Genomic DNA, 129,649 nt, shown 5'->3' with positions numbered 1-129,649 from the left:
AAAGTCAAATAAAATAAAACTATGGGGAAATGTAAACTAACGTACAGCTACATATATGTTACCTCGTGTTACAATGCCCCTGGCATGTTTTAATCTACATTGTTTATATGGGTGAACAGAAAATGCGATGGAGCTGTTCAGAGGATGCACTGCCAAGGACTGAGAAAGCGCTTTTTTCTGTTCTGAGAATGCGATATTTAAATTCAGAACGATATTTTATCTTGATAGACAAAGTGGCAGCATAATATCCACATCTTACAAGAGTTTTAATAGTATGAAAATAATTTCAAAAGTAATACTCAGAACTCGCCACTAGATGGCGATAGAGGGCATATACTGCAGAGAAGGATATCCTCATGTATCACACACCAGGCAGAGGCACGTGCTGTTAACATGAACCATCCTTAGATAAAAGGCATTTCACAATGGCATTAGCTGTTATACCGCAACCATGTGATAAAACACTTTTTTTCATGTAGTGACAAGGATGTAAATTCTTTATGAAGCATGAGCATATCGTAGTTCAGGATCTTCGGCATCATCTACATGACCAAAATTATGATGAATCCTTCTGTCAGTAATCTGGAAAATGTAATGAATGATAAGATGTACAGAATGTTAAAGAGGCAGTATGTAATTTTCCAGTAGAGTGTATGTCACCTGCTTGTCTCTATGGAGATGCTATTGCTTTGCTTGGATTTTCAAAGTATGGCTTTAATCATATAGCTTGAATTTATTCAAAACTGAACAAACAAACAAAAAAAGAACAAAGACAAACTATTTTGGCTTTATTTCACAAGAGAAGTTAAAATAAGTAACAGGCCAAATGAAACTCAACAGTAACTTAGAGCTTAATTAATTTCTCAATCACAATGGTTGCTAGCTTGAACACATTTAGATATTTAGATGGTATGTTGCAGGTAAACAGGAAGTGGTGATGGAGAAATGCAGTTGTCATAGAAGATCTGCAAGTTTTGGTCAACCTCCAGGTTATCTTTGAGGAATGTCTCCAGCTCCATTACTGTCATCTCATGGACACTGTTGCCCTCTTTGGCATTTTTGGCCAGAGCTGCGTGGGATGGGAATCGAATTCGGACATCATGGGGTGCATTTCTGTCATATTCTGTGCAGCAGTAAGCAGACCACTTGTCTTCTGGGATAGCCACCCGGTCCTGGTTGTTACGGCGAATCATGTTACCCCTGGTGGTCACCCCAGTTACAATGAAGGCAGTGCCACGACAGAAGTTGTTTAGACGGACTCGGATGCGCTCTTCATACTCACGCCATGGGCCAATGTTGAACTCACGGATCTCAGGGACTACATTGGTCAAAGTGTAAGTAGCGGCACGGTCATGTGGAGTGGACTGGTGCTGGTCAGGATTCAGGTGACCTCTCTCATAGAGAACCACGTCCGAATAGTCATCAAGGACCGCCTGGCTGTCTTCAAACTTCATATGCAGGTATCCAGTGGGGAAGGGCAGCATGTTTCCATTTCCATCTGTTTCAGCCAACTAAAAACAATTACAAACACACAAAGCGATTTATCATGATTTGTAGAGTTATTCGCTGTAATCTTTTTACAATACATTTTTGAAAGATTTTTTTAACATTGTATTAGGATCAGTATCAGTTTAGTAAGAGTTCACATAAGAGTTCAATTGCAAAACTGAAAATGTCTACTGAAGTTTTTTTTTTTTTTTTTTTTTTTTTTTTTTTTTTACTTGTTTTGAACACACTACAAAGAGGATACAGTAAACCTGTGCGTGACACTTATCCATTTCTGCAAGTCAACTCTTCACATGTCACTAAGAGTAGTAGTATATTCATGAGTAATTACATTTTGTAGCCTATTCAAACTTTTGTCCAGTTGACAGAATTGAATTTCTACTTTGCTTTACTCTTATGTGTTCATTTACTGTACAACTTGGTATACATACTTGGAACGAATTAAAATCTTATTAGCCATCCATTCTCTTCTTTCTATTATTACCTGTCCATGGGTTTTTAGAGTCATGACAATTTTACACCACTGCCAGAGCAACTGACAATTATATATTGTGAATGGCCAACAATTTTCAACATGTCACTCTGAATTGACTCTAGTGAAGGTAAAAAAAAAAAATGTTATTATTAGGTATTCATTGGCGTGGTTTCAGACACACACACATTCCCCTACCTGTGGTTCATACATCCAGGGATAGTCCACTCGTCTATCCCCCTCGGTTTTCTTGAATGAGTAGGCAGAATACACCGGAATCCTCTTTTTGGGGTCATATAAGGTCACATAGCGAGGCTTGTCTGCATAGCGCTGGCAGATTTTTTTCAGCCCCATGTCAGTAAAGCCCCGCGGTGGTGTTCCCATATACAGGGAGTCCTTGCATCTCTCCACGTGATTAAAGTCAGGAACTACTGTTGCCAAAGTTAAAGGCAAAAAGCACACAAAAAGGTTTAAAGATAGAAATAAGGACTGCATCGTGGTTCTTTTGCTGGCGCTGTGTGCTCTGTAACTGAGCTACAAAAGTGTGCAGTGATGAAAATGTAGTAGATGTTATATGTAAAGGTATGACTGTTAGAATGACCAAAGAAGGAGTGGTTGATTATACATTTGACTTTATAAGAGATAGACAAATAGGATGTAGTGCAAGTGTACTAAAATGCAAAATATGCCACTTGCTATCTATTGAGAAACTATAAGCTTAAATGGACTGTAAAATGTGTCCTCAACAAAAACATACCTGCAGTTTTGTTTCGTTTCATTCACACATGTTTAACACACAAACTCTATATATTTAGGCTGAATTCTTTTCTCAAATGGAAAACACTGTTCCATCTTGTGGTGTCATGTGGTAATACAGGACGTGCTCCAATGTGTTCCATACACCTTCACGAGAATCATTTGGATAATTTCAGCCTTGAGCTTTCCAATTTCTGCTGGACAAAAGGTAAAAGGTAGCTGTTAACTTGAAAATTGCTGCTTCATGACATAACAATTTGGAACAGAACAACCTAATAATCCAGGTCCATGTGTGAATGAAACAAAATACAACTCAGGTATGTTTTTTACAACAACATTTTAACAATATGCAATAACATTGCTAAAAGCTCAATCAATATTGGATAATATAATACCTTTAATTCACAGGTGATACACAGGTGATTTCAAGTTTTTTGATACAGCTCAAATAAAAGAATAAGATAATTGCTAAAAAATGGCAATGACATATCAGTTATTTATAAACTAAAACCATTTGTTTAATTTATTAGTCACTTATTATATTATTATATTAATTATGGCATTTGTGGATAAATGGATTAAGTGGTAGAGCGTGAATATAAATGTATGCTGTTTCATCTAAGGTAAATGCAAATGTTGTGTCATATAAACTTGAGCAACAGTGTCTCTCATTGACATGATAAGTCAGTTATGGTGACTGGTTGTAGTTTTTGCCCTGCCAGGCCATGCACTCTAATCTTGAGTTATGGCATCCATAACTTATGGAACTAGTGCTGATGATGCAGTTATATGGACAAACATAATTTAGCGGGCAGCAATTTGCCATTTATTGAATTAATCTATGTACTACATACCTCTTACATTTTTATATTTTGCTCATTTAACATTTATAAAAATTTTATTTAGTATTATTCAGCAACAGTTTAATAAATGGTTCACATTTACAATTCAATGCAGAGAGCCTACATGGTTTTCTGCACGTTCCATCTACATGTAGTAAAACATATTAACCACTTGGGGACACTGCAAGCTTGTTTGTTGATTTAACGTTTTATCTATTTACTCTTAAAGAGCTGTTATAATTCTTTGATAGAAAGTACAGCATGTTGTCATATACAAGATAACCTATCTAAGAACTTTTAATTATTATTAAGCATTCTAATCTAATTTCTTCTTTGTTTTCTGCAGATGGCAGCATCCTGCGGAAAATGAATTTTAAAAGGTGACAGTAAGTAATGTATTACTTGAATCTTCTGTTATAAACACTTAAATGATAAAACATTAATTGTTTCAAACATAGATATTTTATTTAATGTATGACTGTCTGTGCCACCAGGGGGCATGATTTAGCGAACTCCTAGTTGCCTGTGGACTGTCTTTGCTCAGTTCTGCTGCAAAGCTTGCTGATTGGTCCAAATAGCCACATGGGCTAGAGCAGTGTCCAATGGAGTTTCAGCTTAACATGGCTGTTGCTAAGGCACTTAAAGGCAGAAATCTGTCAGCGGTCTGCCTCCACCATTTCACTCGCCTGCCTCTACCGCTGCTGTTTCAGACCTCATCTCTCTGTGTGTGTGGTCTCTCATCAGACGAGCCCTCTCCTCTGAAGCCACAGGCTGTGAAAAGATTAGAGAAGTGCACAGGGATTTTGCATTTAGGGCACAAAGCAGAGCCCGGAGCTGTAGCCCCTCCTCCTGTGGTTGTCTTGGCACTTGACATTTGAGCTCAGATGAACTTTTGTAGTCTGTCACCTCAACACCCTTCCTTTTTTTTGGTTTTAATTCAACAAGATGCTGAAAATGCCACTTAATACAAAATACTGGCCATAGTGTGCATACCAGCTGACTATAATAATACATTTAGCTAAGGATGTGTGTTTAAGAATAGTAGTTCCTTCCTCCTGATAGTAATCATTAGAGTTACTGTCTATTTACTAGTACATTTTCGTTAAAGTAAAACATGTTCCAGAAAAAGTAATTAGTTATCAGTGCATTGTGTTGGTGAACCTGATGAAAAATGTCAGCTTCACATCTGTGGAGAGATTTAACATATTTGCTCTACTGTACTGGCACAGTTCCAATGCTCACTTGTTCCACACACACATAGTGCCTACTGTATGCACTCACACAGGAAGAGAGCAAAGAAAGAGCTCCTCCATGTCTCTGTCTGCTATTATTCCCCTCCTCTTACCCGTCTGTTCACAGCCAAATGTGATAGATAAGAGATTCTCCTCTCTGATTGGCTCAGGGCTCGTACTGGCAGCTACTTGTCCCGCCCCCTTGGTCTCAGCACATGGATCGGTCTGATGTGAGAGCCGAGCATCAGAGAGCGGAGTGGAAACAGGAAGAGGAGGAAAGGGGAAGAAAGGAGACAGGAGAGGACCGGGAGAGACAAGGTGGTGAGGAGTGAAAGGGAGGACCAGGGGACAAGGGTCGCAGAGGGTGTGAGGACCAAAGAGCACTCACTGAAAGAGGTAAAGAGAGCGGTCGCTCACTTCACAGGATGTTCAGGCGCTTGTCTCTTTAATTTAAATGTCCTGCCTACAGTGACACTCCATAGGAGTGAATGCGATTGCTTTTTTCTCTTGATTTGTCCTTTTGAGCCATGCCTTAATCTGCTGTGGTGTGTCTTGACTGAAGACACTGCAGTAGCTGTCTGCAGACTGTGCTGCACATTCATGCATGAAACACAGACACACACACGCAGAGCTCACATGCACGCACACACACACACACATACACACACACACACACACACACAGGGCTTACGTGCACACACTTGAGTGTAGGAGCAGGAATTTAGAAATGATGAATGTGGAGGCGAAGGGAACTGTTGCAGTAGCACAGTGTTGTGGTTACAGCTGTACTCGCCTATAACTGTTGAATAGCAGACACACAGTGGGTGTTTGGAGGCTGATAGTGCTTAGTAGGTAAACTAAGATTAATCTCATTTGAATTCAAGTCTAGACTTGGAGGCATTCTGGGCTTGCCTTTAATAAAACTTAGCTTTGCCCAGAGTGACACCAATGTATATATGTTAAGTTGTTTAAAATCGTATTTATAAATGAGATGCCTTTAATATATGACCTAAAACAGGGACTTTTATCAGGTAAATCAGCCGGTATTACCCCAGGCTTAGACAACCACCTGGATATTTCATCCGAGATGGCAACCTCACCAGGAAGCTGTCTAGCACACAGACACACACACAAACACAGCCATCTTTGAACCGGTTAACCCGATCCACTGCTTTTGTTCATAAATTTGTGACTATGGGGCATTGTCTGTTGAGAGACACCCCTCTTTCTTGTTCTTGACCTTGCCTTGGTACATTCCAGTACCCCTCGGAGGGCCGTGCTTTATGGAGCACACGCTGGCTCAGGCGGCTTTTATGGAAGGGGAGAAGGGGACGGAGCTGTGCAGGCTGTGGGGATGTTATTTTTAGAAAATCAGATACTGTATGTTGCTTCTCTGTGATTGTGACACTATTTTAGTCCCACTTCTATTGACATGACACACTGTCCACTTGTGCGTTGGTGGAGCTGGTCTGCCGGTGTCTGTGCCATGTTGCTCCATCTGTTCCCACCATGTCTGCACTCCTTGTGTTAGTGAGCGGCTGTAGGAGCCACCAGAGACAGGCCTGGTCTGGTGCAGCCCATCCTTCCTTTTATGGCATAGGATCTGTATCCTTCCTGCAGCACACATATACACACACAGGAACACTATATTACATGACAATTACACCATAATTACACTAAGATCTGGGTGAGACATGAACAGCACTCCTGCAACTGTCTGCTGCAGCACCCAAGAACACAGTTACCATCATTATAGTGGGCTGTATGTTTTCACATTAAATAGTTGGACTTTTGCCTTTAGATAAACACCACAATTCACATTTTACTCACTGATTCATGTAAGATATTTCAATCTTTTATGCAGCCCATTCCCACTCACATGTGCATGCTAACATTCCACACCTTGCTGGAAGCTCCCGGCTCTGGACGAAATGATATCATCGGTTGCCACGGATACAAGGACACAGCATGTAGAAAGGGAGGGGGGTGAGGCAAAGCCAGGCAATACTCTGTGCAAGCAAGAGAAAAGAAGGCTGTGATATTAGATATCAGAAAGGTCTCATTTAAGACAAGTTGTAAAGATTGTAAAGCAATATTCACACAGTAGAAGGACAAACTAAATAAACTGAGCATGTTTATATCTTAATTTCTCATATCAAATGTCTTTGTTTTGAGAGGGTAGAACTGCAGTAATTACTGTCCAGAAACACATGTCCTCAGTCAGAGAAAACAAGTGAGGTACATAACAGTGATATCTGAGGAGAGGCTGGGAGACCGTGAACAACACAGCACATTCTTTCTGACCTGTACATGTGTGCACCAACTGACTGGGGTATTTCCTCACTCCCTTCACTCTATGTTTCTGTGTTTTCCAAAAGCCAGTGGGAGCGAGCATGTCTATTTAAAGAGATCGGAGCCTGCAGAAGTCTGCTGTCTTGCAATCTTTACCTGACAGTGTCGAAGTTGGACCAGGAAATCTGCCTCCTTTTTCTTCAGCAGTCATTGTGAAGGTAACTCAAATGCATTTTGACATAAATATAGTTAAGACAATAAATCTGTGATGCAGATACCATAGAAACCCCTCACTGGACAAAAAGTGTTCTGCAGACACATGAATGAATGCAGAATTTTTCCTCTGTAGAAAAATCCCTCACCGGGGTTTCCTTGGTGACGGAAATGGTGTTGTAGTTTTATCACTTTGTGGCAGCTGACTTTTAACACTGCTCAGATTAATTGTTGGATGTGTGCTTGCACTGCACATTCTTTGTCTTGGGTTATCCTGTTGTAAAACAAAGCTTTTGCCTAACAGCAAAGTTAACCTTTCTGTTCATGACATCATTTGGCCTCTGAGTTTGATTCCAGATGTCTCCAATGAACTCTACACATATGGATTCAATACACAGCACAGCAGCATTGTTAGGCAGTCACATTTAAAAGTTAAATGGAAGCAAGGCATTACAACTGTGCTAAAAAAGTAAATTCCACAATGCAAATGGGAAGGTCTAAACCAGATGGGCTCTCTGTAGCTGTTATAATCTTCCCTTGTAGCGAGCTTAGGGTTAAGGCGAGAATAGCAGTCTTTTCTTGTCAAACAAACAGAGCAATTGAAACATGGTGTCTAACAATGTATTGCTTGCAGCATACCAAGCAGTGAGGAGGCAAGATTTCTCACAAGAATACTGCTATGTATGAATATTTCATCATGGATACATTATTTTAATACTACTGGGCATCAGCTGGTAGCTACAGTCCTGAACACATGAATACACTTTATAAACAGGATGTTAAGATATTATCACACAGTTTGTGCAGCATTTTGTATTGAGGCTAATGTTGTCAGTGCATAGGAACTCTTTGTCCATTTCTTCCAGTAAGAGTAATATCTGATAGCTGACTCTAAAAAGCCAGAGGCCCTTGCAGTAAAGTGTATCTGTTTGGTGTCCTTTCTAACCAGAGGGAACTGCTCTAAAGTCATTCACTTAGCTCTTTCACCACTCACAGTGGGGTCATTGTAGCAGAGCAACACCCATGTCATCACAAACAAACCTTTGTGGAACAAACCCAACAAGTGGGGATGCTCAATAAAACAGAATCTTTTTAACAACACTGTAAAATGTATACTAATAGTATAAAATATATAGTATAAAGTATAGTATAAAATATAGACACCTTCTAATTTGCAGCTTAAGTTAAGAAGCTGTTAGAAATCCATTAATAAAAGTGAAGTTCCTATTGCAGCGCTACTTTTAATAACCCTTGTTAGACATGGGACATGATTTTAAAAGACTTTAAAGCAGATATTTGTAAATAAGCTGAGACTTATTGAGTCTTTCAGTCTCTGCTCATGTTTCCTCTCTTTGTTCTTACAGTGAGGTTGCCATGGTCTTTCCTCTTAGTGCATGTTGTGTCTGTCTCTGCATGGCCACTGGCTGTGGTGGCTGCTGGGAAGCAGTGATTAGAGAGGCAGAATGCCCAATGCAGCTGTGGCTGACTGATGATATGTCCACTGAACAGGTCCAGCGCAGCTAACAAAAACACAAAAGGAGCTTTCACACGCTGTAGTCACACATCTGTAGTAGGGCTGCACTATGTATTGCAATGTATTTATTAAATCACAAAGGCTGCAAATATTTAGTTAATAGAATGTCCCCTGCAGAGAACAAAATATCATTTTTTATAAGGAAGTCTTGTTGTACCTGTAGTTTAGATCTCTTCAAACATGTTCTTATATGAATGTGATTCTTGAATATGTTTATTAGTTCATATTTCTGTCTTATATCAACTGGAATTGTTTACAATGTGCACACCAAACAGAATCCAACATTATAAACGTTTACTGCAAATCTAATAAATTATAATACTGATCACAATACTACACTGCAGTACACTTCTGACTTCTACATTGTTAAATGTGACTGAATATAATACCTTAGCAGTTTACCCGTAGTTACATATGGTGTACAGCAAAGTTTTCAGATCCAAGTATAATGTGTAGGGGATTCCTTATACAGCACTTATGAGGAAATCCCTGTATGTATGTATGTGTGTGTGTGTGTGTGTGTGTGTGTGTGTATGCATGTGTTCGTGCTGTTCAGTGTTGTCCAGTGACACTCTCTTTGTGGCAGGCTGCATGTATCACCCCGCGGAGCTGTACTCAGGCCGTAACACATGGGACTCCTACCCAGCTGGAGGACCTAACAGAGGACAGTGGCCCTCTGTACAGAGTCGGCCCTGGAGCCACGCTCAAAGGTCAGTAGCACTATTGCAAAACTCAAACCTTTATCTAAGCTTTTACTATTTGTTTATCTAGTGCCACAGATATCAAACTGAGCTATTTCTGTTCAAAATAAAAGGGTTTACACCTAAATTAATTCAACTTATACAGTATGTCACTTGCGTGCTGAATAAAACTGCATGGCAATGAGAGTGAAGCTTGAAAACTATTCAACTCAGTTTAGTTTGTGAAATGGCTTTCAGTATTAATAATATAAATAATTCAGATTTTTAATCAGTGCCATTCACACAAAAATAGTCAAATTTCTTCCTCCAAAGTCCAAACTCTGCTCCAAACCACATACTTTTACAGATAAAGGATTGACTGTGGACTACCGGTTAATTATGAAAGCTGATTATTGACTTAGACTAAGATAAACTTTATTGATTGTAAGGGAAAACAAAAATAAATTCTAATAATAATTATTATAACGATTGTAATAATTCAAAATAAGTAGCAAACATAGCAAGAGACTGGTGTCAAATAAGGTATAATTATACAAATGTGTATCTATAAATAAAAATAAAATACAGAAATATAGTAATACAAAATTGACGCTTCAAAATAACAAAATCTTTATCTGGAAAAGTTGCATTGGACATGCATACTTGTGACGCTATCTCTGTGTGCAAAGGGTCATCGTTGTGGGCCAAGAGTAGAGGTTTGCACTGATTCAAGTTCAGAAACACATTAGAAGCTGACTGATGAACTGGCTGTAATGAGCCTATTCATCTTGTGTCTCTTGAGCTGCAGCTGGGAGCATGTCTCCATCTGCAGTGTGAGAACCAGGACTCTGAATGAGGAAGCTGATTGTGACTGCAATGAATATGATGATGGCTAGAGCTATTAGTGTCTGATTAGAGATTTGTGCTACAAATGAACAGTCATGTCATAGCTGCTCTTTTAATAGAAAACTCCAACTTGACCTGAAGAACAACTTAAGTGTGGTTAGATTACATAAATAGCAAGGCAAGGTAAGACAAGTTTATTTGTATAGTACAATTCATACACAAAGTAATTCTTTACAGAATAAGAAAGACATTAAAATTACAATACAAAGAAATCAAAACAAACAACAACAATCATCAAATAATAATTAACATTAAAAGAGAGAGAGGGAAAAAAACCCAAATTCATTTTCATTTTGTACAAAAGTGGATTCAAGTATTCTTGAGAGTTACAAAGATAAATTAATTTCTTTTAGGGTAGTATTGCACATTCAAGTCTGGGCATGCTTCCTTTGTATTATAACATTTGATGACATAAGGCTATCAACAAGCTGGAGATGTCCACAGTACAGTAGTACAATCTTCCTATCCCTACATATTCTATTACTAAGACTAAACGTGTATAAAGTATTAATCATTTACATATAACTGGTTAGATTGTGAAATGAAATGAATGATTATTATTTGGGAACACTTTTGGGAAGCTTCTACTTGAATACTCAATGTTGAGAGTAGATGGATTTTAATGTGTTGCTGTGTATTTGGCTGTTAAGCAATAATTAGGGAGTTTAGTGGTACAATAATCCCAACCTGGGTTTTATTGCATTGGATTGTTGTGTGATGCTGTGGGGGATAACTGCTGGAAAAGGTAAATCCTGCTTGTTGAGAATTGGTACGTACAACACAGCGTCTTGAACTATGCAGGTATTTTATATATAAATATTTTCCCTGCCTCATTTGAGACACAAAATAAAACAAGCGGTTGGGGTTATGGCTTGACATTTTAGTCCTTAATTGTTGCAGTCTGGACTTCCAAGTAAATGGCAATGATAGAAGAAAACTTAGACATGTAATTATGGTGGGAAAGAAAAGCTTCCATGGAGATAAGACACAACAAAACAGCAATTTCCTATCACGAACATACATTTATATACATATACACTACACAAATGAGTGTCATTACTATTGTTATGTCCCTGTAGCAACACCAGCATCTGTTCTAACTATGCAGCTCTCCTGAGATACCATAACATCTTATATTTATATTAACAATAATTACTGTTTTTTTTTCTTCTAGATGCCAAGAGGGGCGCAACCAACCACACCATCCACCATCATATCGCCTCTACAATAGGTTAGTGCTGCATTTCACACCCATGTTTTTTTTTTTTTCCCTAACACAACACCACAACACTTGGTTAGCTTTTATGCTTGTGGTTTTTACTCAGAGAGGACAGATCAGTTGGCCATGTCCCAGGCAAGAATCTATCAAAGGGGCACCCCATGCGTGTTTGGGATGGCAAAGAGCAGCCATACAAGACCCAGAGCTGGCACCATGATTCTATGCGCTCTTTCCATAGTAGAGGGGGCAGCGGGTATCTACCAGGGCCGGGAGAGCACTACACCAACTGGAACAACAATGGTAACTCTTTGGTAAGAACTGCTGTGCAAAACACACATACAGAACTGTTTTGTATGTTCAGATATCAGATTAAAGGTTCACTATGTAACTTTTTTGGTGGAGAGTCCGCCACCTGTTTCCATGGAGATATTGCTTTAATTGGAATGCGTAAGACGTTAAACATATGTATCTTGAATTTGTTCAGTTACTGGTGTTTTTTGTATAGAAAATACACAGGCATTCTTACTGTGTGTGGGGTTGTGCTCTATGCTGTCCACAGATCTAATCTGTAACTTGACCTGGTGACATCATCTGCTTGTCTCCATGGAGAGAATTTTGTTTAATGCCATTCCATGGATCATTATGTTATAATTTGCACATTTTAAAAAGCAATATTAATCTAAAATTACTTAAAAGAAACATGTTTGCTGACTTCTGCATTAGGGAACTGTGGTCCTCAATGGGAGTTTACGTCGGCGTAAATATCATCACATCGGTCATGTAGCTGTCGGCTCCTCCTATTTTTTTTTTTTTCATTTGTACCAAAATGACTACACAACACTGCCGAATCCTGCACATCACAGATTAAGAAAATTTAATTGGATAACAAGTACAAAGCAGTGGGCGTATGCCGGTGGCAGTGAAAATGGGACTCATAGGCAATATGGTGTCTTGAAAATAAGTGATTAAAGATTGCTCAAACATGCACGAATCACTCCAAATACACTTTGAGGGTAAATGAGAAGGAAAACAACTATAATATGGTTAAAAGCTCTGAAAAGTAAATTTTATATAATAGGTTTGCTTTAATGTTGGCTGTGTGTTGTAGCCTCCTCATCGCAGCAGAGATCTCCCGTCACTGCCGGATAGATTTGCCCCGTCAGATTGTAGAAGGAGTTTTCCAGGTAGACTGGTAAACAACAGACCGTTACCATGGAAACGACCCGCCCTCCACCAGCGTAGAGAGCAGTTTCACCAGCACAGCCCACCTCAACCTTTGTCCCCTCGAGAAGAGTGTCCAGTCAAGAGGAGAAGGGACTCTGAGCAGGTGAGAGCACGTGGCCAAGACCCTGACAAAGGAGAGATTCTTTCACTGTAGAAAAGTGTGGACATTGAGTCAACTCTGGGGTGGCTATGTGTTAAGATGAAAAAAGAAAGAAGACAAAGCACACATTTTGTTTCTATGACAACATACATGTATAACGATTGTGAGCCTTTCTACGATCATTGTTTCATATTCTTAAAGAAAATATTATGTCTCTTACCACTTTGCAATGTAACATTTTTGTATCTATATTGCAGCTTTAACATTAATTCTAACTTTAATGCCAGTTATAATGTGGCCACTTTTCATATTTTCTTTTTTAGTCATTTCATCCTGGCTCAAGGCATTCAACATTACCTACCCATCCTCCGTCACCATCACGGTACCACCGCAGCAACCAAGAAGACTGGAAAAATCTGGGAGACAGGCCAGGACAGTACTCTGACTCTAGGCCCTCAACCTCTCAGCATCAGGTATAGTCAATTTTTAACTTATATAACTTATGAAATGACATAATATTCATGCTGACACTAAATACTGTTGAAGGAATCCTTAAAACCACATTCTGGAGGGAAAAGCAATGTAACATCTTTGAGTCGACCCCCACATCATGAAGGCAGGGGAAAAGACGAACGTAAGACCCCCTGTTCACCAGCAGATCACACTCGTGTGCCTTATAGTCACCAAAACCCCCACCACCATCAACGGCACACTGGCCTCAGCAGAACACAACAGCACAACTCCCCACCGCACCCTGTGGAGGACAAGGACTCACGCAACTACAAGCAAAGACTAGTAAGAAGCTGTCTATAATATTGTTTTTCAAGTAGTTGGACAATGCTAATCAACTGGACACAGTAATAAAACTTTGCAGAAAATTTTGCCTAAGATTAAAAATGATTTATGAGTGTTAGCAGGAAATGGGAGATATATTGAAAAACTTACAGTAAAATATTGCAGTTGTTTTGCAGTTAGTCCAAATTATTAAGTATATTGTCTATTATTAAAACTATTAAAAAAATATCAGAAAAAGAGACAGAGGTTAATGTTTTGATCCATTTATGTTCATTTCAATAACTGAACCTCAATCAAGACAGTTACTGCAACATTTTAGCACATTCTTGATGTATTGGTAAAATGTCATCTGAAGCTGCATTAAAGCTGCACTATGTAACTCTTTAGTTGGGGGTCTGACACCCTTATGGATATGTCATTTCTTTATCTGGAATGTTCCATAGCATAACCTTAAACTGCTATACCTTATATTAATTTTTAACATTTTAATTATGAAATTACAGATGGTTTATAGCGCAAAAATACCTAGAAAAACAGGCATTCTGACTGAGTGGGGTTGCCTCTCCACAGATCTGACCTTTACCTTGGTTTGGTTGGGTATCCATGAAAATAGAAAGGTTTAATACCATACTGTGAAAGACAAAGCCAGACAAAGCAATAACAAATCAGGCTGTTATATTTCTCTATTTTGCACAAAACAAATATTTTATGTTTTTGTCCAGGGGGCTCAGCACTGGGGAAGTTCAAGGGATCCAGGTCCCTCCAAGTCCTCTGCTGCAGACGCTTCAACTGTTTCATCCACACATTCCACTGCCAACAGCCCAAATGCCCCATGCAGTCCCGCTTCACATCGACGAGAAGGCTCCCCCATCAACCACCGTGGTAGTCCTGGCAAAAGTTCTCATCAGAAAGCCCACAGGAGTCCTAGTCATAGTCCAAGATCCAGTCCCTCTGTAACATTATCCACTAGCACAGGCTCCTCAGAAAAGAGCAGGAAGATCCCACAGCACCTGACATCCAAACAGTCCTCTCACAAGTCCAGAGAAAACAAGCTTAAGTCTAAAGAGAGAAAACTAAAAGATAAAAAGAATCGAACAGGTGAAGATAAAGATGACAGAAAGACTGAAGAAAGAAAACAGCGAAGGAAAAAAGAAGGGAAGTCCTCAGATGAGAGGAAGAAAAAGAAAATTAAAGCATTAAGAAAAGGAATTGATTCAAATGAGGGTGCTACTTCCATCTCCAGATGCAGTTCTACAGTAGAGGTCAAAGTAAAAATATCAGAAAATCGCAAACGCAGAGAAAGAAGTGAACTGGCTGACAAGGCATCCCACAGACTGGCTGCAAATATCCAGAATACTTCTAAAATCCACTCATTGCCCGGTAGAGACAGGCACACCTCAGCAAAGCAGTCCTGCAAATCTGATAATCATAAACCCCTGAAAAAGAACAGCACCAGCTCAAAGGCTCACCTCAAGAAGAAACTAAAGCGATCCCTCCATTCAAAACACAGGCAGGATAGGACAGTAGAAAAGACCACGTCTGTACTGGAAGGCACACACGCCAGCTCTCAAGATGCACTCCCTTCCTTACTGTTCAAAGCCTTAGAGCCACTCAGCACAGCATGTTCTGTAAGCTTGGAGCAACCCATCCGTGGGAACCAGATTGGGAAAAGACCCATTCTCAAGGCCCCAGATCTGCAGCCTGTAGGCATCATGGGAAGTTTGAGGGATTCTATGGACAATACTGCAAACAGTCCACCTGTGCTAAGTTGGCAAGGCTCTCCAGTGTCTGTAGAAGATGATGACGAACTGGAAAAGGGAGTAATAAGTAGACCTGTCCTGCAGCCTAGCCCGACGCAGTCCCCTTGTCCTGAACATAACATGGATTCTGATGGTAACACTGATGTAATCACAAAAGATAGTACATTTGAGCTTCCCATTATAGTAGACAAGGTAGAAAGCAATAGTCTGGTGTACAATCATAAAAAAGGTATGGATGATGTTTTTAAAAGCTTGGCCACTTTTCTTGGAGGGCAGAGGATTCCGTGTCGGGGTGGTCCCTTTGGCGGGCCTCCTAGTGTGGACTCAAAAGGAGTGAAATATTCTTCATCTCTCTCAATACAACCAGACATTCACAGTCTTGAGAATCAAGATGCCTCCTCTTCATCAACACCCACTAAGGAGTTACCTGCTCACTCTACCTCAGGTGCAGTTTTGAGTCCATCTTTTAATGATAGCCCCATGCAGAAAAGGCAAAAAGAAGATGGTATTGTGAAAGAAGAGAAAGAAAACAATATGGAGGGCGATAATGAAAAGCTGCAGGCCCCTCTTCTGGACAGCTCACTAAGCGCTGAGCTCACACTAACCACAACACACACAACTGCGCTCCCAGGCTTTATCCACATGCCTGCCAAAACAGAGGAAAGAACTGCAAATCTAGAGTGCCCTGACTCGGACAGAAAGAGAAAACATCCAGCTCACGATGGAAACCAGGAAGAAGAAACAAAAATGAAGAAAAACAAAACAGAAAGCAGTGCTGTTTGTCATAAAAACAAAACAAATGAAATTAAAGTTGAATGTAAAAAGCCTGTTTCATTCTCAGTGCCGGTCATCTGCAGAGAACTCCTACAACAAAGCATGAAAGGGCAGACTCAGGAAAACCAAACTTCACACAGCAAAGACATCCAAGCAGACAAGAAGCCACACATTGGTAGCATGGAGGCCACACACACTACTGTAAACACAAAACAGAATGAGAAAAACATCACAAAGGCAGCTGGAAACAAGACCTCAAGGTCAACTATAACAATCAATCTGACAAAATTATGTGTCACTGCACCAGCATCAAAACCCCCAGTACCTCCAAAAGACCCTCTCAAATTGAAAGCTCTGTCTCTGGGCATGTCCAAGGAGGTTAAGATCCTTTTGGTCCGAGTCAAGAGTGATGGGCGCCAAACATACAACATATCTGAAGTAGAGGAGCAGCGGATTCCTCTGTCTACAATCAGCATTCACAACACGGCCTCTGAGCTGATCAAAGCCTGCAAGTGAGTCTAGCATCTAATATTAATGTGCAAAAGACGTTTCTTTTTCTTTTTTTCTTTTTTTTTGATGAATCATGGCTTTATGCATGCCTTTTTATCTCTGTGTTCTAGGGGAGTCAGGGTGAAGGGGAAATTTAAGGAGTCATACCTGCTCCCGGCCTTTTCTGTTAAGCCCAACATTGAAGTTCAAATCCCAATTCCTCGGGACAAACTCAACCCTCCCACTCCCAGTATTTATGTAAGTTCTCTACATACATTACCTCACCAAACTGCATAAAAAATCATTCATAATCACAAAATGCTCATTGCATTGAATGTATTTGTATATATGCATGTCTACATCATTTCTAGAAAAAATAATTATGAGTTGTGTTTACAGTTAGAGAGCAAGCGAGATGCCTTCTCTCCAGTCCTCCTTCAGTTCTGTACAGATCCTAAAAATGCTGTTACTGTCATCAGAGGACTGGCTGGCTCCCTCCGTCTCAGTAAGTTTATTTTTATTGACTTTACATTTCACTGCTTTGTTTGTTGTTGTTTTATTTTTGTATACACATTGTACTTACTGTATTTATTTATTTTAGCTTTTACATATTTGTGAGTGACATAAGATTGCCTGTATCACACTCAAAGAATATATAGTAGCTGAAATTGTCATGCTCAGGTAATCCTGACCAAGCCTAGCTCAAGATCTGATCAAGATTGAACCCACTGCTATTGACATACTAGTAGTTGGCCCAGTGAAGCATGGGTCAAATACAGAGGATATATTTCCCCATGGGGGCAAACAGTGAAGTGTACCATAACCTGCATATTTGTTTTTACTGCTATTGCTATTGGTTTATAAAATACTAAAAGACATTTAAGAGTGAGAGCCTAACTGAAAATATATTAGTATATAATATATAATATTGGAATTATAATATTGCATTTTATTGCAGTGCTTATAGTGATGATTATCAATGTTTTTTTTTTTTCTGTTTACTAGATCTTGGATTGTTCTCCACCAAGTCCTTGGTGGAGGCAAACTCCGACCATGCAGTGGAGGTGCGGACTCAGGTCCAACAGCCCGCCGACGAGAACTGGGATCTGAAAGGCTCCTCTCAGACATGGCCCTGTGAAAGCAGCCGCTCACACACCACAATTGCCAAATATGCCCAATATCAGGCCTCCAGCTTCCAGGAGAGTCTAGAGGTGTGCATTGTTCTGCTTTGAGCTAACACAGTGACAAGAAATAAATTATTATATAATAATTATAATTATATAATAATATATATAATAATTATTATTATTATATATATAATTTATTTTTAACCAATATAAATGTCTTACAGGATGAGAAAGAGAGTGAGACTGAAGAAGAGGAAGATGAAGACAAGTCAACTGAATCTGCTCGAACTAAATCTGTATCATTAGCAAATAGTAAAAGCACCTCAGCCAAAGTCAGTTCTGCAGCTAGTAAAGGTCTTGGTACCAATAACACCAGGTTAGCTCAAGTACTGATGCTGCTTGAGAAAATTAGCACCACTTCTTAAAATAATACTGACTTGAGTCTTGTTTTTTTTCCAGCTCAGAGCAGAAACCAGTAGGAAAGGTTATAAAATTTGGGACCAATATTGATCTCTCTGATCCTAAAAGGTGAGATCCAATAGGGATAAATATGTTTTTCAACAAAATACAGGGAAGATAATCAAGCTAACACCAGACTGATCACTCTGTATCACTCTGAATTGATTTGAGAAAAGGATGGATGTCATGATGAATATCTGAAGCTGATGGGACGAAGCATTACTGCAGCAGAACAAGCAAAGAAATTTTACTTTTGTTTATATCATTTTAGAGAAAACACATATTTCTCATCCATAAATGCATAAATCAAGTAGCCTCTGTAGAAAGAAAATAATGCATATTTCCACTAAAATAGGTGGTACATCCATTGGCACTGCCATCTTTGTTTTGGTTTGTTTGAGTAGTTCATTTTTGGCTTCTGCCCAAACCACAATACTGCTCTGTGATTGTTCTGACCAACTGGTTAAGCGGGCCCAATTGCGACAGTGGAAGCTCAGTCAGATGGATTCTTATAAGTTTTGAGCTCACAACTATCATGAGAATTCATCTTGCTGGCCAGGTTAGAGGAAAAATAGAAAGCTGAGGATTGTTTACTCATCTCTTGTCATTATGAATATTGTTTGTATGTATTTTTTATTGCTTGTATGTTTTGACTTGATTAATTGCCTTTGCTATCTGACCTGTTGTGTGTAAACAGGTGGAAGCCACAGTTGCAGGAGCTGCTGAAGCTGCCAGCATTCATGAGAGTGGAGTCCAGTAACAACATGCTGAGCCACGTGGGTCACACCATCCTGGGCATGAACACTGTGCAGCTCTACATGAAGGTGCCAGGCAGTCGCACTCCAGGTATCTGTCCATACAAGGCACTCGGATAATATTTCCTCTGCATTCAAATTTTGATTAATCTAAAATTATGTGTAACTTTTTTCCATAAGGTCACCAAGAAAACAATAATTTCTGCTCAGTCAACATCAATATTGGACCTGGTGACTGTGAATGGTTTGCTGTTCATGAAAATTACTGGGAGTCTATCAACAAGTTTTGTGAGAAGTGAGTATAATGGGTCTGCTTTTTTGTTCACATCAGAGGGCCTGCATGATTTGAATTTCTACTGGTTGAGATGCAGTATATTCTAAACATCAACAACAGCATCAGCATACAATCCCAGTTGTTTCTGTGTTGTGGTATCAACAACAGCAATGCAATATCAGAGCAGCAGAAGGGACTATGTGGGCAGTTTCCATATAACTGCCAATTTAACTGATTTAATTGTATTTGTCTTCAGACATGGTGTAGACTACCTAACTGGGTCATGGTGGCCAGTCCTTGAAGACCTCTACAGCTCCAATATCCCTGTTTACCGCTTCATCCAGAGACCGGGCGACCTGGTCTGGATCAATGCGGGGACTGTGCACTGGGTTCAGGCTGTGGGCTGGTGCAACAACATCGCCTGGAATGTGGGTCCACTAAACTGTGAGTTACCAAGCAAGATGTTATCTCATATTACTAATTAAATCTAGTGGCCCACATGCCGCCATCCTCACCCACTGCTGTCTGGTTTATTTTCTCTTTCAGCATACCAGTATCAGCTGGCTCTGGAGCGCTTTGAGTGGAATGAGGTGAAGAAGGTTAAGTCAATCGTCCCAATGATCCATGTTTCATGGAATGTGGCTCGAACCATCAAGATCACAGACCCAGACACGCATAAGTTGATCAAGTAAGTTCTGGCTTTACTGAGGGCAATATAGAATCTGTTTTTAAAAACAGTACTGCAAACTGACTAAATACATTTTGAATGTATCTGCTGTATGTTAAAGTTTTGTGGAAAGTTTTGAGAACTTCTAAGAGAGTTCTGAGAGACACATGTTTTTGTAAAATGGCAGCCTTCCCAGTGACCAGGTCTAACCATTACCTAAAATTATTATTAGGCTTGACATACAGTAGAAAACAAGATCTCCCTCTTCTGAGTATATTTGTCTGCAGGTTGAGTTTTATTTCACTTTTTAAAAATGTCTCCTTTTCTTGCCATCTTATTCAGACACTGCCTGATGCAATCCATCAAGCACATCCAGATTCTCAGAGACCAGCTGGTAGCATCTGGAAAGAAAATCTCCTATCAGAGCCGCGTGAAGGACGAGCCCGCTTATTACTGCAATGAGTGTGACGTAAGAGTTTTTAAATACTTTTAAATTCATCCTAAAACCTAGACTTAAGGAGACTCTTGTTTGTGTGCAGCTGGAGGTATTTAACCTGCTGTTTGTAACAAGTGAAAGCAGCAGTAAAAAGTCCTATGTGGTGCACTGCGAGGACTGTGCGCGGAGGAAGAGTCCAGCCCTCACAGGAGTAGTGGTGCTGGAACAGTATCGTATTGAGGAGCTGATGAGGACCTATGACACCTTCACTTTGGTCAGTGTCAAGTGTTTACAAAAGCATCTACTTTTCTATGAACAATGTAATCAATACTAAGACACTTCACCCGCCTCACCAATTTATTCATGTGATGTGTGAGTCAGATTAGTGGTGATTAAATGGTGCAGATTGACTGCTTTACCTCTGTCAGTCTACCCCAGGGCAGTTGTGGTTCGAAGTATCTTACTGAGATGTATTGTGGGGAGGGAATCGATAATGTAGTGCAAAGTACTTTTAAGTATTTCAGAGTACTTTGAAAGTCACCATCCTAATCCAACATTGTATTGTTATTATGAATAAAGGTTAAGTGAATTTGGATTACAAACATACAAAAAGTAAACTATCATACTAATATAGCATGGAGATAACTTGTACATAGATGCTCACTTAATTTCAAGTGAGTATAACAAGTAGAATGTGTGTTATTCTGGTGCTATTCACAGCTGACTCTTTTATTCTCTCCTCCGCAGGCACCAATGCAGATTCCAAAGTGACAGCTCCTCCCTGGTGTCTATCAGCCATAACCAAAACTCTAATGGCAGCACAAACATTGTCCTGAAGGCAATCTGTTCCTGTTTTTCAGCCAATCACGTTTACTCGGTATTGTTTACATCACACAAACACAACATGGATACTCAGCCAATCCAACAATAGCTCACTGTCTTCCCCAGCTGCTGATTGGACGTGTGTTGTAGAAATAGAATGACTAGAATGGTTAATTTTTCATATAAGAAGCATTTTTACAAATAAATGTGAGCTTTGCTAGCACTGAAAATCAGGTTCTTTGTTCAACGGACACTGCTGTGATTTCAAAAGCGTCAAGTAGCCGGTTTTATGTGTAATTCAGGTACTTTTATGCAAATTTACTACTAGGAACTTTTCTACACCAATCTAGTTATTCTGTGTCCATGACATTGCTGTGATTCTGTCGTACCAGCAGGGGGACCTCTTCTCACAAGTAGCTGATTGTCACATTTGGCATCTACTGGTTTTTGTTTTGGTATTCAGGTAACATTGTCACTTGTAATTTCTGTATGTATACTCTTCGAGGTGCTATCCAATTCATATTTATTCCGCTTAGATACTTAAAAAATAACATACCAGCCTAGAAGTACACCACATTGGCCTTGTGAACTGTATTTAGAGGAGTGGTAATTGGAGGTTCAAACTTAAGACACATTTTTATGTAATAACTATACAAACAAATGGAAACATTTTCTCTAAAATACGGGTTTACTAAAGGACTAATATGGTTTTATTCTTAGTTGGAAGTCTGTGTGGGAAACTACAATTCTATTTCCAGATAACGGTGTTTGGTGTTGTTTCTATTGTACACAAATGAAAACACAGTTTTATTTTTGGAATGGGAATACAGTCCCAGTTTTATACCTCTTGTGTTCTCTTGTTATTAGATAAGAAATTGTAAATTGTGCATTAATTTATAGAGTTCTCGTTGGTGTGCATAGATGCAGTACAAAGTAAGGGGTATGTGCTGAGCTCCTTGAAGTCTGATTAAGTAATAATGTCCCTAGAGACACACAATCAAAGCATGCAAGCCAGTGAGGGCGAGCGGGTGAGCTGCAGCATTTTACTTCTCCAAAATGTTCTCTCAGTGTGCACTTCTCTGTCCACTTAGGTTACATGTTCATTGTTAGCACTTAAATCAAGTAAAGTCTGTTTTTAAACATACAGACAGTTGTTTTACAGTTCAAATGTCATGTAAATAGACATAAAGACTCAATCTGTTATATAGACAGTACTGCGCAAAAGCATTTAACTATATAGCCAATGGGTCTGTATTGCAAAATTATACAGAACCACTTTAAGACAAAGCTGGATCCAAGCATTTTCCAAGCATTTACAACTAAAAAGCTAAATTCTCTATTTATTGAGCTCTTAACTGCATTTTAGGTTTTCTCAAGCTCTGCACAGTACTGTTATATAAATTCAGTTTACCTCACAGTTAGACAGGTGTAACAGTGAACATCTTAACAATACATTTTCCAATTCACTGGTGTATAGAATGTTTCAAACTTGGCTCTGCCCACGCCCATCACTCTGTGCACACCATGCAATGTACATAATGTATTGTTTAAAAGTCTAATGCAAGAACCAATGTAGTTTTGTTCTCAGTCAAATGTATTGTTTATATTGTTTGAATACTTCAGTCATTTGCTTCGGCTTTGTTGTTGCTATATTCTAATATCTTCATAAATACTCTCTTTAATTGAATTGTGGGGCTCTGAACCCACTTTTATACCTCTTTTTTGTTGTCATTTTCGTTGGATATTAGAGAAAATTGTAAATGCTAACATTATTTATAGTGTACATTGTTTTTCTGACATATTTATTGCATATCAAAGGTACTTCATGTAAGAAGGGGCTACAAGGTATTTTCAAAAGTACAAGGGTAAAAGAGAGTAGAGAGGGCAAGTGCAATTGGGGGCAGGTTTATTTACATGGTGCTAGACCCCTCCTTGCCTCAGTGCCCCTCATCAACAGCATTAAATCATGTATGGACTCAACACTCACATTTCTGGTGCTTTTACAACCCATAACAAGACTGGTTACATAAATGAAATGATGTCTTTGTACTGTATCAAAATTAGCTCTTTTCCAGCTCTCTTTCATTGTATAAAACTCATGAATGGTGAGGCATTAGTGGTTTATGAACATAAGCGATTGTTCATGTTATTGTTGAGACTTTTGGGGATCTGACTTGTAAAGGCGTGGTTTGTTTTCTTTCCCATGTCTTGTCTAATTTGAATTATTTGACTGTATTTATGTCCTTTTGTTCTCTTGACTTGTTTGATTCATGCTGCACTTGTTTCTTTGAGAAGTCACATAGAAAAAACCTGAGCCAGACCTGTCTTAAATCCCTCTGTGATTTTCTGTGACATATTGTATTGTTGTTGAAGAAATAAAAAAGATTTTGATAAATTGTTCACCATTAGTGTATGCATTGTAGCAGTACAGTATAGACATAAGTGAAACTGTAATACATTTTAAACTGATAAAGGGTGTGTCTTCTGTTAATCCATAAAGATGCTGCTGATTTGCTTGGAATGTTCCATAGTAAGGCATAAACTTGCCTAACTCCATAGAGACAAGCAGTAAAGTAAAAAGTGAAGAGTACAAATATCTGGTAGACCCTCCACCTGAAAACACCCAGTGCACCTTTAGATATTTTCTTGAGAATGAAAAAAAGAGAAACAATGATTGCAGTAAAGTAAACTTTTATGTTCACGTTAATGTTTGACCACGTGACACATTTCATTGTTTACAATCAACTTTCATCCAATCAGAATATAGCAAATATGGCTAAAACTAAACTACTGAAAACAAAAGCTGAATCAGCACACATTTGCAAGGCTGATGAAGTCTGATGAAGCATAGTATAAATTGCAGGTAACAGAAAAATCTAAATGGTGTTACAAACTACTATATGCCCAGATTTAGCAAAAAATAAATAAATAAATAAAATAATAATAATAATAATAATAATAATAATAATAAATAAAATTGTCTATTAACTGAATCTAACCAAATAACCTTCTAATGCCCATAATTAGCGTATTGTTTAGTCACATTTTTGTAGGCTAGCTAATTGTGCTGTAGCCTGGGTATAGTAGTAATATCGTTATCTAGTTTTGGACCCCTATAGCCCATGTCTTTTCTCAACAAATAAAGGTAATTCGCTTCCATAGCTTTGGATATTAGTGACGTTTTGGTGTTATAATGACCACATTTACGTCCTCTTTCCTCAGCTGCAGTTCAAAGTAAAACCACTGGATGGCACTGATGGACCATGCGCGTTGCCTCTTCTGGGCTGTGGACTGACTGAGGGAGTGAACAGTGGCATTTCTCATTTTCCTCCCCCTCCTACATTTTTCTGATACCATCTTGTCAAAGCTGCAGCTGCTCCATTTAAAAAGCCAAGCAAATCAAACCGCTCCAGAAACTATGACATTTTTACTGATTATGCAGTACCCATAAGGGCTAAAGAAAACATAATCACTAGACCTATATGATACAGAATTTACTATCTAAAGTTATGGCGAAAGAAGCACTCAGTTTTGTACTTAAGTAAAAGTATAGATGCACACCAAATATTCAAGTTAAAATATCAAACAAAAAATGCTTTAACCAAAAGTACTGAAGTACCAGTTAAAGTGTCAAATATGGTGATGTTTATAAAGAATTATGTGGATTTTTCATTAGCAAAAGTTGAAGTTCTACCATATAGTGGAGTAGAACACACAAATATCTGCTGCATGTACTTTTGTATTTGATCACTTTCCGGCACTACTAAAAATCCACTCTAAACTGTTCTTCTTCCTATTTGGTATTGTTGTTGACTTCTTGGCCTTGTCTTTGTCAGGTCAAGGGTGAGGGGACAGGAGGTTGCCAAATGTGCAGATGCTCTCCGTAAACCAGGACCACAGCAACGGATATCCCGCTTCCAAGGACAGGAAGGTTGCTCTTCCTCTACCAACCCCCTAAGATTAACGTATAAAATACATCGTAATACCACCGTCATTGTTAGCTGCACTACTTACGTGGTCTTTTTCATGTTTTTTTATCAGCTGCATTCAAGTTCCATATTGCCTTTGATCACTCATTATTTTAACCAGCTCTACACAGGGGACAGCATATATCTGCACTCTTTAGAAAACAAATAAACAAAAGATACCCTTAGTGGGGAGGAAAAAAGGGACTTCAAAATCAAAGTAAGTGATTTCACTCTTTGAACTGGGTCCGTTTGGTTCTTATCAGTCCCATGATAGGCTCTTTTCGCCGGCAAATTGGTTAGCATTCCCCCATCCTCATTTCCTTCAGAGGGCTAGTGCTGTTTTTCATCACGAGGTCGGGGGTCAGTGCTGTGCTGTGGTCGCTACACCAACCAGTGGTCAACTCTGACATGGCCTTTGACATCTCACTTCAATTGTGGTGCCCCAAACTGCAAGGAAGCATGGACACAGCAGATAATTTTTAAAAGTTTAATACTTTTTATATAATTTATACTTCACATTTTATCAGCTGTTGCTATAAACACAATTTAAACAGTTACATGATTTGATTGTTTGTGAGATAAAAAAAATTAAAAATGAAGCATAAAATGCAATAGAAAAAGTAAAACTATAAGTAGATTGTCTTGTCCCAACCCTTGACAAATACTTTTTATATCATAGAGGCACTACAAAAAATATAACCATCAGAAGTATATAAAACACAAACACTCTAATGTTCAAATTGTAGCATGAAATCATATGTTTAATAAAGTAACTTTAAAATTAGTTGTGTTAAACCCTTTTAGATACACAAACTTCATTTCCAGTTCTTCAGTCATCCCATACGTTACACATAATAAACTTAGAGCAGTGACAAATGTTGTACTCTTTTTAGTATCATTACACAATTTAATTACACTTTCATAAGAGTAGATTTAATCATCACAACCATGGCAGTTGTTTGAGTTTTGTAACCAGGCGGTTATCAGTATTTGAAGTAGAGAAAGTGGTGTGTGCTTGGTGTAAAGTGTTGGGGATTGAGCAGCACAGCCTGACTCCTCTAATCTCTCCAAATAAACAGAGTTCCTCCCTCCCCCTGGCTCCACAGCAGGGCTCTGGGGTTATCAGACAAAACCCTCCGCTGCCCCCCTGCTCCCTCTCTTTCCCTCTCACACATACATCAGTCCTGGGCCGGCATTAGCATTAGCAGCACAGGATATACACACACACACACTCCATATCTGAGAGTGGAGTCGCTGTGAGGAAACAGAATGTCAGGGAAGGAAGCACTGAAGCCTGTAGGAAAGCACTAAGTCTGACTCAGAGCAGCAGGTCTGAGGTGGAGGGCCAGTGTGTTACAGGCAGAGGGAGCATCTGATGGTTTTTACCTTCCGCAGGACAGAGCAGAGGACCGCTGTGGTCAAGAAGAACCATCTCAGGACGGGCACCTCAAAGACGACTACAGTGTAGGAACTCTTCACTGTCCAGGTCTGAGGATCCCATCAGCAGACACAAGCTGGATACAAGCCGCAGCACAGTGAGTTTAATAAGGACTGTAGATGATAACTACCAAATAACCAACTACCTTAAAAATATCTGAAAAGGTATTAACCTACCTGTTACTATTACCCCTATGGATCTGAAATGAAAATAGCTTTTGAATTCTCTGGTAATGCCTAGAGATGGGTAGTACTGTTCAGTTATATTTACTTGAGTAACCTTTTCTTACAATTGTACTTATCTGAGTATTTTTCAGACACCATCATTTTACTCCTACTACTCTCACTTAAGAAAGTTTTTTTTTTTGGTTATTCTTGATTTTAACATTTGTGTTTATTCCAGCTCTCCATAAGATATTAATAATAATATATATTTATGAATTATTCATTGTCCTTCAGATTACATTGATTCAAATTATAAATTAGATGTTACATTCAGACACGCTTACTTGAGTACCAAGTAGTTTTCTAAAATACTTTTTACTCTGAATCTGAGTAAATTCCTGGAATATTACTTTGTACTTCTTCTTGAGTATTATTATTTTGAAGTTAATTTGGGTCATATTTTTGACTATCCACCTCTGGTAATACCAGTGCAGTTCTTGACAGTGTATTTAACTAAACTAAACTAACTAAAAATATTTTACTGTCAGCTTCCATAAACAACAAAAACTAAAATGGCTCCTGAATGAGTGATGCTCAAACTTATTTCATCAATAATAATAATACTTTTTGGAAAGTTATTTTTTATGAATTTTCTATACTCAGCCTAACACATACACACACACACACGCGCGCACACACATCTCACAGTATTCCACAAAAACATGAAGCACCATGATTGTACAGGAGTTATGTAAGCTTGTTATTGGTCAAATATGACGCAGGGACTGGTTCTCACACATCAACTGTATATATTTAGATTGGACTTTTTTCAACATTGTCCAGCTGTTTGTGGCTCATTGTTCAGTGGTACAAGTTTATCCCACATTTTGGAGGTGGGGTCACTGTGACCCATTTCCTCCCACTTACAGCAGGCCAGTTATCTGTAGAGACTTTCCACACCTTTCAGCACAGTATTTAAGGAAAACCATTATCTAATGCTTGCAGCTTCCTACCATTTTGTTGTGTAGTTAAGGGACTGGATATTAAACATATCCACTCATGTAAGTGTACATGAAATGTAGAAAATAGGAATCTAGAAATATGTACTTAAAGGTGCCCTATGTAACTTTTTTGGTGGAGGCCCCGCCACCAGCTTGACTCCACTGAAATGTTATTGCATTGCCTAAAGTGTTCCACAGTATCTATCTGTGGAGACAAGCAGGAGGTAGCAGCAACGTACAGGGCTCTGAAAACGTGACCCTTCTCAAAATAAGAATGTATGTGTTGGTGTTGGTTTTAGCATTAACCATCCATGATTGAACAAATGCTTTTTAGGTAAGGTTAAAACCATACTGTGGAACATGCCAGGTAAAGCAGTAACATCTCCACGGTGACAGATCCCCCACTAGAATATGTGCATAGTGCACCTTTAAGAAATATGTATTTAAGAGATATTTGGCTTTGACAGGATTACACCATGAGTTTGTCGCGGAACGGGACATTGGAGAAGCCAATGTCAGAGCAGAGCCATTCAGAGCTGAGGAGCCCCTCCAGAGCGGGATCAGGGGTCGTTGTGCCTCCTCCATACTCAATGGGGGGCAGTGAAGCGGATAGCCCCCTGGAGTTGCGCGGCTCTCTGGACTGCTGGGCCTGCTCTGTTCTGGTCACTGCTCAGAACCTCATCATCGCTCTCATCAATGGACTTTTGGCCAGCGCCATCTTTGGAACCATCCTGACCCCAGCCCTGGCCATGATCATATTCGGCTTCCTCTGCCACTCCACAGTGAGTCAGTCTGTAAAGGCTATTTCTATACAGCAGGAAGGATGTGAGATGGAGGGTCAGGTAGGCCATAGCTTTGGAATGCCACTGGCACACAAAACGAAAATGTTTTCACAACAATTTGACACCGTTTTCTAAGGTCTTATTGGATTTTCGCAAAGACTAGTTTAATTTTTTGCAGCTGTGGCTACACTGACCTCTATCCTATAGCTATGGGAGTGTGGTGCCAAGGAAATGAGCTTGATTGTGCTTGAGTTTCAGTATAAAACTAAAAAGAGTTAATGTTTAAATACAGCCCAGCACAATCAGCAGTTTTGGTTGATTTGTATGTTGACATTTTTGCTTGTGTTTTCCTCAACTCATGATGGAAAAAGCAAAGATGTTCTAAAAATAGCACATGAAATGGTTCTGTCTGTGTAAAGTACAGAGACAGGATATAGTCGTGACTAGATGTTTACTGGCAGTCAGAGGTCAGAGTGTACTGATGTGTGTGTGTATTTCCAGGTCCAGCCTCATGGGACTTCAGTTTACTGCTCAGACCTGTTGGACGATGGCGGCTGTGTGGCTCTCTTGGTGGTGGGCTTTCTGCTGCTGACCCCTCTGTTGGTTTTGGCTCTGGCTGCGTACTGTCGACTGGCCCGTCACCTGCAGTTGGGCTTGTGCTTTATTCCCTACAGTCGCGCTGTATACAAGAACCTGCCTGCCTCTCGCCACAGAGGTGCAGGGGGCTGCTGCAGCCAGCAGGGGGCGCCAGAACGAGAGGCCAAAGGCAGTGTGTGGGTGTGAGGGGCTTTTTCTATGGACATTTGAGGCAGTATTCACCAAAACTACCTTATAGTCTAGATATTTTTTAAACATTTGTACAAACAAATTTTTGTTACTATCTACATACATTTTTTTCAGTGAATATTTTTTTGTTTGTTTTATAACTTTTATACAATAAAACATTGTTTATGAACTGGACTACATACAAATCTCTTATGTTTTACAACTATTAAATCGTTTTATTATTTATATCAATGAATTTAACACGATTCTCTTGAACCTCTTTCAGTGGAGGTCTCACGTCCAGCTTTTGCTTGCAAAGTCTTTTTTCTTTTTTTCTCTGCAGCTGTAGTTACCACATGACATCACTAGATGGCGATAAAGACAATGAACACATTTAAAAGCAATAAAACCTTTATTTATATAAATTACAAATATAAGGTTTGGGGGTGCCTTTACACATATATTTTGTGAAGAATAGATCAGTGTCATATTTTATGTTGTGCTTATATTTCACATTATAGTGGTTATGTTTTGTGTGATTCTTTGGTTGAGTTTCTCTGTCTGCGTTAACAGGGCTGGTTGTTGATGTTCATTAATAGATTGTGATGTTGGGGTTTGTATGGAGCTGTGAATGTGCCTGGAGCCAGTGTACCACGCCCGTCGTTATCCACTTGACCCATAATGATGTAATTAGCACCTTAAAGGGAGAAGGAGAGAGAGAAAACAATTAAAAAATTAACCATTCTACTGTGTTTTACATTAAGTTATGTATATGTAAATGCACGTTACCTCTTCTGAGGACTGGACACTTTCTGCACTGTAACACCAGCCTCACTGACATAGTCTCCCCAGCTTGGGTGATTACAAGGCGCCCTGATTTATAGGCCCTGATGAGGGATACACCCACATTGACAGTGCCACGGGGTCCAGGAGACAGAGAGTTGATCTTTCCAGTTAACACTAAGAAGAAGTATGGTGTGTTATAATCAGAAATGATAAGAAATCAGTGATTGATTTATAAGTGAAATTCTTTGCTTACCAAATTCACTTGAACAGAAACTGGTCTTGATAGTTCCGTCTCTTTTGCACGTTTTAGCACAGAGAGGGTTCTGGGAGCCTGGAGAAATATAACAGGAGATATATATAAGGAGAAATTAAATAATAGCAGCAAAAGATTGGTATCTGTTATCTATCAGCAGTCCCATCCACTTCGAAGTCGGCTCTGGTTCCGGAAGTAAAATTTCCATTCATTTTTCCCATACACATTTGGAAAATTTTAAGTTTATTGCAACCGAAATCTCGCGAGACTAACGCGTTACCAACTTGCAGGACGGTGGACATATGACACGCTGGATAAAACTCACTGTTATGATGAGTAAGTAAATTTTTGTCAGAAACTGTTGTAAAATATATAGGCTAACAATATTTATTACACTTAGAACACTTGGTGCTAACTTTTGACTGAAAAAAAACAACAACAACAAAAAAACAATAGCTCTAGTGATAATCATTCATTCTTGTTCTGATAAATCCTCTGTTAACAACTATGTAATTATACTCGATAATATTCCACTTAAACCTTCATGCACATGTGTTGCTCTTACCTGGTTTCCTTCCATTTTGTCTTGTGACAGGGCCGGATTCTGAGCCGCGCCCTCTAGTGGGCTTCACAGGTTTTGGCGGAGTGGTCGCGGGGGGAGGAGGGGGGACGTACTTTGTTGTAGTTGGGGGCTGCGTGGTTGTGGCAGGTTTTTTCGGAGCATAAGGTTTGACTACAGGTACAGAGGGCACAGTTCTTGTGTAGTGCGACTCTCTTGATGGGATTGAAGATCCTTGAGGGAAGCTGGTGTACTGGGCCAAGAATCCATCAGAGGTCACGCTGAGGTCAGAGACAAACTGGACCAGCAGAACATTACCGCTGGTCACTATCGGCCTGTAGGACACACAAAAGATATATTACTGATAGGTTCCACAAGTTATACGTAAACCAGTCTTTTATTGTGATTGTATCTACATTAATACTGCAGGTCAAAGTGGCCCCATTTTTGCTCAAACTGTGACCTTGAAAAAAAACCAACAACTCTCAGGCTTCTTAGATGGTCTCAAACAATAACAATAATATATATATATATATATATATATATATATATAGAGAGAGAGAGAGAGAGATAGATATACACAGATATATACACAGATGCTCTCAGATGTAGTGAAGCAAAAGTAAAAACAATCTACTTTAACATGTACTTAAGTAAAATAGAAATACCTACATTTCATACATACTTAAATACAGCACTTTACTACTTTTACTTTGTTATGTTCCACCACTGCCCAGGATACTTTCATATGTGGTACTAAATCAGATACAAGTATTCTGTAAAGTGACTGCAGTCTGACCATGCATGTCACATTAATATGACTTCCATAGCACAGACATGCAACAGGTACCACATTTATATTACATTATTAAATGTCTAAAACGCCTGCTAGACAACAACAGCAGTGAAGCTAGAAAGTGCAAATATAGTGAAGGTTTAATTAACTGATACTTTGGGAAAGAAAATGACGATACAATATCAACTTAAACCTATTTAGAGTGAAATGCTCAATGATCATTTTAGATAACTGTATTGACATGACAAATGGTCACAAATCACATTAATAACATTTCAGTGGTATAGTCTATAGGTGTCTACTGCAAATAAAACACTTCAGGGCAGACACTTGAAAATGCATTTGAGTTGCATTTTATTTGCCACATGAACAAAAAAAAGTAGTAAATGAAATAAAACTCTTACTGGTGTAATAAGACCTGCAGTGTGAACATGATGTCCTCCACATAAAGCTCTGGTTAAATCCATGTATCTGGTATTTTTTAGTCAAAGTAAGATTGACAACCAAATATTGTTGGAGAATAAGAATCACCAAACCTTGTATCTACTACTTACAGTGGAGCTTGTTCCCCACAGTATTTCCCAATCAGACGTGAATCGTCTCTCTCTCCTCCATTATAGAAAGACACATAGTCAAATCGGCAGTAGGTGTCAGCTTCAAGGGCGAACTTGTCAAACTGAACTTGAATCACCTATTGTCAAAACAGAGGGGGAAAATACATGAATATTAAAATCTAGCTTTATGGTTATAACTGTATTATGCTCTACAAAATTGAAGCTTGAAATTTGAATAATATTCAAACCATTTAAAAATATCTTGTCAGAAGCTAATTCATTTTTCTAAATGAGGTGGGTGATACAAGACATTATTCAAATTAATATGAAAATATGAATATGATCATCTGTGTGGCTCATTTTATCGTGAGTTCATTTTAAACTGCACATTGTGTCATACCACAGAATCCTAGTGAAGAAAGCTATGAGAGACCACCCTTATGAGTAAATTATTCTCATCCAAACCTTTAAAATCACAATTAATATTATAAATTCATATCATGTTCAATGCTAAGTATTCCAGTCTGAAGATGTGGTGTGTGACGGACCATGCCAGGCTCCACAGTAATGAGCCAGGAGCAGCTGGTTCCTGCAGGGTACTTGTCGTTAGGCCAGTTGGGAGTCATGATCTCTCCCTGGGCTTTGGTGATTTTCCCTCCACAGGTCTGCTGTTCTGGATCACACAGAAATGTCAGTAACAGTGTGGATCAAATATCATGTTTTAATGAATAATTTAGTGATCCTTTAAACATGTTCAGTCGAGCCAGTGTCAATGGTGAAAACGCTCCAGTGATCTAATTTAGTGGTGTCAAATTCTATTTTATGAGTTCAACTAAGACCAAAATAGCAGTCACATAAAAAAAAAAAAAAAAAGGATATTTGAAGTTTTGACAGAAAAGTAAACTTGGGTTACACCACAAAAAAGACTACTATATAACATAGGTCTCAAGTTTCCCCTTAAATTGTAGATTGTGAAAGAATAAACATCTAAATGATCACAGCTTGTTATGTTTTTACAGGCCAAAAGCAACTGCCCAGGATCCAGACTTTTCCAGATGGACTTCCATTTAAGAGGTCAGCAAATCTTTTATTGTTTTGTTTTTTATATCAATATCGGAAACTTCTCAAAATATTCTGTTTTGGAATCATACAAATTCTGCACTTTATATGTATACTTTAGATACAGTAGAAAGAAATTATTGCTTTGAGTCAGTGCCATAATCTAAATTGCAGAATCTTTATACATACGACCTGGGTTTGTCAGATACTAATCGCTACTAAAACCAGTCTTGAAAATGGATACTCAATTTAACAGCTATTCATACTGAAAAAAATCCCATTTACATGACAAAATTCAACCTTTCTTGAACAGTTTTAGAATACTTTTGAAAATGGTAACTGCAAAGTTTTTTTATCCCTCATCATTATTAATATTAATTCCTCATAATTATCAATATTAAGCCTATTCCTAAGTAATATACTGAGTTGAGTTTAATATTTTAGTATGGCGACAGCACTAATACTGACTTGACCAAATGACCACTTACCATCCACATAAGGTTTGACACCACTGAAGTATGCCACAAACCCTCTTCCCTGTGTAGCTTCATCAGACACCATCTCCAGCATTATGGTATTGGTGGTGGAGATCAGATTCCCGGGTCGAAATGTTCCACAGAAGCGCCCCAGTTTCTGCACCAGGTGGGAGTGACCGTTGAACACATCCAAATAATCATACCGGCACTGTGAGTCAGCCTCTAAGTCGAAGATTCGGAAAGACAGAGTACATTCCCCTCTGGAACCTAAGAAGACCCAAGAAGAGGAATGCCAGTGAGTTTAAATGGTTCAGTCAACAGGCAGTAATATTTAGGGTAAGACACTCACTGTAATACGCCAGGTGCATTTACTGTTGGGTTTGTAGAAGCTTGGAAAGGCCTCACTACCGATAAAACCTGAGTCTGCTACCAGGTCACCTCCACAGAGGAACACAGGCCTAAGGACAAAGAGGGGCATCACGTGTAAACTGCTGTCCTGCAAATGGGCCTGGCATGATTACAAATCCTTATAATAATCGACTTATTGTTCAACAAATAAAAGATTATTATATTATTATATTTTGGGGAGTTCAATATTTATCATTTGTAGATCTTATTTTAGTTGATGTACTTCTTTTTACTTTTTGTAGCATTTGAGCTGCAACGGGTAGAATAATTACTTGTGTCTCTTAATTGATAATTAGTATGTTTCTTTGTGCTATTTGCACAAATCATGATCATTGCAAATTATATTTTTCTTTACAATATGGTTCAAAAAGGTTTTACTATTACTGTATTTAATATTTTCTGTGGCAAATTTTGACAATATATCACACTTCAGTGAAATGCTGTGACAGGCCTACCAGTAATTTATCATAATTTATCAACATCAAGTGTATTGGGGAAAGCACAGTTGTCCATACCTGTTGATTCTGCATATTAATCTGTTATAGTTTTATATATATATATATATACATCTGCCTGACCCTCACATAATCCTCTCTTTAACTAAATTCCATTTTTATTATATCATAAAATGGCACAGTTCACATTCACAGCTAAATTTGTCATAATACCATCATAGTTTCCAGAGTATTAAAGGGTCTCTTAATCATAGAAAAGAAAGCCTGTGGACCACACTATGCTGCAGAATCAGTACTGAATGGCGAAAACCCCACCTACAACAGAGAAACCTGTTGCATCCAAAACCAATAAATGTTGGAAATTAAAATAATTAAATTAAAGTGATTTGTATTTTCCAGTACATTACAGTCCTGGGGTATCAAACAATGGACAGCTTTTCATTGCAGACAAATGTTACTTTTATTGGCCCAGACAAATGCACAAATAACGAGTAACATAAAATGGAGCATGATTTGAAAACTTTCCAAAACAGGATGTTCGGCCTGTAGCCCTTTAGTTGTCAATGATGTCTTTATCAACCACATTTTTATTAGTGGACAATTTTAATTGTATTTATATGGACCACAGCAGAAAGGATGAGCATGAGTGAGTCAGCTGGAGTTTTGGGGATGACTGGACAGTTTAATCTGCGTTTTCAATTATAAAGTTTAGTCTTTATGAGTACACATCTGTATACACAGTTGTTTTTGTTCACGATCCTAATAACAAGTCTATTAATCAATACACAAAGCATGTCTTTACTTGGCCAAGAATTTCTTTAGTTTATTGCAGACCTACAGGAAGTCTACAATCTGTATTATTACACATTTTTGTGTGTTTTACTGTGGAGCTGGCAAATGTCACAATTATCACTATGTGGGAGACAGGGAAAACTGCCAAAGAGTTTATGTTTATGTGAATCTAAGCAAAACACTTATCAATCTTTCTGCAAAAATGCACCATGCTGCAAACCAACTAACAGCAATAACCTAACCACCTACAATGAATGCCTCAGTCTCAGAAGAAAGACTTCCAGTAACTGCCAAGAAACAGCACTGATTCAACCCCACAGGGCAGATGCAAAAACATTAACATCTGGCAGTCAAAACACCTCACATTAGGAGCCAGAAGCCATCAAGCCATTCAAAGAAAAAATGTAGTTTGAAAAGAGTGGAAAGACAGTTTTTCTAGAAAGTTCTTATAACCTAATTTCTTAACCCTTTCTGAACATTCCAAGTGTATGAAATAAGATCAGTTGTCAGATAACAGTGAGCAGACATGGTAACATATAAATCACTATAAATCACTTTTAACAATATAAAACATACCTGTTTGTTGCAGCCTGCTGAGCCTCGGACCGTCCCAAAAGCACAGACAGGACTAGCAGACCACATACGCAGCTCCCATACATGATGATGCACTCCAGGCTGTATGCGTAGTAGAAGAAACAGTAATAGTAGTGGTAGTTTTGTAGTAGGCGTCCCAGGACAAGGAGGGCGGGACAGTGGATGACGGACAGTGAGAAAGCCCTGCAAGGGGGGGATGATGTGAGGCCTGTAATTAGGCACAGATGCTTCCCCACAATAACACTGCTTTCTACAAAGTGGGCACTGAGGAAAAGTAGACTTGGCTTCATTGTTTTGGTAGAGGTTTGTGGAAATGTCGAGAAAGTTGGTGCTGTTTTTGCAATTTCTTCTTTAAATACCAAATGAAAGTTTAAACTGTGGAAGGAAGGCCTGAAGCAGTAAGCACCAAAATAGGGTCATAAATGATGACATTCCAGTTGCCCAGACATGATACCTTTAATCTGCTCTGAAGTCAATTTAAAAGAATTCAGGAAAATGTGGCTTCCTTTACATGTGTTATTTCAGATCATTGACAAATATCTTCAACAACTATGACCTTTTCATAATTTACATTTTATTCCTTAAACTGCAATATTGGTTCAAAGCTCATAAAAGTTTATTTCATTTATGTCCTCTTTAAGTTTTATTCAGTAGTTCTACATTCACTTTAGTACAAGCCAGTCAAAACACACAATGTAAATAATTTGCAAAAGTCCTATTATTTGCACAGATAGTTTACCTGTATCAGAAAATTCACATTGCTAGAAGATATAAAGTACATACTTAAAAATACTGAGTCCAATGTCTTTTATGTTTACATTTGTTGTTTTCAAAAGACCTGATGGTTGTGAGTCTGTTGCCAAGCTTTGTTACTTAATGTTGATTCAATGGTCTAAGCATTTGCAGAACATGTTGTGTTATTTATCTCAGTTTAATTTGATTTATATGATACTAAACTATAACAGAAGGGAAAGTTCCAGACCAGTTCTGTAACCTGAGGATCTCTCTCCTTTACCACATTTCCCTTAATCCCAGGACTCCTTCAGCTCCATCTGAGCCAGAAAACTGTCTGTTTACCCCCCTTCAATTTCCTAAAGCTGTGAAATGTGGGAGTTTTACTGGCCCACATAGGACCTTCTCTAATGTTACAAAATCATTAAAACATCACTGCCCATTTGATCAAAGTCAGACTGAATGTAAAAGTACAAGACACAGTATCATGTTACAATACTGAAGAATAACACGGTCTATTGAAAAGAGGATCATGCTGAGCTGGGTCACATCAGGAGCTTGGATCGTATACATTGTCTGCTGAGGTAAAAGGAGGCTGTTAAGAGTAGGAGCATGTGGCCTTTGAACTCTGGGGAAATCTAAGCCAACTGACTACTCTAACCTTTAATGATGTGTCATTTTGAGCAGTCCATTCTTTTTGAGGGTAAAGGCATGTGAGGACTAGAGAATGGAAAGTTGATGACTAATATTAGATTTCCAGGCTGAATAGTTTAACAGTGAAAATATATTTTCAACTGCAATGTGGAGCAATTCTGTGTTTGTACCTTCTCAACATTATTACTGTAAGCATTCCTCTGGCCAGTGTTTCTTTAAGTCTGTCCAAGTTAATCTTTTTCTGAGACAAAATAAACAGAAAGCATCCAAACACTTGAGAATCTGTAAAGGCAATAGACCAGAGTTGATGATTTCATAACTATTGTAAATCTATGAAGCGATAAATTTATGGTTTGTCTGACAGCACAGTGCAGCTGACCTTAGGAATACAAAGAAACATATGTATACTTATGTGCTCTTAACTAATGCAAAATTATGTAGAGGAGATATGAACTTTAATAACATCTGTTGTAAATTAGCAATAGGCAAGTCTCAGTGGGTCCATAGCAGTTCATCTGGCCCTGGTTGAGGTTTGGCTGAAATATTTTTCTCTCTGATTGTATGATCATTTTTAGTTGTAAGAGTTAAATTATGTATCTCTGAAGGGCTGCTATTGCATGCATTGGCTTATAGTTTCTTATTATGAAAATGCATGAGTTTGTTTTTCTCATGGCTTTTTTCATTGTCTTAAATATATGTCTTCACATTTCACAGTTTACAGCATACATGCTGTAAAGATCTTGCACGATAATTTAATTTCACAATAGATTAGAATTGCTCTAACTGTTCTCTGCATTTTTAAGCAGTCTTTGTGTGAATCTAAGGCAACCTTTCAGGAGCAGTGGGTGACCACAGCCCAATTCCCAAGGACTCTTCACATCTTGATCCAGAAGTAAGTAGCTGGGGATTAGGCATATTTGAGGTTGATGGGGGAAACCGGAGCACCCAAATAAAATCCATTTATAGACAGAAAACATGGCATAAAAAACATATTATGCCATTTAAATTATTTATTTAATAGCTTTTCTTGTAAATTATATAATAGCAATGCACGTAACATGAATGAGTAGACCTATTGTAATCAAGCTTGCAGTTATATTACAGTATGTATCATTATAGTTGTTTAATTTATTAAGCATCCCATTCTGGCAAGCACGTTAGACTCATGGCCTCATCAAAAGTCTGGTATCATCGTATTTCTATGCAGTGTGCAGAATTACTTCGGAGAAGTTTATTGCACTCACTGTTATGGTGACACCTGGTGGTGAAAATAGTAAACTGCAAACATGGAGAATTTAAATAACTATTAAGTGTATCCTGATAGAAATGACCCATGGTGGATTGATGAATTGATAAAAGTTATTATTTAAATATTTATATACATATATATTTATATACATGGATCATTATTTTATAGTATATTCACACCAAACCTCAAATTGATCTAAAATGGCTCAATAATAGATTTTGAACCCTACATGTGTGACCCGAAGCCTCAGTGTTTTGAATAATTCCAAGTCACACAGCAGTAAGTCGATTTACGAAATATGTCCTCTTGAAATTGCCTTCAAACTTGGAAGATGTATTTGGACAGGAGGTCGGCCTGTGTTGCAAGCTGGTTTTAAGCACCTCCATGTGGTGTTTTATGGAACTACAGATTTTGTTCTTATAATGTTTATTGTGATTCAGACAAGGGCTTGGCGTATATGATTTATAGTAGGGAGGTCAGGGACTGTTTCAGGTTATCCTTAGGGACTTTAACCTAGACTATGCTCAAGTGACTCATTTCCTGTAATCTACATTTTAAGACATATTTTTTCTTCTTAAACACGTGCTAGCTTGTAAAAGTTTCTCATTTTAATTGATGAAACAAATACTGGTACTGTTAATAAATTTATACTTTTTCATACATGTCATAGCAGGTCCCACAAATGCACACTCACAGATCACAGAAAGCACACACAAACTACACATCATCATGGATACCGTTTTCCAATATACATATATTTCATGATGTTCATCAATATAATAAGACATTGATAGATTTTTACACTACAATTATTTTATGTACTTCAGTTTTTCATTCAACTTCCCCTACTTTAATAGAGTCAACCTTGTGTAGATTCTAATCCCAAAATGGACGACAACACAATAAATCTATCAATAAATAAATCAAGAAATCAGAAATACTATGTGTACATTGCCCATGAGGGTCCAGCCTTGTCCCTCCAAAAGGCCAGACAATCAGAGGCAATATTATTTTTTCTAAACAAAAAAATAAAATTCTATCCCACAAAAGAATCAAAATTTCTCCTCAAAAATAAACACTTTAAACAAACAAACAAAAAAAATCTCGTAAGATACAAACAACTTTCTGTTGTAAACCATAAGATTAGTACGCTTTCTTCAAAATTAGGTTAAAAATACTTTTTTCCCATCGACTTCCGTTCTTTTTTACTGTCAGTGCGTACACACAAACATCTCAGTGACATCTGGAGTTATTACAAAATTGATGCAAAATGAAAAATAAAAATATTTGGTTCAAAATAAAACAAGTAGAATCATTTGTAGCTTTAGTCCTCCAACAAAACATTCAGAGATTCAGTAGGGTCCCTCCTAATGACTGTGTCCGAATCATTTGGAGGCGACATAGGATTGTAGTGTCTGATAGTCTGGCTTTTTGAATCCAAATACACGTTGTAGTTGAATTAGAAACCGCCAAATGGTTTGAACACAGCCAAGTTGAGATCCCTGAACATTTCTCAAGGTTGACAAGACAATATTCTCCTTCCACGTTCATTCCATTCCATCAAAACAACAACAAAACCCAACAACAAAATGTGCCACGGTTAAACATATGCACACTTTTCCATACAGACAAGAAAGCAACTGAACCGAAAAACAAAAGAAGAGCACTCATTTTCAGTTTCACCATTGTTGGCTGAGCACTCACAGGACAAGTGGAATTATGGGAAAATCGTAGAAGTCCTACCCCAATCAATAGTGTTGTGTCACTTCAGTGCATCGTTAGCAAGGATGGCTAAACAGGTAACCCTGTCATGATTTTGTATTGCAATAAATCCCAATTTACATTTATTAATTTTTACATATAGTTTGATAAATACTTTTTTTTTTTTATCTTAATCTGAGGATATAGGACCCCCTACCCCCAAAACACCCCCATATTACAACACCAAACAATGCGGCTTTTGAAGCATTTATCTAGTTAAACTTGGCAGCACTATGAAGACAGAGAAATAAAGAGTTGTGCTATTAATGTGTCGAAAAAGACAATCTTCAGACCTGGGTTGCTTCACATCGGGTTATGAGAGCATTATTTTGGGTTGTCAAAGCATGCTCTTCACAATGATTTGGTTAAATTGCATATATTCAAATGGCACACTCACATATGGTGTAAGGTCCTCAAAGATACAAGGGTTAATCTATTTAGGGTCATTTGGACAACCTGTACTTTCTTCCTCGCTTGTTTTTGATGGCAATTGGCAGCATAAGCAAAGTATCTGGTCTTTGGTAATCTTTTTAGTCTGGATGTGGGGAAGTGGAGAAGTAGTTATAAAGGTAAGAACTGAAACACCTCTCCCTCTGCTCGCATTGGTCAAAGGAAACAACCAGGAGGCCTTCACTCGAAAGATTTAAGCAGTCTAATCTGGTGGGATCAACTAGGGATATTCCCTGTGACAGGGCTATTCTAACACACACACAAGCACACCTAAGAGTCTAGATCAGTGCACAAGGGGAGTGGGCTGGTCTGTGGAGCTGGTGGGGAGTTAAAAGGCTACGTTAGCTTGTCATAATTACTATCAGTTGTTTAGGGCACCTATGAAACAAACGAAAGCCTCTCCCTTAATGCTTGGCAGTGTACAACGCTTACAGCGATATTATATAAAACGACACAGGCCGGTAGAAAAGAACTGCAATTTTCTTTTTTACCTGCCTGTTTGACACAAAAATATACTATCATAAAATATATATTCTATTGTTTAAAAAAGAAAAAAGGCCTTAACTAGAAGGTGAGAGAGAATGCTACTCATTAAGGTGAACTGAGTTTAACTTAAACCCCAGCCAGCGCTATATTGTCTAAAGTTATTCCTGGTTTTGCAAATAAGGCTGATTAGTTTGTATCTGTGCTCTTATGGAATGACCAGCCAGAGAGCGCCATCAAAAACAAGGTAGTTTGTGCATTTGAGATTTCCTCGCCTGGAGTCAGCTACCACCCATCACAGAGTGGTGCAAGAGTTTGACCATATTAAGTATTGTAGTAACTGGATACTAAGGCTTTTGAGTCTATCAAGGCTTGTGAAAAAATATCTATCACAATACCCTTTAGGAATTTCAAGCCAAGGTCCACATTGACATTACCACAGTACGCGCTTATGTTGAGAAAATAAACCTATTTTGGACTGAAACCCCCTATTCTAACTTAGACCTATTTATAGATATTTTAGTCTCACTATGTGGTTATGACTAACTTTTTTCGACACATAAGATACTTACAATTACATGTGCTACAGTAAGAGCATTTGCACTAAACTGCAATGAAGGAATGTTCTCGAAATAAGACACTACGAAACATTTCAACAAAAGAAACATCTACAGACATTGGTCCGACTGTACTATGGCAGTTTCAAAATCATTTAAAGTTACTGAGGTGTTCAAGCATGCTAAGAGGACTACTGGGGAGCAACAGTAAAAGTATACCTGAATCAGACTTAAGGGACTGTGACTTGTCACAACTAGAGATGCATGTAAAGATGCATGCAGTATTCAAGATCATCCAAGAGAGCGGATTCTCCATAGAAATCAGTGTTAGTGACTGTCTCCAGAGATAAAATATGCAACAACATTGAAAACCAAGTAAGCCAGGAAAGGACAGATGATGGGAACATGCAAGTTACACACTTTGAATAATAGGCAGTAGTTAATGCTGAAGCATACATAAAATGAATACAAAAAAATCAAACTTACAAAATGCACACACACCGCACACTCACCTACAAAAACAGTATATTAGAATCAAAGTCTACAAAGAACTACATAATATCAGGTATGTAACAATTCTAGCCAATTGTTTCCTTTCCCGCTGTCACAAGTGTTTGGTTCTCAGTTGGTATGGCCAGCTGGAAAAGCCGAGAGGACCCAGAGACAGGGCCACAGTGACAGGTGTGGGCAGGGGCCAGAGCGAGGTGATGGGCGTGGGGGAGCCATGGGGCCCTGAGGGGTGTGGGGTGGAAATATACTGAGACTATAGAAGGGAGAGAATCAGAGCTCTACTATCAGTGATCTTTTTGTCATCAATTTGAGGGTTTTCTGTAGCAAGGACGTTGGATTAGACTGGGGTAGGAGTGTCCCTTCTTAGGTGCTGAAATACACTGTGAAAAGATAAAAACAGATGAGAAGTGAAGAAATCATATGAGCTCTTAAGTCTTGAGTTCAGTAGTCCAAAGCACACATTCTGAGATAATAGAGGCTGTGTCTTCTACCTCCCAAGTATAAAACTCTTAAATCTTACCAATAATGACGATGAGGACAATCACACATATCACACCCAGGATAATCATCATCTGTAAGAACAATACAAAAATCTCTTTAGAATGAATAAGATCTATACACTTATTTACAGACATCTTCTTTCAGCATTGCTGAAAATGTAAGAATAAAATAAAGTGAGAGCCATCACTAGAACATGAAGTATTAAAATTGCATGTAACTGTCAGAATAAAGAAAAATTTATTATATCACTATTCACTCATATCTGCTACATGTTTACAGGTCCGTACTTACCTTAGCATTTTTCCACCAGTATTTATTCTTGAGTTTAGCAGCACTGGTCTCAAACTGGGAGGCTCCGGCCTGCAGCGCATCAGCCCGGTCGTCTAGTTCTGACAGCTTAGAATCACGCTCCAGAACCTTGTCCACGTTTACACGCATGATATCCACCACCTGGACACAAATAGGCTCACTTTATCACAATCAACTTTGAGAATACTGCTGTCTTTAATACTACCAATGCACATTAAGTGGTGTTAACATGGACGACAGCACTTACCTCATCCACCTGCGCCTGTGTCTGCTGCAGACGGCGGTTGCTGGTGAGGTTTGGAGGGGGCTGATTCCCTCCCTCTGGGGCAGGGGCACCTGAAGCTGGGGCAGACCTGAGGACCATACATTTATTCACTGTTCCTGATATGTGAAATACTCATATGCCGACATCAAGCAATCATTTGTACTAGATGTCCTTTCTCTACATTCAAACATCTTTTTTTAATGTTATGTAGTTGTTACTAATTCTTGATGTGTTTTGACACCATAGATCCTCAGACTTGCTGTGAGGACATGCAGCTTGTCGTCTGTCATGTCTTGTTGAATGGTTTTCTCTTCACTTTCCTGTCTTTGCACACAGCACTGGCAGCATCCTTTGAGACGGACAATCTGTTTAACTGAGCATGTCATTTACAAAGAAAAAAGCTATACAATCTAGCTTATACAAGCTATACAAGCTAGATTAAAGATTTTTACTGCAAACATCCTGATCTAATATTTAGGTTTTATTAGGTTAGAGGTAATAGATTAAAAACAAATCTCCCATTAAGTATCACAACACTGTATTTCTCAGTTGTGAATGTGGTTTATGTAATTTGTGTTACTCCTCAAGCTTAAGTAAAAACTCAGTAACAAGATCACCTTTTTACTCTTTCCTAATCCTCTAACAACAAATCTGTTTGTCATAGTGGGCCGGATGGTGTTGATCTATTTGTTCTGTTTCCAAATAGGATATATATAGTATAGTCATAATATACAGCACACAACCTATGTGTAAACATAGTGCTTTCCTCAGAGAATGGGGTTCACTTTAGGATTATTGTTGAATATTGCTGGAGTAATAATAATGTACAATTGTAATATTTAAATGGTTGAAGATCTGCTGCATGTGCTTACAGGGTAATTAATTGACCTATTTAATAAGTCACTGACATAATAGAAGCTGTGTTCCAGTCGGATTATACCCAAGAAGTATTTTTGATTGTGACCATTGCTAAAGGTAGGCAGGCTGCATGTACCAAGCTCAGCACTGGAGAGCGACATTTCAGCACTGGACAGCTCCTCATGCCTGTTCTGTCCCAGACTGCACCTGACCACAGCGCCATAGCTCCGATTATTTACTTTATAAACCCTTTATATATTATAGAGTCTGTATTGAAGACAACTACATACATCAAATCGTGTTTGAGAAGTAGCACAACGGGCCTATAAGGAACAACCACACCGTGGGTGGGGAGATTCAGTATGGAGTCATGTGGGCACGCAGCTGATGCTTAAAACCTATTATTCAGAGTTTACGCCAACAAATAAGACTTGAAAACATAACTAATGCGGGATTAAAGTCTATGGTATTTGTGTGTTGTTTGCTATCATCTTTGCCTAGTGTCTGCTACGCACGATGTGACATGGGCTACGCGCTTACCACGGCCATTTTCCCCATCCCATCTTCTCATCATGCCAACAACATGTGCAAATACAAACTGATCGACATTTGTCCAAATAGAGACAATCCTGACTGAACAAAGTGCATGTTGTTGGCTTTACAGATGTCCGCCCTCGGACCATGAATCGACGACATACAGTAGGAGGCTAGGCTATCCCAACCCCCCGCAGTAGGCTGACATATCGCCTTAGCTAGGCCCCAGCCTCATCCATGGCTAATAACATTCCCGTGTAAAATAATATAATGAAACGTTTTTTAATACATGTACAAGCTTTGTATTGTGAAAAGGCCATTTCAATCTACAACCGTGGTTTTTGATGATAGACTACCAAAGGTTTGATAAAATGCCCTTGCTGAATTGGCGTAATCTTCACCTGCGGGTTGCTAACACAAAAATAACCAAGGACATTGGATGTGTGATATTAAAAATACATTGAAAAGGGCTGCCTTATCTTGAACGACGTAAACCACACATTGTGAACGTACAGACCGAGCCATTTCAAACCAGTCGAAACTGGAAAACTGCGTGCGCCTGGCTACGCTAAAAAAGACCAAATGAGGGACAGGCGACGGACGTGTAACTGTACAGATAATGTTATGTGTTTAGTAAGCAGATTTTATGTCTCTAAATTGTCCTTATAACACCTGCAGGGCAGTCACAACATTGTAACATTTAGATCAGAAATGCAATTCATAGTCGTGATGTACTATGGCCATAGACTAACATGGGGGCAGTGCAAGGAAAACCAAGAACCCATTCAAGCTCCGTAGACACTAGCTACATAGCGGAACATTTTGTGAGCCCATTGTAGATTTCTCATAAGACAAAGATCAAATACAAACGATAAAAATAACCCTTCGTCGTCGTCTGTACTTACATGTTCTTGGTTGGAGTGGGTGAAGAGCTGTGGTGAAATCCGGACTGGAAACGTTAGCGCGTCCCAAGTGCCTGGCAGATGGATGTGGATTGCCTTGTGCGCTCCTCTCTACCCTCTGGCACTCTTCCGCTGGTTATTGTCGCGTTCACTGAATCAAGGAGGAGCACCGTTCACCACAGAGATATGAAGCGTCGCTTCAAAAGCCCCTTTCTTCCTATTTCTACTTGGATGTGGCACCTGCAGGCTATAATAAGAGCCTGGCGCTGTGGCTGTTCCTACAGTAATGAAGGTGTAATAAACAGCGCCTGGATTAGCTGGACAAAGATGGCTCGGTGACGTCAATCGCGGCGAGTTTCATGTTGAAATGGGTGGTCGAAGACATTGCAAATATGTCTGTATGCTGTCCAGAGCAGCCACACTGGTATGACAGTGCTTGTTGGGGGCACAGGGAATATTTTGATCATTTTCTGAAAGTGTCAAAGCCAGTGTTGACTTTACACAGCATCCCGAGATGCCTATTTTGATAGCCAGTCTGCATGTCAACAAAATGGCGTTCGTAGAAAGGGGGTGTGGCGAAAGTCCAATTAAATATTGAATTAAACAATAAATGTGAATAAAGATTAGGTTTACCTAAAATTTCTTGCATTTTGAGCCATACTATCATACTGTTATCACATTGGCTTGGCTATGTGGCTAACTGATTATCTTATTTTGTATCTTATTTTATTTCCAGTGTGCTCCTCCTCGGTTATGGACCAATCATTAAGCTATCCACAACTTTAATAATCATTTTAAATTATTTACAGTATAATCAGATTCTAGTCCATGTAAACCTTTGAAGCATGTTTAAGAAATATACTTTTTTATTACTGCATTTAAGGGGAATAAAGGAACACAAATAGCCTTCATGTTGTAGTTTATATACCAAGGGGTAACCAACACGCCCAGACTGTCTCTAATATACTAAAATAAAACTAGGAAAATCCAAGCACATATATAGATCGCTGAACATAAACTGAACTTTATTTAGTTTTTTCCAAAGTGCGCTTACAGTATCCCATGAGGTATACCATTTTGACAATGAGCTGTGGTTACTGGTCAGTGACTGAAAGCATTTGTGAAAATGATACATAATCTTTCACTGGGTACATACATGAGCATACAGTTTTGAAACTTCATGGCACAAAAAACAAAACAAAACAAAAAGAAAAAATGTACTTGAATGATGCACAGAATGAAGTATGAAGCCTCAAGCAAGTCCTAAGGGAGATGATTCTGTTTTCTATTTTCCTACATTGCAATAAAATTTTTCAAAGGATGTCTGTAAACACCCTACATAGCATTCCCTGATAAAGCTTTTATTTTCACAAAACAAAGATTCAACATATTGCTTTCTTCAGATACCACATACATTGGATACTTTGTGCAAAGTTTCCCAATAAAAATCAGGCTTACTCAAAGTGACTGTGCCCACACTTGGGGAATTACTAACTGAGATATTTAGTTTTTATATTGTGTTTACACCACTAAAAGGCATTTGACTTGTTGGACACCATCAGTACACCCAGGACACTGGGACCCACTGAGGGGTGGAGCATGCACTTTCTATAGCCTCCTCCACACCTTTCACAGTTTCATCTACATCATTGTTGACCAAAATCACATCAAAAAAGTGTCTATATGTGGACAAAAGGGCATCTGACTCCTTCTGGATCAACTGCACTGATTCCGCCTTGGAGACAATATTAACATGAGTATATTTGGATAATTGCAAAGATTTGAAATTATAATTTGAACAAAATACCTGGGCAGCGGTAGTGGTGGGAGCGATGAAGACCACTAGAGGTGCAAAGTCTGCTGTCCGCACTATCTTCAAGGTCTGGTGTATAATAAATCATAATTATGAGTACAGTATAAATATAGTATTGGAACAATGTAGTCAGGTACCAACCTGTGGTTCAATATCAAGCACTGCAATTTTCCCTTGCTCATGGATCTTATAGATGGTTTCAAATTTTGTGCCAAACATATTTCCTTGGAAGCTTCCATATTCAAGGAACTCATTTCCAGTAATGCATTTGGTCATTTCTCTCTCGGTTGGGATGAAGAAGTATTCCTTTCCATTCTCCTCATCCATCCTCTGGGGTCTTGTTGTATCTAAAGTGGAAGAAATCCAGCATTCCAGATCTGAGAAAAACTAAAACAAAAGCTATAGATGCACTCACGTGGGGCAGGGTAGGAAAATTTTTCAGGGTACTTGGTCAGTAATGCATTTTTGATATTACGTCTTCCAACTCCTGGTGCACCTACATAAAGAACAAGATACACATATTTAAATCTTGGTGTAATTTATGATTCAGGTTCATATTTGGTTCAGTTTACTTTAGATTAAAACTACTGCTTACCAATCAGCACTAATGTTTTTCTATTGAAAGCTGGAAGTCGCACAACCTCTTCATATGAAATCACATCTAATTGGTCAAAAACTAAAAAAAAAAAAGATATTGAATAATCATGCAATTGTTGAATACATTTTTTTACTAACACTCACCAGAGCTGTGTTTAGCCAGATACTTGTCTTTGCATTTCTTTTTCTTCCCAAATGGGCTGCATGTTGGTGTTCCTTCTTTGGCTTTACTTTTGCTTGCTTCCCTCCTGTAGCAAACTCACATTATAATTTCTGAACCTATAGTGATATTCACTAAGCCTGTGCAATATGTTCTTTACCATTCTTGTAGCTCTGGAGAAGGTATAAGGCCAGCAAAGTCAGCAGCACTGCTCTCCACTCTGCCCTGCCACCAGTTTGGGTCCTGCTTGTTGATGATGTGAATGACGTCACCGGTCCTAAACTTTAGCCCCGCCTCTTTACAAGGGATGAGGTCATCCTTGGAGGGGTCATAGTCGAACTGAGCCCTCATGTAAGTCTACAGAGAAGTTCTGGCATTAGATATTTCTATTTCACTGACAAATGTTTCACAAACTTGCACTGTGACAAAAACTGCAAGTTAACCGGGTAATTTAACTTAAGAGGAAGATATGGTACTTTATACAGTACAGTAGTATTTTTATATTATTATTATTGTTATTATTTTTATTTTAGTGTAGTTTTAAGTTTAGTTGTACTAGTATGTCTTCGTTTTGACAGTTGACACCAGATCATTGTGTTTCCCCTTAAGTAAATTATCACAATGGTTTGTTTTCGAGGTTATCTCAGATCACCCTGGTGATGTTAGTATGCTGACATGAACTAGTTAATGTATTCACTAGGGTAATATGGGAAACCAAAATGTGTTTTTATAACTACAGTATAAGAGCCTTCCTTTTTTATCTTAACAGTTAAAAAACTGTACCCTGCCATCAGCGACCGCAAAAAAGATAGTTCTGAATTTCACAACACACATGAATTATTCAATCAATTCTTTGAATTATCTCTCAGTACGCACATTAAAAAAGAAAGACTTTTGTGTAAAATAAACAGTTAAAATGTGTTTGTGGCCAACTGATGGCAGAGTTAAACACTCTACAAAGTGTTTCAAACCTACACTTGAGTACGATTTCATAGTCACCTGAATGCTCATTGGCTAACAGAGGATGCACCTAACAAAAATAAATGTTACAGTAATAATTAAGCGAAATCCATTTATGTTAATACTGTAAGTCAATTCTCACAAGTACGAAATATCAAAAAACAAACAAAAGTACTGAAAAGTACTCAAAAAAGTAAATACTGTTTATCTGAAGTTTTACCTCACAGATCCGAGATCGACTCTGCTGGTTGGAAATAATCTTCAAGGTGACTGCTCCACTTGTTTCTCTCTAAACAGTTGTAACATACACATTTTCTATCAAATTTCAAAATATGGAAACCAATCAGAAACATTGTTTAAAGATTTTTCAACTGATTTTACCAGGACTTTTTGTAGATAATCTACAGAATGGTTTGCCACACTTTTCCCATTGATTTCAGCTATCTCATCACCTTCATGCAAAGACCCTGAGAAAGGAGATATACTATATTGTATTAATGAATACTTAAATAAATAATATTTAATTAAATGTATTATGTATAATATGAATGTATAAATAATATGTACTTTATTATTAGGTAGTTATTTAAGTAAATATTTTGAACTGATAAAATGCAAAATATAGTCAAAATATTTCATATTATCCTAGATTTACCTTGTCTGTGGATCATGCCTCCGTGTAATATTCTGGCCACTGTACACCTCTGTTTGTCATTCAGTTTCAGTGTGACTCCCTGTAAATGCATGCGCCACAGTGAAAAGAGACTCCCAAAAATACTGCATGCTCTTCATAGTAAATACAAAACAAACCAGGGGCTCTGAGGGATTCTTCTCCAACACTACTTCTCTCATTTTAGTCATCTCTTTCCCGTTCAGATGTCCAGTGCTGCCGTTTGTAAAAACTTCTGCTCCTTTGTTTTCATCCACTTGTATATCAGCCTTTTTAAACACAAAAACAAAAACATGTTATTATTACTATATACATTTAGGCCTGACATGATACTTACTATACTGAATTATTGTTCAGTTAATAATAGATTTATATTTATTATTCAATATGTATAGTGTGCACAGTTTGGTTCCAGTGGGTGTTTGTGTTATTTATTTGTTGCATGATAAGATTTGAGCTGTTGAAGGTTGAATAAGTAACTGAAAAAAGTTCACAAGGATTATCCTGCTTTATGGTTGCTTCAGAGGTATAAAGTAGTTAACCGTACTATTTTCTACATTGTACTACAACTGTGACAGGCTGATACACATTGAGTAATTTTCACAGGTCAATTAGATGATGCAGGTTTCCCATAGCAACTGTTTCTATCCACATTGTTGCTCTAAGGGCACTATCTATGGTTAAGGTTTGACATATGTTAGAAGTTAATCATTAGTCCAGTCAGGAGAAGCCTGATTAAGCACATTTATTGTTCTGGTCCACCAGGTTAATGTGGTCATACCACTAGTGCCACAAAGCAATGGAGAAAGGATGACTCTCTTTAATTGACTGTTGCATACAAATAAGCCATTGCACCCAAATAAAAATCCCTTTAATGATGTCTAAATAAGTATGTGCACTGTTGGAAATATATTTACCTTTGTATTATCTCTAAATGGTACAGTCCTAACATATTAAGAATATCCTTCATCAATATCAATATACTATGTTGAAGTAATTGCATTTGAAATACAAATTTATCTCAACAGAACTGATTATACTAGCTGTAAAATACTACAGTAAACCACTAAATACTTCATTTGTAAATACACTGTATGCTTTTGGCACATTAATTATTCATCAGATTCAGCAACATCTCAACATAAATCTAATGTGAAACCTGCAAACTAATATACCAATGATTTAAAGGGAGCTAAATGTTATGGGTCCTTTGGGAGTGAGAGCAAGCAAAGTACATCTATAATCTGTTTAAGGGCGTGTAGCATCCTCCATAGTCATAGAGTCTTGCATTGATATTTTGCTCAAACTAGATAAATGTTTGGTTAGTTTTTTTGGTGCATTTGGTGTGTGACATTATTGCATGTACATCTCAATCAGTAGCAGACAGGAAACCCTTTGAACATAAAGGCCAGCTGTGGATATGTGGGGTGTATCAGAACAAAACAGCTTCAACTGAAAAAGTACAACAAATCCAGGAAAGACTCAATTTCCTTTTGTTGAAAATGTCTTACACCACTGGGAACAAAAACAAACTCCTGTATCCTCCACATAAACTATGGACCCACAAACAGCATAGTTCAAATGCACTGGGCCAACAGAATTCTAAACTTGCAAGCTACATTGTCAATATTCTTGTTTAATGACAAATGTTAACTGATTTTAAGGAAACACAAGAGGAGTAGACCATTATGCTGCCTTTATTAGTGTGGCTCTCAAGAAGGAAAGAAGAAGTAATTTAGAATGCAGTGTATAATAGTATATGCAGTGCATTATAATGTTACATACCATTATGATTAAGCAAGCGCCAAGATGTTGGCAATAACAAATAGCTTTGAATCCCCTTAAAGGCTGTTACTAGCCCGGGCTTGCTTACATACTGTTCCAAACCATCGATGTTATTGCACTTGTGTATTTGTCAAATGTAATAACTCAATACTACAGGAGTGCATTAAAGCTCATGTGTATTACAGGTTTCAAATTGTATACTATAACCTTATCTTCTGAAAGCAGCAGTTTTCAAGAGGTCAACGTTTTTGCTCAAGGCTATGAACGTGCAAAATGCTGATGTCAGGAGAAGAGTTTCCTCCCTCATGCTTTAGTCATTGCAAACTTTTCGATTGTAGCTATGACTGTTTTAAACAATAAATAATAGAGAGATTTCACAGAGCTACCAAGTGTCAAGTTTCAATGTGGTTCAGGGACCATCATAACATGTTTTCATTCCCTGTTGGTCATCGTGTTACACAGATCCTAGCTGACATTGAGTAAACAAGTTTCCAGCCCCCAGCTGACATGAGACAGTGTTCCAACAGAGAGCCTCCAGGAGTCAGGATCTTTTTGAAAGGTTACAGATTTAGGATTTTAAAAATAGTTGTTACATTATCATACATTAACATCTAAAAACGAGTGTCTTCTCCCACCCATTTCCCCAAATCCCTGTTCAAATGCAGAAGTGATTCTGCTTATTCAGTGTCTGATTTGTAATATGCTGACTAGTGTGGTCAGGGATTGCAGTCAGCTGACGAGTTGATCAACAATCCTGCATACTTAGCCTAAAAGGTTATTATTAATACAATAAGGTGTAGCTTTATGACTTCCAATACGTACTTCATCTATTCTTAGAGGTTGTTTTGCAGTAAACATAAGTCATATGTCCTTTACCCGGAAGCAAAGATGTAGATTAGTCTATACCAGTGTATATAGGGGGAGTAAAATAGGAACAAAACGCTTTTTACCTTGTCAGACTTTGGTTTGTTTTGAAGTAGCTGCTCCAGGTACAAGTCGGAGAGGGCCGTCCGGACACTGCTGACCGGCTCCAGAATGGCAGTGGGTTCGTTTTTGTTAGACTTTAACGTCATTTTCCCCCCGTAGATAAAGCACGCTGTGAGACCTACGTGCCCCTGCTCAAAGTCCACAGGAGGCTAGTCTGAAAATGCTGCTAGAGAGAGAAAAGGAGCTGATAAAGATTCCTGATGATGTGATAACGCAGTCTCAGATAAAGGTCCAAGGTTCGGATCAAAAGCAGCTGAGGTGCACGGGGTATTTCTCAAGCAGACCCCGCTGACAAAGCAAGTAAACACGGCCTGCTCACGGGCCTGTCGCTGCACTGAAGGGGCGGGCTGATGAGCCGTTCACTGTACCATAGGAAATTGCAGGATGCTAAGCAGAAACGTAACAAGGATTGATATTTTCCATCAAATCAAGAGAGCAAATAGCATAAATAAAATAGATTGTTTATACTAGGAAATTTTGTGTAGTTTCTGTGTGATCTGGATTTACTGAAAATATTTATTTTTTTGTTTAGGCTAATTCATAAAAAAAAATATTTAGCCTTTCATTTTATTTTGAAATTACGTGAACGAATCGCTCCGCAGCGTCTGAAGTGACGGAAAGACACTCCAGAAGTTAAAAGAACACGACGCTACGGTAAAGAGATAAATATGAGATAAATATGAGATAAATATGAGATAAGTATGAGCATAGCGGAAGATTATAAACGCAATACCAGATATATTCAGTTTATATCCAAGATGTTTCACTTTATCCACCAGGTTACACACAATAACAAGAAGCCTGTTTGTTTATTATATTTAACAGTGACACAAGTTGTTACTGTACTCTTAGCCCTGTGCATGACTAATTGGCCTAACCTGCGTAAGTGGACGTGTAGATAGGCTCTTTCAAAAACCTGCAAAAATATTGCCAATAGCCTGATAATCTACTGAAGCTTCACATATTTTTTCCCCATTGACTGGCTGTATTACTTTTCCTACATGAAAATGGCGTTTTTCTTGTGCATCTCCAGAGGGAGCCAGTGTGCAAGCCTTTGTTTTCTTCATCACGTTATGCCTCAAGTGTTCCTTCATATCAGGTGATAAGGTCCTGTTTTCACATCACCAATAATTTTATACCATTGATAATAGATCATTAGGCCTAAACAAGTACAATAAATAAATGCATTGGCATAGGCAAACATGAATAACGTGTATAGGTCTAAACATTAAGCTTTACTCAAACGTAGCAATAGAGCTAACAGCACATGCTTGACCTATAGCCTACATTAAAATTTTGCTTAATGAATGCTTGATTAAAGAACATAGATTCAGAATTCACAATGCTAAAATAATAAAAATGGAAACAAGGGCAAAAACTCAGGCAGGCAAAGAATTGTTTATGTCCCTTACACATCCTGAGATATGGAAGAAAGAAGTAAGACTAGATTAACAAAAGTTAATTATAAAATGTCAAAATTGTTTATTGATTCATAAATTAAGGGTTCTTCTAAGGTAAGCATACCCCATGGATTTATTAAAATTACTCCTGCTAGATTTATGTTCACATCCGGGGCTGAACCGCGCATGCGTTTCACAGCCTTTTGCGCTCCTCCTGAATGGTCCTCCCATGTACTTCCATGAGTCCCCCTCGTGTTTAATTATTTATGGGCTGGTGTATTATAGTGTTATGTGTACTTTAGAGACTTTGGAGCCTTCTCTTTGACTCGCACCTTGATTAGGAGTAGCTTGGATTAAAAGGTTGAAGAAAGTTTAAGTTTTGAAGATTTGATTTGACTGAGGCAATGTACAGCTCAATTCAGAAGAGTCTACGTGTTGCGTCAAAAAAAGCTCAGCTGCTCAAAAGCATCAAAACACACGTGCCACGAGCTTACAAGACTCACGCTGCCACTGTTAACCTGCTGGACCACTGTTTAGGTGAGTGCTCCATTCATAAAAGGACTACATTTATTAATTGCATAGCACACTGATTCTGTTATTTTCCTTACTTTGCATCACACACTAGAACTGCATTACAATGGAACCAGTATGCATTTTAACTTCGTGTGGCTGCGGGATCACTGTCGCTCAGAGTCCTCGTTCAATGCAAAAACAAACCAGAGGAGCCTTGACTCAGCAAGTATTGACCTCAGTATTCGCCCCGTTAGTACCAAAGTGGAGGATGGCCATCTGCTTCTTAAATGTATGTAAATTCACCAGACCTGTATCCAACATATCTTTATTTATTTATTTATTTATTGAAATTTGATTAAATGATTATAACCTTGCTTTAAGCCTAGATTATTTTGGGAAATACGAAGTATGTGCATAATTGCTCATTTTCTTAAGAAAGTATTTGTTTTTAACTGTATAGTCTTACATGTATGTTTTTTATTTTATTTTCATTGTTAATCTTCTTTTTGTTAAGAAGAAGGTAATAATTATTGAACATTGCGATCATCCATCAGTCATCCATGAGTCTTCCATTTTCTGTATAATAATTACAAAAGCAACTGCAAAACATGCACTTTCACTTGAACTACTGCAATATAAAATAGATTATTTTTAGGGCCAGATGATCATGTGACGATGTACGACCTGAGCTGGCTCTCTGAGAACAGCTATGAAGGAAAGAGAATAAGCACTGTGCAGCCCCGTGTGCTGTGGGACTCTGACACATACAACAAAGCCAACGTGTCTCCCGCCAAATGGGACAAGTTCATGAGCTGTGACATTGAACTGAAGCGCTTCTTACAGAATTACCTCCTGTTTGGGATTGCATTTGTACAGGATGTCCCAGCTACAGTGGAAGCCACAGAGGCAGTTACACAGAGGGTCAGTCTCATCAGGTCAGTACAAGCTCGTGGAAGCTCAATATTCACATACACGATGCTCAAATGTCATTTTAAGTGACATAGTTAAGATTAAATGTTTAAATTTTATTCATTTCAAATAGGGATGCGCATCCAGCTTTTTCAGTTTCATGTACCAATATCAATACTGATGTCAACCGATTCCAGTGTAGGGACGAATAGGTTTGTATGAATGAAAGTTGAAACATTATGAGATGTTCTAGGCCAAAATCAGCCAGTAAGTAGTCTTATTATATCATATACTATATCTTATTAAATTAAAGGCCAAACCAGGATATCTACTTAACCAATATCAAGGAGCCGATTCCAGATCCAGCTAATTTTTTTATATCGCCGCAGATTTTTTCACAGAATGCCAGATTCAAAATCCAACTGCATATTGTTGCACCATTTAAGCTGATTCATTCTTTTTCATCGGTGTAGAGAGACCATCTATGGACGAATGTGGTGCTTTACATCTGACTTTTCCCGTGGAGACACTGCATACAGCCAGCTGGCCCTAGACCGCCACACTGATACCTCCTACTTACAGGAACCTTGTGGGTAAGACTATAATGAGACTGTTTATAGAGGACAGATTACCCTTTTTAGGGTATGCATTTATTTAGCATTACACCATAACATATAAAGGTCAGGATGTTACTTTTTTTTTCTTTTTAAACACTGGAAAATTTTGATGAGATATTGTTGAAACCTAAACCCTGAATTTATAACAACAAATTGTAGTAGTTTATTCGGTCATTTGCAGCACAACCCCATATACACAACCCCATTTGAATCATGACATGACTGAATGGGTTTAGGCTGAAGTAAGTACAGAGAAGTGGTGAGGATAGAGGCTTAGTGGAAGCAGAATTTTCTGAGCACACAAACCTCACACCTCAAAAGCAGGTCAATACATGAAACACATGATCAATCATACATGTATGAAAAATGCAAAATATGAGTAAGATAATGATGAGGGAGCACTGTTATGAGATGGTTAAAAGCTCAAAATTGATTGTACATAATATGTCCTGTCATAAAATATGAGCATATAGTAGTAAATGCTTTTGTGATTTGTTTGCTGCAGGATTCAGGTTTTCCATTGTCTGAAACATCAGGGAACAGGCGGACGGACATTACTGGTGGATGGCTTTAACGCGGCTGAAAAACTTCGCGAGCGTTCACCAGACAATTTTGAACTTCTCACACAAATTCCCATCAAACACGATTATGTTGAAAATACTGGTGAGCACAGAAACTACCTAAGAGGCATTGGACCACTGCTGGAAGTCTACCCTTGGAACAAAGAGCTGTACATGATCAGGTAAAATAATGTATATAATGTATAGACTGTGTTCTCAGATTGTGTTCCCATTAGCAGTCTAGCTGGCATTATTAAATCAAAAGAACAAAACAATTTCTGAATTTCATTAATTTCATTCTCTAGAAGTCTTCAGTCACCATGCGTCAATCTTTATCTGGGTGAAAAAGTTTGCATAGTCTTGTACAATAGAAATAATTGTTTGACTTGTGAACTTATTGAAAATTTAATTGCTGTCTATAGTCAAACACTAAGCAGTGATTATTAAGTAGGGCTGCAATTGTTCTACTTGCTCTACTTAATAATTACCAATAAAAGAAAATATTTTATTTATTTGAATAGGAAAACTGTCCTTAAAATGTTGCATATAACAGAAAACTGAAACCCATTGTTTGTGTTTCTTTCTGTCAGGTACAATAACTATGACAGATCAGTGATAAACACCATCCCTCACAATGTGGTCCAGAGCTGGTACGTCGCACACAGAGACCTGACCACTGAACTGAGGCGACCGCAGAATGAGCTGTGGGTCAAACTCAACCCAGGAACTGTACGGCGTGTTTATGTATTTTAATGTCTTTGTCTTTTGTAATATCTGTGTAAGTCATGCCTGTATTTTCACACTTAGGTTATATTTATTGACAACTGGCGTGTAATGCACGGGAGGGAGTCTTTCACTGGTTTGAGGCAGCTGTGTGGGTGTTACCTGACCAGAGACGATGTGCTCAGCAAAGCGCGGGGATTTGGACTGCAGACCTAAACCTGACCAGTGCCTCCTCGCAACACAACAGGACTGCTTAGGAAATTAATTCACTGCTTAATTCATGGACATTTTACAAACTGATTTTGATTTTGCAATCTCACTAATATAACCAGTTATATAAAATAAAAGTGTATATTTTACTAATTGATCTGCTTCATTTTAACCTTACATGAGCACAGTAAGATAATTACATATTTGGTGTTGTTTTATGACAAAATCTATATAAGGTTTGCACAACTTAAATATCCACACTAAAAAATGCTGCATTAAAAATAACCCGACCATGGGTAAAAAAAAAAAAAAAATCCAGGGCTGTGTCAGTGTCCCCAAATGAAAGGCCACACTCATCAAATCAGCCTTTTCCTCTGTTGCTGTGAGGCAGACACTGGACCAAGTCATTGTTTTGCAAGTCTCAAGTCCAAGTCAAGTCACAAGTCAAAGACAGGCAAGTCCAAGTTTAGTCTCGAGTCACTGGCCCATAAGTCTAAGTCAAGTCCAAGTCGTCTGCTTTGACCTTCAAGTCATTTCAAGTCTTTAAACCAAAGTACCAAATATAGCTTAGATTTTTGCTATTTATATGAATTTTAAATTAAATTGTACTTAAAAGGTCATGGTATATTTATATATGAGTATTTATATAAGAGTTGTAGAAATTCTTTTTCCTTTTTAAATGTTTTGAAAAGATGCTAATCAAATGTGAATCATTACAGTCAGAATAGAAACAATTAAGATTTAAAGTGCTTAAGTTATTTTGTCATGTAGTCTGCACTGAAATGGAAGGATCATGTTCTCTGTAGTTTCCTGTTTTACTGTATTGTGCTGTATATTACTGTAGTACATTTAAGGATACCATATCACAGTACTTCAATTACATCCAAAGTAATACATAGAAAAGTGGGAAGGACATGTTCCATTTTGTTCCTGTAAAGTTAAGCACCACATGTATCAACTGAAAAAAGTATTTTCTAAATGCTTTTTAGGAGATGCATTCATTCATTTATTCTTCTCTAGTCCCAAGTCCAAGTCCCAAGTCACTGACCTTCAAGTCCAAGTGGAATCCCAAGTCTTAGTTTTTCCATTTTATCAAGTCAAGTCTCAAGTCCTAAAAATAGTGACTCAAGTCTGACTCGAGTCCATATCACGACTTGCAAGTCCCCACCAGAGATTCTAACCTGCACAGGTTTTCAAATGTTTGCATGTCTGACAAATTATATATATAAACTTTTTATTTGAACTATGTGACCCTAGGTAATATTTGTTTAATTTATTTGTGGTCAGTTTATCTATACACTGAATTGTATTTTTAGTATTTCCACCAACCTGCTCAGGGACTACAGGTGTAAATTAACTGCCCCTGTACAAATAAAAGCACACTACACCATACCTCTATTGCGCACAGCTCTGGGTTATTTTAACTCAATGTTTTTGGCCAATTCAGGGTTGAACTAATCATTGAACTTATCTAAATCGAGGGAGATTCCACTGGGAACAAAGAAAGAAATGTACAGGTAAATAAATGTGTGCAGGTAAAACAGTGTTATCTAGTGACACTATTTCTCTTGTTGAACTTGTTGCAATAATGCATGATCCAACAGAAGCTTTAGGGTGGAGTTCTCAGTCCAGAAATACTAGTTGAGTTGGAAGTTTCAGATTAAATTACAATGATACAAAAACAAAACATTTATAAATACCTTTATCAGAAGAGGAGGTGAAAAAAGCCCTAGACAGTCTCTATTTAACCCATTTTGCTGGATTGTTGTTGAAAGGATTTGACCCAGACTGCTCGGTAAACCAGATGAAAGGTGGCAAAATGTCATTGGAGTTGAGGTAGTGGAAATGCCTTAACTCTGACTGAACTTGTTGACCCAGCATTTGGTGTTAAACAACCAAATTCGGCAAAAAATAACCCAACAAAGTGGCCCAAAAGCAATAACCCAGCAACTGGGTAGAAAACATAACTCACCGTAGTCAGTAGAAATTTGGGAAAATTCTCTAAATACCACATACACTCACAATTCTGTCATCCTGTATGACATAAACTTTAATTGGATTTATTGATTATAATCATTGGAACAATTAAACTAATTAAGTTATCATGTCATACTCTGAGAGCAGCAAGTGAAGCTGTGGCACAGCAAGTTCTAGAGTGTTAATTCAACTCATATATTGTAAATTTTAACACTTTTACCATGTCATATGGGGTCCACAATAAATATAGTTAATATGATTAACTGAGATTCAGGAGCAGGACCACGCCTCAACTGCCCTCTCCTCTCACCAGCGAACCACAACTCACCTCGACCATGCTTCTAATTTCACAGAAGCCTATATGTAGCAGCCTTTCCCACCATCCCAGTTTGTCTCGGCTAACTCAACCCCACCCTCCCATCCCCTACTTTGTTCGTCTTTCAGTCATAAGACCCCTACAAAGGGGGTCCCGTTCCGGCTGGGCCAATTGAAGATTGAGACGGAGCCCCCACCTAGAGTCTCAACCCAGCCATCTCTGCCCCGCTTCGTACATTATCAATAAACTTCTTCGCACTATGTCGTTGTTGGTGTGGTCCCAGCTAGTGAAAATGAGTTAAAACTACACTTTCCAAAGTGTAGAAGGCTCAACACTGGTAAAGTGATGCAACCACACTCCTCATAGTTGAATTTGACACTGATTAACATTTGATTTTTTTACACTAGTGTAGATAGTGAAAAACTAATAACTCTATAGTTATATCTACTTCATAAAGTTAAAACTTTATGAAGTAGAAATAGTGTAGTGTTTTTCATGTTACACTATTCAATAGTAACTCTTTCATCACTAAATACAGTGTAAATGCTGTGGTCATTCTAGTTCATAATTCCCTTTACAAATGTAAAATAATGAAAACCACCACAAAATTCTATTTCAACTTAACTTGTATTGAAAGAATGCACATCATACAGTCAACACAATTTTAAAAAGTTATATGACACAATACTATTTTAGCAAAATCCAACTCACAGCAGGAATTCTCTGTGCCCTCAACAGTTGGTCACAATGATTGCCATTTATTTTTTTGAAGTTGATTTTTCAATGCAAGCAGTCGATGGATGAATCAGGATCTTGTTTTGAATGGAATTCAGGCATGCTCATCTCCAAAAATGAGAGGAGCATGTCTGACTGTTTGAAACAAGATTTTCTCTCCATTATATAAACATAACAATGTTCACAATAAAAACAGTCTTGCTCATTATGAAACTTTGACATTGCAGAAACTATTTACCTTAAGAGTCAGTCGTTCACTCTTGTGGTGTCTTATGACACATCCAACGCCCATGTTATAGACAGTTCTTTGAATATAGGTGTAAAGTTTGTGAGAGTCTGAGGACCAAGTGCCTTGAAGTGTTCACCAAATTCAGCTAGGTCAATGATGACATAAAAAAACCTTTGTCCTTCCCACTTCAGTCACAGTTAGAAAGGCCGTCCAGGCTCAACCAGCAAGAAATGTGTCCATACCAATCTGTAAAATAAAATATAGAATGGAATAAATATAACATATTCAAGTAACCACCTTGCAAAACAGGCTATGCAATATTTAATGAGCCATGAATAAAAATGAAAAAGTAAATGTATAGTAAATATATTATGGTGCATATATAATTGTTTGTTTGTTCATATTAAGCAGGTTATTCTGTTGCATGAGGTGTATGTTTTTGTAAACAGGAACCATTCAAATAAATAACTTGAAGGGTAATTTGAAAAAATGTAGCCCCTTAGAAAAGATTATTTTTAAATGCAAGACCCACATGACACAAAACACCTAAATGCCATTAATCATGAAAACAGAATGAGATTAAGGCAAAAATTACAGCTACTTAGCACAGATATAAAATTCAGTTAGTCAGTTACAAAATTATTGGTGAGGTTATAATTCAGCTCTACATTTAACCATTTCATGACATACCTGCAAGTCTCAGACGAGATGGTTAAAGGCTTGTGCCGTCATCTTTCCACCATAGCCTTTAGGAGCTGGAGATGCATGTGAACCAGCAGCACGACACTCACCCTAAAGAAAACATCAAACAACCTTTTGATTCAAATAATTTTAGTAATTCTCTACTTGATACAATGTCCTACCTCAACACACCACACAAACGTGTACACGTTTATTAGTTATTATTAAAAGAAATGTGAATACAGTGAATGAATGCAGCCCCAATGTGTGAAAAACACGGTGAAAACTCGGAAGAGCTAAGCTAAGAATGCTAACCTGCCCTTCACTCCAGTATAGACCGGGGGTCCATGTCACACCCATTAGATTTTCGTTTGGAAATGGGGACTCAGTACCGGGTGCAGGCAGAGACAGGGCCGTGTGAGGGCGTTTGGATCAGGGCTGCGTGAGATCGTGGATCGGCTGTTTGCGGTCTCCTCGAGACGGAGCAGAGGCAGAGCGGGACTCACCTGGTTTAGGCGTATGTGGGTGTCGGGTTAGACCTGGTCAAATGCGGGTTTAGTCCTTGTTTAGAGACGATTCCACCTCCTCTAGTGCCCAGTCCACTCCAGGCTACGAAGCGTACACCGCGTCCCCGCTGCCCGTGATATACAACCTGCAGGAACACCGGGAATTCCGACAGCTCCCCTCAAAGAGTCAGCTATAGTGTAGCCGCTGAGCGCGCTCTCCAGTCCCGCTTAAACGCAGTGCGCCGCTGCGCCGTAACCAGGTCCAGAAAGTGAAGAGCATCACGGACACTTATCACGGGGCTTTGAAGGCTGCTCTACGACAAAAACACGGACAAAAAGCAAATAGATTTTCCGCTTACAACAAAGTGTTACGATTTTGAATTTCCCATTTCAATACGAAAATCAAATGCAATGTGAACGTACACGGACCCAAGAGGCTCTTGGGTCTGTGTACATGTGCATGCGAGGACATGAACGCCTGTCGCGTCAAGTAGCAGCCCTGTCACAAGCATTACAATGACGTAATGTACTGTATTATGACCTAATACATTTACATGAGTCACTATTTACAGATATTGTACTTTCTTCCCACTGTGAAAATACCAGACATGAGTACTATTTCATGTATTATTCTCGCTATTGCATTAACTTTAAATGACAAATTAGTTGTTTCGTCCAGTTACATTTAACTTAAGTTACTTTAAGAGTAGTTTCCCCGAATACTTTTACTCTTAGCTACTTAGCACATTTTTTGGACTTCTACTTTTTACTTAGACTTGAGAAATATTTTTTTTAAAGTAACGTTACTCTTAATTTAGTACAATTTGTGGGGTTTTTTTTGTATTTTTTTTTTTTTACCCAGTTTTCATGGACATCAGTGACGGCAACATTGACGGTCACAGGTAAGTTAGTTAGCCTACTACTACTATCATTGGACCAAATATATTTAGTATTTTTATGAATTAAATTAACTGCAGAGTGTCCTAAAAAGGTAAAATAATCTGACCTGGGGCATGTGAGAGCTCAGGTGGTTGGACTTTAGGCTCGTTGAATTCAGGTTCTGCTGAAAAACAAACACTATTAGGTGTTAGCTTAGCTTAACTTCGAAAGGTGAGACGTGGCTTTTCTCTCGGACTGTAGCTCTCCCGCTGAAAATGTTACAAAAGTCCAACACTGATGTAGTGTAATATTCAAAATAGACACTTCCTAAATGTTTGACGTTAACACTGTGAATCAACAACTGCTCATCTTATGTCAACACTATGACTCAACAACTAATTTTATTCTACAGCACTGTCATAGTTGAAATAACTCTTGACTATGTTGAAACATATCTGGATTTTCTTCACTTTATTCACAACAACACCAACACTGTGAATTTAACACTTTTGAATTTGCTGTGTGATAATATGAAGTGCTGCAGGAGGCAGGTGCAGCAGGTCTCCCATAAGCGCTGACACAGCCCCTCCTTTCAGCAGAAGCCCAATTTAAACCAGTGTGAGGCTAAGACCCTTTTCTGTCTTCAGGAGTGATCACAGCAGTTTAACAGCCACAGGAGGTGTATTTGCCACTTCTTGAGTAAAAGGTAAAATTAGTCTTTGACATAAAAGTGCATGGAGAATAAAGACGTTTTATTTCAAATTTGAGAAATTTCTACATCCGTTTTATATGCTTCAATTTGTGTAACCATAGTTTGTTATTATATTTAACATATTGGCACTGGATTAAAATGTAAATTAATTCAGTGGACTTCTGCTGTTATTCATGAACCAGAATTTCACTTGGCCCTGGTTAGATACACAGTAATAACATACAAAAATGTATTTATTCAACAAAATAGCACAGAAAATATATACTTTCTTCAAAAGTTATATACATTCTTCTAATCCTTATGGTCTTGTTCACTGTCAACTTGGGAGAGCAGTAAGCATTTTTTCACTGGTTGTGAAAGCAGCTCTGTAGACCCAAAGGTACACTATATGACTTTTCTGTTGGGAGATCTGCAACCTCCTTGTCTCCATGGAGATTTTATTATGTTGCCTGGGATGCACTGGTCAGATCTGTGGACAGGTGACCCCACTCACAGTATGAATGTATGATTTACAAAGCACTGAGCAATAGAAACACCAGTAATAAAATGAATGCAATTTAGATAAGTTTAATACCATCCAGAGAAACGCAATAACATCTCCAGTGCATTGGGAGGACACCTCCAGCCACCCCCAGTGATCGTTTTTACCATAAAACTGGAATGGTTAACAAAGTAAGTGACACATTATCTCAGTCAGTAAAATTCAGAATTACTTAAGATAATCTAGTTTTTGTATGCCGATAAGGACAATAAACTTTCAGTCAATACAATAAAATGCATTTTGTTTAAGGCTTTGTCAAGGATTTATCCTCATGGCATATATACCCCCAAAATAGCAATAAGTTCAAATATTTGTGCAGAGAAATGCAAATCTATTGCAGAAATCTTTTTTAATTGATGAACTCTTTCTTTTACAAAATATTATATTATGAACAACCTGAAACTTTAAGAAAAATGCAATTTCAACACAATGTTTTAACATTAACTTGTATGAAAATAGGAATAAGTCAATTTTTCTTGGAAAATCCTGCACTTGGCGTCCACTTTTCTCATTTTTGACAATTTGCTGATGAGGTCAAAATGATCATCCTTTAAGAGCATTTGGAAAGAGGCAAGTCTTCATTTGTGCTGCTCTGGTGGGAGGGGCCACGCACAGAGGCGCTGGAGACACTGCTATGCTAAGCGGCGCAGAAAATTACCAATATTTTAATAGAAAATATAATTAAAATATTTTAGTAGAAAATCAGCCAAGGGTCAGATTAAAGGTCTTGGAGGGCCGGATCCGGCCCCCAGGCCTTATGTTTGACACCTGTGTTGTAGACACTCAATAAATCTGAACTTTGTGCCATTTCATCTTTACAGTGCACCAATAAATCACTTATAAAGGAGTACACTAGGGGCATTTGTTAAACATTTATTTCATAGAACCAGTCTTGGAAATGTTACTTAAGAAAAAAGTAATTAGCTGCACATTACTATAGTTACTACTCGTACTATATTACATTGCACAGCTAATGCCTCCAGAATGTACACTCTCATCCCAAGCACTTTTGTTCGTGTTTGTAATTTAGTTACAGCAGCTTGGCATTAGTAACTGAGTAGACTAACTCCCAAAACTGGATATAACTGATACAAATCACATTTAGGCTGCATTCGTTTGTTCTATCTTTAATATTTTTACTATTAGAATCAGTTTCCAACAGAGGCCAACCAAGAAACCTGCGCTATCAACTAAAATATATAATAAATAATGGAGAGAATTGTTTATGATCAAATTAATGTATATTTCTGTAAAAATTTATTAAATTCAGTGTACCAGCATGCCTATAAAAAGGGCATTCCACAACATCAGCGTTAGCTCAGATAACTGATGACTGGATTAATGAGATAGAAAATAATAATATAATTGGGATTGTATTATTAGATTTAAGTGCAGCATTTGATTTACTTGACCATGATTTATTGTTGGACAAGTTAATTGGTTATGGGTTTGAAAATTCTGCAACTCAGTGGATCAAAAGTTATCTCACGGACAGAAAATGCACTGTGCTGTTTACTATTCTGAGATAAATACGGTGTGTTGTGGGGTGCCACAAGGAAGCTGCCTGGGGCCACTTTTATTTTCTATTTTTACAAATGATCTGCCGTTTGTTTTAGAACATGCCACTATTGCACTATACGCAGATGACTCAACCATGTACATGTCTGATACTAATCTAGTCAATCTGAATACTCTTTTAAGTGCTGAGTTGAGATTAATTGAGCACTGGATCAATGAAAATAAGTTGGTGATTAATGCCGAAAAGACCAAATGCATGGTATTGGGATCAAGTCATCTTTTAAGGAACTCTCCTGTTCTGGATTTGTATGTAGAGGGCAGATTTGTAGAACAAATAACAGAAACCAAGCTCCTGGGAGTGATAGAGGACAAGCTGACCTGGAACAGTCATATAAAAAACATATTAAATAAAATGGGTAAAAGCATGGCCATTGTGAAGCAGTGCAGAAAATGTATACCAAATCGAATAAGGAAAATATTAGTGGAATCTATAGTCTTGTCACATCTAGACTATTGTTCAATAATTTGGTCAAATACAACAGAGTCAAATTTAAATAAATTGCAAGTAGCACAAAATAAAACAGCTCGTCTTATCCTGAACTGTCCTTTCAGGACAAGCATCAATGAAATACATAATCAGTTGGCCTGGCTGCATGTAAGAGGAAGGATTAAGTACTCTTTGATTAAATTTATTAGAAACCTGATAGTCACAAAAACACCTGAAATACTGTATTGTAAATTAACTATGTTCAGTGATGTGCTTCAGTACTGCACAAGACAGTCAGGTGAGAGTAGTTTTTTGTTACCGACCTGTCGCTCAAATCAAATCCAGAGGACAGTGCGCTATAGAGCAATGGTGGCATGGAACTCACTCCCACAGTTCCTCATCTCGGGAATGTGGATGCTTAGTTTTCATAAAATGATTAGACTGTTCATTTTCACTCGGGGGTAGTATTGTTGGAATAGTTGTAATTTTGTGTGTTTTGTACTTCAGAAGTTTTGGAGGGCGTAATGTTTGAATAAAGGAATTGTGTTGTCTCTGATTTGAAAATATATATATACACACACACACACACATATATATATATATATATATATATATATATATATATATATATATGTGTGTGTGTGTGTGTATATATATGTATATGTGTATATGTGTGTGTGTGTATATATGTATATGTGTATATGTGTATGTGTGTATATATGTATGTATATCTGGGTGTATGCATGTATGGGGATATATACATGTATGTATATGTGCAAGTGTGTGTATGTATGTATGTATATGTTTATTTATGTGCATCAGATGTTATGATTATTTGTATATTTTGTTATCTGTTTTTACCTTTCATTGTTAGTACAAATGTAGTGCATGTACATCCTGTTTTCCTGCAGAAAAAGGCATTTATAGAATGTTACTGACCCCAGGAAGAATAGTTGCTGTTCTTCAGTACCTAATGGGGATCTAAATAAAAAACAAACAAACAAACAATTTCGCACTACATTGTGTATACAGTTTGTATATATGCATGAAGTCAGTATTTATTTGAATACTTTAATACTTGCAATGTCATATGCAACATGGCTATGTCACCATACAATCTCTTCCTTGTTTCTTTGTCTCAGTCTCAATTAACCACAAAAATGCTTACAGCCTATTAACAACGTGAGTCATATCTGATTCAGTGGACAAATTTAACTCTAATAAGAATCGGAAACGTAGATGAGAATGACACAATGACAACGTCAAATTCCTTGAAGATCCTACAATTATTTGATGTAAAAATGCTTCATTAGACACATTGATTTCTTTATTCCTGTCCCTCGTCCTCCTCCTCGTGGCGGTTGTCGCTCGTCGTGATTTCAGTCTCCACAGTGGCAGGAGGAGCGCTGACAGCCTGAGAAGGGCGCCCCCTAGTGAACATAACTGTGAGATGCATACTGATTGTGACCAGATCGAGGTTTCTGCTTCTACAAAAAAAACTCACTTCTTCTCGTTGGCCTCAGACGCTTTAACAGCTTTGTATTTGCTCTTCTTCACAGTGTGAGCAATAAACCACACGATTAGCACGATCAAGAGGCAACCCAGCAACGCGCCGATCACTGCTCCAGCAACCACTCCAGCCCCCGCTTCTGCAGACACAAACTCAAGGTAATTAGAAAAAAAAAGTTTAGAAAAGAAAAGAGTTTACTATTATACAGAAAATAAGTGAATACATATGATATTTAATTACCAGGGTTTAACTCTATAGTGCAAGTTGAATAGCCAACAGCATTGGTGGCATTGCACTGATACTCCCCAAACTCAAACTGAGATATGTTAGCAATCTGGAGAATCCCGGTGTCAGTAGCTGTGAAAGTAAAAAAAACATAAAATTACAATCAAGCCAACCAATTTTGCATTACAATAATAGCATCAAAGCTTTGATTACTGACTTCTGCCCAACACGGGCCTCCTGGTCTTGGTTTGGTCCAGTCTGATCCACGTGTAGATAGGGGGAGGACTCCCGTGCTCGCTGTGGCAGGTCAGAGTGACCAAGTGGCCTGTTTCTACATCTCCATGAACTGAGCAGTAGGGCTGTGATGGCTTCTCTGAGTCAGGACAGGCACAAACTCACATTATTATAGTTTAGGTATGAGCATCCTGTTGCATTGTAGACATATAGGTCATTCATTTAGACTTGATTGCTTGTTAATTAGTCTGGACTTCACTTTCACTTTCACCAAAAAAAAAAAAAAAAAAAACAGCACCTGATTGCATTATGTGTTCACTGATACATTATGAAGTAATACATTATTAACTTAATGGGACAAATGGCATGGTAATACAGAAATATGTGTAAAAAGATGTAAAAAATAAAACATTTTTTATGTGTGATAAGAATTCCATTGTTCAAGGTGTGAAGAAGACCTAATATGAGCGGGCTGTCTACATATATGAGGTAGGTGGAAGGAGGAAGCTTCTACAGCAAGTGGCACGTGTCAGTTTACATTCACTTTGCTGTACAAGGATGCGGTAACAGTCCTACTCTAATTTCAACACAATGCGAAGGCTGCTGCTGTTACCATGGGAACTGCTGAGGATGCTGATGTTGTCGTGGTAACTCTGAATGAGAGGATTCAAACAGAAGAATCACACTATTCAGGGACATCACATAAACATATCAATGGCACAGCATTGAAAAGATCTAAGTACAACCTAAGGATAGCCATATACTTTACCAAAAAACTCCTTACGATCCATCATGCTCCACTTATCAGAGGTTTGGAGTCAGCTGCAGCCTTTGTAAAGGATTTTCCCTTCAGATATCCCCCTGTCACTGTGGGGACATACTGAGGATTCCCCATTTTACATCCTTGTCTGAGTATGTCCTGCTCTTCCACTGTTAGAGCTGTGCATTTAATCATAATTTAATCAAGATTGATTTCAGGCATTTCTAACTGTCAGTGATATGCTAGGGTCTTTTTAATCTCATATTTATAGTCAATTGTTTGTCAGTACAAGCAAGTGGTTTGGAGAAAGTACTTTTGAGGAAGTAATTTGTCTATTCTTTATGTTATATGGCAATTATTAAAAGTCTGTATATTTTATGTTTATGTAATTAATATTAAAAGCAATTTGCAATGTATTTTATTTTTTGTCATACCCCATTTCAACTCTCTGAACAGACCAAGTGTTGTACTCACCTAGCACATTGACCACGATGCTGACCTGAGATTGACCAGCTACGTCGGGGTAGTTGTGCACCTCACATGTGTACACCCCGGAGTCTGCAGGCTGCATGTTTCTGATGATTATTGAGGCGTTGTAGGATGTGGCTGGAGACAGAGGAGGCTGAATTCTTCCCTCATATGGTTGTGTGATCAAATCTTTGCCAGCCTGGTAGTAATATAGCTAGTCGACAAGAGAAGAATTAATTTCCCTAGCTCCAAAGTATTTTACAGTACTTGTACAAAACAATTAATAATGTCACCATGGTCCATTATGAGTATCACGGTGTAGCATTAAGACCCACCTTGGGACAACAAAACCTATGACTCACACTTACTCAGTCTGAACAATAAGAGTTGGTGCCATGAGAATGCATTTGTAAATTTCAAGTTAAATAATACACCAAAGTCTAAACATGTAAGATGCTGATTCTGTTTATATAAAACCAAATGCATAAATTTGTAATCCTTTTTTTTTAATCCAACTTTATTTCAGGACAAAATTAACAGTAACAATCAAGCTAAGCAGAATTTACTTGTCATACTGATATAATGATGTTCTTCAGGGATTTTGGGGGTACCTGCTGTGGAGTCATGGAGGTCTTGGAGACCATGTCCCACTGAATGGTCAGACCATTAGTCGGCTGGCTCGTCACAAACGTGCACTGGAGCAGGACTGTTCCTCCCGTTGTAACATTTACAAACTTGTGCGGAGTTGTAACAGTTATTAATTCCACACAGCCTGGAAGACAAAATGTTATTTCATGTACATGCAATTAAAATATTTCAACTTTTTTCAGAGCTTACCAAAGAGGGCGAAAAACACTGAGAAGTACAGCATGTTGCCTGATCCAGATGTAAACGTGTTCACTGAGTACCTCTGCTCTAACAAATGCCTCAGACGTTACATTGAAAGAAAAGACTTCAGTATCAGGCAAAGGTAACTTTGATAACACACTGTTTGTATTTCTGTGTTTACAGTAGTGGGTGTGTTGAGATGGATTTTTGAAAATACATTAAAGTGGTCAAAGTTAATGTTTAGCATAGGACTGCAGTAATACATTAATTGTGACTAACTGACTATAAAAAAAATATCATAATTTGATAATAGCAGAACACATATACCATTGTATAACATAGACAGTGGCATTATTAAATCTAACGAAGAGGGAGGGATACTTTAGTGATCTCGAGGGAAATTCAACTTTTGCTGCAGCAAACTGTTGCAGTTTTGTTGCAACATTTATTCTTTATTCATACATATTCTCTATCTAGAAGCTTCCAGACCATATTTCTATCTTGTGATAATGTATTCATAAAGTTTCTACCACAGAAGTACAAGTACAATAGAAATAATCGTTTGATTAGTCGACTACTAAAATATTCGTTATAGTTGCAGAGTATGAGCTGGGGTGATACTACAATTCCATTCATTCACTTTGGTGGTTGCACTCCTTTCTCCTTGTCTTGTAAGTCATTCTGGGTCAGGGCTTCTAGTGTGGGGAATTAATGTAATTTAATCTCCACCTGGCCTTTATCACTTGCCTCAAGGAAGTGTAAGCTAAAGCAACATGCCTCTTATCATTGGGGAGTTGATTCTCAGGCCCTGCGTACTTAATAAAGGGAGTTTCACCTCTGCTGCTTTCGTTCACACCAAGCCGACTACAGTGCTGTTCGAGAGACAGTGAATAACACATGATTAATTGTGTGCAATTACCAGCGGCTGACATAGGTGATTAGCTATGGAAAAATGTTGATTAGGGGTGACTGAAGGGGTGAAGTGAGAGAGGCTGTGGGTAATCCAGGGGAGTGAAGGGGCATGTAGCACTCATTAAACACAAGACAGTTTGGTGACAGGGCAGGAAGTTAGACCATCCCACTCTCAAACAACCATGTGTGACTGGTGTTTGGAGGCCACCTTTTTTAAATTCAACTCAGGATGACCTAGTGATGGTTTGAAAAACATACAGGAACATCTTCATATAAACAAACAGGTAAATACAGTGGAGAGGGAAAAAGAAGAGGCAGCTAACTTCTGTGTTATTGTAAGTCGTCAGACTTTATTTATAGAGCATCTTTCACAGATAAAAAGTGCTTTACATAGTGCAATTGTAGCCTATATGTACATAATAAAAAACAGACAAACACTAAATAACTCATACTTCAGTTCTAAAGGCTGTATGGCTATTCATGGCTTTCAGGAACATTATTCCTTCCTGATTTGAAGGGTTTTGTTTTGATAGAATTGTGTTATTGCTATAGCCTGAAATATGCCTGAGACTCATGAGTAATACAGTATAGTGCTGTAATACTCATAGGCTTTGTGTGCCCAACCTTAGGAGCACTAACTTGGTCATTATTTTCTGATAGTAAAATTAACCTCATCAAGTGCCGCCTTCAAGTGAGCTGTGACTGGCTGGATATAATGTAGATGCAGTTAAACTTTTTAAAGTTGATGCTTAGATTAAAGTTGCACTTTTTTTTGTTTTTTTTTAGATTGCTCACTACCTGCATGTCTAGCATTTATTTAAAGGTGCACTAAGTAACTTTTCTGTTGTGGTCCACCATGGATATATATATTTACCTGGAACGTTCCTCAGAGTGGCATGCCTCTATCTTCCATGTATGTGTATGTTACATAAGCTGTTAATTATTGCTTCAAATACTTAAAAAAGCATGTGAAAGTATGCCATCTGACCTTTAACTTGGCTAATCTTTACAAAGATTGATACATTTAATACTACACTGTGGAACATTCAAGGCTGACAAAGCTATATACAGCAGTACAGTATCCCCCTGGTGCAATTGCTGCATTTTTACAGTAAGCAGGGTCACCTTTTCACAGATTTTATCAGTAACATGGCCTGGTGGTGCCATCTGCTTGTCTTCAAAATGACATTACATTACAAGTAAAGCATTAACATCTACATGGAGACATGCAAATGGTGTTTCCTCCAGCTGAAAAGTTACGCAGTGCATTACATTCCTTCATTTGAAACCATTTCCCCAGGATCTTATCAAGCATTTAGTCATTTTCCCATTCTATCTATAGGGATGTTTTTTGTCTTAATATTTCACATGTAACGGTGAGTCAGTCAGACAGAGGCTATCCTGCCAGTCGGTGGTGGACGGACACTACAGCCCACAGCCGTGTCTCTGCTGCACTCTCGTATTCATCCGCCCACTCCATCGGTATTTTCCTGTCGGCGCCTGTGGGGAGCTCTGATTCACACTGTCTGCTTTTATTTCTACAGACTGGTTTGGACGTACAGGCAGACGGATGTGGAATAGCTTCATATTAGTAGTCTACAGATTTGAGTAATTGTTTTGAGACGAGTGGAGTAATAGTGATGATGAGTGGAAGTCCTTGTGAAGTCAGGCTGCAGTTCACATGATTACCAGCAGATGGCAGGGCTGGTTCTTGGATGGTGACTGTGTGTGTTATATTCGTGTAGGGGGGTATTGTATGTTTCTTCAATGCCGTTGAAAGCATAGTGCAGCCTAAGTTATAACATGGTTTCTGAGGTTTGTAAGCCTATGTAAAGCTGCACTTTGCATTTTTTCAGGTAGAGTCTGCCATCTGCTTGTCTCCATGCAGGGATGATAATGCTTTGCTTGGAATGACCCACAGTATGACATCAAATTTCCATCAATATAGATACAAGCCAGTGATAGCATCAGGCCGAGATACAGGTCACATGTGTGGAGAGGCAAGCCTGCTCAGAGCAAAAATGTATTTAAGAATCTTTTGAAACCTGTAACTGCTTGTAGCAAACCTGCTAGATGTATTAGTTAGTCAGTGTCATACTGGAATTTTCTAGGTATATCAGTCTTCATGAAGATAAGAAAATGGTTAACCTTACCCTAGAAGAATTTCATAGTGCACCTTTAAATGAGTAATATTCTGCCCTAGCCTTTTGATTTCGTTAAGAGAAGAAAAACAAAAGGTGTCTATAACTATAATCATTTCAGCAGTAAAGAAGCAGAAATAGCTTCTCTTTGAGCTGTATAAATAAGTGTAAAAGTGGGACGGGCGGAGGTGACCTGAGATCAGGAGGAGCACAGGAGTTATTGGGTTCATGCTGAAAACGGAGAGCGATGCCTGTCAACTTGATGTCTGACGTGCTTCTTTGATCTGGTATGAGCACTGAGCTGATCCTTTGTCAGAGTGGAACAGTGGGCTTTCTACAGGCTCCATGGGCCCCCAGACACTTGATTTAATAGTGTTTTTACTGACCTACATCCACCCTGAATTCATGTCATGACAAAACATCTCAACCCTATGAGGCCAGTATCTCCTTCAGTTTGGAATAAAAGAGGAGTGATGGCTTACAGAGAGGCTTATTAAAAATTTAGAATCACTTCTTTTAACTACCATTCATAAAACATAGTTGAAAAATTATTCAGATTTATAAATAAATACATATATTATATGTATTCAGTGCTGAGGTGATATTAATTTATGCAGTTATTTAATTTTGGATATCTGTGCTGATAAGTAAATGTGCCCCAGCTGGCTTATATATTGGGCCACATATAAATGCCATATTCTTTGTGCTGTTCAACTGTTTAAAGAAAATACATCACTATCAATATCAATTCTCTATTTTAAAGCTTTAGTGCAATAAGAGCACTGCACAAAATGTGACTACTCTGCTTTTTTGAGCTAGTATTAAATCAGAACTAGTGATGTAAAAAAAAATTATAAAATAAAATAAAAATCATATTGATCTATTTTTCTTTATTGTTCTTTTATTATACAGAGCATAGTATAGGCAAATTATTAAGTTTGGAGTCAATTCAAATCAGATATATCCTGAAGTTTTGCTGTGTATGTCAAGTGATTACAGTACAAAATTTGTTTAGATTTCACAAAATTGTCTGAGGAATATCATTTTAAATCAGTGTTCCTCTCTACAATTATCTATATACTCCCCTCTGAGATGCACAGGCTTCTGCATCTCCTCCTCATGCAATATGCAAAGCTATGCCACACACTGGTGTAACTGGTATCTCACCTCTGGCCCTCGTCTCTCTGCATATAAGCCACCATGTTATCAGAATCATATCCCTGGGGCTGGCTTTAGTGGCTCAGCGATGGTCACATTGCATAAAAGAGATGTGTCTTAATATTTTATTACACACATTATATTCCCACTCTTGCTCCTCTCTCTTCAATCTCAGCTCCCTTAAACAGCTGCTCCAAGAATATCCCTTAAAGATAGACACTGGAATATTGCAGATGATGTCCACAGAAAGGTTTCTTGTGTTTGGCAAATAGCATTTACTTATTGTTTCTTTCTTTATATACAATTTTTCTTTACTTTATCTCATACATTTTCCTTGAATTTATAAAATATCTGGCAAGTCATGGATGCATTGTTAGTGTTATTTCCCAGTAGAGATGGAACTGTAAACACTAATATTGTTTATTCTAATAAAAAGGGTAGTCAATAATTGTTCATGGGGCATTTTATATATTCATGATAATTGCCAACAAAGATCATTGCTACGGGGACCAGGGTTCCTGGATAGTCTCAGATTTTTAAGAAAGGGAAACTGAATTTGTTTGTTCTTTGTAGTAAATTTTACATTCTTTTGGAGAATTTTGGACATCGGTGTCATTAAAATAAGAACATTTTATAGAAATAAATAAATATAGTATTCAAATAACATATTTTACCTGGAATGTGAGACAAAGCTAGGAGCTCTCAAGACAAAAAAGGTAGGGACTAATTGCCTAGCTCAGCACAAACCATATTATCCAAAATCCTCAGTTTTTTACTGTTAGTAATTTTATGTAACTGTAATTCTTTAAAAATGCCTCCATAAACAATAGCAGCTAAAGCAAGCATTTCTAAACCAATAACCCAAGCTTCCGTGTTTTGAGCTTTTTTCTAGGAGCAGCCATCAGTCCTGACCTGCGTTAATGCACATGTTCAATATTTGATGTTTTTATGGAGTGCTGACAATAGCACATGGAAATGGAGGTATGTTTCAGGGAGCTACTTTACTGTGTTTTTACAGAGTGAGCCACTCCAGCCTTGATGAAGAGCTGGGTTACTGTGAAAATCCAGCCCATAACTGTGCCAATGTTTTGAAATAAACGCTAGAGTAGGTTCTGTGCCTGCTTAGATGCATGTTGGTGGACATATTATTTATACACCTCAGCTCTTCTCAAGGTGAACTCACTTAGGGCCATAATCAACTGTCGAAGAGGCTGGTTGAGGCGGGCCAGAGTAAATTAAAAGAAATCAATTAGCAGAGACAAACCTGGGCATTAAATCTGCCGGTCGGCTGTGGAGGAACAGAGGGAGGGGATCGTTACGGGACACACTGTAGCACAGCGGCTAAGCATGATGAAGCACTAACCAGGAGCTACTGCAACTTACAGTTACAGATAATGTAGTGAAAAGGAAATGAATAGATTAAAAAAGCTGACGTGCAAAAAACAAAAAAACAAATTCATAAATGTAACTTGTTAAAATAGCCTTAGGTCTGCAAAAATTAATTGAAATAATTGTGCCTAGTCAACTATTAAAATTAATTTGAAAATCATTATTGCTATTTGGACTATATGGAGTCTTAAAGGTCCTATAGTATGCAAAGATAATATTGTTACTTCATCAAAAACATACTTGAAGTTGCATTTTGTTTGCGTTTTAAATGTGTGAATGAAATGAAACACAACTCTGAGTATGTTTTGATTAAGAAAAAAACATTAAAACATAGATCAGAAAACATAATATGGGCCCTTTAAGCATGTCCCAAAACTTCTACTTATTAAAAAATGTTTTGATTTTAGTCAGTAGTACACTTCAGCAATCAGGATATTTTACCTTTATTTGGTTATAATGTATTTAAAAATCTCAATGTATATAGAAATAATCATTTGACTAGTTGAATACTGTAAAAAAATCATCACTGACTACTAAAGTTGTCTGTGTCTGTGTGTCTGTGTTACTCAGCTGGGTAGGATACATAGCAAATGAAAAATTAAACTGTCAAAAAACAAAGCAAAACAACCTTTGTCAAGTTGACAGAATATAATTTTTCTTTTGCTATGGTAACTACTAAAATAATTATTAGTTGCAGCCATAGCCTATATGTATGATTTTTCAGCAGTTGTTTACTTATTTATTTGTTTATTTTCATCAGGGTCGAGGGGTTATCATAGGGAACTAACATTTGTCTGTTTTTACACCAAATATACTCTTTCATGCCATTTCTACGATCACATTGATTGTATCTAAGTATGAAGGTGCCCTGGGTAACTGTTTCTCATCCCCTTTAAGATCAATGCTTGACCTTTGACCCATATCAGTTTTGCTAATACGTGTAAATTCTGGTTTTAAACAGGGGGGTCCTCAAAGCTGAAGGAAAGTAATTACAGTCATGAATCAATTGTTGGAAATCCTTTCATCACACACCGATAGGATTTGACTTCTAAAAAAGGACAATGCTACAGGCATACTACAATAATGCTGTTATGTTTGTATTTGCAGTAATGCAAAAGAAAGTAAAGTAAAGTACAGTAGTATATTGTTTTTCATATGCCATAATGATACAGTGACCGTATAGAAGTGATTTCTGTCCCTGTTTATAGGCTTACGCTGACAGTCAGTGCACACAGCAGATTGAGAAAACCTCTCAGTGCCTTTGTAACCGCATCACTGCTCACTTTTCTCACCCTATATATTATTTATCATAAAACAGCCTCACCTCAAAAAATGCATGTTATGAAGCTGTAAAAAACACAAAGAAGGTTTTCATACAAGTCATATAATGGTTTGACTTTTACTGGCCACACTGATCATTACTATATACACAAAAGATGTGCTTTACAAAATAGTTGGTATGTTCAGAATTGTGATTTTACAAAAAGACATATTTCTTATATTATAGCCCCTCCCCATGCCCCCACACCCTCCATCATGTTCCAGTGTGTTGCCCATACTGCCTCATATGCGTCATTGGTATGCATGTGCATGTGAGCGTTTACCCACGATGCCTAAGGGAGGTGGTCCTGACGACAATGATGTATTGGTGTCTGGGGACGCCACACCTCAAAAATCATTAATAAAACCTAGGACTAATGAGTATTTAAAGCCATCAGCGCCCAATTAATAACCCAGCATATTCATTTGAATGGTGGTTGGAGTAAAGAGACATTTATGTTACCATATGGTCTTGTGTCCTTCTCCAGACCACTCAACCCGGCAATAGCTGCTCCCAGCATGCATTGGGTGTAAGGGCCCAGCGTGTTGTCAGTCACGGTGCTGACACACACGGAGGCAGACATGTTCACACCTACAGGCAGTTTAGAGTCCCCTGTCGCTTGCTGGGAGCCATGTGAAGGAGAGAGAGGAGCGAAGACGAAGGCCCAACTCATCATCCTTACATGCTTGTTTTATATTGCATTTTCAAACTTTTGATTGGGTTTTTTTTTAAGTCCTGTTAATAGTCCTGATAACTATGAAGCATGAACTAAGCCCTGGTTTACAGTTTACAGTTTAGTCCTTATTTTTACCTTTTTGCATCAAAGTGTCATCTGTTTATTCCTGGTTTTATCATTCACCTAGTTTGAAACCCTTTTTGTCCCACTGTAATTAAATAATTGTTTTTGAACCCTAAGAAGAAAGAAAGTAAGAAAAATGCAGGACTCACTGGCTGTGTTTACTTGCACACTCAAACTCTGAGTAATATCAGAGTTTGGCTGTTTAAGATTTTTAAAATGACCTGTAAACTGCAAAATCATCATCTCATTCTTTCTGATGACGGCCCCTCTCATCTTTCAAATCAATCAAATTAATTTTTTTTTTTCTTCAGAGTTCAGAGTTTAGCACCTTCGCGTCGACTGAAGTGCCATATGATGTTGCTGTGTCTTGCCATCTGATGACAGTGGTTGTGGCACTGTCTCTTTCCTACTGGGAGAGGCAGGCAGTCTGCAGTCAAAACATGTCAAGGTATGAACACAAAACCTCTGCTGTGAAAAAAACTGAACACAAATACTGCAATTTCCATCAACTGGTACAGCAAAAAAAAAGAATTGTAGTTGTATGTATATATATATATATATATATATATATATATATATATATATATATATATATATATATATATATATAATGCCTGTAAGAGAAGGGAAATTTAAAAAAAAATTTACACCATTGGTGCATCTGAGATGTTTAGTGCAAATGAAGTATTAAATTGAGTATTGTGTTTGAAATGTAAAAAATCCTTAAAATCTGCCCCCAAACTTCCTCCACTGAGGTTACAGCGCCCTTTAGCGCCCCCTGTGCCCCTGCTCAGGGTTGTGCTTTTGCAGAACAGATAATATTTCAGATGTCATAGAGCATCATTAGTCTGTCCTCACTTTTGAACCTAAACGTTCACTAGAGTTCAAGAGCACAGTGCACCTTATAAAGAGTACCCAAATGTACTTCCAAATTTAGTCCGATGTCCTCGACTAAGGACACAACGCTCGGCAAATAGTTGCAATTGCATCTGTTCTTTTGACAAAACTAATTAATCATGGGGAGATTTTCAGGAGCACAGCACAAAGTAAAAGTTTGTGAAATGCCCCAGCCAGGACACAGCGTACCATTGTTACACCTGATCATTACTTAATTCACTATTTGCCAGAAAGTGTAATTGATTTTCAATTGAAGAATGGGGCAAATGTCAGTAGGAGTCACTTTGCGTCTTTATTCAGGAAAAAGGGTATGAAAGGAGGTATTCTCATAAACGCGCAATGTTTTGTTACGAAATTAAAAGAAAACAGTTGTAGTTGTTTTGTTGTGGGGCTGTCTTCGTATTGAACAGTCAAATGCAAGACACCAACTTATGTGAGAACTGCATTAGCAACAATAGCAGATACCTGATTTGTACCATTTGTATGTGAGGATTTACCTTTTGGGGACTAATAAGGTGAACAAAACATGTAAATCGAAACTGAAACTAAACATATTAGTCCTCAAAGGGCAAATGAAAAGACTTCGTGCTTTCGTCACTGTATAAGCCTTTATTTGTAAAAAGTCTGTTATTTGAATGAACCCTTTTTATACCACATACTTGAACACTTTGTATTTGTAAAAAACACATTTTGTTCAAACACCTAAAAAAGCTGATTGACACTATAACATTAATTTGCACTGACAAAAAAAATACAACTTGATACTACACAAATGTTGATTCCATGAGTACGAATACTCCAAATGAAATCAAACACCTTATTAAACAACTGAATCAAATAAGCGCCCAATGTGAACAAAACAAGTACAGTACAAAACCAAATGCTATTTTCTTCCAGTGCCAGTATATCAGATGAAAAACATTTCCTTCTCATGATAAAACAACATCTACAATAAGAGGAACAATCCATAACAAATGCAACAAATACAGGAAATCAGAAATGAACACAGAAATGAAGAAAAATAGATCTACTCATCCATATTTCAAAAGAAACAGGCTATTCTCTTAGTGGGTTTCTTTCTCTTTTTTTCCCCAATTTTTCACTGTAATAGGAGTCTTTTTGACCTACTGGTTAGAGAGGACACGGTCTCCCTGGTCTGCGTCTAGTTCATGTGTTACTGGGAATCAGCACAGCCTCTTTAAGAATCCTCCTACTGTAATGGACAGAGAGCAGAACCAGAGGCAGCAGCATATTGAAGAGAAACACCACTCAGTGTGCAATCACATGGCTTACGTTCAGACGCTACTGCAGACAGAGCATCCTCTACATCCTTTGTAGTGAGGGCGATTGATGCCGATGCTTATGCAGAACCTGATAGAACTACAGCATGCACTCAGTGCACCTAATCCCAATTGAGTGATTTACAGTGAGTACATAGCACATGTACATGTTTTTGTCTTCCGGTTTTATCAACAGTTTGTTTCACAAGGTTTATAGAGCTGGCTGTAAAACAAGTGCAATTTTAGCATGTAAACACTGGATCTGTCTTTTTCCTGGCTATGGAGATGACACTGATGGTGTGAGTTAAAAAGATATGAAAATAAACCTTTTCAAACTTAGGTCATGCAAAACAAAACCTACAAGGTCCACAAAATAATGAATTTAGCGAGAAAGGCCCCACAGTGCTGAAGTTTGCTCACATCTGGTTAGTGTGTCATCACTGATTCATTACACTCCAGCACAGTTGTGTTCACACATTCAGCTCTGCATAATCTTTAGAGTGGTGCAATTCTGAACGACATGCCCCAAAATAAACACGTGTTATAAAGTGCAGCTGACAACAAACACAAAATCTAATTTTAAGAGTAAATGTGAGAATAAAATTGTGTATAGCATGTATCGCATGTGGTTCCGATGATCAAATCATGCACCAGTGTCCTGACGCGAAAAGAGAATCATTTGAATGTTGATATGAGCATTTTCTGTCAAACGTAAATGTGAGGTCAGTGCTTTACGTCATGCAGAGACTGATTGTGATCAATAGCTCTAAAATATTGACTTCCTGAAGCAGCCTGCACAGAGACATCTATTGTTGGCCGGGAGCAGCTGCACTTGAGCACATGGTTGCCCAGTAACACTGCTCATGAGTGTTCAAGGACACGCGTGACATTTTTTTCTTCGTTGAGGAACAGGAAAAGACTACTCACTCCCTTTTTAAGGCTATCCTGCTCCTCTGCCTGCTCAGAGATATGCCCTTAATTTCATCATGTAGCATGATAGCTGAGGTAAACATGTTATTGAATGTGCTGTAACTCACAGGTGGAAAAGCCCACTTAGATCATGTGAAATTAAGTTAGACACTTCCCTCAGAATGACATCACTCCAACTGCTGAGGGTGAACCAAGGCATACTGTTAAATACAGGACCGTACAGGAGGAGAGAGGCTCCCTTCAGTGTAGTGAGAAGGGAGCAGGCGAACACTGTGAGGCCTTTGTGAGACGATTCCTTCATTATTTTGTTCACACTGTGTATTTCTTGTGTTTCATTTTTTAGGTTTCGTTTGCAGAAGTATGCCAATGCTAGAGAAGCTGTCCATGCCATTAGCAGTGAGGCTAGCTGGTATTACGAACTGCCATGTTTTTGTTCATGCATTAAGAACTATTAAGTGAAAGATATCATATTTACAGTACAATTCACATGTAATTACACATATACACTAGAGGCAAGAAAATTCACATTGAAATCAGTTCAACACTTTTTTTCCTCTACTCTTCAAATGAAATATATTTTCTCTTGTTTAAGCAAATATTATAAAGTAAAGCATAAAACATAATATCCTCACAGCTTTTGGGATGAATGCACTGATTTTGTATTCAGAGCTCATATATGTGTGAGTGAGTGACATGGTGCTCATTGTGAACATGCAAGGGCTGCAAATGTGTCTGTAATGGATGTTAATTAAATCTATGCATCTAATATGAAAAACCTCAAAAGGCATTTCGTTTTTATTTCGGTAACTAAACCAACCTGATTTTGAAACCATACATTGCAAAACACGATCTTTTGGCACAATAGATAATTAATCTCCCTTCAAGTCAAAAGCTGCTCCACTATTTCAGCTGAATGTGCTCTGCTTGTACAAGAACAAAATACATTGCCTGGCCTCTAGTCAGGTAAAGATCCATCATATTGCCTTTGAACAATTTGACAAGCTGTTGCTGTGAACAGTGGGGTGAAGGGGTGATGTAACCTGCGTCAAACCCCCATTTTATGTTACTACTTTTTCTACCGATGAGCTAAACTGGTGAAATACAGAAATGTGAAAAGCACGTTGGTACTAATCTCCGCCTCGTCTCATTTCAAAAAAACGCTAAATTCAAAAAGTGTCCTGATTCAGGCGCTACAAATACTGTCAGTAAAACAAAAAGAAATACTGCAAAAAACGCAATCAAGGCCATTGCATAACCAACTGTACAGTTGGCTTCACAGGAATAGAGAATGAATCTAACAACTAAAAAATGACAAACTACAGGTACATCTTTATAGATTCATAATACTCTATATGGTATAATATATTCTAATGTTAATGATACATATATTACTTTATTTTAGTTTTTAGTGCAATTATTTTCACCCATTTTCTCACATTATTCAGGACAAGTGTAGTTCAGTGTCCTTTATGCTATAACAATGCAACACAGTATTTTATATCCTCTCCTTGCTCCATTCTCTTTTCAACATTATTTCCAGTGTGTTTTCTGGAAATTACACGCTCCCCTTTCCAAAGTTTACTTCATAGTCGAAGCATGCTACAACGCCTCCTACAATATTTTCCCCATAGTTGTTATATTGTCTCTGTAACCAATCTACATTTGTATAATATCAATCATGAACAGAATATTTGGTTTCAAGTCATGGGCAGCTACATAAGCAGTTCTTACAATGATCCAGTTTTTTGATTTACGGGTGAGCTGTATTTCTTAAAATGTTTCCAATATTTTTTAATGCTAAATCTATCAAACTTCAGCGTATTACTCTGCTCTGCTTCCATCTCCCCTTTTTTGGATTTTCAACGTGTATTTCTTCAGGGACAACCCAACCGCATTTTCTGCTATGAGGTCCAATAATGCATGGTGAACGCACGTGGTAGCTATATTATGTGAACATGACAATGGTTAAGGTGATGTTGCTTAAGAAAAGCATGTAAGGCTTTTCTGTTAGTCTTTAACTTTGGTGAGCACATAAAATAACGCAGTTAGCCTAACCTAAAAACTACTCAAATTGTATCTAGAACGTAAGCTATATTCTCTGGTAAATCAGTTTGTCTGCTAATGAACCTGAGCCCTGTGTGTGTTGTAGAAAATAAACAACAGTGCATATGGATTATAGGCCTTTTCGGTTGTTTCATGGCTATTTATAGTACCTTTTCTCCACATGGAATTCCTCCTGGTTGCACTGATTTTTAATAGGTCCAGAGCAGTTGTTCGATGGGACTAATTTGAACTATCCTTCTCACTGGGCTGCCCAATTTTACTAAAATAAATATGTGTCTTGCTAACATAAACCCATGTACAAATGCCAAAAAACAACATTAACAACAACAAAATTACCATTGTCTTCAAGTCCAACTGTGGGCTGATATGTTGTGTCTAAAAAAAACACACTCATTTTGATCACAAAAGCACTGCCCTCCCCAACCCCGTTTTCCTCTATGTGAACAAAAAGCAGAATAAGACATCAATGCACCTAAAACAATGTAAATCAACCATAGGAGGAAAGAAACAATACATGTATACTTAAATGATAAAATGTACAGAATGCTTTTTGAACAATCAAAATGATTAATGCATACAGTTGAATCTTTTTTAAGCTAATAATGCCCTAGCGCTAGAACATGTTCTGACACTCTCGGAAATCACAGTATTCTTAAAGACAAAATCATATATCTACAATATTCAGCATTTTGTTTTAACCATAATGAAACCCCCAAGGACATGTTGTCAAATAAGATGAGAAGAAGAAAAAGATTGCAAGTTTGCGTCGACTCTGGGCACAGTTGAATCCAAAGCCCTCAAATGAAGACCAAGAGGCCAGAGCTGATGTCCCATAAAGAACAATATCACTTCAAAAACAACACGAAATCCAAACAAGATTGCTGTACATAGTAGAAGCAGAGGGTTTCCGTGCATGTGATCCGCAGGTAATGGGGTCATGTGACTGGTGGTGAAGGGGATCTCACTTAGCTGATGCCTGAACAGACAAGCCACCACTGATTTCAGAGCTGCAGAGGATTTGGATTACAATAAGTATCAATAAAAAGTCATTGCAATTCTGAGACATTGTTTTCTCTTTCAGGAGATTTCACTTTTTTTCTTTTTTTTTTAGCAAAAATATCATGCAGTCCTTAGTTCCAAAAACCCCACTGTAGTGAGGTCTTGTGTTTGTTTCAGGAGGAAAAAGAAACTCAAAGCCTTGAAATTCTTCTTTCACAATTATTCTTAAACATTCAAGTCATCCTTTTAATACTTTGTACAGCAGAATGGTCCTTCTGATTTCACATGTGTATATATAAATATAATATATAGAAATATGCATATACATATGTTCAACTTGTATATGTGTATACATATTTTGGAACTGTATCAAAGCCAATTTAATGTGCTCTCAAAATATGGCCCATGATTCCTAGTGGGATGCACATCAATTCACATAGTACAACCAGTAGATTAGGTTGAAAAATCCAAAGGTGATAGGGAAAATGACCCGGGACCATTTGTCAATGGTGCTAACATCTGACAGGTTGGGGATTTTCAACTTGAGCTTGGAGGAGCGCCGCCGTAGCCGACAGTTAGCCCTGCTGCGCATGGCTGCGCGGTCCAGCGAGTGGTGGCTGAAGCCGTCCCGAGGCGCCATGGGCTTCCGGAATTGCACCCCGGAGCTGTCGAAGGACATGACGGAGTTCCGAGAGTCACTGACGCTGCTGCCCACGTCGGAGGGCATCACCTCGTTGTTCATCTCCAGTGTGGTCAGCAGGATGTTCCCGTAGGCATCCACCTACACAGGAAATGACATCAGCATTCGGACGGCGGGACAATACAAGAGAAGCCCCTCCCCCTTTTACTGAAACTACATTATACCCAAATAATTAAATTACAGCACAGTGCAGGGATGGTATGGGATGCATGCAACATAAATAGTTACCATAGAGTTTAAGCAGGCAAATATTAATAAATAGCTGATTGTACTGTGAGGGCTAGCCTACAGCTGATATTATTGCTAAATACATGTACCCCAACTTTTCTTTGTTCCTCGAGATACACATTTCTTCGCTGTGTATATGACCTGAAGGTGTTGGTTTGATACGGCACGGAAATGGAGTCCTTGCAATGTGAAAGAAAAAATGAAAGAACATTAAACGCCTATAAAAGCACATTTTCTATCATTTCACAGTGCATAAGACAGAGAGTTAACAAGAATAACTTTGACCATAGCATTTAGTGCTTCACACGTTAAAAACAAGGGCTTCATTCAGTCTGACCATTTGGAGGAGATTTTGGAAATTGCCTTTTTAATGGAGGCTCTGTCCAATTTCAAATATACATCTGGAAACATGAAGTGACAGACTGACTGAAGCCTACAGCATAAACAGAGACAGCCTAAATAAGAAATGAAAATGTTAACACCACTGTTGAGCTAGATGCACTGCTATCTTCGCTAATGAAAGGACTCTGCTCAGTAAAAAGCCAGTGTCTGCTGCTTGGGGGCAAAGCAATGGATGGTATTTGGAGTGTATTTAGTGTTGTGGTGCCATTGGTGCTGGTGCTGGGTGAATACAGGGGCCATATATGTGGGACTGTGGCTGGTGGTCCTATATACACATGTGCAAATCTGCTGTTTTGTGCTTTTGTGAACTGTGTATGCAGCATTGCAAACCTGCTCCCTCAGACGCTTCTCCTCATATCTCGTACGCTCGTTGTTGGATTTGTTCAGCCTCTCACTGAGCTTCTTCTGTTGGGCAGGACCCCGACCAAAGAACACGTAATTTACAAAGGCATATTCAAGCAGGGCCAGGAACACAAAGACAAAACAGCCCATGAGGTAGACGTCGATGGCTTTCACGTACGGGATCTTCGGGAGAGTCTCCCTAAGGTGGGTGTTAATGGTTGTCATGGTAAGCACCGTAGTCACACCTGGGTACAGTGACACAGAGACACAGAGGTTAGCACCAGCGACAAGGTCAGGGAGAAAAGCAATAAGGTCACGTCTGGAAATAAATCCACTATATGCTGCAGGATCCAATTACAGAAAATGGTCTTTTTGTGAGAGACTCACTACATCCACAGTCCTCTGAACGTCTGACACTGTTGACAGTGTGTTGTCGGTCATTTATACTGAGGGACATTCCCTACTGTTGACCACATGACTTTGGAATATTTAACTATATACAATAAGGCTGTGATAGAACTGTGAAAGAACTGTGATATAGATATTATTGCAATATTTATAAATACTTTTAGTTATAATAAAACAAAAAAAATTTACATGCTTTAATTTGAAACTCAAAAAAAACAAACAAAAAACATATATTAAAAAATGAATAGAGACCAAACCAGATCTAAATAAAGGCAAATATTGGACTTAATAAGGAACATCAGCATTATTTAGCTTTTTTTTTTGAATTTTATCAGATTGTTGCGACATATTTAGTATGTTATGATACTGATTATTGCATCAGTCAATATTGCGATATCAATACTTTTGCATATTGTGGGGTGCTAAAAGAAAACTACAGTAGTGAATTTTGTATGAATACTTTTAGCCTTTAGCATGCTGCATAAACCTGTAAAATCCTTAAGCGAATAGCTGTTGGTGTAATAATGTAGCTGGAAGAAATGCATCACACATCACTGCAGTCACTTGTGCCCTGCGTCTGAGCCACTGAACGCATAGTATTTCATTTTCTGTTTATGCTGAAACTACAAGTAAGAGACGCTGATAAAGGCTGATGTTACAAAATAAAAACTGATTTAAAGATTGTGATGTGTGGAACACCTTCATGAATGCAAAACCTTCTTATTTTACATCATTACTTGCTGCTGACAGGAGCGGTGTCCTAATCTGCGCTCTTAACACTTCCCTCTACTGCCTAGGCCCTAGGTCAGTATTGTTTAGATTGCTGTAGTTTGTCCGAAGCTAAGGAAAGAGTAAGGTTTAGTATACCCTACACAAGACTGGGCCTACACATACAATTTTGTCAGTAAACTAATCTAAAGGTCCTATATTAGATCAAATTTATTCTTGCTCATCAAAAACATACCCGGAGTTGTGTTTTGTTTCGTTCAAACTTGTTTGAATGAAAGGGTAACGAAAGTAATCCTGGTCTAATAGTTTGTCTACATCTCTAAAACTCAAAAAGCTCTTTTCCATCTTGTGTCATGAAATGGCATTTTTCAAGTTAACAAGTTAGTGAAAGTGTATGGAGCACTTCCGTATGAAGCACTTATTACCACATGAAATCACAAGGTGAAACAGAGTGTTTTCTGTTTGAGAGAAGAACTCACCCTAGATATGCAGGGTTTGTGTGTAAAAAGCACACAACACAGAGTAAATAGAGTAATATAGTCTTTTTAAATGTTTGAAATCTTATTATTCTGCATAATTCAAAGACTTAACAGAAATAAGGTAAGAAATCCCACGACAGTGTGTTACTTTCTTAGTCACTTGATCTCAGCAAAGTGTGCAAGCCCATGTGACGTACCCAGGGCCACCCGAGCGGCAGAGGCGTCATAGTTGATCCAAAAGGAGACCCAGGAGAGGATGGTGATCAGGATGGAGGGCATGTACGTCTGCAGGATGAAGTAGCCAATGTTTCTCTTAATCCGGAAACTCAGTGAAAGCCTTGGATATGAACCTGTGAGGAAGAGGAGGAGGAAGAGGAGTAAGAGGAGGTTTGTGACAGAAGCAGGGGAAACACATCAGGCAAAAAAGGGGCAGAAGGGTGAACGTTGGCACAACTTAAAGAGTTCCAAAGTCTGCACTCTGACAACGCATGGGGTAGTCATTTCTCCATTTGTTCAGAAGGAGCACTTAATTTCCCCAAAGCGATGGATTCCTTTCCAGGGACAAGTTCGATTCCAATTAAACATGGCAGAAAGTCGCAAACACGGCACATTTTTCTGCAAGCCCCTATCTCGGCAGGCAGCTCCCGCTCCCCTCTGAGGATTGTCACAGAGCTGTTGGCTTTTTCTTTAGCACTTTCACTGTCCTCTAAACATTAGCAAAAGGGCATTTAGGTGCATAATTGAACAGTGCACTCCTTGGTACACTTTGTGGGGGAAATATGAGCTGCCTAAGCACACATATTACAATAAGTGCCCTTTTGATTTTAGTCCGTAATTAAAACAACTACAATATTAAAATTCTGATGACAAAGGAATGTTTACTGCTACACAACCCATACACATTGACCCATGTGTAGTTAATCCCACGTAGCTTTCTTAACTTGCATTTTCATTTGATCAAGACAAGAATAAAGGGTGTAAGATCAGTCAGATGATTTGATTCTAAAGAGCTGTTCACAGTGGACTAGACAGAGACAAATGACCTCATCATCTCTGGTAACTTGTAAATCTTTGAATGAATCGATCCCAGAGTGTTCATGCGTTCATTGGCTGTAGACGCCACTCAGATCACCTGAGAACTCCTAATGCTTATAATGGCCAACTTAACTAAGAATTCAAACATTTGTAAGCATTTATTAATACAGTTCAATAATCTGTTACTGTGCTGAGTTGACTTTCAAATGGATATAAATTAACTACAAACTATGTAGAAAACAGAGACTACCCCTGAACTGAAGAGAGTCTTACTGGCCTTATTCAAGGTCTGATACTTTTTTTGTTGAGAAATAACAGTAGATGAAGCTGTATCAATGTATATCAAGTATAAAGAAAATATCTCTGTATATAGTTTTTTTTTTTTCCATTTCGTCTGTCCTGCTACCAGTGTAATAATTATCAATAAGGTATGATGCTGTTACCTGTAATAAAACGGACCTCCCTGGAGACCAAGCGTATGTCCACAATGGAGAACTGAGGTAACTCTAACTTGTCCACTCCGGTCACAGCTTTGTCCCCTCCTTGCCAGAAGAAAACAATGTCGTCTGTGGTGTATCCATCTGTTTACAATGAGAGAAACAAAATGACAAGTTAGTTCACACATTTTTCTGCAAGAGCGGATTTTGAGAAAATGGATAAATGGTGTTAATAAGAATACTTGAGCCACAATTTGATACTTGTCTTATTGTAGTATAAGTTAAAATAAGGTGCACTTTAATGTCCCCATAGAGAAATATGTCCTCGGTCCTCTTGACCCATCCTTCAATGTCACTGGGATAACCTGTCAAGAGCAGGGGACCCATCGCCTTAGGTGGAAGATTTTGCCTATTGTGCATGTTTTGGGTTGATGGGGGAAATCAAAGTGCCTAGAGGAAACCCATGAAGAGAAACATGCTCCACACAGAAAGACCAGGGCGTTAGATCACATGTACTATTTGGAGAAGAATTACTTGTATCTTAAACCTGTTTAAAGGTCCTAGATTACACAAAACTGACTGACTGACTGACTGAGTCACGTTATAATGTTATTACCTCCTCAAAAACAGACCTGGAGTTGTGTTTTGTTGCATTCACACATGTTTGAGTGACCCTTTATTATTAGTTTGTCTACATCTCCAAAGCTCATAATACTCTGTTCCACCTTGTGATGTCATGTAGCGGTAGTTTTCAGATACCATTACAGTTCAAAATTATCCAAATGATTCTAGTGAAGCTGTATAAAGTTTGAAAACCTAGAAGAGCACTTCCTGTATTATCAGAGGAGATCACGAGGTGGAACAGAGTGTTTTCTGTTTAAGAGAAGAACTCAACCTATATATGCATGATTTGTGTGTGAATGAAACAAAGTGCAGCCCCAGGTATGTGTGTAATGAGGAAACATTATAACAGAGATCAGAAAATAGCGTAATATGAGCCCTTTAATCACTGACCAATCCCCATCCTCCCCTGTGCTCACTACAGGACCAGACCACTGCCTATAATACCGCTTACATGGACGTTCATTAAAGTTCTTGCCTCAGAGTGACCACTGCTCCAGATTTATGTCACTGGGCTGCTATGCATTCAGCACATGGCAATTTTTCAGCACAAGAAGTGTGACTACATTTCCCATTGTCCCAAGCTTTCAACTCACTCAGGACCCAGGATTCATTACCATTAAATCTCAGGCAGAGGTTATAGGCTGTGGAAGTGTGACATTGTCCATGAAATTGAAACAACTGGCTGCCTAATCAATCACTCTGATGTTTAGTGCACACTGTTCCCATCAGCACGAACCGCTCCGTGTGCATATACAGCAAATATTCCCCACACGTTTTAATTCATGGCATATCCATATTTCATTGCTTGCAGAAGCCCCCCCAGGGACAATACAAAGCAGTTTTATCCCAACAAACGGGAATCACAAGTATCTGCTGTATTGAGCTGTCGTGGTGATGGATGAAGTGGTCAATGGGAATGATCACACAAATACAATTTTTAATTACAACAGCTGCAAAAAGTGATTTGTCTAAATTAAAGCAATGTGACTGTATGTTACAGTTTATAATATGTTCCTTATTTTAATTATGAGAAACTATATACTAGTATAATTATCATATGTTAATTATCTGTAAATACATTTGTTTACTTATGGAGATGAAAACTTGAATTAAATAAAAGGCTAATCATTTTTCTCATTATCATATTTAATAAATTATAGCCCAATCTAGCCCAAACTGACTCCAAAGACAATAATCTCCCATTAAATGTCATTATTTTACAAGTCTCAAATAAATGAGGTTGCACGCTTGTACTGCATCCTGCCCATGATTTCCAATGAGTGTGATTGACAGATGAATTAAACAATCACACAGTTTGTCTCAACTTACAAGTAAAAAAATTAACTAATCATAACCTAACCATTTTGTTATGAGATTACTGTCTGTATAAACCACTTTTTTGTATCATCACTGACCAGAAAAGAGAACTTTACTTTTGACAGCTAAGTCAGAGAGGTAATTTAAGACTATGAACTTTTTTTATTATCAACTATAAATACTCACAGCTCTCAATTTCCAGTGTACAGTTCTGTTCATCCAAGGGGTACCTCCTCAAGTCCATCATGCAGGCAGCTGTGGTCGTTATCCTAAAAAAGAAAACAGATTGAGTTAGTAACAGATTTTGGTAGCAACATTATGATAAAAACACTCAGCTAACATCTCATTTATCACTGCTGCTGCTCAGCCTTACACCTACGTACACAACTCTCCTCACTTCTTCTCCAGTCTCAAAAATGATTTATTCAAATGTTCATGAGAGACATATTTCTTTTTATGCGGATCACTAACCACTCAGTATATGGATGTGATTTTTGTCAATGTGCGTTATTTATGACCACCTATGACATATGCATTTCTGCCAGGTAGTATTATAAAAGGTGTATGCAGGAGTATAAGAATGTCAATAAATCTAGAAGGTCCCAGAATACATGTAGGAATCTTGTGGCATTTAACGGAGAAATTTACTGGTGCGGCACATTCTAGTAATTACATTTGTGCTGTTTGGACCAGTTTCCGTTCACTCACCCCAAATGCACGCGAAAGAAATCGTTTTTAGCTCATCTTTTCTGGGGCTACAGCGGCATGTTTGTATGATGACAGAGGGAGATTTTTACCCTTTAAGGAATGCTGGTCATGAATAAATAATGTAGTTTCAGTCAGAGTCACCAACGCTGTTGCAGTCTATGGGTTTACGCTGATGTAATAAGCAAACATGCACAGAACACAATGATAAAACTGTATCTTTGTTTTAAAATAGTCCTGGTAGTATGACACAAAATACATACATTTAAAGGGACCATATTAAGCTATTTTTTTTCTTTGTTATATTGTTTTCTCATCAAAAACATACCTGGAGTTTTGTTTTGTTTCATTCATACATGTTTAACACATAAACCCTGCATATTTAGGGAGAGTTCTTCTCTCACACGCAAAACACTCCATGTGGTGAAAAGGTAGCTGTTAACCTGAATACTACAACTGCATGATATCAAAACATGGCTCCAGGTTTTTGATGAAGTAACAGTGTTCTAACATGGCCTAAGCCTCGCAAGAGTAAATTTTGTTTAAATATTACCTTTAAGATTGGCATGGTTAAGTGTAGGTTATACTTGTGCATTTTATTTTGTGTATTTAAAGGGCCATAGTGCTAAGAATACATTGCTGTGAAAAGCTATCAAGATTCAATGTAAGCATTATGACTAACCATCTGTAGAGAACACTTTGGACAGCAGCCAGATGTTACAGCTATTAGCAGCGGTCCTAAACTCTGGACCCCCAGATGCCCTGACCACTCATTTTTCCTGATTAATAACCCCCCGTGAATAGTTGTATATGTATATGCATATGAAGGTGGGGTGGAGAGGCTGTTGATGCACATGGCTTTGGTCTTTGCAGCCAGCCCCGGGGCAGTTGTGGCTTTAGGCTACAGCTTGCAACGACCAAGTGTAAAGAGTGAATAAATAATGCAATGTAAAGCACTTTGGCTATGTCTTGAAAAGCGGTATATAAATCCACAGCATTATGAGGAATGGACAATGCACCCTAAACCTTCCATTACACAATCAAAAACACTACCACTACAGTTAAGCGGATAGCTATGAATGATTAAAGGTGCACTGCGTAACTTTTCTGGCAACGTTTCCATCACCTGCTTGTCTCAATGAAGTTGTTTTTGCTTTGCTTACAATGTTCCACACTATGGCATTAAATTGTTTAGAATCCAGAGCAGTCGATGGCAGCTCTGCCTGTATTTTTGGGATGATCTGTAGGGCCAATTTTTATTATTTTCCCCAATTTATGTCATTTAAAAGTATTAAAAACTCACCCGCAACCCTCTTCTACCACAAACCTATAAGAGAACTGTGTAGTCATGTTTTGTTCAGCTTTCTGAAGTGTTAATATAAAGCTTTGAGTGTTTTTCAATGCAACAAATTAACCAAAACAAAATATTGTCCTATGTTGGAGATTTAAGGCTGATAGTCTGTAGGCCAAAAACTTAAAATATTGGCCCACTATATATCTAATCCACAGAGATAAGTTTAAGTTTAATGCTGTACTGTTTACCAATCCAGAGAAACCAAACCTCTCCATAGAGACAAGCAGGTGGCAGAGTGTCCATCTGAAAAGTTACACAGTGCACCTTTATTAGCAAAGCCCTATAATCTCCCAGTTTAGCTCATGGTGTCACCAAGGATGTCAGTGCTCACGTCACAGAGCTGACACAGGCCTGCCAATGGACCTGTCTGTTGCCGTGACAGTTAACAAGGCGAGGGAGGACGGGTCATGAGTCCGCACAAGTCGGAACATCTCACAGCGAGAGGCCCGGGATTTGAAAATGTCAGCAGATGTAGGTCAGCAACTCTCCGTCCCACCAGAGACCCAAAATATCCTCTTTAGCAACACTCTCGTAATAATCACAACACAATATTATTCACTACTGCTTGTCTTGGTCATCGCTGTGAAGGTGTGAGACTTTACTCTGAGCTGTTAAAACAACAAACACTTGGTCCTAGTGCTAATTTTGAAATCCCATGACAATGAAAAAAAATTGATTTCACAATTAAAAGACAGTCCCATTGATTTTTTTCCCCTCTTTTGGCATTTCTGACCATGTGTTGTGCCAGCATTACAAAGCGTCTAATGTTGTGGAGGAGGATCTCACAAGCCCCAGACAGAGAGAGCCCAGTCAGTGAGTAAGAGTTTGGACACCTACACAGTCGACTTTTATGAGGTAACCAAAGAAAACCATTGTACTATCAACAATGCAACGCGCCTTTAATAAACAGAAACATGAAATAGGCAAATCACACAGAATGGGGAGACAAGAATGCCATCTGGTGCGAAGTTGGGCTTGAACAAACTCTGAGTGCTCCAAGGACCCAGGACAAGTGTGTACTAATGAGCATCATGAGGCCTTTCAACTGAGCATGTAGGGTACAAGAAAACATAGCCCAGGATACACCATGGGAGGAGAGTGCCACAGTACACTATTGATGTTTGAGGCTTTGTTTTTTTCCCAATACACTGTCATCAGACTAGTCTTCACAAGTCCCCCGAGTGCACTGTAAAAGCTATATTCAGTGGTTTTAGTTGGGGAAAATGTGGAATTTAAAAGCAAATATTGGTCATTAAATCTTGCATGGTATCTTGTGGTCTGTTTTAAAACTGAACTTAATCTGAGCAGAGCTTGGGGTTGTACAGTATTGTCACACCTCAGAGAATTTTCAGTTAGCCTAATGTTTAGCCAATGGAGATTTTAAGATGCTAAATACACAAATGTATTCTGACACTGACTGTACAGGGGTCCCTGGCCCAAAAGGAAAATAGCATATATCTTTATTTTTTAAAATCTACCACCATATCTGTGTTTTACTGCAATACTTAATCTGGTAAATAGCAAACCTGCCTGCAGTACATCAGTTTTTCAAAGTGTCATTAAGAGTTGTATGCATTTTGTGCTATTATTACTTGCCTCGCCCCCCTGATAATGTTTTATGTTTATCAGTGGTTCTTACGAGAAAAAAAAAAGGTTGGAGGCCTATAGTTGATAGTGATAAATGGTTTTACTATTAGTGACCCTGCAGCTTATCTGTTTTTTTTTTTTCTCCACTGCTCATCTCTATATCCTTTTGGCTAATGCATCTCTGTGGATCGTCTGAATGCTTGGACGCTTGTATACAAACTATAGACTGTATATACAAACAGATATAGCTAACCTACTGTGCGCCACTTTCCAAATAGGAAGTGAGCACGGGGGTGCTTCTGGCTTCATCGAGTCCAGCTCCAGTTGACTTTACATTGAAAAATCGTCACCCCTCTCTTTGTAACTTCTACAATAAGTCCCGTCATTTTGGTCTTAAAATGTTCATATTAACCCTTTCTACATGATCCTGGTGTTTTTATTTCACTATTTGTCTGTAAATAAATTCCTATTCCTAATATAGAACTCTGCTCCTAATTTGCTCCTATAGCTGCTAGTCCAATAAGATTAATTTGGTCCTCCGATATTTTATGTTATGAGGCTCTTATTACAGGTGGGTCACGAGATTTTTTTTGGGTTGCCTTGTCACAATCTGCATGTAGGTCTGCAATATACATATACATACATCTCTGCGCACACCCCACACGGAATCTCCTCACACCTTTCAGCAGCACCACCTTTCTAAACTATTTGCTGTGGGAAACACTGATTACTGTTTTAAAATATCCTCATTAATGTTCAATAATGATCACATATTTATTTTGTGATTTACGAATCATGTCTATTGACTTGGGTCATGAAGATTTGTGACTTCTTAAACATGGGTCCCCAGAAAAAAAGTTTGGGAAACACTGCTATAGTCCACTTCTTTACACAGTCTGTGATATAAACATGGCAATTATTGACGTTTGATCTCGAGCTCTAAGCTACTGCAGCCAAAAACAAATTAAAAAAGGGAGCCAGTGGGTCAGTTTTCTCTCTTTCACTTAAAACTATAGAGTTTAATCCTTTGTATTTACAGTCACCACTCCCTTTATTGTGTATAACTCTATTCTCAGACAGAGCCCTACAATCAGAGTAGTTTATTTTTGTAATGCATAGGAAATGAAAAAGCACATTGGTCCTCTGTAATCCATATTTGTTGATTCCTTCAGGTTTTAACCAAAAAAACTATGCAAACTATGATTTTTTGGACATTTTTCAGCACTATCTTGTTTACTCAAATACTGAATACGACATCCAAAATCCCTCTGTAAATATTTGTCTTAGTTTCTCATGCTGCATGGAATCCAACTGTATGACACTCTCATTTCTCTATATAAACAGGAAAACGAACTACCTGATTGCTTAGGGACAACCTGGAACCTTTTTCCCCAAGTTAAAACTCTCCAAAGACTATATAAATTTACCTAAAATCTTTTGCATTTTGCTTTGACTGATTGCAAATTTATTGAGCGAAGCTGATGTACCACATTTGACATAAAAAAAAGCCCGATCAACACAAATCTGCACAATTCAAAGATAAAAATCGCCGTAAGCAAAATGGGAATTGAAACTAAAAACTACAAATCCTAGCCTCAGCACATTTCACAGTGAGTAGATAGGTAAGGGTTCACAAAGCCAGCAAGGTGCAGCCGCCTGTGTAATGCAATTGTCCACAGCTTGTATTGTGCGGGCCTCTAACGGAGCACTTTGGGGGAAAACAGGAGGTCTTTACGAGGGGAAATTCATTGAAGTCAACAAAAACACCAAACGGCCAAACATTCAAATGAGTTGCTACATCTACTGCAGTATCTATTGTGGAGAAGAAAGGGGAGCCATTCACACAGGCCCTGGGCAAAGTCAAACATTTCAACAAAGAGGATTTACAGCGCTCCTCGTTTGCAGGAAGCATAATAAGGTTTGGGGAAAGCACTTTTGCATGTAGATTAGGTTCTAGTCTAATTAGTGTACAATAGAGCTGCAGAAGAGAGGAGAAATAAGCAATATCCGATGATTGTGTTAAATTTTGTCATAACAATATCACCGGCATTATTAGATGTTCTTCTTATTTTGCAATTTATTTATTCAGTTTGTTGTATATGTAAAGAGGGTCCTGTCCAGTGTTTTTAGCTGAGGTGGTCCAAATCTTAAGATTTAAAGGTTTTATATTATGTGAAATTGACTCTTGTGAGCTTTTAACCATGTTCAAATGTTATTACCTCACAAAAACATACCTAGAGTTGTGTTTTGTTTCATTCACATGTTTGAGTAACCCTTTATTATAAGTCTGTCTATATCTCCAAAGATCAAAATGCTCTGTTCCACCTTGTAATGTCAAGAAACGAAGTTAACAGCTACCTTTTTCCTTTAGTTCAGTAGAGATTGACAATTACAGGTCTGAAATTATCCAAATGACTCTAGTGAAGGTGCATGGAGATAAAAAATAAATGGAGCACTTTTTGTATTACCACATGACATCACAGGGTGGAACAGAGTGTTTTCAGTTTGACAAAATAATATTCAGGGTTTGTGTGAATGAAACAAAACACAACTCCAAGTATGCTGATGTGAGGAGGAAACTGCATTATAACAGAGATCAGAAAATGGCGTAATCTGCACAAAACTTTAAACCTTAGACCAGAGTAATTAAACTAAATGACAATAAAATATAATTGTTTTAAATTAGTTACACATTGATATTTGTTTCATCAAAAAACAATAAATTTACATTATATTTATTTCAAATACAGTGCAATAGACAGTGTCAGACTCTAAGAATAGACTAATGTATAGCTGCCCTCTGCTGTGTAGTTTACTGCAGCGCGATGCATTTGTATGAGCGATGAGAAACAGCTTGTGATAGTAGCGTCCCACACATATAGTACCAGTTGTCATGTTGACGGCAGGTTACCAGTTAAAGTGCAAATGCAGGTGTAATGCTATATTCTCTTTGGTGTGAGTCCATTTCTCTCCACGCACACTAGAGCCTCAGTGGAGGCTCCATAGAAATGCATGTGACGCAGGTGGTCAGGTTTATTCAGATCAGGTGTCCCAGTGCCATATCAGTCAATTTCTCCATGAAATTGTCCACGCACTGCCACCTGCTCGACAACAGAGTGGCTAAAGGGAAACAAAAGCAGTGAGCACCACCAGAATAACTGTGGCAGAATGGCTGTTCATCAGGAGCTCATTGGATACTTGTCCTGGTATCATCAAGACGGATGCAGAGGACTGTTCAAACGTGCACTGTTTTGCATAGAAGACGTATGATAAAGGGCTCGTGATCTAATATTGTTTTCATATGTTTGCTTTTATGACTCACTGCTACAATATCTGATGGCGAACAGCTAGTCTTTAAAGGTGCACTGTGTAACTTTTCAGCTTGAAGGTTTGTAACTTGCTTGTTTCTATGGAGATGTTATTGTTTTGGCTGAAATGTTCCATAGTAAGGCAATGCACTTATCTATTCAACTGATGCTACCAGGGTATTTTTTATATTTTTGAGCAATAAATACACTTAAAATTACATACATACATACAAGCTAGATACATCTAATGACACACTCCAGAATATTCTAGGCAAGCAATAACATCTGCACAGAGACAAACAGGAGGCAGATTTAGAAAAGCTACATAGTAGCACTTTAAGGTAGGATTCCTTGATGTTACGTCCATTTTCCTGACTGGCCAAAACTGCACTCTACTTTCCTTCAGCTTTTTTGTTTCAGAGTAAAACTTTGTAGATGGATTAGAAAATAGAAGATACCGGGCAGTCAGTCCATAGCAACACAAATAAAGGTTAACGTGTGCCTTTTATGCTAAATAGTTACTGTTTCTACCATTGTTATATGTCATGAAAATTTCCTATTCATGGTAATAACATTAAGAAAGACAGCCACATAACATGAGACTTTATAACTTGTTCACAAAGCCCAGCCTCAAGTCCTCCTGACTTTTTCTTGTTAGCGTGGGTAAAGGAACAAAAGAAGAAAGTTGCCAATTGCTGTAGATCAATTCAATTAATTGCTAAATTATTTATCAACGTGGCTGCAGCTCTCAGGTTTGTTCTGTGAAGAGAAAGGGCAGCATTAAACTCCTGAATACTGTTGGAGCAAATAGATATATGGTGATAAGAGGATTATCCTAAGTGATAATTGTTAAAAACATCTCTTCTAAGCTTATCCAATGACTTAATGCACTTCTGTTACAGCTGTAGTTACAATTTTATCAAGTCATTAATTTTATTTAAATGTGAAAAACAGAACTAGATGATTTTGCAGTGGTCCAAAGTTATTCTTCACTTACCTTATGCATTCTGAGCTACTATCTACCACAATGAGTTCATAAGCGCTTTTCACAACTCTCAGAGACCAGAGCGGAGTTTTTCTGTGATGCTAAAACTACTACCAACTAGCATGCTAATCAGCACTTTCTGATTATCAATAAAATGCTTTATAATTAAACAGACAGAGCTACTTTTACGATATATCTGTACTGGCACAAGACAAATTTTGCTCAAAGACATGGGAAAACTGCTTTAAAAATACTGCGATGTGAACTGATTTGTTTATTCTCTATGCTATGGCTTTTTATTAGGTTATTCTGCCAAATATTTGCACCACACTGGCAGTCTGACTGAAGTCTGAAAACAGATAACAATTCCAAATAATGTGCCTGAAGTGTGTGTGTCAACAGAGTCATACTAATCCAACATGAATCATGATATTTTTGGTGCTTTTAATGAGAGATTCATTTGAACTTTTGAAGCACAACAAAATAAGAGTGCCTATCACATCTCCTTTCGTGTCAGTACCAATTCAGGAATGTTAAAACTGATTACTGCATTAATAATTCATTATACTTCACATGATCCAAAGCTTGTCAGCACAGTTCCTTTTGTGCATGGAACAACACAGCGCTTTATTTACCTTTCTTTGACTGTCATTATTAGAGATTCAAATTTGTCTTATTTTCTCAGTCCCAGAGGATCTCAGTTGTTGACTGCCTTGTTTGTGATGCGAATCCAGATTTGATTCAACCTACTTTTACTATGACTGATCTTAATCTACCTATTAGTCAATTTCTGAACATTTATTTTTATTTGTCAGCTGCAGAATTTGACTATTTCTTTTATAAATAAACCCTTTTAAGTGTCCCAAATATTATTGTCCTGAATCCACCAGTGTTATAGCAAGTGTGGCAGTAGAAGGTCCTTAGCTGTCAGAAGCTGAAAAATATAAATGAGTACAAAATACAGGAAGTAGGTGTAGCGTCATGAGGCTTTGTTCGCTCATGAATCTCCATTGACTGTATGTTATATGGGAGCTATGGTGACAGGGCCTGTGTTTGTGCCATGTTCAGGGCTACGGCGATGAAGGAACGACATTTGTGTTAAAGAAGAACAATAGAGCCTGATGTTCTGGTTTTACTGAAGGAATGCCATTGAAAATCTGAAAGAAGCACATTTTTACTGACTGATAAAGTGCCTGCTTGTTGCAAGAAAACAGCAATGCTTTACTACATCAATGAAGAACGGTTTTATTAATAATGAATATAGTTTATTAATAGTTTATTAAGTATGATTCAGGCTTAGTAACTTACTGTACTTACAAAGCCTGACTCATTTTTAGTAAACAATTTTTCATTATGAATTAAGTAATGTTTCAGGCTTAATTCCATGTAGTTATTATAAAGAATATCCGTGATAAAAAAAAAATATATATATATATATATATATATATATATATATATATATATATATATATATATATATATATATATATATATATATATATATATATATATATATATATATATATATAAACCTAAATAAAATATAATCTACCAGTACATGTTTTAATATTTCATGGGGCACTGTTTTAAATAAATAAATAGATTTAAAAGGAAACAAAAATTAGTGAATTAGGCATTCAAGTAAAAAGAACACCCATATTTTCATATAGAGCAGGTCACTCACTGCCTGCTCTCAGCACTGGCAACATTTTCAAAAGTTTTAAAGACATGGTAGTTTGACAGTTAAATATGTCATCATGTTGTCAACAAAATATTTTTTTTAGATTAAGGGGTTGCTGGTTTAACTTCCATCTGCAAATGAACTGCCCTTATAATTGTATGTATAGTGAGTGTGCTGATGTATTACATTTGCTTTTGTGTGATTGTTACTGTTCTTTTCCCTGTCCTGTAGACTGTTTGAAATCAACCTGCCCAGAGAGTGAAGATGGAAATTAGCCACACTGACTATAATCTTTAAATATTTACATTTTAATATGCGGCCCCTTTACAAATAAATAAACAAGAAAATAAAAACCATATAAGGCTGAAATCCCAACAACTTCACCTCTGTCGTGCCCCACAGTGGAGACTGGAGCACCATCTGTGGACAGTGTCATATGAGGTTTTTAAAAATAGCTACATCTCTGTGACACGGAGCTCACCTCAGCCCGTACAGCACGGTGCCGTCAGGGTGCAGGCGGATCATGCGGTTCTTCACTGTCACGCCGTGCAAAAAGGACTTCTTGTCATTAAGGAAGTAGGTGTCAGGGAGCCACAGCTGATCTGCCACACGGTTATCCAGAGTCAGGTTCAGGTTCAGCTCGCCGTACGCCAGACGCTTGTCCCGCCAACTCTGCTGGAAATACATGGTGATGGTATAGTCCTGGAAGATGGAGAGAACTGGTTAAAATATGCAAAAACCTAAACAAAAAAGATACCCAGGAACTAGATCCCCAATTGAAGACACTGAAGATAAATACATATCCAGTGATTCCAATTGACTTTACATTGAAAAATTGTCACAGCTCTCTCTCTCTAACTGCTGCAGTGAGCCTCCTCCTTTGGTCTTAAAACATTCATATTAACCCATCCTAGTGTCTTTATTTCATCTGTAAATAAGTTCCTATTCCTAATATAGTTCCTATAACTGCTAGCCTCGTGAGCTTCATTTAACTAGAGTCAAATGCTATGGGTGACGTCACACTCCCTTAGTCCACTTCTTGGAATAAATGGAACAAAATTGGGGAAAAGGTTTTAGAATGGTCTTGATCCATATCAGAAGTACTATAAGTATATATATGTTATTAGTTTCTTTTTTCAGACCAAGAGTTTGTTTTCATACCTGACACTTTTGACTGCTCACTAGTGGTCATCCTCAGAGTGGTCACGTGGTGTTGCTGTGACGTGTGGCGCTGTCTTCCTACCGGTGGAGGCAGAATGATTGCGTATTTCTTATTTCGATATTTTGAAACGTGCCCACGGGACTATAAACCAGGATGAGGGGGCTATTTTACTCTCACAGACCTAGGATATTGTCCTGAGGAAGGTGGACTGCAGATGGCACTGTCATCCTGCCTCCACCAGTAGGAGGAGAGCACCAAAGCCTGTATAAATCAGCTGACTGGACTTGTCACAGCAACATCATGTGACCACTCTGAGGAAGACCACTAGTGGGCAGTCGAAACTGTCGGGTATGAAAAGAAACTCTTGGTCTGAAAAAATAACCTAATAACATAAATTATCGGAAGACCTCATTGGACTATAAAATAGTGCTGTATGAAAGACTATAAGATAATGCTGTATTAAAGAAATGTAGTTAATATGATTAACTGAGATTCAGGAGCAGGACCAGGCCTCAGCCTCCCTCTCCTCTCACCAGCGAACCACAACTCACCTCGACCACGCCTCTAATTTCCCAGAAGCCTATATGTAGCAGCCTTTCCCACCATCCCAGTTTGTCTCAGCTAACTCAACCCCACCATCCCATCCCCTATTTTGTTCATCTTTCAGTCATAAGACCCCTACGAGGGGGTCCTGTTCCGGCTGGGCCAACTGAAGATTGAGACGGAGCCCCCACCAAGAGTCTCAACCCAGCCATCTCTGCCCCGCTTTGTACATTATCAATAAACTTCTTTGCACTATGTCGTTGTTGGTGTGGTCCTAGCTAGTGAAACTACTATTATTTTGCTAGTGATTGTTTCTTTATTGTTTAGACTTATTGTTTGTATTAACTAGCAAATCTTTTTTCTTGATATTGATTTAGAAATTTTAGTATCTTGATAACACTAGTCTTTTTTACTGATGAAGCAAACAATACTAATACTAATTTCTAATTCATTCTTACCTACTTTGTACTACTATACTGACACTGCAAATATGTTAACATTTAGGTTTTAACAAATAGCTTTTTTTCACATCTCAGTGCCATTGTGTATGGATATTACATTGGGTTATGTGCATAGAGACTCATTCACCTTAAGCAGAATTGGTGGTTTTCAGATAATGGAATGTGGTGGTCATATTCACATATGGGTTGTATTAATTACATGGTATACTTATAGGAAAAAATCTAAAGAACACATTCACATATGTTGAGCCTGCTCATTTCCATTACTCATTCCATTACACTCTATAAAACTCTGTATAACAACCAAAATCCCAGCATTAACGTATAGATTGTTTGATCACCTGAAAACTCAGATGTAGTTGGACTGTATTATTTACCTATTTTAGTTTAGTTTAATCCACTATCAATAGTGGACATTCATATGCACATCTAAAAATGTTGTTTTTCTTGATGCATATGACAGCACCTGAATGCAGCATTTGGCTTGTCTTTGCAGTCACCATAGCAACTCTTCCCTGAGTCACAGGTGCTAATACAGATGTTGAGAAATTGAACCAGGAAATCTTTGAGAATATTCTGCCCACTTAAAACAAATACATAACGTGCTTGGGCCTTTCATTGGGATTTTTAAATAATAATTTAGACTGATTCAGCCACTGTCGCACTTCTCTGCATCTTAATATGTACCACCCAAATGTATTCAGAGAAAGTGGGAATATTTTTAAGAACTATGAATATTCCAGCATAAGCAGCGTCATTACTTTCAGATTGTCTGAGGTCAATTGATTACTGTGTAGGAATTACGGTGGATTGATATTTATGACATTGTGGGGGCTAAAAGCTGTATACACCCTAAATATATGGGAACCTTTATGGAGACGAAAAATTAAGTTCACGTAATATAAATCCTTCAGTATTAAATTAAGATTGAGCTTTAGGGACCATATTTTGCTATTTCCTGATCTGTTATCAGGTTGATTCTTCCACACCTGGAGTTGTGTTTTGTTTCGTTCACACATGTTTAATGCACAAACCCTGCACATTTAGGCTGATATCTTCTCTCAAACAGAATATAGTCTGTTCCACCTTGTGATGTCATGTGGTAATACAGGGAGTGCTCCACTGTGTTTACAAACTCCATACACCTAGAATCATTTGGACGATGTGAAAAGCTACATCACAAGCTGGAAGAGAGTATTTTGGAGCTTTGACACAGAGATGTAGACAGAGTAATAATAAAGGCTTACTCAAACATGTGTGAATAAAACAAAACACAAATTCAAGTATGTTTTTGAAGAGGCAATAACATTATAACATGGCTTAAAGCTCACAAGAATAATTTTTGTGCAATACAGGATCTTTATGATTAGGCAAGAAGGAACTATGGTTAAGGTTAGGATCAGTCTCCAGAACATGAATGTGCATCAATGTAATGTTTCCAAAAAGCACGGAAAACCAACATCTGTGTGTGTTTGTGTGCGTGCGTGTGTGTGTGACGAACTCTGCCACTCTGAGTAATATAAAGAGCCAGTGCTTAGAGACCCAGTGACGTCACCAGACACCAGCCATATTGCTTTCTTCTCTGCTCAGCCTGCTTCTCACCAGCCTTTGTGTTACACTGTATCTCGTGAAGTACTGTGGGAATTTGTGATAATCAGTTAGTCATTTCAATGTGCTTTCTTGTCGAGTGGGAAGTGGAAAGAACAACAGAGTTTGCCTTGTGCTGCGAATGGAGTTTTGTGTAAATAAAAACTATTGGTGTTATGTTGTTTTTTGTGTTTTTACAATAATGGGAATGGAAATGAACGAACAGCTAAAACTTTATCACTACTAAATTATTTTATTATTATTTATTATTTATTCATAATGTACAAATTGTTTATTTTGAATTATTCAGGCTTAGTAAGTCCTTAATTAATACCCTAAATCAGACTCCATATCCCTTAATTAACCCTTTAGGCGGCAGAGTTTTTTTTCCTAAAATGTTCGATTTTGACACCTTAATCCTGGTTTAACCCTGGTGTAGCCCTGGTAAAGTCCTGGTTTAGCTCTGGTTTAGTCCTGGTTTAGGCCTGTTTCAGTCTTGGTTTAGACCTGGTTTAGTCCTGGTTTAGTCTTATTTTCACCCTGGTTTAGTCCTATTTTCATCCTGGTTTAGTCCTGGTTTAGTCATATTTTCATCCTGGTTCAGTCCTAGTTTAGACCTTGTTTAGACCTGGTTTAGTCCTGGTTTAGTCCTATTTTCATTATGGTTCAGTCCTGCTTTAGACCTGGTTCAGTCCTAGTTTAGATCTGGTTCAGACCTGGTTCAGACCTGGTTCAGGTTGAATGAAATTTGACACCGTATTTGTCAAAATCGGCCAATTTATTCAGAGCAACATCTTGTCAACTCAAGTCGACAGTGGCGTCTAGATGGTTAAGAATAGTTACTAAACCTTTCATTTTAATAAACTTAAAAAATAAATATATTACTGCATAATGAATCAAGTCTTTATTTATGCTTTACTAAGGTTAATTAAGGTAAGGTAGCAGTTATTGTAAAGTGTAACTGAATAACAAACCCCGTTGATGACATTATGAGATGAGAAGAGTCGAGCTTTTGAACTTACCATGTTGACTTCTGATATGGAGTCTATGCTGGCTATGTTGATGCTCATTCCTACGATGACTGGAGGACCTGTGACAACAACAAACATACAATTAGTTTAAAAAAATAAATAAATAAAAATGCATACATAAATAAATAAAAACAATAATGTCTACAAATATTGTAAAAAAAAAAAAAAAAAAAAAAAAAAATATATATATATATATATATATATATATATACACACATGTTTTAAATTATTTTTTATCAGTCTATAGTTCCATAGATTCCATGAGCTTTAGCAGCTTTTTTAGCAACTCTTTATTCTTACGCTTGAAACACTGATCATAATGGGAGAGCTATTACATTATATTTTTCTGATTGATACTGTGAAGCTCAGTATATTAGAATAACATAAAATATGAATTACCTTTCAAAATGAATATTACAGTAATTTAGTTTTAGTACAGTGAGTTAGTTATCCTCATCATATACAAGTGTCATATACAAGATATACATTATGTACCCATGTTCCACCACATTCATGAAATATGATTTAAGCAGACTGCGACCAGCGGTGACAAAGCCAATGAGAATATTATGGGCAAAGGCAAAGTGCATGTGAAGATCAGTTACCCGGGCAGGCGCGCGTGAAAACATCGCAAGGAGTTTCTGGTCTGGCGGTTCACGGGGCAAATGTGCATGATTATACTACATAAACAGCTTTTCCCATGGACCTACTAACATGTACCGCGAACACTTACCCCAATGCAATATTCATACCACCAGGATTATCCATTCACAGACTAAGTGCAGAGACGACCGAAATTAACTCCACTTCTTGCTTATTTCACTATAATGTCACCATGATGCATTGCTAACCCAAACATAATTATACGTGTCAGCGGGTTTTTTATCCAAATTTAGGAGGTTTTGCCCTTTCCAATTGTGCGTTTTCGTCACACTGGGGTTAGATTGCGACTTTTACGGCTGACCAGCGCATAATATAAATTGCTGAGAAATGAAGCGTACAAAAGAACAAAACATAATCCACTGCAGATGTGTTTTCCATAGGACCCTCATGTGTGGCCATGTGTAATCAAGCACATCAGCACATTTAGAGGTTACAAATGCGCTTTGGTTAAGTCCCCACAGACCTATAATGAAATCACTATATGCCACATTACGGTAACAATTCCAGTGTATTCTTATAATCCTCTACAAAGGTGAAAAAATCGTCGAACTAGAAGATGGTAATGTCAGGATGGTAGGGTGGAGCAATTAATCAAATTTTAATCGAGATTGAGATTCTGTGTTTTCTAATCGGCAATGATCAGCTTTTTAATCATGAGGTCCACAGCCAATCTTCTGTCACTAAAACATGTAGTCTGACGCACTGTTCATTTTTTAGAGGAATAAATTTCACTTTTTTGTGTTCAATGGATGATTAAAAGTCTGTATTATTTAAGTTTTATTTTCCTTTTCCTTTCTCAGTGAATAGGCAATATATTGAAGCATGCTTATAAGATTTTGAATTGAAAGCACTACAGTCTAATTCTATTTTAGACGGTCGACCTATATGACAAAGAATAAACATGCATATCCTCTCTTGTTGAATTTGTACATATTTGACCCTACTGAAAGTACTTTCTCCTTTATTCTCTTGTCTTCTCTTTGATATGTTGAAGAATGAGGAGTACAGTGAATTTGATGTCTGGGTCGTGACGATGATGTTTTTTGGTGACAAACAGTTCAGGAGTCATAAGCGTGACTGTACATCTGTCCAAACAGCTCCAGAGTTCAGACTCACAGTGAACATGAAAAGTCTATACACATTCTGATGACTGTGTGGTTAAAAATACATTCAGATGACTTTTACACCAAAGCCGTTGATCTGCTCTCTGCCCTCACTAACTATAGACATGTCAGGAAGAAACATGCAGCTCAAAGTCTATCTTTGATTTCTATTCTATGCTTTTTTGAGACAACTATAAGACAATGAGAACAAAATGTTAAACTTATTTACAAGCACAAAGAATAAATCATTGTGTAAATGCGATTACAGCTGAATACTTTTGATATTGAGGTTAGTCACCTGCTTGTCTCCATGAAGATGTTTAGTTGCCTGGAATATTCTGGAGTATGGAATTCAACATATCAATATATATATATATATATATATATATATATATATATATATATATATATATATATATATATATATATATATATTATATTTATTATATTTATATTTATTTTTTATTTCTAACATTGTGGTCGATGATATACTATGGAACATTCCTGGAAATGCAGTAAGATCTCAATGGAGACAAGCAATTAGCAAATCCCTCCACCAGAAATGTACAAAATATGCCATTATCTGCAATTTACAAACTATGTATGTTTTGGATGGGAAAAAAGTCCTTGAAATCTTGCATATGAGAGGAAGCTCAAACCCATGACTATATAGGGTGTAAATATAAAATTCAGATAAAACATGCCAAGCAAGCTGAAAACACTGAAAACAATGTCAATAATAAGTCATGAATAAAAACAATATTTAAAACACCAAAGTCCTACTCAGCTTGTGTTCATTGTGTAGTGTTATTGCTGTTCTCACACAGTGTAAGACGTGGTCAATGTATTTTTGAAGGTATATTTTTTAAAACTGCGTAGCGTCTTCTCTGTTAAATGTGTATTAAGCAATGTGACAAATGTGTATCAGCTTTAAAGCATTCAAATACTGCCCACTTGAGTAAGACAGCTGATCACTGCTCTTAAACACTGTAATCCAATTTTCTGCCCTCACTCCACCCATAACAGTAAAACTCTAAATGCCCCAAGCTCTGTCATACTTCCTGACCCATCTCCTCCAAAAAATCAGGCCATTTTCCATTGCACTTCGCGAAGCAACCACTACGAGTTTTCCCCAGAGATGTCAGAGTACATTGGTTTGCTGAAAACAGACCCCTCCTCTCTCCCTCCTCTCCTCACTCTCTCCTTTGCTGCATATTTTGACCCCACTTTAGTGAAACAGAGGCACTCACTTTGTCACTGCGGCTTTCTCAAAATAAATCTGCTACCTGAACTTGCACTTCACAAGTTGGTGGAAAAAACACTCTTCGAAAATAACCTTCCACTTTTTAAATAAGCACTTTTTTCAGTGACATGTCAAATTGCATTATAAACTTTGCCAGAAATGTTTCATATTTTGCAGTGAATAATCGTGTTTTTAACATTTGCTGCGGTCACCTTTTTGGGAATCCACTTTTATCTGCACATATTTTATAGCAAACGGGCCTAGGGGGTACATAAAATAATATACAGATCAAGTAGTAAAAGTCCTGTATTTCACTAAATTGACTCTTGTGAGCTTTTCGTCATGTTAGAACATTGTCACGTCATCAGAAACATACCTGGTGTAGTGTTTTGTTTCATTCACACATGTTTGAATAATCCATTATTATTACTGTGTCTAAATGCTCTGTTCCATCTTGTGATGCCACAATGTGATGGTTTTGAAGCTAACAGCTACCTTTTACCTTTTGTTCAGTAGAGATTGGCTATTCCAGGGCTGAACTGAAGCAAATGACTCTAATGAAAGTCTATAGAGTTTAAAAACACAGTGGAGCATTTTCCATATTGCCAAGGAAGAACAATGTTTTCAGATTCAGAAAAAACTCTAAAAACCTAAAACTCCAGGTATGTTTGTAATGAGAAAACAATATTATAACAGGTCATAAAAGAGTGTGATGTAGGCCCTTTAAATAATGTTTGTGTAATAGGACATTATGACCATTATGTCAGATGGTCATAATGTTATGGTTAATCGGTGCACAATAAGTTAAAGCTTCAGGAATCATTAAACAATCATCCAGTCTTGTCACCTTATTGGGAAACATACATTAAGCAGTTTAATGACAGACATGCATCAGAACACGGTAATAAATAAATCCATTTGTAATTACTGAGTGATTATTAATAAATCCTGAGGAAACAAGGAAGCAAGGACATACAAAGTGCATTTATTTCATGCAAAGATGAGCAACATAAATTTGAACGTGTGTTGACATTTAATTAGCAACCCTGTGGCCATTTCACATCCGCAAACTACAAATGCGTTCAGTGTGGGGGTAAAATATAGTGCAATTTCTGGATGCGTTTAAATCATGGAGAGAGCAGCAATAACTTTGTACATGATACTGCATATACCATTCTGTAACAGGGTGAGGACATGAGGACCCTTGGTACTGTTTGAAAAAGAAATACTGTAGAAAAACATTCAAACAATGAATCAAGGGGGAAATGTTTAGTTTTGGAATGCTATTTGCACTATGATATGCTTTTAAATCGTTGGATTATTATGGATACTCGCCCCAAGCCACAGTCAATGGAGACAGTGAAGTTCCACTAGTTTCACTTTAATATTTGTTTAGCATCCAGTAACTCAAACCCTAACCAAGTTAATCATGTAGCTATTGCCAATTAATAAAATGATAAAGTTGTAAAATAATTTATATCTTGGTCTGGATGCAATGTTGTGGAGCTTCACTCTGCTAGCCAGGCTGGCGCCACCTAGTGCCTCCGCTCAATTTAATTTCTCTCCAGCAACTACATCAGGAATAGGAATACACTAGAAGGTTCGCAAAAACCCCAGATGTGCGAGTCCGAGCATCAGCCAATCAGCTAAACATTCTGTGTTGTCAACGATTCCCGAGATCAAGGATTTAAAGCCAAAACAAAGAGAATGTTTGGTGAATTTTATCAAGAGGAAAGACGTTATTCTTTCTACAGGATTTGGGAAAAGCTTCATATACCAGTTAGCCCTATTAGTGGCGCATTACATACATCACGACCAAATAGCAGCGATTGGTTACAAAAAAAAAGTACCCGCCTACCATCGCGTGGACAAATTCTAATGCTGCGAGATCAGACGGTTTCTACGAAGTAAAACTGGCTGATAAATCAAGCTATCACTCTGCAGCCAATGCGCCATACCTTCACTCCACACTGCACCTGCATCCAGACTCTCTTAAATGATTCTTCATTGTCATTAAATGATTTTACAGATATTGTTTATGTTCTTTTTTCCACTCAGACAAGCACCTTGGAGCAGGGACTGTTTTAGAACCATCTACCAGGTTCAAACTGTAATAACAATAACGTCTTATGATTTATGCTATAAGTTGTTATTTGCGCAGAGAGTCAAAAGTGAGCATTAGACACCACTGACCTTTATACTTCACCTTTTAACAGCTGTCCTCTCATTGTTGGATCTGCATCATAGATTGTATATAAAAATGAACATAGCTAACTCGCTACTCAGCACATTTCAGATAGGAAGTGAGCATGGGGGTGCTTCGGGCTCCATCGACTCTGGCTCCAATTTACTTAATATTAAAAAATGTCACCTGTCTCTTTGTGACAGCTTCGGTGAGCCTCATCATTTTTGTCTTAAAGTGTTTGTGTTAACCTACTCTGCATAATCTTGGTGTTTCGCTATTTTGTCTGTAAATCAATTCCTATTCCTAATATGGAACTGGCTCCATTAACGCCAGCCTCACTGAGCTTCATTTGACTGGAGTCGAACGCTATGAGTGACGTCACACTCAATTAGTCCACTGTTTTACACAGTTTATGATCTGCACTTCTGAATAACTTCAAAAAGTTGTGTATCTTCAATATACTAGTTGTTTCACAAATTTATAAGATCAGGGATGCACTTTTAGACCAAGACCTTTTAAGGCTGAAAAACAACAATGTAGCAAATCTTATGTATCCTAATTCAGTCTTGAGGGAGCCACACTTGTTTGTGTATTCCAAACTTGCGGACTCATCTGGGTGCCTTGGGCCTAATTTGCCTCATCTTTAATTCCCACTTAATAAGGCTAACATACCTGCAGTGTGAAACTAAACGCTGTAACATTAGCATTACGTGGTTACTGGACGCTGCTGCCTGCTTGATGATCCCCTATGGTAGAGCATTTATGATTAGTACATCTTCCTCAGCACATCTAAATTGGCTCTGTGTATGGATGATTGGGCTGGATCACGACTCCTGGGATTATTAGCAGGCTTTGAACGTGGCGATAGCTGCTACCCGCTACTGCTGTATGTCTACAGTTCAGTCTGTGGTTCAGAAATCTGTATGTGATCCATCTTGTATCACTTGTTGTTGACAGTTGCCTGTTTATTTTGGTCTGGCTGTTCCCTTCCCTTTTGCTTATTATCTATGTATGCTGTCCTCTCGGCTTCCAACAATGTGTCGCCACATTGGCCTTCCAGTCTGACAGTCTTCTCTAGCCCAGGGCCAGACAAGCTAAACCCATGTCGTGGGTGGTGAGGCTGCCCTATTTTATGTGTTTCTTTTTTTCCTTTGCTAATGGCATTTTAGATCACAACAATGCAAGTTCACTGCCAGGGTGTGGTCATGTAAAAACTGATTTAAATCCATGGAATGCTTTGGTGTTAGCAACATAAATCTAGTTGGATGTGACATATCCCATACATAGCTCATGCCAGTCCAAGCGCAGAGCTAAGGCTAACAGTGCTACCAGCATAGGCTACAAAGCTAAACAGATGTGACTGCTGCACACAATACAGCAGTCATAAGGGAGAGCGGTTGCGTGTCTCTGCGAGAGAATCATCAACAGAAATGAAAGGGGTCAAATCAAAAGAAAAGGTGATGTGAAAACCTGCTAACATCAATTTGCTCGTCTTTGGGTTTTGATACGGTGCAGGTCATTGGTTTGGCGTGTAGACAATGACTCAGCATGAATATCACTTAAAAATGACAGGTAAAGAACATCAGTCATGGCCCTGACGAAAATAGCATCAAAATAACAAGATGGATTAGTGTTGGTTCTAATGTGGTTTTCAAGATACCACTAGAGGGCAACAAAATGACTTTTTATATTTAATCTGAAAGCATTTTAACTTTTTATATTCACAGGGATGGCATCTACCCAAGTCATTATTTTCCATATGTAGGATATAGCCTTGACAGTCATTGATTTCTATATGTCTATTTATGTCGGAAAGTACGTGTGATTGGGTGGGCAATTTGATTTATTTTCTAGAGCTCATCCTGGTAACAACTAAACCACCAAATCTACAGTATATGGGTGAATGATATTGGTTCAGATTTCAGTAAGATATAAAATATCAGCAATGGAAGAAAATACTACATGTAGCCTTACTCAACAAAAATATTAAATCATTAAATGCTCTCAACCATTCCCAATCAACAAAGACATATGGCTATACTTCATTTCACATAAAATACATTATAATGCTGCATGTTACACAACTGAAAGGAAATGTTGTGTTATGCCCTCAAATTTGTCTGATTTGAAGAACACACCACTCTGCCTCTTTTATATAAAAAACTCTGATAATCAACCCATTGCCTAGCAACAGCGGGCTCCATGGTAACTGAGCAGCATTCTCCCTTCAGTGCTACAAGAGGGGCACGATGATTTACCCAGGCAAGTCTGTGTTTGCTTTTGTTTTCAATGGACAGCACACTCATGAAGCGACAAAAACCAACAAACAGACCAGTGTGAGGAAGGCTGTGGCACGTTTCTCCTCATCATCGCATCCAGCCAGCTCCATTGATTATTTGCTTCGTGCCAGTCGTGTCCAAGCACCTACTGTATGGTGAAGTACATAAAAAGAGGCTATGCTGACAAAGGCTAAAGCTGGCTTTGAAATTCATCAACTGGACCACATAAGAGCTGCTACATAAACATGTTGTCATTCACTGGTTGGACACATTGTTCAGTTTGAGTCTTCAGGTGCGGCTACGTCAGACCTTTGCTGCTAAGTGATTCTGAGATCAGTACTGAAACCATACCAACGTGAATCATCTGTCTATAAAGAGATTGAAGGGTGATGTTTTTATATAAATGTGCATACATGACATCTTTACATTGGGACAGCATTAGAAGTGGAAGATTATAAAAAGACTAATTGGTTAATTGCAATAGTAATTGAAGTTTTGTTGATGAAAATTAGAATATAGAAAAAAATTATGCCAAAAGATCCCAAAATGTCTTTTCACATTCACATTTTGTGCAAGACTCAACCAAGATATTTGCAGTCACATTTTAGTACATAGCTGATACTTTGTTAAAATATTATCTGAACATTGTTTCTGAGAAAAAGTGTATAGTTGTTTATGGTACATTTTTATTAACATTGCTCAACTCTACACTAGGCTACTGTATGTTGAGATTCTAAAGAAGCCATAGACCCTGGGGCTGAGTGCACCTAAGACAGGCCACCGTCAATCAAAGGGCCACCACCAGATAACCAACACATTCACACCTAGAGGCACTTAACAGTTTCCAGTTCAGCAAGCCTGGGTGTCTATACTGTAGACTGGGAGAGCCACAGGAAAGCCATAGAGACAAATGACTCAAGGAATTGCCTTTTCATAAGGATTTAAATACTGAACTGGTCGATTTATGGGTCCAATTTAAACAAAGCTGTATAAATTGAACTATGTAGAATGTTTGCTTTGTTTTTGTTTTGTCACCTCTATACCAGTTTTCCATCAACAATCACACAAAGCTTTTGCCTCTCCAGCAGAAGAATCACCAGCCACCTCAACCTCTCCATTTCATCACAACCTAGGGAAGATTTAGAGAAAACTGTAAGTGTCCCTGATCCAGGGACCATTGCTTAGCTTCACTTTAGGATCAGTAATTAGTAAGTTAAGGATATTCCAATAATTTGCAATAGCAAATGGATAATATGGATCCACACAATCAATTATTCCTTGTCTAATACAGAAAAGACAGCTTTTATTGACCCATTCCCACTATGTAACTTTTTGGTTGAGGGTCTGTCACTTGCTTGTTTCTATGGAGATATCATTGCTCTGCCTGTAATGTTCCACAGCATGACATTAAAAAGCTCTATCTTACATTTAATAAATTAGAGGTGGTTTTAAAGCCTTGCCTTTCCACAAATCTGACCTGTAACTTGACCTGGTTTAGGGTTTAATACCATACTGTGAAACATTCCAGACCAAGCAATAAAATCTCCATGGAGAAAAGTATTTGACGGCCCCTCCAGAAAAGCTACACAATACACCTTTAAGTCTACAGATACAAAAAAATAATAAGTAATATATTTAAGAGACAATATGCGTGTAAAAATAACTGAATGAATGTTTGATTACATAAAAACTCTACAGTAAACCCAGAAGACGATTCCCATGGCACAAAAGCCCCACACTCCCCATCACCCCTCTGTGTACTTCTGTGAGAGCCTTATTTGTGTTGACTGTATACGTTGACAACATCCATGCTACAGTGGCCTCTCCGGTAATGACATCATTCTTCATCATCACAGCTCAACAACGCAGCCGCGAGTCCGCAGCTCTTAACAGCCATAAGCACGCGCAAGCCTCTCTGAAGACAACGCGCTAACATCTGTAATTTCTTTTGAATAAGGGGGAATCATTAGGAAGCGTTGCATGGAGGGAACTGGAGAGAATGATGATGTAAAACAGGGGAGCAGAGGCAGTCCATCACCCAGAGTCACCCAGACAGAGGATAAGTAAAGGTGGCCTCTTCTTAGTGTCCTATCCTGTCACAAAGCTTGCAGCTGATATATGAAGGCAAAGCTAAAAGTCTGCACGTGAACAATGCTCTCACACTTACATACACATATCTTGTCAGTGAGTTATGAAGCGCACAGCTGTGTTACCTGTGGACATCCCCTTTCATGTATCACAATCGCACAGGGAACATTATTATAAGCCATAGGGGCAATTCAAGGATTTACATTTGGAGTTTTGTCATAAAAAATGGAATAAGAACAATGCATGCTTGGTTGCCTTCTGCATTGGACAAATTGTGTTCCATTGCGGGAGGCCATTAGGAGAGTTATTTGCTAAAGCAGTGTATGATTCATTTATACAGTCCTGTATGGTTCGATGTATAATTTATTTACTTCCAGGCGTAATTAATTTAGCATGTCACACATTCATCGCTTTAATCAATGTCATTATTTTCCCGATCTATTTAACATGAGTGAGTTTGTGAGTATTTGGTGAAGGGGGAAATGGTATGTGAAAACCAGATCTTCTTAGATATATTTAAATAATATTCTAACAAAATTTGCCAAATTCCACGTGTAAATGGTTTCTTAGTCGCATCTGATGAATAAATTATTGCAAATGAGCTCTCTATTTGTTATATTACACAAAACTGACTCTTGTAGGCCTTTAGCCATGTCATAATGTTGTTTTTTGTTATGTTTTGTCAAAAACATACATGGAGTTGTGTTTTGTTTCATTCACACATATTTGAGTAATCCTTTAGTATTAATATGTCTACATCTCCAAAGCTCAAATTACTCTGTTCCACATTGTGATGTCATGTAGTGGTAGTTTTTAAGTCAGAAGTTACTTTTTAACTTTTGTTCCGTAGAGATTGACAATTCCAGTTCCAGTGCTGAAATTATCCGAATGATTTTAGTGAAGATGTATGGAGTTTAAAAAGACATGAAGCACTTCCTGTATTACCACATGACATCACAAGGTGGAATACAGTGTGTTCTGACTGAGAGAATAGTATATGCAGGGTTTGTGTGCTAAACATGTGCAAAAGAAATAAAACACAACTCCAGGTATGTTTGTGATAAGGAAACAACATTATAAAAAATCTCAATGATTACTGAATCATTTACTCTGTATGACATGTACTTTTGAGACTTAGCCGATTTCAGAATAATGACTTTCAAAAATGTAGGATGTAATATTAAAGGTGCACTATGTAACTTTTCTGGTAAGGTCTAACTGATTGGAGAAGTTAATGCTTTACCTGGAATGTTCCACAGTATGGTATTACACTTATTTGCATGCATTTATTCAATAACAGCATTTTATTGCTCAAAAATATACATAAATTCTTACTTCTTATCTCTATAGAGTAAGAAAAGTTTAAGCCTTCCATCACAAAAGTTGTACAGACCATTAAGCAACTTTCATAAACTAGAAACAAAATGTGCCACTCTACACAGTATCTAGTATTAGACAATATTAGACATGGTTGTTAAAATAAAGTATATTCTAATTGATGATAAAGAACTGTGTAAATAAATTGCGAATATTATATTGAATTTAGTATGTGCTGCATTCAAAGACTAGAGAGGCAAGTGTATTTTCTGCAGGAGAAACCGCTGTCACTAATTTGATTTGTACATCTAGGAATTCTCCAGTCGTGACCACATCAGCAAGTGGGGCTACTTCCTCTGCCTCTAATGCAAACCAACAGTAAATCACAAAATTGCAGTTAAATGAATGTGTGTTTTATGAAGGCTGTTGACACGATATAGCTGAGTTGTAAATGTTCTCTCTTTAACAAGTTATTCAAATTGCAATTTCTGTATGTCCATAAACAATCTTAATTCACTGGTTGGCCAAATCACCTTGGCAAGCATCTTGTTAACGTAAAACAGATATTCTTATTATTTTATTTTAGGTTTGTATTGAGTGAAAATAAGAATTAGTTACCCACTGGTTCATAAATTGGGATTACATGAGAAAAAGTGGATCAAAATTGTGTCAACAATCTTATTAATGTGCTTTATCTAATATACCACTTAACTAATATTGATAAGGTTTGCAGTAGTTTGAACCAATTTTATAATATGTGTTTTGTATGTGTTTGTATATGCTATGTGAATAATAAAATTAAATCTAAGACATAGATATATTTTATCAATACGTTGCAGCCATCTGTAATGACTGTAACAACTATAAACATGCTTTTACTAGTACAGATGATGTGTTCAGGTAAACCAAGTCGATGACAGATCTGAAATACTACAGCTAGAATCAGAACTTGATGATCTGTAAGAAGAGTAGAGTCTGATCAGATGGTGCCTTAGGTTAGATGTTTTTTGTTATTCACGATGTTTATCTCTCCTGTGGACTTGTACATGTTTTCCTACTCTGCATTCTGCACAGTTTTATGTGGAATCCCTTTTTCTATAGCAGCAGTTGCAGTTCAATAATGAGATGGGCTTTTAAGTGAGCTTCCTGGTAGTGGGACTGACAGCATCTATCTCTACATCCTGTAAATGACATATTTTCTTCCTTGTTTATCTTTGTGAAACAATTGGGTAGTTGCCCTTGGCCGGCCTATCCTGGTTGTCAAGGGCGCCCCTCCTATCAATCAACACAGGTGCAGAAGTGCCTTGGTGGAGGCCTTAGGAGAAGAGACGTAAAAGCGCCCCGCATGCAGGAAGCCTCACTACTGACCAGGCTTTTTGTACTTTGCAGTCCACTGCGATACATTCTGGTGCAATTCTATCAGCATTTTTCTCCTTCATTTCAAAGTTGCTGAAAACAACACTTTGAATGGGAAGATGAAGTATGTCCCTTCCCCTATCTCACAGCACCCTTGCCCCCTCCACTGCACATACACACCTCATTTAATTCAAATAGAAAATCTAAGTGAAGGGAAAAGGGAAAAACGCCCAGCTCCAGCATTTTCCCTGTGTTTCCTGTGTAATAAATCACGGAGTGCTCTCTCTTCATCAGGATAGATATCACTTGTACATGCCCCCGTATCCATCCTGCCATTCTGACAACACACCGCTGTTTTGCGCTGAATAGGCATTACTGTGAGACTGAATTACGATGCTGCGTGCTACGGGCCTGTATGCAAAGCAGAGCACCGGTCGACATGTGGCAGGGCAGACTAAGAGATTGTCCCCTGTATTGCTAAAGTGTCCGGTGGCCTTGAAAGAACTGCCTCCATACATCATGTAATGGCTGCAGCTGCCAGGATGCAGGTAGCCACTGATGTGCTGCCCACATCCATCACCAGTCCTGTTCCCAGGGTCAAATTATCACGCGGGGAGGGAGAGCTGTCTGTCTCCATAGCACTCAACATTTTGTACATTGCATACAGTAAAATGCATTAGGAGCAGAATATAAAGTGATGGTGCTTGATTTCAATTAAGTGTCTATTCTAGCCAATGGTCTGAGTCAAGTGGATGCGCGGTTTCATGGCTACATCTACAGCTTTTCCATTACAAACCAGATCAGGCTGCAGCTGGAACGCACATGGGGTCAATGGGAAGTGAGATGAGGAATAGACAGGCAAATATGTCCTGAGGTGGTGGCTGACTGTACAGTTTGATGGCAAGATAATTGGCACAGAAACTGCACTGTTACTGTAAGAGATCTCATGTGTGTATATTATGGACACAAACTGATGCTAACTGCTGTGCTGGACTCACGGGGACCACAGGAGCACAGGTCCTGCTTGTTAGCCAGGCTTAGACGTGGATTACAAAAATAACTCATTCTAACAATACTAATGGTACCACTTTCTCATAACTACACCAAAATTTGTCTCAATAAATCATGAACCAAAACTGAATCATAATGAGCAAGTAGTTTATTAACAATGATTCAGGCTTAGTAACTACTTCATTAAGGGGACAGTCTTAGAAGTTAAGAGTAGCGTATTAATTAAGTAGTTACCAATCCTGAATAATTCTTAATTAACCCTTAATAAAAAATTTGTAATAATTTGCTCATTGTGAATTTATTAAGACTTGTAAAAGATGCACCAATGTGGCTTTTACAGTTATGATTTCGATACTGTGGCCTTAATCTGTCATCCAACACCAGTGCACAGGCTTTTAAACAAAAATAATATAAAAGAAAAAAAATATCCAAATTAAATGTCCAACAAGGGTATCGACTGAACCAATAGTTGGAAGATGACAATCCAGCATTTTTTTAAGCCAATATCAGGCAGTATCAGATTGGTGTATCCCTAAAAAGTCACTATAAAAAATCTATCATATTTTTTCTTTCTTCACAATACTGTTCAGGGATTTTTCATTTTCAAGTAATTGGTGACCATAACTATAAAAGTAAATTATCACATTAGCAGCAACAATGATTCAAATGTTTTAAATAATAACCTAATTGTACAAACTTTTCTATCAGTATTAACCCATGACATATTGCAGTACAGTACTACAACTCTGCATTCTAAGTATTTGGTCTACAAGTAAAAATACGATTTACAAAAGCGGTCCAACCCCCTGAAGCTCTGAGTACAGCCTCCTCTGTTCACGGTCTTTTATTCTCAGAGGGCTCTGTGTGTGAGGCAGGAGGACAGGACATGCTGCGTACAGAGGTGAACATTCATTAAAACACACTGCTCTTACCACCTCTCCAAAGTCATTACCACACACCTTATGATCTGAGGCCCCATACACGTTCTAAAATGTGCCGAGCTATGTAGAGCAGCAGACAACACTTCATAAATTACCCCTAGAACAGCAGCTTCTGTAAGATTTGGACAAGATCTTCACTTTTTTGGCTCAGGCTGTTTAAGCGTGCGATAACAATATGTTCGCCGAAATGCTGAACTGCAGTTAAGTCATCCAAGACAATTTAGGACTGTGAAATTTATTGTCAAATTATGCCGAAAAGCATTCATATATTAATAGAGTAATCTTATTATGTCAACGTTAAATCCTGTTCAAATCATACAGGAGTTTGAATGGTTATGTTGCCAAGGCACTGTCTATATCTCACAATGAAATTTCATGCCCAAGGACCCAACAACAGTATGCAATGGTCAAAACTGGGATTTGAATGCCAACCATTGCACAATCTCTTTTACAGTCCTGTAAGTTTAATAATATTTCTGAACCAGGGTTTGCAGACAATCTCTATAGGAGCTACTTAACTTTAGGTTTTCAGAGGTGAAATTGAATTATTTAAAATGTTCTCTGTAGTAAAATGTGTATCCTTAAAATGTTTTGGAGGAGGTGGTTTAATAAGTAAGTAAAGTAACCCAGTTTTATTGTCAGCTGCTTTTATTTGTCTAGTGCCCAAGTTGCTTCTGTATATAGTCATAAAATAAGAATACAATCATGTTTAAGAAATTTAATTATAAAACTATGTTGGAATGATGGTGTCCTGTTTAATTTTCCTCCAAAGCAAAATTGATCTTGACAGCAGAATTATGACGCAAGCCGTGCTATGTTTGGGTATTGTCAGTTGTTTGTGTGGCTTGACATTAAAAATAAATCTGTCTATGACTACTACAAGCTCATCCCAAAGTCACCATTAGAAAAGTGCTGGCATCAGAATACCCCCCGGGCTTTGGTCATCTATATTTAGTCTGGGTGCATTTAATGTCACTGCATGCGGCTCACAATGAAGCGCACTCTTTGAATATATGTTATATCATGCAACAATCATGACCAAGCAACAGATAAATTGTTGCTTTAAGAATATTTAATAGCTGTGATTAGTTTGTATATTTACTTCTAACCTTCATGCTTTATTTGCTAGATTTGGAGGTTGTAATCGTAAAATTTGTTCCCATGAAGATGACAGTATAAGATTTGAAATATGTTCTTATGAAGGACAAATGTGGAATTGAGGTCACACCCATAAAACAGATTTCATTTTTAGTTCTCACCCGGACATTGCTTTACATTTACAACATTTCCTGTAAAACACGTAATCTTTTCTTTATGTTAATGTTTTTTGGCTGGGTGCTGCATGGCCAGAAATAGAGTGCATATATGAGCACAAGTCATAAATCCCCATGATTCTTGTTTAAATGCACAGATCGATAATGATGATAGCGTTGGTAAGAGTGACCCGCCCCCTTTTAAGACCTACATGGAAGTGCTACAGTAAATAATAGAACTAACGCAATGGTGGAAAGAATGTATGAAAATGTATTCCTATATAAGACTACACACATTTTATTTCATGTTATGGACAAAGAAAGAAAAAGAAGAAAAGTAACGATAAACTACAGCACTCCAGATCAAATCTAAACACACTGCTAATAAATGTGTGACGAAAAATAATACACTGTCAAATCCTGGAATCACACTTTAATCTCTTCTAGTATGAAGCTAATTTTTCCCATAGACTTTTCCAAAAATCCAAATGTTAAGAGTTCAAAGGCATCGCAGAGGCTAAGCAGCTACAATAATACCGTTGTTTTAAACCCAACAAGGTGGTTTAAAATGCAAGATTCTGTGAAATGCTTTTATAATTTAGCAGATTATAACTTTTCAGAAACACATTATAGATATTGTGGCCATTAGATATCACATAGCTGATTAGCCCTAGCCAGGCTGGTGTCACCTAGTGCCTCTGCTCAATTGCGACTAAGTCAGGAATCAGAATACAGTAGACGGTTCGCAAAAACTTCAGAAGTACGAGTTTGGGCACCAGCCAATCAGTGAAGAACCATACATTCTGTGTTTGCAACGCTTCCTGAGATCGAAGATTTAAAGCCGGAACAAAGAGAATGTTTGGTGAATTTTATCAAGGGGAAAAGAATTTATTGTCCATCTTCCTACGGGATTTGGGAAAAGCTTAATATACCATTTTGCCTCTTTAGTGGCGCATTACATACATCACGACCAAATAGCAGTGATTGGTTAAATGAAAATAAGTACCGCCTACTATTGAGCAAACAAATTCTTACGCTGCGAGGTCAGATGGTTTCTACGAACTGAAACCAGCTGATAAATCAGGTTAGATTAGCCCTGAGCAAGCTTTCAAACTTTCACTCTACATTTTTTTTCTGAATGTCGAAGAGAAAAAATTAATGAGAAATTTTATCCTGGAACCGGGGGGTGGGCGGTCCCTGTAGAGCTCCACAGGGGTAAGTATTTAGTGGTGCTTAGAATGTTCCACAATATGGCTTTAAGTGTATCTCTCTAGCCTTTATCCAATTACAGAGTTTTTATGAACTGTGCAGTTTTAAGATGGGTGTCCGTTGATTTTCATGATTTTGGCGAACTGTGAAGATCACAGTGTGTGCACTGTACGATTTCATTTCCTCACGTTGTTTAGTGTGGCCCAATAATCTTACAAGACGAAAGACACTTACAGATGAGTGATTGCCTCCAAGAGTTTACTGTAATATCATACTGTATAACATTTTAGACAAAGCAAAACATCTCCGTGAAGGCAAGCAAATGGCAAACGTTTCACCATAAAGTGCTTCTCAAATTCCATTGGGCTACAATCTCTGACTGAATATAAAGCTATCATTGAAGTAAGGTTCTTGGGTTTATAAAGGAAAATGGTAACACAAACAACTACTCCTTTGACCCTTTACCGACCTTAAATCAAAATGCAAAACTCCGCTTGCACAGTGCAGTAGCTTCTAGTTAACGTCTGTTACGCTCAGTGCATGTATTTGTGCTGTGTGGACGCAAAAGAAGCTGCCATGTGCATTCAAGACAGTGATGGGCGCAGTTTGTAATAGTGGTTTTATAGCCGAGGAAAACAAGTGAGCAAGAAAGTAATCATGCAGATGTGAGATATGCATAGACCCGAGCTTTCTCAAACGCTGCATGTTCAGAGGAATCTGAGTGCATCCATGCAAGGCTGAACAGATGAGAGGGGAGCTGTGCAGAAGGACGGCCCAATAAACACCATACAGTATTTGGAGTGGAGGACAACAGGAGGGGGAAATAGAAACTGTTTTCAAGTGCTGTGGTCGGCAGAACTGAACTTCCACATTCGTAGCATTCATAGCATCTACAAAGATTTCCCAGATGGGAGAGTATAATATTTAGACCTGACACAGATGTACAGTTGACTAGAAGGTTCGGATTAGTGTTGGTTTAGCCTGATTTCTACAAAAACACACACAATATTTGACTCTTAAACGTTTTAGTGATGCAATAGATTTAAGCCATATGTTATGCTAATATAACAATCTCAGATCCACCCAGGCATGTTGTTGATGTTGTCACCAATTCTGTCTATGAAAAGTGCGAGAGTGATTGAATGTGGTCGGTAGTTGATGCAGATCAGTAACCATGTTTCCATCAATCAGCCCTGGGGCAGCTGTAGCTGGTGCAGCTATGAATATTACATGTAAAGCAGTTAAGAGTCTATATAAATCAGCATTTGGAATAGGTATATCTGGTTCACCAACTTTTGTCTGTTTTTTGTTTTTTGTTTGCTTTCATAACATGTATGAACCAATGCGTCACTGGTACCGGACATAGGGGCTGACACTGACAAATTTGCTATATCGAATATTGGCTTCCAAATATTGCTTAGCCAATATCCTGGTTGGATGTATAATCAATGTAATAAGATTATTTACTGATACAAAGTTGTTATACAAAGTTGTTTTGTAGTTATTTGAACGATAAATGACAGCTACATGACACATTTGGATCAGTTTTGTCTGAAATGATACTCAGTCTCTGCACTGGTATTGGTTAAGATCGGATATTGGCTGATACTCAAAGCTGTAGTACTGAAATCAGTAAATCGGTAGAACATTTAAGATAACCTGACTTGGCCAAAAAATATATAATGTGGGCAACAAAGTCCTGCTTGAATTTTTGTATAAAGCAGTGATTTTAAATTCCCATATGCCCATGAAGAGCTGTGGATGATTTGATTAGTCGGGACCATATGGAGTACCTCATATCCAGGCATATGGCCTACTCATATGTGCAACATACACTTCATGTTACATTGAATATGCATGAACAGAATGTCGTAACCTTTACTTAATCCAGTCAAAACTTATATTAGGTCCACACTAGGTACATACCAGTGTGTGTTTAATTGTGCTTACTGTAAATTAACAGTAACACACATACATGCTGTGGGATATGCAAAACAAATATAGCATTGTTTTGATTCACTAGATCTGTGGTCTACATAAGTGTAAGCATTAAAATTTCAGTTGTTCCCCTCAGCACTGATCTGCTCCATGCACTAGTTTGGGTGTTGGCAAAGCTGAGAGATACAGTGAGTGTTCAGCAGAGGCCAAATGAAAGTGGGTTTGTCCAAAGTGGAGAGCTGAAGGTGGTCAGCACTTGTGTCAGGACAGAAGCAGCTGACTGATGTTGGAGACATCACGATGTGATGAACCACAGCTCCCTGGCCTCAGGCTGAGGCAAAGAGGGAACACTTTCAAAGTTATACAGGATGCAGACAGAGCAAAGGCACCTCTCAAGTTTGCATTTACATGTTATTAGACCTTAAAATGGTTTAACAAAGGTGGTGTTTGTTTACTACACATTACATATGATTTATTTTTTAATAGTTGATGTGGATCTGAAACGCTGGGGTCAGTAAAGGAACACATTTTAATAGATTCAAATGGGTTTAAAATTCAGAGTCTCACAGACTATTGATAAATTTCAAATCTTATTACTGTATCTCTACACAAACATAAGGTCAAATTTTGAAAAGGACAACCTCTCCCTTACCTTCTGAGATACAGTTTTGTCCTCTCACTCCAGCATTTGAGAACAGCCAAAGCAAAAGTAACAGTCTGCTCTCTCCTCGCCTTCTCGCCTTCCACTAAAACCTCATGAAAAAATGGCAGCGTTCCAAAGAATAGAACAAGACGTAACCTCGACTAAAACATATTTTTACAACCACTAACGTCACTTTGACACGTCCTGGCACATAAGCCTTCATCAGAGCATCTGTTTTTGGCAGTGCACCGAACCAGACGAAGGTTATATGAGGAGTGCACCTGCTATATGTTTCTCCCTGCTTCCTCTCATCTCCATCAAGTGTTTGTAGCCTGTAGTCTCTGCACTGATGGGCCGCAATCTGTTTCCACAAGACAATAGTGATGTTGTAAAGCTCCTATCTGGGTTCTTGTGTATTTAATTAGAGGAATAAAATGGCCTCTTTACCATAAATAAAAACAATATAAGCAGGGTTGCCAGTTAGCGTGGGTTGATATCCCCCCAGTGAGTTGCCTTTGAACATGTTTGCTTTGGTTTGTAGGTCTAGTGTGAATTTACATGAAGTGGCATCAGACAGTCTATTGTGTTCCTTGCTCTCATTAAATTAACAACACTCTGTTAACATGGCCGAGGCTAGAGGGAAAAAAACAGCGGTCCTTGTGTTATCTCTTGTGGCACCAACTGTAATCAGCCATTAGCTATTCTAAACAAGATTTTTTTGAGAATAAAAAATTAATGGGGACAATAATACTGAACAGAAGAGTCTTGTTTGGTGTGTTGTGTTTAAATTAGGACCATCAATAAGCTCGCAGTCATAGATGAGGAGTTGTGACATCAGCTATGAGTGGCCTTCCAGAGTCTCTGCTACAAATGCTAATGTTGACCTAACATTTCTATATCTGGGCTGTAGCCTCAGAGACACAAGCACGCTATTTGATGAACATTAAATATAGATTACATATATTTAGTTTGTAGATCATGTCAGGCTGGGATGACGTGAAAATAATGATAGCCTCTATGTTAGTCAAAGTGAAATTATTCAAAACAAAAATCACTGGTTATGTATATTCACTATAAGAGACACACAGCTTCTCTAAATGTTAACAGAGGAGGCTTTTCTTGCACCACAAATCACTAAAAAACTAAATAATTAAATCACTTTTATGATCTGGGATTAATCTTTTGAGTTTTGCTTCTTCTTTGTGCCCGCTACTCCCACCAAAGTGACCAAAATCCAGATAATATCATTGGTGTATTAACATCTTATACCTTGGTGAAAGAACTAACAAGAAATGCATTTTAAATGTTAAAAACACAGCTTGAGTGATTGAACGTACCTCCAAAATCAGGTCTTAATCGGATGTCATATCCCTTCAGCAACTTGTCCACAGTGGTCTTGGCCACAGACATTCCTGTGCTTCCAGAGGAGCTGAGGGCACAGACCACAAAATGTTCAGATTATTTTTAATGTAAAATTCTGTCATTTAAATGCATTTTTATTTTTTTTTCTTTAAAGAACAACTCATCTTGCAAGAAGAAAGCCAGGAAATTACAGCATGTACTCTCTGTTCTCCACATTAATGACATGAACGCTACCTTTGAAGAGGAAGCACTTGCGTCAACATAATGAGGCTTTGACCAAAGAAGAATGGACTCAGCATAATAAATGTCTCCACCAGGGCATCGATTCATCCAACACATGAAAGTAAACATCACTTTGTCTCAATGTAAAGTTTAAGTTAGACACAGGCCCTGGGGATGTCTGCTTCATTGCATCATATTTAGTGAAGACATGGAATATATTGTATTTTTGTAATGGTTGTTTGGTTTTGTTTTGTTTTGTTTTGGTTAGTTTGGTAAGTATGGTATGATTTAGGTCAAACAAATTCTCTGCAATTCACAAAAGTTGGGGTTATGCTGTAAGTTGTAATTCACAATACTGGATAGAAAACTTAAAGAACATTGAATATTTCCTGTAATGGCTATGTACTTTCATGGATGGCCAAATGATGATCTATATTTAGCATTTCTGCATGCCTTCCTCATTATATGTCTATATAAATACCTTTCCTACCTCATCTAAGCTCACATAATAAGCTAGAGGAGCGCCATCTGCAAAGCATCTTATCAATGTCCGCTTCTCCATACTGTGTGACGTTTCAAATGCCACTGTTGTTAGCTCACCTATGAGGTAGGAGTCCATCCCTGTGAACGTATGGGGTAGCATTTCAATGAGCTTACACGGCCATCCACGCTCCACTATCCCCCCTCTTTACGCAGGCCATAGACAGACAGTCCCCATGAGAAATGCATAGTCTGGGCTGCTCTGACACCTATAACATTTGCTTCTTGACCCACAGCTCTTCAGAGGCTGCCTGGAGACGCGAGATTTCCGGGTTGGGGTTATGAAGGGTAGTACTGGGGGAGTGGGTTTAAATTGCTCCCCTGGTGGATGGCACGGTAGCCCCGGGCCCAGTCAATGTGGTGGGGAAAACACTGTTCAATTAGCTCATATGTAACGTGCGGTTGTTTGTCAAGATGGTTCAATCTTGCCTTGAGACACCTGATGCTGAGGGAATACAGCCTACATATATTAACGAGCATCATTTCAGAATATGAGTGACACCCCACCCACTCATTTGTAATTTAACTGAAAATAAGTGAGGCATGAATCACTGAACACCTGGTTACTGCAGGCAAGGAAGAGGACCACTGGAGACTATCTGGGTAGCCAATATCAACAACAATAAAAGGTTGTATTGCGGGGCCTGGCCAATACACAAAAAACACGTAGTTATATTAAAATTTTAGACAATAAATGTATCAAGTTAAATCAGTGACTATGACCTGCAGTCGAATATTATAATAATGAGTGAATGGCATAAGCAAGCAAGTGTAGGCTCATAAGTGACAACGATCCTGGGTTGATTGAATAAATCCTATCACGGAACGATCGCCTACTCACCAGCGTATTATATTAGGCTGATAATTAAAGTGTCTCCGTATTCAGTAACCATGGAGACGTTTTTAATATGAGGATAGGTTACATTTTCAATAGCTTTCATATGTTGTGCACGCGCGCGTTGACTTTTACGCACACGTCAGCCACAACAGTCTAATAGAGCGCATATGCATCCACATTGCTCCTAATAAGTAGGCCTGGTAGTGCCTTAATGCGATTTGCCACATCTGAGCCTTTCATTGAACGTTAATCAGGTTTATTGGTGTGAAAGGCTTCGCGTCGTTTTCTTACCTTTGAATAAAGCATACGAAGGACAAAGCCGCCAGAGCAGAGAAGATTCCACATAATTTATCTTCTTGACGACCCAACATCTCCACAAATCCGTATGCTAGATATAGTTCATATAATCCAACCAGTCCAGTGGTCCTCCCAAAAACACACAAAATAAAAGTGGCAATCAAAAATAATTGCCTCTAAAGAATGTCCAGTAGACTAGCCTACATCTACGCATGCAGTGTCTTGGGGAAATTGTGGCTCTTTTGCAAACAAACGTGGTAATTGGCCCCCGCTGTTTTCCTTGGCTATGGAAATCCGTGCAAGTCACATAGCCCCTCGATCAACACCAGAAGATCAGACATCTTGCTGAAAAAACGCGCACACAATACTTTTAAAAGTGATGACAACTGCTCTCCTGAAAAACACAAACACTGGCATGAATGACTGAGCAGCAGCAGCGGGCAGCGGTGATCAAATCGGTGGATACAGTTTCCCAGTCCTAATCTGCAAAAGAGGCATGGTTCCAGCGAGGATAGGGCGCCAGACTACTCCACAACGTGATGGTCTTCAAAGATATCGGTGAGAGCTGGGGACGCTGCCGGGCGCAGGGAGCGGTGGGCTTCTTCTAAAACACAAAAAACAAATCTTCATTCCCTTTTGCCCCCGTTGATACTGCTGCTGCCGCCGATGATGATGTAGATCAGCGCAAAGTCACTGAGGGGAAAATGCACATTGAAAAAGCATTGGGTAATATCTGATGCAGACGTCAGAGCAGGCTATATCACTCCTCTGCTGAAAAAAATGAGTTGCCGAGAAATAGAGTATGGATAGCCCCCGATACTGCTGCCTATGTATGAGCGCGTCAGCTTACCAAACATGCAGACCTATGTGAAGTCCACTTGCTTCGCTGTCAGACGCTAAATGGACGCGCGTCAATGTGCTCTGCTCGCAGCTCCAAACAAATGACACATTCAACAGTCCGCGCGCACGCAAGCAGCAAATCTCAGTCTTTTGTCTGTGAGGTCTACACACAGAGGGTTTAGATTCTACCGTTGTCCTGGAGCATACGGGGATGCAATAAAGGTGAATTACTTTGCCACTGAATGTTCATGGGACAACAGTATCCCTCTATCTCTTTAGGGTGCCATCTCTGTGCGCTCTGGGTGTTAAAGTATTTCCTTTACTTCTCCATATTTCTGACTCGCACAGACATTGGCACGCACCCACACACATTGGCGAGCACGGCACTTTTATTACGCACTGTTTAGATTTGAATGTCCTTTATTTGTATGATCACGAGCAAACATCCTTGGTGCAAACTGCAACTGCGCGCACATCACAATGCAAGAATCATACAAGCTTGTGTTTTATACAGAGGAGGAGGCTTTCTTCAGGGATCTCTGTGCTGTCCAGTTGCTAAGCAACCCAGCCAGCACTGATGCAGTTGTGGTGTTTCGAAGGCTATGCGCAAAGGCTCATTTAAAGGAGTAGACCCACAGCTGTCACCGATGTGGTGTCAGTGGGACAAAGGCATAGCAACCAGTGCCACGGAGCCGCCGCTCGTGCCATCAGTGCAAGCACCATTTACATTTCTACACTGCATTTTCATTTTATCATTATGATCATCATCATCTTCATTTTCATCTTGACAGGGCCATCTCTGTGGGAACACTTCTTTATTGATTTCCCCTCCACTTTTCAAACATGTTACTATCTATAGAGCTTCTC

General features: G+C 38.2%; 8 protein-coding genes, 1 long non-coding RNA gene and 1 pseudogene across 12 annotated transcripts; 3 read left to right on the top strand and 7 right to left on the bottom strand.

The window, feature by feature from the left end:
- Nucleotides 1-771: 771 nt before the first annotated feature.
- Nucleotides 772-2,514, bottom strand: LOC110165150 (endonuclease domain-containing 1 protein). The gene is made up of 2 exons (XM_020930321.2): nucleotides 2,177-2,514; nucleotides 772-1,511 (listed from the first exon to the last, which is right to left on the bottom strand). Exons 1-2 carry the CDS (start codon nucleotides 2,471-2,473, stop codon nucleotides 903-905), a joined length of 906 nt encoding a protein of 301 aa, XP_020785980.2. The 5' UTR covers nucleotides 2,474-2,514; the 3' UTR covers nucleotides 772-902.
- LOC110165024 (uncharacterized) lies at nucleotides 1,319-23,734 on the top strand. The gene is made up of 23 exons (XM_020930173.2): nucleotides 1,319-1,460; nucleotides 3,923-3,962; nucleotides 4,979-5,204; nucleotides 7,187-7,318; nucleotides 9,434-9,557; nucleotides 11,608-11,664; nucleotides 11,759-11,963; nucleotides 12,761-12,979; nucleotides 13,300-13,449; nucleotides 13,523-13,771; nucleotides 14,494-16,817; nucleotides 16,926-17,052; nucleotides 17,194-17,299; nucleotides 17,800-18,005; nucleotides 18,146-18,297; nucleotides 18,381-18,449; nucleotides 19,078-19,226; nucleotides 19,316-19,430; nucleotides 19,666-19,853; nucleotides 19,956-20,097; nucleotides 20,419-20,545; nucleotides 20,616-20,786; nucleotides 21,260-23,734. Exons 5-23 carry the CDS (start codon nucleotides 9,439-9,441, stop codon nucleotides 21,281-21,283), a joined length of 4,899 nt encoding a protein of 1,632 aa, XP_020785832.1. The 5' UTR covers nucleotides 1,319-1,460; nucleotides 3,923-3,962; nucleotides 4,979-5,204; nucleotides 7,187-7,318; nucleotides 9,434-9,438; the 3' UTR covers nucleotides 21,284-23,734.
- Nucleotides 23,735-26,508: 2,774 nt separating this feature from the next.
- On the top strand, nucleotides 26,509-29,658 carry tmem88a (transmembrane protein 88 a). Its single transcript, XM_020930299.2, has 3 exons — nucleotides 26,509-26,837; nucleotides 28,373-28,687; nucleotides 29,189-29,658. Exons 2-3 carry the CDS (start codon nucleotides 28,382-28,384, stop codon nucleotides 29,468-29,470), a joined length of 588 nt encoding a protein of 195 aa, XP_020785958.1. The 5' UTR covers nucleotides 26,509-26,837; nucleotides 28,373-28,381; the 3' UTR covers nucleotides 29,471-29,658.
- A 187-nt stretch (nucleotides 29,659-29,845) lies between these two features.
- Nucleotides 29,846-36,489, bottom strand: LOC110165089 (procollagen C-endopeptidase enhancer 2-like; annotated as a pseudogene).
- A 3,064-nt stretch (nucleotides 36,490-39,553) lies between these two features.
- vamp2 (vesicle-associated membrane protein 2) lies at nucleotides 39,554-46,821 on the bottom strand. Its single transcript, XM_055148302.1, has 5 exons — nucleotides 45,953-46,821; nucleotides 43,638-43,743; nucleotides 43,373-43,531; nucleotides 43,101-43,152; nucleotides 39,554-42,960 (listed from the first exon to the last, which is right to left on the bottom strand). Coding segments are annotated over exons 1-5 (336 nt in total). The 5' UTR covers nucleotides 45,955-46,821; the 3' UTR covers nucleotides 39,554-42,943.
- Nucleotides 46,822-46,947: 126 nt separating this feature from the next.
- mpp1 (MAGUK p55 scaffold protein 1) lies at nucleotides 46,948-53,239 on the bottom strand. 2 transcript variants are annotated; one of them, XM_020930217.2, is made up of 12 exons: nucleotides 52,885-53,236; nucleotides 50,290-50,418; nucleotides 50,135-50,213; nucleotides 49,861-49,946; nucleotides 49,700-49,768; nucleotides 48,680-48,876; nucleotides 48,504-48,607; nucleotides 48,358-48,438; nucleotides 48,178-48,258; nucleotides 47,904-48,109; nucleotides 47,757-47,831; nucleotides 46,948-47,684 (listed from the first exon to the last, which is right to left on the bottom strand). In XM_020930217.2, exons 1-12 carry the CDS (start codon nucleotides 53,005-53,007, stop codon nucleotides 47,508-47,510), a joined length of 1,407 nt encoding a protein of 468 aa, XP_020785876.1. In that variant the 5' UTR covers nucleotides 53,008-53,236; the 3' UTR covers nucleotides 46,948-47,507. The 2 variants fall into 2 exon arrangements, with proteins under 2 accessions (XP_020785876.1, XP_055004273.1); XM_055148298.1 differs by having other exon boundaries at nucleotides 46,948-47,831; nucleotides 52,885-53,239.
- A 38-nt stretch (nucleotides 53,240-53,277) lies between these two features.
- Nucleotides 53,278-58,006, top strand: tmlhe (trimethyllysine hydroxylase, epsilon). 2 transcript variants are annotated; one of them, XM_055148301.1, is made up of 8 exons: nucleotides 53,278-53,575; nucleotides 54,624-54,858; nucleotides 54,947-55,123; nucleotides 55,490-55,769; nucleotides 56,217-56,336; nucleotides 56,866-57,102; nucleotides 57,511-57,649; nucleotides 57,728-58,006. In XM_055148301.1, the coding sequence occupies exons 2-8, from the start codon at nucleotides 54,726-54,728 to the stop codon at nucleotides 57,857-57,859; spliced, it is 1,218 nt and encodes a 405-aa protein (XP_055004276.1). In that variant the 5' UTR covers nucleotides 53,278-53,575; nucleotides 54,624-54,725; the 3' UTR covers nucleotides 57,860-58,006. The 2 variants fall into 2 exon arrangements, with proteins under 2 accessions (XP_055004276.1, XP_055004275.1); XM_055148300.1 differs by having other exon boundaries at nucleotides 53,955-54,858.
- Nucleotides 58,007-60,754: 2,748 nt separating this feature from the next.
- LOC129407504 (uncharacterized) lies at nucleotides 60,755-63,463 on the bottom strand. The gene is made up of 4 exons (XR_008631573.1): nucleotides 63,304-63,463; nucleotides 62,298-62,606; nucleotides 61,801-61,902; nucleotides 60,755-61,356 (listed from the first exon to the last, which is right to left on the bottom strand). It is a non-coding gene; the product is annotated as an uncharacterized LOC129407504 (long non-coding RNA).
- Nucleotides 63,464-67,761: 4,298 nt separating this feature from the next.
- Nucleotides 67,762-78,056, bottom strand: LOC110165026 (V-set and immunoglobulin domain-containing protein 1-like). Its single transcript, XM_020930174.1, has 7 exons — nucleotides 77,843-78,056; nucleotides 70,243-70,403; nucleotides 69,638-69,845; nucleotides 68,387-68,542; nucleotides 68,185-68,301; nucleotides 67,939-68,083; nucleotides 67,762-67,864 (listed from the first exon to the last, which is right to left on the bottom strand). Exons 1-7 carry the CDS (start codon nucleotides 78,054-78,056, stop codon nucleotides 67,762-67,764), a joined length of 1,104 nt encoding a protein of 367 aa, XP_020785833.1.
- Nucleotides 78,057-84,758: 6,702 nt separating this feature from the next.
- On the bottom strand, nucleotides 84,759-126,123 carry gabrb4 (gamma-aminobutyric acid type A receptor subunit beta4). 2 transcript variants are annotated; one of them, XM_055148556.1, is made up of 8 exons: nucleotides 126,021-126,123; nucleotides 105,446-105,513; nucleotides 101,152-101,372; nucleotides 91,237-91,319; nucleotides 89,116-89,253; nucleotides 87,835-87,987; nucleotides 86,010-86,266; nucleotides 84,759-85,130 (listed from the first exon to the last, which is right to left on the bottom strand). In XM_055148556.1, the coding sequence occupies exons 1-8, from the start codon at nucleotides 126,091-126,093 to the stop codon at nucleotides 84,777-84,779; spliced, it is 1,347 nt and encodes a 448-aa protein (XP_055004531.1). In that variant the 5' UTR covers nucleotides 126,094-126,123; the 3' UTR covers nucleotides 84,759-84,776. The 2 variants fall into 2 exon arrangements, with proteins under 2 accessions (XP_055004531.1, XP_055004530.1); XM_055148555.1 differs by having other exon boundaries at nucleotides 85,917-86,266; nucleotides 126,021-126,093.
- Nucleotides 126,124-129,649: the final 3,526 nt, after the last annotated feature.

The sequence above is a fragment of the Boleophthalmus pectinirostris genome, unplaced genomic scaffold, assembly GCF_026225935.1.
Source record: "Boleophthalmus pectinirostris isolate CB_2022bp ecotype Guang Dong unplaced genomic scaffold, ASM2622593v1 HiC_scaffold_12, whole genome shotgun sequence".
Taxonomy (NCBI): domain Eukaryota; kingdom Metazoa; phylum Chordata; class Actinopteri; order Gobiiformes; family Gobiidae; genus Boleophthalmus; species Boleophthalmus pectinirostris.
Note: the sequence above shows the minus strand (reverse complement) of the source record. Positions and strands in the feature narration are given on the sequence as shown.

Bases quoted from the DNA above. Each gene is read 5' to 3' on its own strand.
- LOC110165150 (XM_020930321.2), bottom strand. From the start codon at position 2,473: ATGCAGTCCTTATTTCTATCTTTAAACCTTTTTGTGTGCTTTTTGCCT. The intron at 1,512-2,176 runs GTAGGGGAATGT...AATTGTTTTTAG, and splicing joins CCTGGATGTATGAACCACAG to TTGGCTGAAACAGATGGAAA.
- LOC110165024 (XM_020930173.2), top strand. From the start codon at position 9,439: ATGTATCACCCCGCGGAGCTGTACTCAGGCCGTAACACATGGGACTCC. The intron at 9,558-11,607 runs GTCAGTAGCACT...TTTTTCTTCTAG, and splicing joins CCCTGGAGCCACGCTCAAAG to ATGCCAAGAGGGGCGCAACC. The intron at 19,854-19,955 runs GTGAGTTACCAA...TTTCTCTTTCAG, and splicing joins GAATGTGGGTCCACTAAACT to CATACCAGTATCAGCTGGCT.
- tmem88a (XM_020930299.2), top strand. From the start codon at position 28,382: ATGAGTTTGTCGCGGAACGGGACATTGGAGAAGCCAATGTCAGAGCAG. The intron at 28,688-29,188 runs GTGAGTCAGTCT...GTGTATTTCCAG, and splicing joins GCTTCCTCTGCCACTCCACA to GTCCAGCCTCATGGGACTTC.
- vamp2 (XM_055148302.1), bottom strand. The intron at 43,532-43,637 runs GTAAGTGCTGTC...ATTTGTGTCCAG, and splicing joins CACAGGCGCAGGTGGATGAG to GTGGTGGATATCATGCGTGT. The intron at 43,153-43,372 runs GTAAGTACGGAC...TTGTTCTTACAG, and splicing joins ACTGGTGGAAAAATGCTAAG to ATGATGATTATCCTGGGTGT.
- mpp1 (XM_055148298.1), bottom strand. From the start codon at position 53,007: ATGACGTTAAAGTCTAACAAAAACGAACCCACTGCCATTCTGGAGCCG. The intron at 50,419-52,884 runs GTAAAAAGCGTT...GTGTTTAAAAAG, and splicing joins ACAAACCAAAGTCTGACAAG to GCTGATATACAAGTGGATGA. The intron at 49,769-49,860 runs GTAAAATCAGTT...ACAACTGTTTAG, and splicing joins ATTATCTACAAAAAGTCCTG to AGAGAAACAAGTGGAGCAGT.
- tmlhe (XM_055148301.1), top strand. From the start codon at position 54,726: ATGTACAGCTCAATTCAGAAGAGTCTACGTGTTGCGTCAAAAAAAGCT. The intron at 55,124-55,489 runs GTATGTAAATTC...GATTATTTTTAG, and splicing joins TGGCCATCTGCTTCTTAAAT to GGCCAGATGATCATGTGACG. The intron at 57,103-57,510 runs GTAAAATAATGT...TCTTTCTGTCAG, and splicing joins AAAGAGCTGTACATGATCAG to GTACAATAACTATGACAGAT.
- LOC110165026 (XM_020930174.1), bottom strand. From the start codon at position 78,056: ATGATGAGTTGGGCCTTCGTCTTCGCTCCTCTCTCTCCTTCACATGGC. The intron at 70,404-77,842 runs GTAACATAAATG...TTTGTCTTCCAG, and splicing joins GAAGGACACAAGACCATATG to GCTGTGTGGAATTAATAACT. The intron at 68,302-68,386 runs GTCAGTAATCAA...TTACTTTCACAG, and splicing joins GAGGCCCGTGTTGGGCAGAA to CTACTGACACCGGGATTCTC.
- gabrb4 (XM_055148555.1), bottom strand. From the start codon at position 126,093: ATGTCTGTGGCCAAGACCACTGTGGACAAGTTGCTGAAGGGATATGAC. The intron at 89,254-91,236 runs GTGAGTATTTAT...CATTGTAAACAG, and splicing joins TACACTGGAAATTGAGAGCT to ATGGATACACCACAGACGAC. The intron at 86,267-87,834 runs GTACGTCACATG...CACTGTACCCAG, and splicing joins TGCCGCTCGGGTGGCCCTGG to GTGTGACTACGGTGCTTACC.